General features: G+C 43.3%; 6 protein-coding genes and 2 long non-coding RNA genes across 13 annotated transcripts; 4 read left to right on the forward strand and 4 right to left on the reverse strand.

Annotated features, from left to right (window-relative positions):
- Positions 1-2,185: 2,185 nt before the first annotated feature.
- Positions 2,186-40,787, forward strand: LOC106569035 (brefeldin A-inhibited guanine nucleotide-exchange protein 1). Of its 2 annotated transcripts, none has more exons than XM_045694077.1 (38): positions 2,186-2,485; positions 11,128-11,158; positions 12,044-12,431; positions 14,182-14,328; positions 15,282-15,461; positions 17,010-17,421; positions 18,654-18,770; positions 19,012-19,208; positions 19,510-19,643; positions 19,985-20,219; positions 20,402-20,501; positions 20,657-20,790; positions 20,877-20,985; positions 21,544-21,748; positions 21,936-22,047; positions 22,315-22,520; positions 22,637-22,721; positions 22,793-22,958; positions 23,171-23,322; positions 26,833-27,120; positions 27,265-27,397; positions 27,741-27,831; positions 28,006-28,046; positions 28,472-28,641; positions 28,785-28,936; positions 29,129-29,301; positions 33,265-33,425; positions 33,585-33,715; positions 34,019-34,148; positions 34,304-34,439; positions 35,461-35,599; positions 35,756-35,822; positions 36,021-36,180; positions 37,816-37,955; positions 38,580-38,748; positions 39,074-39,212; positions 39,513-39,630; positions 39,873-40,787. In XM_045694077.1, exons 5-38 carry the CDS (start codon positions 15,423-15,425, stop codon positions 40,041-40,043), a joined length of 5,112 nt encoding a protein of 1,703 aa, XP_045550033.1. In that variant the 5' UTR covers positions 2,186-2,485; positions 11,128-11,158; positions 12,044-12,431; positions 14,182-14,328; positions 15,282-15,422; the 3' UTR covers positions 40,044-40,787. The 2 variants fall into 2 exon arrangements, with proteins under 2 accessions (XP_045550033.1, XP_013995437.2); XM_014139962.2 differs by having other exon boundaries at positions 12,275-12,431.
- A 704-nt stretch (positions 40,788-41,491) lies between these two features.
- On the reverse strand, positions 41,492-60,450 carry LOC106569036 (centrosome and spindle pole-associated protein 1). The gene is made up of 27 exons (XM_045694078.1): positions 60,346-60,450; positions 59,909-59,934; positions 59,694-59,772; positions 58,966-59,069; positions 55,676-56,037; positions 55,343-55,501; positions 54,749-54,840; positions 54,549-54,645; positions 53,921-54,250; positions 53,616-53,734; positions 53,208-53,346; positions 52,509-52,623; positions 51,469-51,616; positions 51,171-51,305; positions 50,825-50,931; positions 50,456-50,605; positions 50,113-50,256; positions 49,812-49,928; positions 49,642-49,708; positions 49,418-49,544; positions 49,142-49,308; positions 48,710-48,850; positions 48,194-48,237; positions 48,009-48,069; positions 43,038-43,135; positions 42,599-42,749; positions 41,492-42,442 (listed from the first exon to the last, which is right to left on the reverse strand). Exons 2-27 carry the CDS (start codon positions 59,909-59,911, stop codon positions 42,249-42,251), a joined length of 3,450 nt encoding a protein of 1,149 aa, XP_045550034.1. The 5' UTR covers positions 59,912-59,934; positions 60,346-60,450; the 3' UTR covers positions 41,492-42,248.
- A 2,188-nt stretch (positions 60,451-62,638) lies between these two features.
- Positions 62,639-63,217, forward strand: LOC123726664 (uncharacterized). Its single transcript, XR_006758759.1, has 2 exons — positions 62,639-62,823; positions 63,055-63,217. It is a non-coding gene; the product is annotated as an uncharacterized lncRNA (long non-coding RNA).
- Positions 63,218-63,947: 730 nt separating this feature from the next.
- Positions 63,948-66,140, reverse strand: LOC123726665 (uncharacterized). The gene is made up of 3 exons (XR_006758760.1): positions 65,065-66,140; positions 64,389-64,550; positions 63,948-64,278 (listed from the first exon to the last, which is right to left on the reverse strand). It is a non-coding gene; the product is annotated as an uncharacterized lncRNA (long non-coding RNA).
- A 3,497-nt stretch (positions 66,141-69,637) lies between these two features.
- On the forward strand, positions 69,638-76,778 carry LOC106569037 (deubiquitinating protein VCPIP1). Its single transcript, XM_014139978.2, has 3 exons — positions 69,638-72,465; positions 73,437-73,523; positions 73,650-76,778. Exons 1-3 carry the CDS (start codon positions 69,813-69,815, stop codon positions 74,471-74,473), a joined length of 3,564 nt encoding a protein of 1,187 aa, XP_013995453.2. The 5' UTR covers positions 69,638-69,812; the 3' UTR covers positions 74,474-76,778.
- A 6,866-nt stretch (positions 76,779-83,644) lies between these two features.
- Positions 83,645-103,524, forward strand: LOC106569038 (myb-related protein A). 3 transcript variants are annotated; one of them, XM_014139982.2, is made up of 15 exons: positions 83,645-83,752; positions 90,494-90,581; positions 90,669-90,750; positions 90,844-90,915; positions 91,026-91,118; positions 92,229-92,449; positions 93,279-93,462; positions 93,645-93,719; positions 95,319-95,540; positions 95,941-96,285; positions 100,101-100,240; positions 100,343-100,451; positions 100,679-100,798; positions 101,089-101,196; positions 101,366-103,524. In XM_014139982.2, the coding sequence occupies exons 2-15, from the start codon at positions 90,544-90,546 to the stop codon at positions 101,648-101,650; spliced, it is 2,094 nt and encodes a 697-aa protein (XP_013995457.2). In that variant the 5' UTR covers positions 83,645-83,752; positions 90,494-90,543; the 3' UTR covers positions 101,651-103,524. The 3 variants fall into 3 exon arrangements, with proteins under 3 accessions (XP_013995457.2, XP_013995454.2, XP_013995455.2); XM_014139979.2 differs by having other exon boundaries at positions 83,646-83,752; positions 100,337-100,451; XM_014139980.2 differs by having other exon boundaries at positions 83,658-83,752; positions 90,536-90,581; positions 100,337-100,451.
- A 109-nt stretch (positions 103,525-103,633) lies between these two features.
- si:dkey-97a13.12 (CD2-associated protein) lies at positions 103,634-108,282 on the reverse strand. 2 transcript variants are annotated; one of them, XM_014139985.2, is made up of 5 exons: positions 107,934-108,282; positions 107,550-107,593; positions 106,367-106,534; positions 104,424-104,515; positions 103,634-104,220 (listed from the first exon to the last, which is right to left on the reverse strand). In XM_014139985.2, the coding sequence occupies exons 1-5, from the start codon at positions 107,998-108,000 to the stop codon at positions 104,013-104,015; spliced, it is 579 nt and encodes a 192-aa protein (XP_013995460.1). In that variant the 5' UTR covers positions 108,001-108,282; the 3' UTR covers positions 103,634-104,012. The 2 variants fall into 2 exon arrangements, with proteins under 2 accessions (XP_013995460.1, XP_013995461.1); XM_014139986.2 differs by lacking the exon at positions 107,550-107,593.
- A 280-nt stretch (positions 108,283-108,562) lies between these two features.
- Positions 108,563-120,279, reverse strand: adhfe1 (alcohol dehydrogenase iron containing 1). Of its 2 annotated transcripts, XM_014139983.2 has the most exons (15): positions 120,154-120,279; positions 119,898-119,935; positions 117,790-117,833; positions 117,387-117,440; positions 116,989-117,143; positions 116,383-116,579; positions 115,980-116,057; positions 115,732-115,837; positions 113,183-113,275; positions 112,941-113,093; positions 112,690-112,788; positions 112,480-112,558; positions 110,121-110,217; positions 109,709-109,866; positions 108,563-109,489 (listed from the first exon to the last, which is right to left on the reverse strand). In XM_014139983.2, exons 1-15 carry the CDS (start codon positions 120,204-120,206, stop codon positions 109,406-109,408), a joined length of 1,488 nt encoding a protein of 495 aa, XP_013995458.1. In that variant the 5' UTR covers positions 120,207-120,279; the 3' UTR covers positions 108,563-109,405. The 2 variants fall into 2 exon arrangements, with proteins under 2 accessions (XP_013995458.1, XP_013995459.1); XM_014139984.2 differs by lacking the exon at positions 113,183-113,275 and having other exon boundaries at positions 120,154-120,276.
- Between the last annotated feature and the right edge of the window lie 11,114 nt (positions 120,280-131,393).

Below are 131,393 nucleotides of genomic sequence, written 5' to 3' on the forward strand. Positions count from 1 at the left end.
GGTCATCACAAAAGGTACAGTTTGAATTCATGTTTTTTTTTAACTTCTTCATATAGTGGTTGGCACGATAATATTTATGAATCATTTAAAAATAAACTTCCTTAATTTTGTTAATAAGTATGTGTGTAGCAACATCCAAACTTTTTTCCAACAGACATTATCAATAAAACCATTCCAATAAGGCATGACATAAGGTATAGATAAAACATCCTGTTGAAACAAGGCTCGTATCGCTCTGTTATTGTTGAATTGACTAAAATAAAAAAATCTTTCCTACTGATGAGTCAACAGGGTTACTTGTAGGTATGTTCTGAGGGTCAGGTCTTGACACGTTCCTGAATAATAAAGCAACACCTGAGGGAATGGCATCTAAAACAATTGCAAAATCTTTAGGCGTTACAAGGATGTAAAGTGACAAGAATTCCTTATAATTAAGTAAAAGACCCTCTGCTCACTAATAAGTTGGCTCACCAATAGGATATTATTTACCAGTTGGCTCACCAATAGGATATTATTTACCAGTTGGCTCACCAATAGGATATTATTTACCAGTTGGCTCACCAATAGGATATTATTTACCAGTTGGCTCACCAATAGGATATTATTTACCAGTTGGCTCACCAATAGGATATTATTTACCAGTTGGCTCACCAATAGGATATTATTTCGGAACCAATATTCTAAAAACAAAGAGGTATTTTTATACAATATGTCCCTATTATTCCATATATATATCTGTGTGGAGAAAATGTATGCTTCTAAATGAAGGACCATGACAAGAAAACCTGCTAATGAAAAGCAGAGTTTCGCTGGAACTTTGTCAATATTATAATTGCAAACCAACAGGAAGTTGAGGCCACCAAAAGTAGAGGAGACATGATGAGGAATAACGTTTCACATAGAAGTGGGTCTTCTTAGGAATTGTTTTATACAATTGATCTTAAAAGTATTAGTTAAAGTAGTAAAATCCATAAAACTCAGCCCACCATACTCAGCCCACCATGTTAGCCTAGAGATACCTTCAGCCTTGGTTATTAGGACTCTTCCTTTTAAAGAGGAGTCCCTCTGTAGTTTGAGAAACAGACACCTCACAATTCCTCAACTGGCAGCTTCATTAAACACTAGTCTCAACGTCAACAGTGAAGAGGCGACTCCGGGATGCTGGCCTTCTAGGCAGAGTTGCAAAGAAAAAGCCATATCTCAGACTGGCCAATAAAAAGAAAAGATTAAGATGGGCAAAAGAACACAGACACTGGACAGAGGAACTCTTGCCTAGAAGGCCAGCATCCCGGAGTCGCCTCTTCACTGTTGACGTTGAGACTGGTGTTTTGCGGGTACTATTTCATGAAGCTGCCAGTTGAGGACTTGTGAGGCGTCTGTTTCTCAAACTAGACACTCTAATGTACTTGTCCTCTTGCTCAGTTGTGCACCTGGGCCTCCCACTCCTCTTTCTGACGAGTTTCAGAAGGAAGTCTTTGTTTCTGGCCATTTTGAGCCTGTAATCGAACCCACAAATGCTGATGTTCCAGATACTCAACTAGTCTAAAGAAGGCCAGTTTTATTCCTCTGTACGCCTATGTAGATATACCATTAAAAAATCAGCTGTTTCCAGCTACAATAGTCATTTACAACATTAACAATGTCTACACTGTATTTCTGGTCAATTTTATATTATTTAATAAAGAGCTATTTAGCTTCCAGTAGGATGCTTTACCAAGGTTAGTATCAGGGGTAAATATTTTGACATCACTGTAAATGGCCCTATGGTCTCTGAGGGGAGTAATACAAATATTTGTAGCAACACACTCACTATCAATACATTTCGATATAAGCCAAAAATCCATTCTGGACTGTCTGGAACCTCTTTTGTTACTCCAAATTTTCCATAAAAAGTATTAAACCCAAATTCTGATTGTTTGGCCTACCTGGGGCCATCTATCAGTTGAATTATCTATGGTAATATTAAAGTCCCCTCCTATCAGTAACAACAAATTGGGAAATTCAGATAACCAATGAAGTATATTTTTCTCTACAGATTCAAGCAACTCACCATTCTCATGTTTGGTGAGAATAATGAGTTGTAACTGATCACAAGACAAAGTGACCTAATTGGTCACAGTCCGAGTGTAACAGTAACAATATTATCATTGTGGAGTCGCGGACGTAAGTGACGGAATGACGTTGATTCCTTTCAACATGGCGCTGACAGGTTGCTAATAGAAATTTGTGGGATTTCCTTTCTGGAATAAAAGATATGTAGCTTTCTACTTAGTACTCCTATATTAGACTCGGCTAAAAAAAGAAGACTGCAGGAACAGCTGTATGTTCATGGGACAGCTGCTTTGACTACAGTTCCATCACATCATGTATGACAGTAAAACGAAAAACATGTTTTTAACCCGAGCACTGGAGAAGATTTTAGCCGATAAGGAGGTGAAAAAAGCTCACCATTCCCAGTTGAGCAAAGCCTGTGAAGTGTCCCTAGGTGAGTTTAAGTGTGACAACAATGTATTAGTTTGGGATGTCATCATCATTTGTCACCCACATCTTCTCGTGCATGCCACGAACTCCCCAGTTCGATACATGAAGTGCTTGCATACACTGTAGCATCAATATGGACTGAATCGAGATTCGATTCAAGTAGTGGGCCGAAAACAGAAATCAAGCTTGATCAGTACCAGATATGTCGTTTCTTATAATGTGTATGCTTGTTGTCATCTGCGTTATAGCCTAGTAGCGCAGGTGTGAAAGGGGTGGTGCTCTCATACCACATTGTGACCGCAACCGTTATCCCGTGATTTCCCTGTGCCTTTCAAAGCCGGGGTTAATAATGTTGTCGTCAGTGTTTTACTGTTTACATGGGCAGATCACACAAATGCATATATGGTATTAATTGAATTATCCAAGGAGAGGAAACATGGTACAACAACAAATATAGCCTGTTCAGGATTAGCATTATTCAACATTGCAGTGAGTGATGTGGCTCATGAAGGGTAATGTGACCTGGACTGCTCAGTGGCAATGGGACAAGAGTTTGCTGATCGAAACTAAACAGGGAATGTATAAGAAATGGCACCCTATTTCTTATAAAATACACTACTTGTAACCAGAGGCCTATGGGCCCTGGTAAAAAAGTAGAGCTGGCACAATAATCTTATAGTCGTGTAACCGACAATAACCGTGAACTAAGGAAAATAATCCTCTTAACACATTCATTTTAGGAGGGAATGGGAATTGAACTTTATTTTCAAGTTGATATACAGTAATTTACCAAATAGCAGTTTTAAATGTTTACATGAATAGGGTAAAGTTAGTTTAAATGTTTACATGAATAGGGTAAAGTTAGTCATCATTTTCGGATCAGAACAGCAAGGTCAGGAGGATAAGCTTTACAGTGTATCCAGACGCCTTCCCTTCTTCCACATTTTGTTATGTTGCAGCCTTATTCTAAAATTGATCAAAATATATTTTTCCCCTCATCAATCTACACACAATACCCCATAATGACAAAGCGAAAACTGTTTTTTAGAAATATATTTAAATGAATGAAAAACAGAAATACCTTATTTACATAAGTATTCAGACGCATTGCTATGAGACTCGAAATTGAGCTCAGGTGCATCCTGTTTCCATTGATCATCCTTGAGATGTTTCCACATCTTAATTGTAGTCCACCTGTGGTAAATGAAATTGATTGGACATGATTTGGAAAGGCACACACCTGTCTATATAAGGTCCCACAATTGCATGTTAGAGCAAAAACCAAGCCAAGAGGTCAAAGGAATTGTCTGCGGAGCGCCGAAGCAGGATTGTGTTGAGTCACAGATCTGGGGAAGGGTACTAAAAAATGTCTGCAGCATTGAAGGTCCCCAATAATACAGTGGCCTCCATCATTCTTAAATGGAAGAAGTTTGGAACCACCAAGACTCTTCCTGGAGCTGGCCTCCACAGGGAAGAAGGGCCTTGGCCAGGGAGGTGACCAAGAACCCGATGGTCACTGACAGAGCTCCAGAGTTCCTCTGTGGAGATGTGAGAACCTTCCAGAAGGACAGCTATCTCTGCAGCACTCCACCAATCAGGCCTTTATGGTAGAGTTGCCAGACAGAAGCTACTCCTCAGTAAAAGGAAAATGACAGCCTGCTTAAATGAATCTCAGACCATGAGAAACAAGATTCTCTGGTCTGATGAAACCAAGATTGAACTCTTTGGCTTGAATGCTAAGCGTCACATCTGGAGGAAACCTGGCATCATCCCTACGGTGAAGCGTGGTGGCAACATCATGCTGTATGGATTATTTTTTTTTGCAGCAGGGACTGGGAGACTAGTCAGGATCGAGGGAAAGATAAACGGAGCAAAGTACAGCGAGATCCTTGATGAAAACCTCCTCCAGAACGCTCAGGGCCTCACAATGGGGCGAAGGTTAACCTTCCAACAGGACAACAACCCTAAACACACAGCTAAGACAACGCAGCAGTGGCTTCGGGACACGTCTCTGAATGTACTTGAGTTTCCCAGCCAGAGCACGGACTTGAACCCGATCGAACATCTCTGGAGATAACTGAAATAGCTGTGCAGCAATGCTCACCATACAACCTAAAAGAGCTTCAGAGGATCTGCAGAGAAGAATGGGAGAATCTCCCCAAATACAGGTGTGCCAAGCTTGTAGCGTCATACCCAAGAAGACCTGAGGCTGTAATCGCTGCCAAAGGTGCTTTAACAAAGTACTGAGTAAAGGGTCTGAATACTTATGTAAATGTGATATTTACATTTTTTGTTTGTAATACATTTGCAAAAATTATTTTGTGTGTAGATTGAGGGGGAAAAAAATATTTAATACATTTTATAATAAGGTTGTAAAGTAAAATGTGGAAAAAGTCAAGGGGTCTGATTACTTTTCGAAGGCACTGTATTTCCAATTCGAGACACGGGTGTCACCACAAGCTGTATTGTGTTCATTAGGTGTGTCATATATCATTTCAAAAGATACATTATGAGCTCAAAACATTTTCCTGCAAAAATAATTCGGAGTATTCGTGGATTAATCATTAGTCCAAATTCCATAGTCATCACAGCCCTGGTCAAAAGTAGTGCACTATAAAGGAAACGGATGCCATTTGGGACGTAACCATAAGTTACTGACATAATAGAAGGTTGTTCGGTAGCCCAATATTAGACCTTTGATTGATTAATTATTTCATTATGACAATGTTTTGTTCTAGCTTTCTGTGCGCACGCTTCCTTTTCTTCCTGTCGGGGGCAGCACAGCTAACAGACAGGTGTGAACCACAGACAAGTGTGTGTGAGCAAAGCGAAAACAAACCTTGGCATCCATTGTCCATAGACTGCTTACAGGGTAAGGAAACCAATATATAATTTGGGTGAACTATCCCTTTAACATTGTTCATTGTTTTTCACTTAATAGCAGCAACAGCACCATCTAGTGGTAAGACCTGGTAATATAAGGATGTATAATGGCACATAGACCTAACAACAATAATGACTCCTTTCTCTGAACTGGGGGAAAAAGCGAATGGGTGGTTTTTGGCAAACCAAATGTTGAGTATTATTTGAATTAATATAATATCAATCCTATAAATTAAAATGGCCAATTTGTGTGCTATCAATTAGTTAATTATCCAGAGATCAAATTATATCTTCTTTTTGCCACCGGAATACTTACAGTTGAAGTTGGAAGTTTATATACACTTAGGTTGGAGTCATTAAAACTCATTTTTCAACCACTCCACAAATTTCTTGTTGCCAAAACTGTAGTTTAAGTTGGTTAGGACATCTACTTTGTGCATGACACAAGTCATATTTCCAACAATTGTTTACAGATTATTTCACTTATTATTCACTGTATCACAATTCCAGTGGGTCAGAAGTTTACATGCAGTCGTGGCCAAAAGTTTTGAGAATGACACAAATATTAATTTTCACAAAGTCTGCTGCCTCAGTTTGTATGATGGCAATTTGCATATACTCCAGAATGTTATGAAGAGTTATCAGATGAATTGCAATTAATTGCAAAGTCCCTCTTTGCCATGCAAATGAACTGAATCCCAAAAAAACATTTCTACTGCATTTCAGCCCTGCCACAAAAGGACCAGCTGACATCAGTGATTCTCTCGTTAACACAGGTGTGAGTGTTGACCAGAACAAGGCTGGAGATCACTCTGTCATGCTGATTGAGTTCGAATAACAGACTGGAAGCTTCAAAAGGAGGGTGGTGCTTGGAATCATTGTTCTTCCTCTGTCAATCATGGTTACCTGCAAGGAAACACGTGCCATCATCATTGCTTTGCACAAAAAGGGCTGGGATAAAGTCATTTTCTCCGATGAATCCCCTTTCCGATTGTTTGGGGCATCCGGAAAAAAGCTTGTCCGGAGAAGACAAGGTGAGCGCTACCATCAGTCCTGTGTCATGCCAACAGTAAAGCATTCTGAGACCATTCATGTGTGGGGTTGCTTCTCAGCCAAGGGAGTGGGCTCACTCACAATTTTGCCTAAGAACACAGCCATGAATAAAGAATGGTACCAGACATCCTCCGAGAGGAACTTCTCTCAACCATCCAGGAACAGTTTGGTGACGAACAATGCCTTTTCCAGCATGATGGAGCACCTTGCCATAAGGCAAAAGTGATAACTAAGCGGCTCGGGGAACAAAACATCGATATTTTGGGTCCATGGCCAGGAAACTCACCAGACCTTAATCCCATTGAGTACTTGTGGTCAATCCTCAAGAGGCGGGTGGACAAACAAAAACCCACAAATTCTGACAAACTCCAAGCATTGATTATGCAAGAATGGACTGCCATCAGTCAGGATGTGGCCCAGAAGTTAATTGACAGCATGCCAGGGCAGATTGCAAAAGTCTTGAAAAATTGACTCTCTGCGTCAACTTCATGTAATTGTCAAAAGCCTTTGACACTTATGAAATGCTTGTAATTATACTTCAGTATTCCATAGTAACATCTGACAAAAATATCTAAAGACACTGAAGCAGCGAACTTTGTGAAAATTAATATTTGTGTCATTCCCAAAACTTCTGGCCACGACTGTACACTAAGTTGCCTGTGCCTTTTAAACAGCTTGGAAAATTCCAGAAAAGGATGTCATGGCTTTAGAAGCTTCTGATAGGCTAATTGACATAATTTGAGTCAATTGGAGGTGTACCTGTGGATGTATTTCAAGGCCTACCTTGTCTCTTTGCTTGACATCATGGGAAAATTAAAATAAATAATTCAAGACCTCAGAAAAAAAATTGTGGACCTCCACAGGTCTGGTTCATCATTGGAAGCAATTTCCAAATGCCTTAAGGTACCACGTTCATCTGTACAAACAATAGTACGCAAGTATAAACACCATGCAGCCGTCATACCACTCAGGAAGGAGACGCGTTCTGTCTCCTAGAGATGAACGTACTTTGGTTCAAAAAGTGCAAATCAATCCCAGAACAACAGCAAAGGACCTTGTGAAGATGCTGGAGGAAACGGGTACAAAAGTATTTATATCCACAGTAAAACGAGTCCTATATCGACATAACCTGAAAGGCTGCTCAGCAAGGAAGAAGCCACTGTTCCAAAACCGCCATAAAAAAGGTAGACTACGGTTTGCAACTGCACATGGGGACGAAGATTGTACTTTTTCGAGAAATGTCCTCTGGTCTGACTAACCAAAATAGAACTGTTTGGCCATAATGACCATCGTTATGTTTGGAGGAAAAGGGGGAGGCTTGCAAGCTGAAGAACACCACCCCAACCGTGATGCATGGGGGTGGCAGCATCATGTTGTGGGGGTGCTTTGCTGCAGGAGGGACTGGTGCACTTCACAAAATAGATGGCATCATGAGGCAGGAAAATTACGTGGATATATTGAAGCAACATCTCAAGACATCCGTCAGGAAGTTAAAGCTTGGTCGCAAATGGGTCTTCCAAATGGACAATGACCCCAAGCATACTTACAAAGTTATGGCTTAAGGACAACAAAGTCAAGGTATTGGAGTGGCCATCACAAAGCCCTGACCTCAATCCTATAGAAAATCTGTGGGCAGAAATGAAAAAGCGTGTGCGAGCAAAGAGGCCTAGTAACCTGACTCAGTTACACCAGCTCTGTCAGGAGGAATGGGCCAAAATTCACCCAACTTATTGTGGGAAGCTTGTGGAAGTCTACCCGACGCGTTTGACCCAAGTTAAACAATTTAAAGGCAATGCTACCAAATACTAATTGAGTGTTTTGTAAACTTCTGACCCACTGGGAATGTGATGAAAGAAATAAAGGCTGAAATAAATCATTCTCTCTACTATTATTCTGACTTTTCACATTCTTGAAATGAAGTGGTGATCCTAACTGACCTAAGACAGGGAATTTTTACGAAGATTAAATGTCAGGAATTGTGAAAAACTGAGTTTAAATGTATTTGGCTAAGGTGTATGTAAACTTCCGACTTCAACTATATGTTTCTAACTGCAGAAACCATTTCAGAACAAGCTGAGATGGTGGCTTGCTGAAATGATATCGAATGACCTGTATGACACGCATAGACTTACACACTGCCTATCATGCATTGCTAATACCCTCCTAAGTATACTGTAGTTCAAAAGTGAAATATTCATCTTTGCCGTGCTGAAGGCCAGACGTCCAAATCACACGTTTCCAGTCTTGATAAAAACTTTTTTTTCGAGAATTTTAATTTCCTTCTCAAGACTAGACTATAGACTATAATAATGTATTATTTGCTGTTGTACCACTGATGAATGAATTACTGTTCACCTGCAGTGTTAATGAGAGGGGTAACACATCTGATCTGTTCTTTGTTTGTACCTTATTCCATATGGCACCCTATCCCCTCTGTTGGGAACTAGTTTTGACTTGGGCCCATAGGGCTCTGGTCAAAAGTAGTGCACTATGGAATAGGGTGCCATTTGGGACGCAGCCTGGATTGTTTTCTCACTGGTTCGAGCCTGGTATGGGGACGGGGACAGTGGAGGAAGCTATACTGTTAGCAGCACACTGAAGTCTGTTCCACTCCCCCTCTCCAGGTGGTATAGTACAAACGGCAGAGCTATGATGAGCTTTGTTTTCAGTAGAGGCTGTCATCTCATCTCTAGACATCTAAAGCATGCTGATACAACGTTGATGAACCGAGAGCGGATGTAGTCAGCTTATTAGCGTTTGAACTGTCTCTCTCTTTCCTAGTTGGCAGGCAGAGACTAAATCATAGGGGAGCACTGTATCTATGTTATAATGAAATATATTTGACCTTAGCTTTGTTGTGATCAGTCTGTAGATTCAAGTGAACATTTAGGTAGATGGTCAAGGAGAATGTGTGGTCCATAGTGATATTTTAAACAGTTCACTCTTAAGTTTTAGTATGCATCCCAAATAGCACCCCGTAGGGCTCTCGTCAAAAGGAGGTCACTATATAGGGAATAGAGTGCCATTTGAGATGCAGTTAAGTCTTTTCCAACTGATTTGAGAAGTGGTTTATTGAACTAAAACAGAGGGTCTCTGTACACCATCACCCTCCATATGAGCACCAATAACCCCCAGCATTTACAGTGTCAGATCGTGATAATAACATTACAACATGGCTGCCATCCAATATGAACCCTGGTAGATGATGCTGACCCCAACCTCAACTTCACTGGCTGTAGATGGGATGCGCGACCATGGAGTCGCAGACACACGCTAGATGTTTCAATATCCACGTTAAACACCTGGATGACCTGCTGCCTCTCTACTTGGTTTTGGGGGTAAAATATGGTGCAGATGTTGGTGGTAACAAAACGTATAGACTTTGTCAGATTGTTTACTGATTTGCCTTTTGGGGTTGACAAGTCATGTGGTGCATTTGTATCTTCTGCATTCCACTCTACACTAGGCTAGTTATTTAGTTCATTTTCATTCTGTATTGATTGAGTCTGGTACGCTATTGAGCTGTCGGTGCCTCCCTTTACTATGTCATGTAAATGATGGAGTGGAGGTTATCTCTATCTGCCATGGGCCAAAGTATTGCACTATGTAAGCAGTTGGTTTGTGGTTATAGATTGGCTAGTTGGTGGAGGCCAGGACTGAGGATGTCACTGACATGAGGCCATTGGTTATGATCTCATCATGACTCATGAAGTACTCATGAAATGGACAGTAGCTCCTATGAAGAGATATGTAATATTATATTACAGTATTGGATTTTTTTTTCTTCTCCTGTTCAGACTCTGAGCATCTCAACTGTAATTGTATTGCCAGATTTTTTTTGCAGGATCAAAATGGGGCTTAGGTGATTGACAGGTGGGTGTGACAGTGTGCGTGGCCAATGGCGCTGTCTGTGACAGAACATTTTAGAGGCCCTTGGCCTCAGAGACAAAATGTAGCTGTTTTATAGCTAATTTCCTGCAATTCTAGTTTTTTTTCATGGGGCGGAGGGAACATTTTACAGTTTTAAAATTCTACATATTTTGTCATGGCTTATGCCTTTTCCTTATGCTATCTGAATGACTCAAACATTATAACAAAATCAGTAGGAGCCCCATGCCATACAAAAAATACTCCTGAATGCATACGTTTTGGAATTTTAGATTCTCCCTGACTGTCTAGTTTTTATTTTGGTGATTGTTATTTCCCCAAGATGATCTTATTTGTATTTTTTTTTAAAACAGGGTCTATGATCTTTTCTACATACTTTATATCTGGTTTTAGTCATCCTAGTTTACACTGAAAACATTTTACCATCTTGAAAATTATTTTAAAAACCACGTTTTTTTCTCTCCCTTTTCTACTATTCTGACTTAGGCTGACCGAAAAAACACTTAGGCGACCCGCCCAATACTTCTCTATGCAGACAAAACCCTGATTACCAGGCGACTTCATTATCTGTATGGAGTGTTCAGTTTGGCAGGATCTTCTATGAAGGTCAAGGGCAGGAATTTATAGTCGTAGAGGACATGGGCTAATTTGACAAAGTGCTCATGCCTTCATGTAATGACGCTCTCTACTGCTGGGGTATTACATTGGCTGTTGATGTATTGACCTTGATTATTGCCCATGTAGCAAGAGCAGCATCAAACCGGTCATGCGGGGCCAATAGCATGGCTCTTTAGTTCATTGTTTCTCTCTTTCTGTTTTCAGAGGAAATGAAAGAAGAAACAGAGAAACTGAGGTAGGTTTATTTTGAGATATAGTGTATGTGTGAAATGTAATCTGTCGTAAATAATGTCAAGGTTTGTTTTGATGTGTCTCGTTTTCTTGTTATTGTCTTCTCCCCCATTCCCTTGGTTGTGATTGGTTAATAGCCAGAGGGGCCAGTGAACTGAAGCTCAGTGACCCACACATCTCCCGCTGCCTTGTGTCTGGAGGTTTCATTTCTTTCACACCTGAGCTCTCACAGGTCCTAGTCACCACCCCAGACCCCAGGCTGAAACACTGACCAGGCACACTCCCAAGTGATTCAAAATCGCATTTTGTCCCTTATGTGCACTATATAGGGAAAAGGGTGCCATTTCAGACACACACACTATAGCACAGCAGTCTATTAAGCTTGAATCACTCCTCACTCAATGTTAAAAACAAAACTCTTTCTGAAGTGTCAAATGTGCATTGGGGAAATTAACGCCTCTCGAGTCTGAGATAATATGCAAATAAAGTTTATTTAAAAAAAGACTAGGCTTATCTGCTTCATAATTAAAGTTTGAGGAAATGAGAGGGAGGAAGGAGCCGAGACGAGAAGGGTGATAAAGAAGAGTAACTCAGTATTGATGGTCAGTATCCCCCAGCTAACTGACAATAGCTACATCCTGATTTTCTACTGTTTCCCAAAGTGTGCATTTGTACACTCCCCCTCATGGATTTGAAAGCATTGGATTGCTGTAAGCTTTGGCAGTTGGGAGTTTCCACTATTTTTCCATTGGAGGCAGTGTTCAAGTGCACACTTCGGGAGAAGTGTAGAGAATTGGAATGCACCAAGTGTTTTTGTGACAGTGTCCACAATGCCGACACTGGTACTCCTCCCCTGACCTCCTCCCGACCTCTCTAACCTTCTCTGCAGACTGCACGCAACTCCACTTCCAGCTGCCTACCTGAATGAATCACAGCAATGCTGATGTTTACAGAGGACCTCAGGAGCATCAATATGACTGCAGCATGGAGGCCTATAGGGGGCAGTTGGCCGTTGCTCACCGAGGCACAAACGTTTCATATGAGATGGTTGAATTGCTCAGACATGTTTGTTTGGCCTAATGTTTTAACCATTTAGCTATCACTCTGTATTCCCCCTCAGTCCCTGTCCTGGAGACAACAATGCTGATTCCAGTGCTCTACCACCGGTCAAGTCCAAGGATACTGTCATAGAAGCAGACAAGTACTTCCTGCCATTTGAGTTAGCCTGCCAGTCCAAATGTCCTCGCATCGTCATCACATCTCTAGATTGTTTACAGGTCAGTAGCAGGAAACACTACACACACAGACACAAACACACACACAAGTTCAGTAAACATACAGTTGAAGTCGGAAGTTTACATACACCTTAGCCAAATACATTTAAACTCAGTTCTTCACAATTCCTGACATTTAATCCTAGTAAATATTCCCTGTCTTAGGTCAGTTAGGATCACCACTTTATTTTAAGAATGTGAAATGTCAGAATAATAGTAGAGAGAATTATTTATTTCAGCTTTTATTTCTTTCATCACATTCCCAGTGGGTCAGAAGTTTACATACACTCAATTAGTATTTGGTAGCATTGCCTTTAAATTGTTTAACTTGGGTCAAATGTTTCGGGTAGACTTCCACAAGCTTCCCACAATAAGTTGGGTGAATTTTGGCCCATTCCTCCTGACAGAGCTGGTGTAACTGAGTCAGGTTACTAGGCCTCCTTGCTCGCACACACTTTTTCAGTTCTGCCCACAAATTTTCTAAAGGATTGAGGTCAGGGCTTTGTGATGGCCACTCCAATACCTTGACTTTGTTGTCCATTTTGCCACAACTTTGGAAGTATGCTTGGGGTCATTGTCCATTTGGAAGACCCATTCGCGACCAAGCTTTAACTTCCTGACTTGCTTCAATATATCCACATAATTTTCCTGCCTCATGATGCCATCTATTTTGTGAAGTGCACCAGTCCCTCCTGCAGCAAAGCACCCCACAACATGATGCTGCCACCCCCGTTCTTCACGGTTGGGAGGATGTTCTTCGGCTTACAAGCCTCCCCCTTTTTCCTCCAAACATAACAATGGTCATTATGGCCAAAAGGTCCTATTTTTGTTTCATCAGACCAGAGGACATTTCTCCAAAAAGTACGATCTTTGTCCCCATGTGCAGTTGCAAACCATAGTCTGGTTTTTTTATGGCGGTTTTGGAGCAGTGGCTTCTTCCTTGCTGAGTGGCCTTTCCGATTATGTCGATATAGGACTTGATTTACTGTGGATATAGATACTTTTGTACCCGTTTCCTCCAGCATCTTCACAAGGTCCTTTGCTGTTGTTCTGGGATTGATGTGCACTTTTCGCACCAAAGTACGTTCATCTCTAGGAGACAGAACGCGTCTCCTTCCTGAGCGGTATGACGGCTGCGTGGTCCCATGGTGTTTATACTTGCGTACTATTGTTTGTACAGATGAACGTGGTACCTTCAGGCGTTTGGAAATTGCTTCCAAGGGTGAACCAGACTTGTGGAGGTCTACCATTTTTTTTCTTAGGTCATGGCTGATTTCTTTTGATTTTCCCATGATGTCAAGCATAGAGGCACTGAGTTTGAAGGTGGGCCTTGAAATACATCCACAGGTACACCTCCAATTGACTCAAATGATGTCAATTAGCCAACCAGAAGCTTCTAAACCATTACATCATTTTCTGGAGTTTTACAAGTTGTTTAAAGGCACAGTCAACTTAGTGTATGTAAACTTCTGACCAACTGGAATTGTGATACAGTGAAATAATCTGTCTGTAAACAATTGTTTGACAAATTCCTTGTGTCATGCGCAAAGTAGATGTCCTAACCGACTTGCCAAAACTATAGTTTGTTAACAAGAAATTTGTGGAGTGGTGGAAAAAATTAGTTTTAATGACTACAACCTAGGGGTATGTCTAATCTTGGCAAATGGCAGTTATTAAAGTTCTACAGTATTTTTCTGGATAATTGTATCATACACAGTTAAGGTAAGGTTTATCCTCATTTTTCTTTCTCCAGAAACTCATTGCTTATGGCCACCTCACTGGAAACGCTCCAGACAACACTACACCTGGAAAGAGGTTAATCGATAGAATCATCGAGACCATATGTGGCTGCTTTCAAGGGCCTCAGACAGACGAAGGTGTTCAGCTGCAGATTATAAAGGTGTGTGTTCTATGAGCTCTCCTCCTGTCTGTGTGACAAACAGACCAGCCCCAGCCTGCCTCTCTTCTCCTCCTGTCTGTGTGACAGACAGACCAGCCCCAGCCTGCCTCTCTTCTCCTCCTATCTGGGTGACAGACAGACAGACAGACAGACTAGCACCAGCCTGCCTCTCCTCTCCTCCTGTCTGTGTGATAGACAGACCAGCACCAGCCTGCCTCTCCTCTCCTCCTGTCTGTGTGACAGACAGACCAGCCCCAGCCTGCCTCTCCTCTCCTCCTGTTTGTGTGACAGACAGACCAGCCCCAGCCTGCCTCTCCTCTCTTCCTATCTGTGTGACAGACAGACCAGCCCCAGCCTGCCTCTCCTCTCTTCCTATCTGTGTGACAGACAGACCAGCCCCAGCCTGCCTCTCCTCTCCTCCCCAGTGTTAATCCTGTGTCTGGCATGACTGGCCCTGTTGGCCTGTCTGTCTGTCATCTAACTGAGCAGATAACACACATAAATGGTGTGTTCAGGCCCTTCCTCTCAGGGTTGTGCCAAGCTAGTAGATCTAACAGCTGGCACATACATAGTGGACATACTCCTCTGTTGTTGTGTTTGACTGTTCAATATTACTGCCCACTAAGCAATGGCATCAAAATCAGGATTTTCAGGGACAGGAGGCACACATAATTGATTTGTTAACGATATCCATTATTTAAAATGAGATGAAATTGTTCTAACATCTGCAGGGTTTCCTTTTAATAATGACAATCTCATGATTTTATCAAAACCTACAGTATCTCGTTTACTGTGAGCAGTAGTGACTGTTAGGTTGGTGCCATAGAAATATATTAAGTTGAATGGGTGTCTCCATTCAAGTCAATGATGACAGAATGGGTCTGCTGGCAGCCATTTTAAGTGTACCCATAGGAATAAAGTGTTCTAGTTCTGTGGATGCTGTCCCTCTGCAGGCTCTGCTGACAGTGGTGACCTCTCAACACATCGAGATCCACGAGGGCACGGTGCTGCAGGCGGTCAGGACCTGCTACAACATCTACCTGGCCAGCAAGAACCTGATCAACCAGACCACGGCCAAGGCCACGCTCACACAGATGCTAAATGTTATCTTCGCACGCATGGAGAACCAAGCAGTAAGCGCTCTGTCTCTCTCTCTCTCTCTCTCTCTCTGTCTCTCTCTCTGTCTCTCTGTGTGTCACAAAGAATTGCTAGAACGAGAATCCCCATTCAAGTCAATGTGCCAGGATGGGTGGACCATTGTTCCAGTAAAATGTCAGTAGTCTGAGGTCCTTTTTCCCCCATTCTAGTAATTCTATTTCTGTAATTTTGGCATCGATGGAATAGAAGCTGGAACGCAATAATTCGATTTTCTAAAAGTTTTTATTTTAACTCTCCAATGATATCTAGTATTCAAATCACAGGATGAGTTGGTCTGGGTCATCCAGAAAGCGAGTGCTTCAGGGAAAGCTTGTGTTCCACTGGTTGGTGTTGAAGTGGCTGATGATATGAACTCTCCTCTGGGGTGTGCGGGCATCTTGGCGTGACATGCCGCTTGCTATCTTTGCCAAGTAGGATTTTCTTTCAATGTAAAAACGCGCAGGCCTATCTGCTGGCTGCCGACCCGACTGAGGAACCAACTCTGACTAAGCCCCCTGCATTATGAAGATACAGTCTATTATTCCCTTAAGTATGTTGCCATGGTCAGTGTTTGCATTGCTGCACTGAATGCCTTGACCTTTTATGAGCTGTGATGCCAGCAGCCTGTTGAGTTCAACAGATGGGTACCATCATTTAAACCTAATCTCACAATGCCAGTTTAAAATAAAGAAGGCAACAGTGTTTGTCATTGAGTATGTTTACATGCACACTAATCATTTGCTATTAAACTGATTGTGGCAGTAGGCAGATGATGCAATAGTCATATAAACACCTTACTCTGTTCATCTTAATCATGATGTCAAAATCAAAGTAAGCATATGGCGATTACAACACCTGGTTTTCTGAGCAATCTTTCAAATGGTTCGGACATGTAAGCGCCTTAATCGGTGTTCCAGCAGTGTACAGTATTTGATCTGCGGATGTGCTAGCACCAGCCGAGAGCCTCCCGCTTTAGCGCGAGGGAAGGGAGTTCGGAACAGCTGAATGGATGCGTCTTAAAAGTAGTTTGCACGTACAAAATAATATGTCCGAATCAAGCATGCATCCCAAAAATAACATGGGACACTGTGGTAGAACGTTTAGTTTGATTGGTGATTTTCTGCATTTAACAGAGTGCCATCAGGTAGCCTGATTTCAGATGTGTCCAGGTAAACAGGATTATTAGGGAAATCCTTCTTCTTGCAAAGCATGTAAATGTTTTAATGAAATGATTATGTTAATCTGACTAACCACAATAATCACATTATTGTGTGCATGTAACCATACTAAATCTTTGCTACCAATATGGTGTTGGTTTCCTTATATTGACCTGTGTGCTGAAGACAAAATACCTGATACCATGACAAAATTCTAATGATGCCCAGTGCTGTGATTGTTTTTGTGCTTGGCTTGACAGTGCATGGTCCAAACTTGTTTGGCCTATGGTTATGTTTCGTACAATCTAGGGCTAGGATTTTCAAGTAGGCATTACGATGATGTCTGTGTGTGTCTGTTTCCGTCTGTGTCCGTGTCTCTGCGTCCAGCTCCAAGAGGCCAGACAGATAGAGAAGGAGCGTCTGAGACAGCAGCATCTGCAGCAGTCACCAAGCAGCCGACAGCGGCAGGAGCTTCCTTCACCCCCCCACCAGCACCAAGGCCCCCCCGCTTCACCCCACCAACAGGCCCTCGCCTCCCCCACTTTGTGTCCCCTGCCCCCCGACCAGAAACCTCATGCCTCCCCCCAACAGAACCAGGAGCCCCACACAGCCCCACCTCAGCCCTCTGCCTCCCCTAAACAGGAACAGCACACCACCTCACCCCCACCTCAGGAGTTGACCACCCAGGTGCCTGATCAAAATGCCCACGAGGACCCGGAGCCAGAGAACGTCTCTGTGTTCTGCAGTGCTGAAAACGAGCAGACTGAGGCGGACCAGGCTACTGCAGCTGCTGCACAGGGTAAGTATCTCTCTCTTTTTGTCACTCACTCTCACTCATAGTCAAAAGTCCTCTTCTGTATGTCTCTCTGGAAGTCATTGTTGCATAGTTCACTGAGTCACTGCATTTGATTAAGTGAGCTTCATACACATCACTGTCTGTAAAATCCATGTGTGTGAATTAGTATTCCTATTCTCTGCTGAGAGAGAGAGGTCTGCCATGTTAATAGAGCTCTTAAATGGATGGAAGGAGGTAATAAAACTTCCAGCAGAAGTCAAGGGCTGAGTTCCAAATGGCACCCTATTCCCTTGATAATGCACTACTTTTGAACAGAGCCAAATGGTCCCTAGTCAGAAGTAGTGCACTTAATTAAGAATAGGCAATGTATAAATATACACTGAGTCTACAAAAGGGGGGTGCAACTCGATATTAGGAAGGCGTTTTATTATATACAGTACCAGTCTAAAGTTTGGACACACCTACTCATTCAAGGGTTTTTCTTTATTTGTACTATTTTCTACATTGTAGAATAATAGTGAAGACATCAAAACTATGAAATAACACATGGAATCATGTAGAAACAAAAAATTGTTAAACAAATCAAAGTATATTTTAAATTTGAGATTCTTCAAAGTAGCCACCCTTTGCCTTGATGACAGCTTTGCAAACCCTTGAACGAGTAGGTGTGTGTGTGTGTGTGTGTGTGTGTGTGTGTGTGTGTGTGTGTGTGTGTGTGTGTGACCAACTCAGTGGCTCTGTGATTAGTGTCCACCCTGAGATTGCAAGGTTGGGAGTTTGATCCCCGGCCGAGTCATAACAATGACTGTCAAAATGGGACCCGATGTGTGTCTGCCTGGCACTCGGCACGAAGGAGATGGATTGGGGGAAAGGCCGTGCGATAGACGAGCGTTCTGTCCGTTGATGTACTTGTACATCAAGCCTCCTCACGCTACAGAAACAGGAGACAAGCCAAGGATACTACTAATGTCTGAATGTGGCGTCCATTCTAGACTTCTTGGCCTGACCAGAGGCAGTTAAACTCTACAAGGCAGATGTCCTTTATTGGGATTCAGAATGAAAATGAAATCCTCTGCAGTTGAATATGTTTTGTACTCATAGTGGAGGGATACATTAAATGGAAGGTCTCACAAAGGAGTTATGTGCAGTACTTTATTGCATAGCAGCTCCGTCTGTGTCAGTATGGTTTCAATGTCACCGTAGGAGGGCATGGTAAAGTCCGTTTTCATCTCTAGGGTTGTTCCAGCAAGATGCTGAAGGGCTTGTAGAGGAAGAACCAGTCAACTATGAGGAGCAGGCTCAAGAGATGGTCCAGACCATGCTGCAGGAAGTTGTCAATACAGTTGTTGGAGGTAACACATCATTTTCTTACCTTTTATACTCTTTTATACTCACTGTAGTGCCTTGAAAGTTGTTCACATTGAACTAGGAAGAAATATAAATTCTTACGTTCTAATTCATTTTTAGCCCTACTGTTATGTTTTCTGAGACGATCCTTAGCTCTTTTGCTGATGTGTGTGTGTGTGTGTGTGTGTGTGTGTGTGTGTGTGTGTGTGTGTGGTGTGTGTGTGGTTGTGTGTGGTGTGTGTGTAGAATGTAGGGAGAGTGTGTGCAGCGCTACAGAGTGTGTAGACAATGTGCCAGTCCCGGTGGTGGAGGGGGAGGAGGGCGGGCTGGGCAGCGACACGGAGAACGTCCATGCCAACGGTATCCCTGGCACGCCCATATATGCTGGCTTCACCCCCTCACTGACGGACGACAGGCTCTCTGTCTCCTCCAACGACACTCAGGTGCCCACCCACACTGCTCCCCTACATAGAATGCCATTGATAGCTTCCCAAATAGCACCCTATTCCCTATATAGTGCACTACTTTTGACCACAGCCCTATGGTCCTGGTCAAAAGTAGTGCACTAAATAGGGAGTAGGGTGCCATTTGGGATTCAAATACTGTCTATGGAGTATTAACAGATTAGTTGATAAATCCAAGTATTAGAGTGGCATCTGATTTGGCGTACTAATGTACATTTGTGTATATGAACATGATGTTGTGTGTTTAATATAAGATACATCTGTGCATTTCCTTTTCTAGGAATCTGGAGCCACGAGTGGTTCCTCCCCTGTTGCTAAGTTCTCCCATATCCTCCAGAAGGATGCCTTCTTAGTGTTTCGCTCCCTCTGCAAACTCTCTATGAAGCCACTGTCTGATGGACCCCCTGATCCTAAGTAAAGTCTCCTCGATAGCCTGTCACAATGAATGACTGTATGAATAGACCGGTAGGCTATGGCCATAGGAATTGACTGTGTGATTGAACCTCTTGGTAGCCCTTTCCTTAAAGGGCGTGGGTACATATTGTAACTTGTTATAAGCATGTTTTGAGCCTTTATTATGTCTCAGGCGTATAGAATGTTATGTCTACGCATAACGTTGTCAACTGTCAGTTAGTCCAGATCATTAGAAGAGGATTGTATGACATTATAAAGATGTCATAAATGCTCATGATGAGTCTTAAAATGCATAATAAGGCATTTCATTTGGATGCGTCAAGGAAACTTTGTCTCTGTAGATCTCACGAGCTGCGCTCCAAGGTGCTGTCCGTCCAGCTGCTGCTGTCCATCCTGCAGAACGCGGGGCCCGTCTTCAAGACCAACGAGATGTTCATCAACGCCATCAAGCAGTACCTGTGTGTGGCGCTGTCCAAGAACGGCGCCTCCTCGGTCCCCGAGGTCTTCTCGCTCTCGCTGTCCATCTTCCTCACCCTCCTCTCCCACTTCAAGACCCACCTCAAGATGCAAATCGAGGCACTGGAACTGTTTGGCTCTCTACATTATGAATGAATAATAACAACATTTAGTTTCATTAGTGCGTTGTTTGAACACCTTTTGTAAATTACTGTGCAATAAACCCTTTACAAAATGATTTATACAGGATTTGGTGGAGTTTTATCACTGAGTGTAAGGAGGTTTTTAAACATTTCCCTCAGGTGTTTTTCAAGGAGATCTTCCTCTACATCCTGGAGACGTCCACCAGCTCCTATGATCATAAATGGATGGTGATCCAGAGCCTCACCAGGATCTGTGCAGGTAAGTGTCTGTCTACTGTACTTCTCACTACCGAGGACCTGTCTATCTGTATGCCTTTCTCTTTGGTGTTCTGTCTCCTCCCAGGTCTGATGCCACCTCCCACTACTGAGGCTTTGACAGACAGACATTCACCTCTGTGTCTTCTCTCCTCACAGACGCCCAGAGTGTGGTGGATATCTATGTCAACTATGACTGTGACCTGAATGCTGCTAATATATTTGAGAGGCTGGTCAATTACCTATCTAAGATAGCGCAGGGCAGAGTGGGGCTTGGCACCACACCTGCTCAGGTAAAATATGCTACCAATGGACGCTCACCTTCCATACATCTTCTTTCCTGTTGTGTGACCATTTTAAATGTGTTTATTTATTGTAGGAGCTGAGCTTGAGGAGAAAGGGTCTGGAGTGTCTAGTGTCCATCCTCAAGTGTATGGTGGAGTGGAGCAATGATCAGTCTGTGAACCCCAACTCTCAGAGCAGTCTAGGTAAAATACCACTTAGCTACAGTACTACCTACTGTTGAATAAGAGCCAATGCGTTTCCTCTGAGACCAAGTCATCCTCATTCATAACTACTGCAGTAGCCTCGGGGCTTCTTAATGACCCACTGAGAGGCGACGGCCCTGCTTCCACCCATATCTCTAACTACACATCTGACATCTCTCTGCGGCTCAGACTCAATTATATTTGTGTTTATCACGACATGTTCCGTTGCCGGTGTGGATCTGCTTTGCTCTCTGTCTTCGTTGTTCTAAGGAAGAGCAGGTAAAGCATCAAATCTATTCCTAGACTCATGGTTCCAGTTAGCTAGAGACTGAGGTTGATCTTGAATATCAGTTTTAGCAAAACTGATAGTCAAGTAGCGACCCTTCAGTTTGTTGTGTGGCCCTGTGTTTGCTAACCTGCTGTGAGCACTAGTGGTGTTCAGGCTTACAGCAGCAGACCTCGTAGTGAGCCCCTGAGACCTCTGACGGGGTTTAATAAAGGGAAGGGTAATTCTTGACATTATGGGATGTCCCTACGTGCCACCCCTCACCTCTGTAGGTCAGGAGAAGCCCGCGGAGCAGGAGCCCAGTGAGATCACCAAGCCCCCAGAGAGTACCAACCACTACGGCAGCCTCAACTCCCTGGACTCCAACGCCTCCTCGGGCATCGGCTCCTACAGCAACCTCATGTCAGCAACGGACAACGCAGAGCAGTTCGAGGTCCTCAAGCAGCAGAAGGAGATCATCGAGCAAGGCATCGACTTGTAAGTGTGTGGGAGACTGGAAGTAATGTCAGAGGAGCTTTCACTTGCATCCTAAATAACTAATCATTAGGATTTGTAGATCAGTCATTCTGCTCAGTCGGTGAAAAGTGACCAAGCAGAATATGTGCTCTCAAATGTGCCTGTGTCATACAGATGTGACATTTCCCCGCTCTCTCTTCCTGTGCAGGTTCAACAAGAAGCCAAAGAGGGGCATCCAGTATCTACAGGAGCAAGGCATGCTGGGTACCACGCTGGAGGACCTAGCTCAGTTTCTGCATCAGGAGGAGAGGCTAGATTCTGTAAGGACCCGCTGGAACTACATAACATGCAATGGGATTCACTGCCTGTTAGCCTTCAGGGGGCAGTTTACCAGACACGTATTAAGTCTAGTCCTGGAAACTGCCCCTAAAAGATCTGTTTTAATCTGAGATATTCTTCTGTGTTAAATGTCAAACTTTTGTTGTTCTCACTTTTTTGTCCACAAATATATTGAATATACAGTGTACACTATATTTTCATTGTTTATGTGTATGTTGAAGTTCCTCTGTATGGACTTTGCTTTTCAGACTCAGGTGGGTGAGTTCATCGGGGATAACGAGCGCATTAATAAAGAGGTGATGTATGCCTACGTGGACCAGATGGATTTCCAAGGCAAGGACTTTGTCTCGGCTCTGCGTCTGTTCCTGGAGGGCTTCCGTCTGCCCGGAGAGGCCCAGAAGATCGATCGACTCATGGAGAAATTTGCGGCCAGATATTTAGAATGTAACCAAGGGTGAGTGTCTCTCTGGCATCTCACTAGACAGACCCCATGGTGTGGGTTAATGTTGGTAGTTATGTTATTGCCCAGTAGATGTTATGACATTGGACTTTTTTTTTCTTATCCTTCAGGCAAACTGAGTTCACCAGTGCAGATACGGCCTACGTCCTGGCTTATTCAATCATTATGTTGACAACAGACCTTCACAGTCCACAAGTAAGTCACTCAGACACAGCTTTTTTCTGTGACCTAAACATTTTTTTTGACTTTTTTCCCCCCTCTTCCAGGTGAAGAATAAAATGACGAAAGAGCAATACATCAAGATGAATCGAGGAATCAACGACAGCAAAGATTTACCTGAGGAGTACCTGTCAGCCATTTACGATGAAATCGCAGGGAAGAAAATAGCCATGAACGAAGCCAAAAAAATCACCCTCAAATCCAACAAACAAAGCAAGTCTCTTTTCTGTGGCTGGTGGACAAAATGACAAGGGTCAAGAAGGAAACAAGCACACTACATGGACTCAAAGATAGTCTGTCCTCAGAGGCACAGTGATGGCATCAACATTATTGTCTTGTGTGGTTAGGTGTTGACACTGTGTACAGTAGGTGTGTGTTTGTGTCTGAGAGCATGCTCACTGAGTGTCTGTCTGTTTTGTCCCCAGGTGTGGCCAATGAGAAGCAGCGGCGTCTGCTGTATAACGTAGAGATGGAGCAGATGGCTAAGACAGCCAAGGCCCTGATGGAGGCAGTCAGCCACGTCCAGGCTCCCTTCACTAGCGCCACGCACCTAGACCACGTCAGACCCATGTTCAAGGTAACCAGCCTAGACCACGTCAGACCCATAGAATTAGAATAAATTACTGTTAGGATAAGAATTAGAATAAATTACTGTTAGAATTAGAATAAATTACTGTTAGGATAAGAATTAGAATAAATTACCATTAGGATAAGAATTGGAATAAATTACCGTTAGGATAAGAATTGGAATAAATTACCGTTAGGATAACAATTGGAATAAATTACCGTTAGGATAACAATTGGAATAAATTACCGTTAGGATAACAATTGGAATAAATTACTGTTAGGATAAGAATTAGAATAAATTACCGTTAGGATAAGAATTAGAATAAATTACTGTTCGGATAAATCAAATCAAATGTATTCATATAGCCCTTACATCAGCTGATATCTCAAAGTGCTGTACAGAAACCCAGCCTAAAACCCCAAACAGCAAGCAATGCAGGTGTAGAAGCACGGTGGCTAGGAAAAACTCCCTAGAAAGGCCAAAACCTAGGAAGAAACCTAGAGAGGAACCAGGCTATGAGGGGTGGCCAGTCCTCTTCTGGCTGTGCCGGGTGGAGATTATAACAGAACATGGCCAAAATGTTCAAATGTTCATAAATGACCAGCATGGTCAAATAATAATAATCACAGTAGTTGTTGAGGGTGCAACAGGTCAGCACCACAGGAGTAAATGTTAGTTGGCTTTTCATCGCTGATCATTGAGAGTATCTCTACTGCTCCTGCTGTCTCTAGAGAGTTGAAAATAGCAGGTCTGGGACAGGTAGCACGTCCGGTGAACAGGTCAGGGTTCCATAGCCGCAGACAGAACAGTTGAAACTGGAACAGCAGCACGGCCAGGTGGACTGGGGACAGCAAGGAGTCATCATGCCAGGTAGTCCTGAGGCATGGTCCTAGGGCTCAGGTCCCCCGAGAGAGAGAAAGAAAGAAAGAGAGAATTAGCATACTTAAATTCACACAGGACACTGGAGAAATACTCCAGATATAACAGACTGACCCTGGCCCCCCGACACACAAACTACTGCAGCATAAATACTGGAGGCTGAGACAGGAGGGGTCAGGAGACACTGTGGCCCCATCCGATGATACCCCCGGACAGGGCCAAACAGGCAGGATATAACCCCACCCACTTTGCCAAAGCACAGCCCCCACACCACTAGAGGGATACCTTCAACCACCAACTTACCATCCTGAGACAAGGCCGACTATAGCCCACAAAGATCTCCACCACGGCACAACCCAAGGGGGGGCGCCAACCCAGACAGGAAGACCACGTCAGTGACTCAACCCACTCAAGTGACGCACCCCTCCTAGGGACGGCATGGAAGAGCACCAGTGAGCCAGTGACTCGGCCCCTGTAATAGGGTTAGAGGCAGAGAATCCCAGTGGAGAGAGGGGAACTGGCTAGGCAGAGACAGCAAGGGCGGTTCGTTGCTCCAGTGCCTTTCCGTTCACCTTCACACTCCTGGGCCAGACTACACTCAATCATAGGACCTACTGAAGAGATGAGTCTTCAATAAAGACTTAAAGGTTGAGACCGAGTCTGCGTCTCTCACATGGCTAGGCAGACCATTCCATAAAAATTGAGATCTATAGGAGAAAGCCCTGCCTCCAGCTGTTTGCTTAGAAATTCTAGGGACAATTAGGAGGCCTGTGTCTTGTGACCGTAGCGTATGTGTAGGAATGTACGGCAGGACCAAATCGGAAAGATAGGTAGGAGCAAGCCCATGTAATGCTTTGTAGGTTAGCAGTAAAACCTTTAAATCAGCCCTTGCCTTAACAGGAAGCCAGTGTAGGGAGGCTAGCACTGGAGTAATATGATCCAATTTTTTGGTACTAGTCAGGATTCTAGCAGCCATATTTAGCACTAACTGAAGTTTATTTAGTGCTTTATCCGGGTAGCCGGAAAGTAGAGCATTGCAGTAGTCTAACCTAGAAGTAACAAAAGCATGGATTAATTTTTCTGCATCAATTTTGGACAGATAATGTCTGATCTTTGCAATGTTACGCAGATGGAAAAAAGCTGTCCTTCAAACAATCTTGATATGTTCATCAAAAGAGAGATCAGGGTCCAGAGTAACGCCGAGGTCCTTCACAGTTTTATTTGAGACGACTGTACAACCATCAAGATTAATTGTCAGATTCAACAGAAGAGCTCTTTGTTTCTTGGGACCTAGAACAAGCACCTCTGTTTTGTCCGAGTCCTTATGTCTGAAACACAGGCTTCCAGCGAGGGCAATTTTAGGGCTTCACCATGTTTCATTGAAATGTACAGCTGTGTGTCATCCGCATAGCAGTGAAAGTTAACATTATGTTTTCGAAATGACATCCCCAAGAGGTAAAATATATAGTGATCCTAGAACGGAACCTTGAGGAACACCGAAATTTACAGTTGATTTGTCAGAGGACAAACCATTCACAGAGACAAACTGATATCTTTCCGACAGATAAGATCTAAACCAGGCCAGAACTTGTCTGTGTAGACCAATTTGGGTTTCCAATCTCTCCAAAAGAATGTGGTGATCGATGGTATCAAAAGCAGCACCAAGGTCTAAGAGCACGAGGACAGATGTAGAGCCTTGGTCTGACTCCATTAAAAGGTCATTTACCACCTTCACAAGTGCAGTCTCAGTGCTATGATGGGGTCTAAAACCAGACTGAAGCATTTCGTTTACATTGTTTGTCTTCAGGAAGGCAGTGAGTTGCTGCGCAACAGCTTTTTCTAAAACTTTTGAGAGGAATGGGAGATTCGATATAGGCCGATAGTTTTTTATATTTTCTGGGTCACGGTTTGGCTTTTTCAAGAGAGGCTTTATTACTGCCACTTTTAGTGAGTTTTGTACACATCCGGTGGATGAAGAGCCGTTTATTTTGTTCAACATAGGAGGGCCAAGCACAGGAAGCAGCTCTTTCAGTAGTTTAGTTGGAATAGGGTCCAGTATGCAGCTTGAAGGTTTAGAGGCCATGATTATTTTCATCATTGTGTCAAGAGATATAGTACTAAAACACTTGAGTGTCTCCCTTGATCCTAGGTCCTGGCAGAGTTGTGCAGACTCAGGACAACTGAGCTTTGGAGGAATACTCAGATTTAAAGAGGAGTCCGTAATTTGCTTTCTAATGATCATGATCTTTTCCTCAAAGAAGTTCAGGATAAGAATTAGAATGAAACTGATTCAATTTAAATGGTCCGACTAATGTTTAAGGTACAACATCCCACCGCTGTTACGTCACCATTACTCACAGTAGTAATGCATTCCACCGCTGTTACGTCACCATTACTCACAGTAGTAATGCATTCCACCGCTGTTACGTCACCATTACTCACAGTAGTAATGCATTCCCTTCAGTATAAGATGGGATTGTAGTTGATGCTGGAACCAAATGCAGAATACCAATTCTAAGACAGTATTACACATTACACATATTTACACTCAAATGTAATATTATTTGCACCAACATCCTAAGTCTGGAAATCCAAATAAATCTTTATTTTTGTACTGACCTTGTGTGTGTTTTTCCCCAGTTGGCATGGACCCCGTTCTTAGCAGCGTTCAGTGTGGGTCTTCAGGACTGTGATGACACTGAGGTAGCCTCTCTGTGTCTGGAGGGAATCCGCTGTGCCATCAGGATAGCCTGCATCTTCACCATCCAACTGGAGCGTGATGCGTACGTCCAGGCCCTGGCGCGGTTCACCCTGCTCACAGCCAGCTCTGGTATCTCTGAGATGAAACAGAAGAACATCGACACCATCAAGACCCTCATCACCGTTGCCCACACTGACGGAAACCACCTGGGCAACTCCTGGCATGAGGTTAGCATCTCTTCCATATTATCAGTACCAACCAGTATCGTAAAAGAGAACTTGACTCAATAGCTACATAAAGGATGATTAGTATAGTAACCCTCCATTAAAATCCCATCTGAAAGGTTCTCTGTTCTCTCCTGGCCTCCACAGATCTTGAAGTGTGTCAGTCAGTTGGAGCTGGCCCAGCTGATCGGGACAGGGGTGAAGGCCCGTTACATCTCAGGGACGGTCCCGGCCAGCCTGAGAGAGCAGGCCTCAGACAGCTCAGAGTACCTGGGACTGGGTCAGTCCTCTCTCCTTTTCATTGATAGGCTGTATTCCAAATGGCACACTTTTCCCTATTCCACCCTAACCCCATAGAGCTTTGGTCAATATAGGGAATACTAGGGGGCTATTTGGGATGCACCCAGGCTGTTGGATTAGATACCCTTTAGGCTACTGTCACAATGGCTAGTTTTGCTGTACATGTATGTCAATGTTGATCTTAGTGATAATGTCATATCATGGTTAATGGTTTGATATATTCTTAACATATAATGTAGTGTTATGTGTCATTGTTTGACTAAGGGGTTTGCTTGAAATGTGAACCTTCAGCTTTTTCTCATTACACATTGTTTGTCTTGCAGTTGGAGGTCATGTGGACCGTAAACAGATAGCTAGTATTCAGGAGTCCATTGGAGAGACAAGCTCCCAGAGTGTAGTTGTTGCTGTTGACAGGTAGGCGGATAGAATGGGCCTTCTGATGGAATTTATTCAATATATTGTTTCCCCTCTCCAGTTTTATTATGCAATAAACCTTTATCCTGTATAATGCCTCCTCTCCTCATAAGACCATAAAAACGCTCACTTTTGCAGATGGAGAAAATGTCATATTTTTATGTTTTTTTTCAGGATATTTACCGGGTCTACCAGACTGGATGGCAATGCAATAGGTCGGTATTAGTTACATTTTATCCTAACTGTACATTTTTATCCAATGATGTGTAGGGGTGGCAAGTGGCCTCGGTTAGAGCGTTGGGACAGTAACTGAAAGGTTGGTGGTTTGATTCCCGAAGCCAAAAAGATGAAACATTTTGTATTCTGTTGCTGTACTCTTGAGCAAGACACTTAACCCCAGTTGCTCCAAGGGAGCTGGACAAAGGTGATCCTGGCCATGACCCCATACCCTGTGGGGAGTAGGGATATACAAGAAACACATTTGCTTTACACACTTGTGTGTAACGGGACAAATATAAGCACCCTCCAAATTATTTCTTTGATATAGTTTTGAAGTGCCATGCTTGATCGAGTGAAACTGAATGTATTGGCTGAAATGTGAATAATAACAGATTGAAATGAATTTGTTCACTCTATGCAGTTGATTTTGTCCGGTGGTTATGTGCTGTATCAATGGACGAGCTAGCCTCACCAACACACCCACGCATGTTCAGCCTTCAGAAGATTGTGGAGATCTCCTACTACAACATGGGTCGCATCAGGCTTCAGTGGTCCAGAATTTGGGAAGTCATTGGGAACCATTTTAACAAGGTACTGGTTTATTTTTTATTTTTGTGATATTTGTTTGGGGGGAAAAAGTCCATAATTTGCAAGTATTTATAGCTGTTCACCTGCTGTTTTAGTGTTGATGTTTAAGTAGATGTTGAGAGATTGATATGTTTGTAACTCTACAGGTTGGATGTAACTCCAATGAGGATGTGGCTATATTTGCCGTGGATTCCCTGAGGCAGCTGTCTATGAAATTCTTAGAAAAAGGAGAGCTCGCCAACTTCCGATTCCAGAAGGATTTCTTGAGGCCTTTTGAACATATAATGAAAAATAACAGGTCAACTTTGTTTTATTTTGTAATCTGCACTGAGTAATGCATGAAAGGAAATTCTAATGCTGTTCAGAAATGTATCCTGCATCCTTTGCCTAAAACAATTCAAACATTGCAATGATTCAGTAAATCAAACCTTGAAAACGATTCAGATCTTACAATGATTCAATAATGATTCAATGATGCCATTGCCTACAGGTCTCCCACCATTGGAGACATGGTGGTGAGGTGTATAGCTCAGATGGTGAACTCCCAGGCTGGGAACATCCGGTCGGGGTGGAAGAACATCTTCTCAGTGTTCCACCTGGCTGCCTCAGACCAGGACCAGAGCATCGTGGAGCTGGCCTTCCAGACTACTGGCTACATCGTCAGTAAGTGTTGGGTTATATGACTAACACTAGAGTCCTTGGTCAATGACATGACTTACCGCTGTAAACATTAAGAATAATATAGGATGGTAGTGCAAAGAGAAACGCAAAACAGAAACCTTGAACACTTATTTATACATTTTTCCTTTTTATAAAGTACCAGTCAAATGTTTGGACACACCTACTCATTCCAGTTTTTATTTTTACTATTTTCTACATTGTAGAATAATAGTGAAGATATCAACACTATGAAATAACACATATGGAATCATGTAGTAACCAAAAAAGTGTTAAACATATCAACATATATTTTATATTTGAGATTCTTCAAAGTAGCCACCCTTTGCCTTGATGACAGCTTTGCACACTCTTGGCATTCTCTCAACCAGCTTCATGAGGTAGTCACCTGGAATGCATTTAAATTAACCCCTCTAGGGTAGGGGGCAGTATTTGCACGGCCGGATAAAAAACGTACCCGATTTAATCTGGTTATTACTACTGCCCAGAAACTAGAATATGCATATAATGATTGGCTTTGGATAGAAAACACTCCAAAGTTTCTAAAACTGTTTGAATGGTGTCTGTGAGTATAACAGAACTCATTTGGCAGGCCAAAACCTGACAAGATTCCTTACAGGAAGTGCCTTCTCTGACCATTTCTTGGCCTTCTACACTCTCTTTATTGAAAACTGAGGATCTCTGCTGTAACGTGACACTTCCTACGGCTCCAATAGGCTCTCAGAAGGCGGCAGAACGGTGAATGATGCCTTTGGAGCCCCTGGCTGAAAAACAGTAGCGCATTTGGATAGTGGTCGATCAGAGAACAATGAGACTGGGGCGCGTGCACGAGCCGACACCATGTTTTAATTTTTTCGTCTTTGAACGAAAACAGGGTTTCCCGGTCGGAATATTATCGCTTTTTTACGAGAAAAATCGCATAAAAATTGATTTTAAACAGCGGTTGACATGCTTCGAAGTACGGTAATGGAATATTTAGAATTTTTTTGTCACGAAACGCGTCGGGCGCGTCACCCTTCGTCACCCTTCGGATAGTGTCTTGAACGCACGAACAAAACAGAGGATATTTGAACATAACTATGGATTATTTTGAACCAAACCAACATTTGTTATTGAAGTAGAAGTCCTGGGAGTGCATTCTGACGAAGAACAGCAAAGGTAATCCAATTTTTCTTATAGTAAATCTGAATTTGGTGAGGGCCAAACTTGGTGGGTGTCAAAATAGCTAGCCCGTGATGGCGAGCTATCTACTCAGAATATTGCAAAATGTGCTTTTGCCAAAAAGCTATTTTCAAATCGGACATAGCGATTGCATAAAGGAGTTCTGTATCTATAATTCTTAAAATAATTGTTCTGTTTTTTGTGAACGTTTATCGTGAGTAATTTAGTAAATTCACCGGAAGTTTGCGGTGGGTATGCTAGTTCTGAACGTCACATGCTAATGTAAAAAGCTGGTTTTTTATATAAATATGAACTTGATTGAACAAAACATGCATGTATTGTATAACATAATGTCCTAGGAGTGTCATCTGATGAAGATCATCAAAGGTTAGTGCTGCATTTAGCTGTGGTTTGGGTTTATGTGACATTATATGCTAGCTTGAAAAATGGGTGTCTGATTATTTCTGGCTGGGTACTCTGCTGACATAATCTAACGTTTTGCTTTCGCTGTAAAGCCTTTTTGAAATCGGACAGTGTGGTTAGATTAACGAGAGTCTTGTCTTTAAAATGGTGTAAAATAGTCATATGTTTGAGAAATTGAAGTAATAGCATTTCTAAGGTATTTGAATATCGCGCCACGGGATTCCACTGGCTGTTGAGTAGGTGGGACAATTTCGTCCCACATACCCTAGAGAGGTTAACAGGTGTGCCTTGGAAAGAAATTCCCCAAATTAACTTTTAACTTCTTAATGCGTTTGAGCCAATCAGTGGTGTTGTGACAAGGTAAGGGTAGGTAACCACATCAGCCACGCTGATCCTCAACACAGGGGCCCCTCAGGGGTGCGTGCTCAGTCCCCTCCTGTACTCCTTGTTCACCCATGACTCCCAACACCATCATTACGTTTGCTGATGACACGACAGTGGTAGGCCTGATCACCGACAACGATGAGACAGCCTATAAGGAGGTCAGAGACCTGGCAGTGTGGTGCCAGGATAACATCCTCTCCCTCAGCGTGATCAAGACAAAGGAGATGATTGTGGACTACAGGAAAAGGAGGACCGAGCACGCTCCTATTCTCATCGACGGGGCTGTAGTGGAGCAGGTTGAGAGCTTCAAGTTCCTTGGTGTGCACATCACCAACAAACTATCATGACAATGCCTATTCCCCTCTGGAGACTGAAAAGATTTGGCATGGGTCCTCAGATCCTCAAAAAGTTCTACAGCTGCACCATCTAGAGCATACTGACCGGTTGCATCACCCAACTGCTCGGCCTCTGACCGCAAGGCACTACAGGGTAGTGCGTACGGCCCAGTATATCACTGCGGCAAAGCTTCCTGCCACCAGGACCTCTATACCAGGTGGCGTCAGAGGAAGGCCCTAACAATTGCCAGACTCCAGCCACCTTGCTCCTTAATTATTATTATTTTACTTCAGTTCATTTTAGTAAATACTGCATTATTGGTTAAGGGCTTGTAAGTAAGCATTTCACTGTAAGGTCTACACCTGTTGTATTCGGTGCATGTGACAAATAATATATATTTTTTATTTGCTACAGAAGATCAGGAAGACCAAGTCCATATTATGAACAGCTCAAATAAGCAAAGAGAAACGACAGTCCATCATTACTTTAAGACATGAAGTTCAGTCAATGCGGAAAATTTCAGTCACAAAAACAGTCACAGTGCAGTCACAAAAACCATCAAGCGCTATGATGAAACTGGCTCTCAAGAGGACCGCCACAGGAAAGGAATACCCAGAGTTACCTCTGCTGCAGCGGATAAGTTCATTAGTTACCAGCCTCAGAAATTGCAGCCCAAATAAATGCTTCACAGATTTCAAGTAACAGACATCTCAACATCAACTGTTCAGAGACTGCGTGAATCAGGCCTTCATGGTCGAATTGCTGCAAAGAAACCACTACTAAAGGACACCAATAAGAAGAAGAGACTTGCTTCGGGCCAAGAAACACGAGCAATGGACATTAGACCGGTGGAAATCTTTCCATTGTTCTGATGAGTCCAAATTTTAGATTTTTGCTTCCAACCGCCGTGTCTTTGTGAGACGCAGAGTAGGTGAACGGATGATCTCCGCATGTGTGGTTCCTATCGTGAAGCATGGAGGAGGAGGTGTGATTGGTGTGGGGGTGCTTTACTGGTGACACTGTCGGTGATTTTATTTAGAATTCAAGACCCACTTAACCAGCATGGCTACCACAGCATTCTGCAGCGATATATGCCATCCGATCTGGTTTGCGCTTAGTCCCACTATAATTTGTTTTTCAATAGGACAATGACCCAACACACCTCCAGGCTGTGTAAGAGCTATTTGACCAAGAAGGAGAGTGATTGAGTGCTGCATTAGATGACCTGGCCTCCACAATCAACCAACCTCAACCCAATTGAAATGGTTTGGGATGAGTTGGACCACAGAGTGATGGAAAAGCAGCCAACAAGTGCTCAGCATATGTGGGAACTCCTTCAAGACTGTTGGAAAAGAATTCCAGGTGAAGCTGGTTGACAGAATGACAAGAGTGTGCAAAGCTGTCATCATGGCAAAGGGTGGCTACTTTGAAGAATATAAAGTATATTTCGATTTATTTAACACTTATTTGGGTTACTACATGATTCCATATGTGTTATTTCATAGTTTTGATGTCTTCACTATTATTCTACAATGTAGAAAATAGAACAAATTAAGAAAACCCCTTGAATGACTAGGTGTGTCCAAACCTTTTGACTGGTACTGTATATACATTTTAAAGTATATTTTAAATTTTTGTTCTCAGCAAATGTATTTGAGAAGCACTTCCCAGCCACCATCGACTCCTTCCAGGATGCTGTGAAGTGTCTGTCTGAGTTTGTCTGTAACGCATCCTTCCCTGACACCAGTATGGAGTCCATCCGCCTCATACGCCACTGTGCCAAATATGTGTCTGAGAGGCCACAGGTGAGCACTATATTGCAAAGGAGTTCAAGTAGCCCACTCGGAGATAATACTAGGATGTGAAATACTAGGGCAGAAGTTCTAAGTAATGACTTAAACCCCTCTGCATGGCCATCAGACTGTCTAACCCTGTCTAAAACACTCTCCTCCCTCTCTTGCCAGGCCTTCAAGGACTACACTAGTGATGACATGAATGTAGCCCCAGAGGACCGGGTATGGATGAGGGGGTGGTTCCCCATCCTGTTTGAGCTGTCCTGCATCATCAACAGGTGTAAACTGGACATCAGGACCAGGTAAAGCCCCTCTCATCCTACCTGGGTTTTTCCTAGCCACTGTGCTTCTGCTTCTGCAATTCTTGCTCTTTGCGGTTTAGGCCGGTATGTGTAAAGCACTTTGTGTCAAGTGCTGATGTAAAAAGGCTTCATTAAATACATTTGATTGAATACCAGTGTCCTTGTTTGCCAATATAATGATTGAGTTCCACTAGTGATGTGATCATCCCTGCTTTTGTTGCCTTAATATATAAAACAGCATAAAATAACTGAGTGTGAACCCTCTACTAATAAATCATCCCTGTTTCCTTGCCACTGCTCTAGGGGCCTGACTGTGATGTTCGAGATTTTGACGACCTACGGTCACACCTACGAGAAACACTGGTGGCAGGATCTGTTCAGGATCATCTTTAGGATCTTTGACAACATGAAACTGCCAGAGCAGCAAACGGAGGTAAGAAGCTCAAGTTGAAAGGAACTTTGTGTCATAGCCAGAATACATAGTGTGTGTTGGGCCCTATGGGTCCACGTCAAAAGTAGAGCACTATATAGGGAATAAGGTGTCAACTGCTGTATACTAATGAGCTTAATTTTCCTCTTTAAACCCAGAAAGCTGAATGGATGACCACCACCTGTAACCATGCACTTTACGCCATCTGTGATGTCTTCACTCAGTACTTTGAGTTTCTCAGTGATATTCTCCTGGACCATATCCTGTCTCAACTGTACTGGTGTGTTCAACAAGGTGAGAGAAGAGTTTTTAGGCCTCTCTCTCTCTCTTTCTGACCTGCTTTCTCCTCTCTCTCTCTCTCTCTGAACTGCTTTGTCTCGCCTCTCTCTCTTCCCTCTCTTTCTGACCTGCTTTGTCATCTCTCTCTCTCTCTCTTCCCTCTCTTGCTGACCTGCTCCCTCTCTTCCCTCTCTTTCTCACCTGCTCTCTCTCTTCCCTCTCTTTCTGACCTGCTTTCTCATCTCTCCCTCTCACCTGCTCTCTCTCTTCCCTCTCTTTCTCACCTGCTCTCTCTCTTCCCTCTCTTTCTCACCTGCTCTCTCTCTTCCCTCTCTTTCTGACCTGCTCTCTCTCTTCCCTCTCTTTCTGACCTGCTCTCTCTCTTCCCTCTCTTTCTGACCTGCTCTCTCTCTTCCCTCTCTTTCTGACCTGCTCTCTCTCTTCCCTCTCTTTCTGACCTGCTCTCTCTCTTCCCTCTCTTTCTGACCTGCTCTCTCATCTCTCCCTCTGACCTGCTCTCTCTCTTCCCTCTCTTTCTGACCTGCTCTCTCTCTTCCCTCTCTTTCTGACCTGCTCTCTCTCTTCCCTCTCTTTCTGACCTGCTCTCTCTCTTCCCTCTCTTTCTGACCTGCTCTCTCATCTCTCCCTCTGACCTGCTCTCTCTCTTCCCTCTCTTTCTGACCTGCTCTCTCTCTTCCCTCTCTTTCTGACCTGCTCTCTCTCTTCCCTCTCTTTCTGACCTGCTCTCTCATCTCTCCCTCTGACCTGCTCTCTCTCTTCCCTCTCTTTCTGACCTGCTCTCTCTTCCCTCTCTTTCTGACCTGCTCTCTCATCTCTCCCTCTGACCTGCTCTCTCTCTTCCCTCTCTTTCTGACCTGCTCTCTTTCTCTCTTCCCTCTTTCTGACCTGCTTTCTCATCTCTCTTTCTGACCTGCTCTCTCTACCTCTGAACTGCTCTCACCTCTCTCTCTCTCCCCCTCTCTCTCTCTCCCCTCTCTAACTCACCCTCCCTCTGACCTCCTCTGTCTCTCCTCAGACAACGAGCAGCTGGCGCGCTCAGGGACCAACTGTCTGGAAAACGTGGTCATTCTGAACGGGGTGAAGTTCCACCCAGAGACGTGGGACAAAACCTGCAACTGTATGCTGGACATCTTCAAAACAACCATCCCTCATGCGTAAGACCCTTTTGCTATCACAGGAAGTGCTTTACTACAATAGGGATTTCATATTGACCGTCTTGTGTATGTTTTTATGTTCTATGAACTTGAACTATCTAGAGGTGATAACAGCAGTAGATTGACTCTGTTCTGTATTGGGCGTCCTCTCCTTAGGTTGTTGACGTGGAGACCAGCAGGAACTGAGGGAGAGCTGATGCCACTGTACGACCCCTCAAACCTGGTAGGTTTACTGCTCATCTGTGTTCGCCATCCCCCTTTTACCATTTATTTGGTTTATGTTTGAATCTTTACACTGACTTCCCAGTACACTACTTCTTAACACTCTCATAGAAATAGGATCGTCATGCTGAATTGTGATTATGTATGATAAGGTGTGTTGAATCTAAGCTACATACAAGTCCTTCTCTGGTGTATTCAGGACTCCATATCCCAGAAGTCAGTGGACATTCAGACTCGTACGGCGGACCAGCAGTCACTGTGCAGTGTGGACAGGCTCTCCCTGGAGAACCAGAGGCAGAGAACGTACAGTGGCTCCTCAGGCACATATGAGGACGGCCCCAAAGCTAGGACCCCAGCCAGTGAGTTTGTTTGACGGTTTATGGGGCAAGTCCCTACTCCCTGGCTCCTAGACAGCCGTCCCCAGATTTTGTCTCACCCTTGCCAATGCCTTTGTCTCTCAAATAAAATTTTATTGGTCACATACATTTTTCAGATGTTATTGCGGGTGTAGCGAAATGCTTGTGTTTCTAATTCACAACAATACAAACAAATCTAAAAGTAAAATAATGGAATTAAGAAATATATAAATATTAGGGCGACCAATGTCGGAGTGCCATTGACTAAAATACATTAGTATAGAATACAGTATATACATATGAAATTAGTAAAGCAGTATGTAAACATTATTAAAGTGACTAGTGTTCCATGCCAATGTATATAGGGCAGCAGCCTCTAAGGTGCAGGGTTGGTGCTTGGCTAGTGATGGCTATTTAACAGTCCGATGGCCTTGAGATAGAAGCTGTTTTTCAGTGTCTCGTCCCAGCTTTGATGCACCTGTACTGACCTCGCTTTAGGATGATATCGGGGTGAACAGGTCGTGGCTCGGGTGGTTGATGTCCTTGACGATCCTTTTGGCCTTCCTGTGACAGGGTGCTGTAGGTGTCCTAGAGGGCAGATAGTTTGCCCCCGGTGATGCGTTGGGCAGACATTACCACCCTCTGGAGAGCCCTGCGGTTGCGGGCGGTGCAGTTGCCGTACCAGGCGGTGATACAGCCCGACAGGATGCTCTCAATTGTGCATCTGTAAAAGTTTGTTACGCCTTCTTCACCACACTGTCTGTGTGGGTGGACCATTTCAGATCGTCAGTGATGTGTACGCAGAGGAACTTGAAGTTTCCCACCTTCTCCACTGCGGTCACGTCGATATGGATAGGGGCGTGCTCCCTCTACTGTTTCCTGAAGTCCACAATCAGCTCCTTCATTTTGGTGACGTTGAGGGAGACGTTATTTCCTGGCACCACACTCCCAGGGCCCTCACCTCCTCCCTGTAGACTGTCTCAGCATTGTTGGTAATCAGGCCTACTATGGTTGTGTCGTCTGCAAATTTGATGATTGAGTTGGAGGCGTGTGTGGCCACACAGTCATGGGTGAACAGGGAGTACAGTAGGGGGCTGAGAACGCATCCTTGTTGAGGAGCAGTGTAGTGGAGGTGTTTTTTCCTACCTTCGCCACCTGGGGGCAGCCCATCAGGACCCAGTTGTACAGGGCGGGATTGAGACCCAGGGCCTCAAGCTTAATGATAAGATTGGAGGGTACTATAGTGTTGAATGCTGAGCTGTAGTCAATGACCAGAATTCTTACATAGGTATTCCTCTTGTCCAGATGGGATAGGGCAGTGTGCAGTGCAATGGCGATTGCATCGTCTGGGGATCTATTGGGGCGGTAAGCAAACTGAAGTGGATCTTGGGTGTCAGCTAAGGTCGAGGTGATATGATCCTTAACTAGCCTCTCAAAGCACTTCATGATGACAGAAGTGAGTGCTACGGGGTCATTTAGTTCAGTTACCTTTTGCGTTCTTGAGTACAGGAACAATGGTGGACATCTTGAAGCAAGTGAGGACAGCAACTACCTCTTCTCCCACCTGCTATTCCTCTTTCCCTCTGTTTCTCCCCGTCCCTCATGCTGCCTATCCTGTGTCTCTCAATGCTTTTGCAGAGGTGCAGGAGCAGAGGTTATTCTCAGGCGTGCTCATTAAGTGTGTGGTGCAGCTGGAGCTGATCCAGACCATAGACAACATGGTCTTCTACCCCGCCAGCAGCAGGAAGGAGGATGCAGAGAACCTGGCTGCTGCACAGGTAACCATGGAGTTTGTACTCATCACACAGTTTCAATAACTGAAGGGAAAGACAGTAAGGGCAAAATGTGTCTTATGACAAATCATATTTTGAGATGGGCTGTCAATGTTATTACAAACAACGACAACAAAATTTGTGAATCCTTGGTCCTGGTCGGTCCCTGGATGGGAGACCAGATGCTGCTGGAAGTGGTGTTGGAGGGCCAGTAGGAGACACTCTTTCCTCTGGTCTAAAATAAGTAAATATCCCAATGCCCCAGGGCAGTGATTTGGGACATTGCCCTGTGTAGGGTGACGTCTTTCGGATGGGACGTTAAACGGGTGTCCTGACACTCTGACATTAAAGATCCCATGGCACTTATCATAAGAGTAGGGGTGTTAACCCCAGTGTCCTGGCTAAATTCCCAATCTGGCACTCATATCATCATGGCCACCTAATCATCCCCAGCTTACAATTGGCTCATTCATCCCCCCACCCTCTCCCCTCTAACTATTCCCCGGGTCGTTGCTGTAAATGAGAATGTGCTCTGTTAACTTACCTGATAAAATAAATAAATAAAACAATCAGGATGGCTGACTAACATTTGGTTATAACTGAGCATTGTGGTGTTGTCAACCTCTCAAGAGAGACCCAGTAGATGCAGATGTCTTGTTGGAGGCCCAGGACCAGGGAATGTACCGCTATCTGACCTCAGATCAGCTCTTCAAACTGCTGGACTGTCTGCTAGAGTCCCACCGCTTCGCCAAGGCCTTCAACTCCAACAACGAGCAGAGGACTGTCCTGTGGAAGGCAGGTGGGTGACTAAGAACCCTCAAATGATCATCCCATTTCATTTGTCATTTAGCAGCTCTCTTATCCAGAGCGACTTACAGGAGCAATTTAGGTTTAAGTGCCTTGTTCAAGGGCACATTGACAGATTTTTCACTTCCAACGCACTTAACCGCTAGGCTACCTGCCGTCCCAAGCTGTAATCATGACACAGAGATCCTATAAATTACTACTCTACATGGAATTCTTGTCTGATGTTGTGGAATTAGTAAAGTGACATTTGAATGACTTAATGACAGACTAACATACAACAGCAGTCTCACAGCATGTGTGGTGTCTGTGTTACTCAGGTTTCAAGGGGAAGTCCAAACCAAACCTGTTGAAGCAGGAGACTAACAGTCTGGCCTGTGGCCTCCGCATCCTGTTCCGCATGTACACAGACGCCAGCCGCAAGGCAGCCTGGGAAGAGGTGCAGAGACGACTGCTCAAGTAAGAACTTATCTAGAGGAAATTGTGCTATTGACTTGTGTTAAAACAGTTTGCCTGTTCAGCACCCTTTAGTCCATCATTGTGGACAGTAGGGATTACCGGCAGTACAGACTGAGGCAAGAACCTGTATTTTGCTTGCCTGGTAAATCAGACTGACTGCTGCGCTCACATTAAATTTAAAGTGAAACAGAATGTGAGTTACACTGAGATCAGGCTGGGTTCCACCAGACTAATATTCTGCTGGTCGGGGTCTGGAAATAAGTGCCACACTCTTCTGTAATGTCTCTCTGCTTATTGCAGTGGGTGTAGTGAGGCCCTGGCCTACTTCCTCACGCTGACATCAGAGAGCCACCGGGAAGCCTGGACCAATCTCCTCCTCCTCTTCCTCACCAAGGTGGTGAAGATCAGCAATGACAGGGTGAGTCGATCAAAGTAGAGTTCTCAATGAATCTTTCCTCCATTCCTCGCCTTGTTCTGAAATTGCATTGGAGAAGAAAGTCCAAGGGGAGAAAGGTTGGACTTTGTCCTCCAATACGGTTGAGAAGGTGGAGATGGGAAACATGGAAAGATGAATTCAGACAGAGGCTTAATTGTCATTTTCCCTTCCCATGTCTGTGGAGAATGAACTATTTGGATCCCCTTTATCACTCTACTATCCAGTTCAAGGCCCATGCATCCAGATACTACCCACTCCTCTGTGAGATCATGCAGTTTGACCTGATCCCAGAACTCCGGGCCGTGCTGCGAAAGTTCTTTCTCCGCATCGGCAACGCCTTCGACATCTCACTGCTGCCCAGTCCCAGAGAGGAGCTAGGGCTTGCTGGAAGCTAGTGACATCATCACTAGTGGACCAGGACCAGCACAAACACTCCCTCTCTGGGGTGGGAGAGGGAAAGTCTGCATCCCGAATGGCACCCTATTTCCTATATAGTGTCATTTGGATCACAGATGATGTTTAGCCCTCTGAACTCTGCCCCTCTGAGGGCCGCAAGGGATTCTTAAAGCGGACTGGTTAGATGAAAGTGACAGGGCCCGCAGAAAGGTACTGGAAGCTCCTCCATGCTGTACACAGTGATGTGCCGGCCAGAGATATACCATTGACAATAGTGTAGTGAGTGGGGCCCACAAAAGCACTAAATGAATGGCTGCAGTATGGCTACCTGGTACAGTACAGCATAGAAATATCATAGTAATGATTTAGAATAACAATGCAATTATTCTACTAATTTCTCCCTGTCTGACCAGAGGGCTGACCAACATTATGGAGGGTGACGTGTGCTTTTTGCTATCTCTTGGCATTCTTTTATGAAACTGAGGTATAAAATGGCTAGTGAAAAGGATGAGTAACGTTAATGATTTTCTTTTGCACAGCCACTAGGTGTCAAAAGCAGCTTTTTAGTATTGTTAGATACTAATGTCATTTCTTAAGCGTACTGGCATTTTCTCACTTAAATGTATCCTTACCATGGCTCTTGTTGTCTTTTGGAATATGACACTAATGTATGAAAATGAGTAAACATTATTCAATTTGATGTATATACTGAAACATTTAAATTAAAACAATTTGCAAAATAATTTCACCTGCACTGTCACTACACGTATGGTCTTCCCTGTGGCTCAGTTGGTAGAGCATGGTGTTTGCAACGCCAGGGTTGTGGGTTCGATTCCCACGGGGGGCCAGTACAAAAAAAAAAAAGGCATGAAATGAAATGTATGCATTCACTACTGTAAGTCGCTCTGGATAAGAGCGTCTGCTAAATGACTAAAATGTAAATATAAAACGTATGGTCATTTTCAAAAAGCTTGGGTTATGAGCATCAAGCACATGAGGTTGGTGGCACCTTTAATTAAAGAGAACAGGCTTGTGGTAATGACTGGAGCGGAATAGTATCAAACACATGGTTTACAGAAGTTCCGGTGAATTTTATGAGCCATTCTCCACTTAGCCACCTGTGAAATCAAGATGCAAATTTGAGGATAATGTTTGGGTTAAAGTGTCTGAGTGTCAGTTACATCGGGGAACGAGCTATACATTAATTTTTGTTAGATCAACTCTGACTAATGAGAATGTTCCAGGTGGTAATCAAGTGTACAAAGGTTTAACTCTGCATTGATATGCAATAGAAGTAACTTTGTTGACAGATTTTCAGGTACATCACTATGCTGTTGTAAGAGACCCTATTTTCCTGTAGGATTATTTGACTTTTTTTCACTGAATATTTAAGTTACTTATGACTTTGGTGCATGCTCCAGAATGCAAATTAAACCGCTAACAAAACTTTATCTAAAATAATTTAATTAGGTTGAAAATGAGGTCACATTTTCAAATATTTTAAAACATGCCATTAACACAATTTACATGAAAGGTAGTGCCATTTTTATACAATACATTTAAAACATGAATAAATATTAGTCTTTGGAACAGTTCAGGACATCAGGCTAAGGCAACCCTAGATCACTTTCTAATACGCCTTTCAGAGGATGGCAACGGGCAGGCTTAACTAATCAACTTCAATAGTGCTTGACTGGAGCAAATGCCTGCACACACTGTCCTTATAGGAATGGAGTTGCCTACCATTCTCAGACAATCTACATATTTTTCATGAAAGTACAATCTATGCATTTTTTCACAAGAAGCTTAATTCTGCATTGCAAATTAACGAGGCATTTTCAGAGGTAGACCATGATACAAAAGCAAAGGGCTAAGTTAGTCAACATCAATCTAGAAGCTAAAGCAGATGATCCTTCTGTGTTGAGGAGATACTGTGTCTTCATCCACGGATGTAGATGCATCAAGCCAAGTGATGGATGTGTACAAATGTAGGCTCCCTAAACACTCGGTTGTACAGCTGATGTACAAAGCGTTTGACAACAGTTGTGATACAACTGAGTTTGTCTGCACAAAAATGTTTGTCTCCACAATGCTTGTGTTATTATTTTTGCGCAGAAAAACTGTCAGGTCTAACAAAGCTGTAATATCAATAGTACAACCTGAGGGAGGGTGTAAGGTTAGCTATGATGGGTCGAGGGGCTTTCCTAGTCCTGGATGGCAGACTCTCTGCTGGTCAGCCTCTCCCTTCGGGGGGTCTGACCGGTCATTAAGCGCTTCAGAGTCTCTGAGGTGCCTGGTCTGATCCATGGCTCCATGGCAACCATATCCACTGAGCCCCGGGGTTCTGGGGCACGAGGGGAAACCTGCGGAGACGCATCTTCATCGCTAGACAGGTCTGCTGGACAAGAGAGCAACCGTGAAGAGATACCTACAACCCATCTTCTTAATACTCATTCATAGAGAGATCTTCCAGGTAGATATAGATTGTCCTATTCTGGCACACTATGACAGCCTCTACGGTTTTATCTCTATAATCATTGCCGTCTTCACCCACCTGTTCCGAGGCCGTAGTGGCTCATAGCCGGCAGCCTCTTGGTCCTGTGGTGGTTATGCCGTCTGCCATGCTGCTCAGTGTTGAGACTGGCCTCTGACTGGTGGGAGTAGGTCTCTGGCTGGCCCACAGGCTCTCTGGAGCACACCCGCTCCTAAACAAGCCAGAGCACAAGATATAATGACGGTAGAGGAATATAGCATTTTCAATGGAGAGCTGCCACTGGCCTCTTCATTTAAGAAGTGAGGCCATATTCACAATGTAGGGATCAGGGGCTGTTTGTGTCAAGCGTCTCAGTGCTGAATTAGGATCAGTTTTGCCTTTTAGATAATGATAAGTTTGCATGGATCTGAGATCAGCCCCACCCCCCACTGAGACACTAGGAGAATATGGTCCCAGATAGAGTCTGAACTGAACTATTTGAGACTGTCAGAGGACTTACATTGTGCAGGTCTGCCCTCTTGGCCAGCCTCCTCCTCTCCCTGGCTGAGAGCTGGGGCTCAGGTGTGGGGGGCACTGGAAAGGCTTCACCCATGGGATCTGGAGACAAATCACTGATTAAGTATACAGTACCAGTCAAAAGTTTGGACACACCTACTCATTCCAGGGTTTTTCTTACATTTTTACATTGTAGAATAATATTGAAGACATCAAAACTATGAAATAACACACATGGAATCATGTAGTAACCCAAAAAGTGTTATAAAATATTTGTATTTGTTTATTTGAGATTCTTTAAAGTAACTACCCTTTGCATTGATGCAAAGTAACAACCCTTTGCACATTCAGATGTCAAGTCAGCACTGCAGAGCTCTCCCTGTACTATGCCGTGTCTTGATTGTATTACTGTTGATGATATCTGGAAATGTGCATGTACACCCTGGCCCATCTGCAGTTGCTAGCCCCAATTCTGACTTGTGCTCTGATATCTGCTTCACTGATTTCTGCTCTCGTAAAAGCCTGGGTTTTCTGCACGTCAACACTAGAAGCTTATTACCTAAAACGAATCAATTGAAAGTGTGGGTTCACAGCTCCAATCCAGATGTGTTGGTCATTACTGAGATGTGGTTAAGAAAGAGTGTTTTGAATACTGATGTTAACCTTTCTGGTTATAACCTTTTTCAGCAAGACAGATCTTCCAAAGGTGGGGGAGTGGCACTCTTTACCAAGGATCACCTTCAATGCTCAGTTGTCTCCACCAAGTCTGTCCCCAAACAATTTGATTTGCTGGTTAAAAGCATTAATCTTTCAAATAGCTCTTTGTTGCTGGGTGCTATCGTCCTCTATCAGCACTGGCCTGTACCCTACCTGCCCTAAGCTCTCTCCTGGCCCCTTATACCAAGTCTGAATTTGTCCTGCTAGGTGACCTAAACTGGGACATGCTTAAACCACCTGACCAAGTCCTAAAGCAATGGGACTCCCTAAATCTTCCTCAGATTATCACCAATCCCACAAAGTAAGACTCCAAACACACAGAAAAGGCTACTCTCCTCTATGTTATCCTCACAAATAATCCTGATAGGTATCAGTCTGGTGTTTTCTGTAATGACCTTAGTGATCACTGTTTTACAGCCTGTGTTCGTAATGGCTGCTCAGTGAAACGACCTGTCCTGATTTGTCAGACACTTGCTAAAAAACTTTAATGAGCAAGCCTTCCTTCATGAACTGGCCTCTGTAAAATGGTATAGAATTAGCTTGATCCCCCTCTGTCAAAGACGCTTGGACCTTTTAAAAAATATATTTTCAGTGGTATTGTTAACAAACACACCCCCATAAAGAAAATGAGAATTAACAGGTTCAGCCCCTGGTTTGACCGTGATCTTGCAGAGTTACTCCACCTCAAGAATTGCATTTAGCGAAAGGCTCGGCACACTCAAGCTGACTGGCTATCGTTCAGGCAAAGAAATAAGTGTACTCAGGCTATCCGGAAGGCCAAAGTGAGTTACTTTAAGGATCAGTTCTCTCTGTGGGTCTAACCCCAAGAAGTTCTGGAAAACGGTTAAAGATCTGGAGAATAAACCCTCCTCCTCACAGCTGCCCATGTCCCTTAATGTTGTTACTGACAAGAAGCACATGGCTGAGCTCTTTAATCACTCATTAAGTCAGGATTCCTATTTGACTCAGCCATGCCTCCTTGCCCGTCCAACATTTCCTCATCTCCCACCCCTTCTAATGTGACTATCCCCGATGCTTCTCCCTCTTTTTCCCCTGCCCCGCTACAAAGTTTCCCCATGCAGGCAGTCACTGAGTCCGAGGTGCTAAAGGAGCTCCTTAAACTTGACCCCCCCAAAAAACACCCTCTCTTCTTTAAGGTTGCTGCCCCTGTCTCTCCTTTCTGGGGAGGTTCCTATTGCTTGGAAGGCAGCCACAGTTCATCCTTTATTTAAAGGGGGAGATCAAGCTGATCCTAACTGTTATAGGCCTATCTCTATTTTGCCCTGTTTATCAAAAGTGTTGGAAAAACTTGTCAATAATCATCTGACTGGCTTTCTTGATGTCTATAGTATTCTCTCGGGTATGCAATCTGGTTTCCGCTCAGGTTATGGATGTGTCACTGCAACCTTAAAGATCCTCAATGATGTCACCATTACCCTTGATTCTAAGCAATATTGTGCTGCTATTTTTATTGACTTAGCCAAAGCTTTTGATACAGTAGACCATTCCATTCTTGTGGGCCGGCTAAGGAGTATTGGTGTCTGAGGGGTCTTTGGCCTGGTTTGCTAACTACCTCTCTCAAAGAGTGCAGTGAATAAAGTCAGAAAATCTGCTGTCTCAGCCACTGCCTGTCACCAAGGGAGTACCCTAAGGCTCAATCCTAGGCCCCACGCTCTTCTCAATTTACATCAACAACATAGCTCAGGCAGTAGGAAGCTCTCATCCATTTATATGCAGATGATAGTCTTATACTCAGCTGGCCTCTCCCCAGATTTTGTGTTAAATGCTCTCCAACAAAGCTTTCTGTGTGTCCAACAAGCTTTCTGAACACCTCCAAAACAAAGGTCATGTGGTTTGGTAAGAAGAATGCCCCCCTCCCCACAGGTGTGATTACTACCACTGAGAGTTTAGAGCTTGAGGTAGTCACCTCATACAAGTACTTGGGAGTATGGCTAGACGGTACACTGTCCTTCTCTCAGCACATATCAAAGCTGCAGACTAAAGTTAAATCTAGACTTGGTTTCCTCTATCGTAATCGCTCCTCTTTCACCCCAGCTACCAAACTAACCCTGATTCAGATGATCATCCTACCCATGCTAGATTACGGAGACATAATTTATAGATCGGCAGGTAAGGGTGCTCTCGAGCGGCTAGATGTTCTTTACCATTCGGCCATCAGATTTGCCACCAATGCTCCTTATAGGACACATCACTGCACTCTATACTCCTCTGTAAACTGGTCATCTCTGTGTACCCGGCGCAAGACCCAATGGTTGATGCTTATTTATAAAACCCTCTTAGGCCTCACTCCCCACTATCTGAGATATCTACTGCAGCCCTCACCCTCCACCCATTCTGCCAGTCACATTCTGTTAAAGGTCCCCAAAGCACACACATCCCTGGGTCGCTCCTCTTTTAAGTTTGCTGCAGCTAGCGACTGGAACAAGCTGCAACAAACACTCAAACTGGACAGTTTTATCTCAATCTCATCATTCAAAGACTCTAACCCTAATCATGGACACTCTTACTGACAGTTGTGGCTGCTTTGTGTGATGCATTGTTGTCCCCTACCTTCTTGACCTTTGTGCTGTTGACTGTGCCCAATGTTTGTACCATGTTGTGTTGTTGTCTTAGGTCTCTCTATGTAGTGTTGTTGTGATGTGTGTTTTGTCCTATATTTATCTCTTCTTTTTTTTAAATCCCAGGCCCCTGTCCCTGCAGGAGGCCTTTTGCCTTTTGGTAGGCCGTCATTGTAAATAAGAATTTGTTCTTAACTAACTTGCCTGGTTAAATAAAAATAAAAGTGACAGCTTTGCACACTCTGGCATTCTCTCAACCAGCATCATGAGGTAGTCACCTGGAATGCATTACAATTAACAGGTGTGCCTTGTTCAAAGTTAACTTGTGGAATTTCTTTCCTTCTTAAAATCAGTTGTGTTGTGACAAGGTAGGGGACCAAGTCCATATTATGGCAAGAACAGCTCAAATAAGCAAAGAGAAATGACAGTCCATCATTACTTTAAGACATGAAGGTCAGTCAATTCGGAAAAATGTGCAGTCACAAAAACCATCAAGTGCTAGGATGAAACTTGGTCGCATGAGGACCGCCACAGGAAAGGAAGACTCAAGAGTTACCTCTGCTGCAGAGGATAAGTTCATTAGTTACCAGCCTCAGAAATTGCAGCACAAATAAATGCTTCAGAGTAACAGACACATCTCAACATCAACTGTTCAGAGGAGACTGCGTGACTCAGGCCTTCATGGTCGAATTGCTGCAAAGAAACCACTACTAAAGGACACCAAAAAGAAGAAGAGACTTTCTTGGGCCAAGAAACACGAGCAATGGACATTAGACCGGTGGAAATCTTTCAATTTTTCTGATGAGTCCAAATTGGAGAATTTTGGTTCCAACTACCATGTCTTTGTGAGATGCAGAGTAGGTGAACAGATCTCCGCATGTGTGGTTCCCACCGTGAAGCATGGAGGAGGTAGTGACACTGATTTATTTAGAATTCAAGGCACACTTAACCAGCATGGCTACCACAGCATTCTGTAGCGATACACCATCCCATCTAGTTTGCGCTTAGTGGGACTATAATTTGTTTTTCTTCAACAGGACAATGACCCAAAACACATCTCCAGGCTGTGCAAGGGCTATTTAATCAAGGAGAGTGATGAGTGCTGTATCAGATGACCCGACCTCAACCCAATTGAGAGGGTTTGGGATGAGTTGGACCACAGAGTGAAGGAAAAGCAGCCACCAAGTGCTCAGCATATGTGGGAACTCCTTCAAGACTGCTGGAAAAACATTCCTCATGAAGCTGGTTTAGAGAATGCCAAGAGTGTGCAAAGCTGTCATCAAGGCAAAGGGTGGCTACTCAGAAGAACCTAAAATATATTTCGTTTTTTTTTGGTTATTCCATGTGTTATTTCATAGTTTTGATGTCTTTGCCAATATTCTCCAATGTAGAGAATAGTAAAACCCTTGAATGAGTAGGTGTCCAAACTTTTGACTGGTACTCTAGTTAGTGGTGTGATTCTCAAGACACTCTTTCCCTTACAAAACCTGGGGTGTGTCCGAAATGGTACCGTATTCCCTATATAGTGCACTACTTTTGACCAGAGCCCATAGGCCGCCGGTCAAAAGTAGTGCACTATTTGGGAAATAGAGTACCATTTGGGATGCACCCCATGTGTTATTCCCAATGCACGCCTTCCCTTACTACACAGGGATAGTAGTGAACCACAAGGGGCCTACCAATGAAGGCACTGTCAGACTCCAACAAGGAACCTTTCATATGATCCCCCACTGCATTCCTCTGGGGAGAACAGAGTGTACAGGCTTAGTGACACACACACACAGACAAGCTGTACTGTACAGCAAATAAACCACTGTACGTGGTTCAGTGCAATAGCTAAATGAACTGGTCAGTATAAACTCACCAAATAATGGTTTTGTTGCTGGGGTGGTGACAGGTCAAAACAATCTGTAAAATGCGAAGACAAATAATTTTCAAGCCCCTTACAACGTCTGATAAGTTAGTTATTGATAGAGCGGTCAACGGGTAGGTGATCAATGATTATTTAATAATGAGTCTGTAGACAGTGAGTAGAGGTTGATATTGAGTTTGCAGACAGTGAGTAGAGGTTGATATTGAGTCTGTAGACAGTGAGTAGAGGTTGATATTAAGTCTGTAGACAGTGAGTAGAGGTTGATATTGAGTCTAGACAGTGAGTAGAGGTTGATATTGAGTCTGTAGACAGTGAGTAGAGGTTGATATTAAGTCTGTAGACAGTGAGTAGAGGTTGATATTGAGTCTGTAGACAGTGTGTAGAGGTTGATATTGAGTCTGTAGACAGTGAGTAGAGGTTGATATTGAGTCTGTAGACAGTGAGTAGAGGTTGATATTGAGTCTGCAGACAGTGTGTGTGTGTGTGTTTGGTGATAATGCTGCTGACCGTCAACAGGTTCTCTCAGGCTGTTGATCCTGCGCTGCTGCACCCTGTAATCAGCCCGTCTCTGGATGTCCACCCTCTGTCCAGCTCTGTCCCTAGGGGGCTCACAGTAACCATGACCTTCCTCCTCTCTGGAATCAACATCTGCAGCACAAACAATGACTTCTCCATTCAATACTGAATGACAACACTGATCACCCTGGTAAAGATTAGAGCACTAAAAAAGTAAAGTGTGACAGGGGATCTACACAACCCCAGTTGCTGCATTTGTTTGATGAACACTGTGCTGTTAGACTTCAAGTATAACAATCAGTGCCCTGAGCCAATGGCACCCTATTCCCTATCTAGTGCACTTCTGACGAGACCCTACATAGGGAATAGGGTGCCATTTGGGACCGGCCCAGTATTCATCAAACAATCGCTGTATTCCTTCACCTCTGTATCGGAGCTGTAGCGAGTCATGGATCCTATGCAGGTAGTTGGGCTCTGTGTTCCTGGAGGAGGGTCTCCTGACAGGGGCCTGCAGCTGCAGTCTGGCCATGTCAAACACATCCACCTGGGGCCGCTCCCTGTCCCTGAGCCTGGACACAGTATCGGTCAGCCTGGAGACACAGCCTATAGATAGTTGTAGTGTCCTAACACACAGCCTGGACCCTTGGCTTGCTGAAGCCATGAGACCAACAGTGGAGGGCATCACCTCACCAGCCTTACCTGTCACTCATAGGTGAGTCCAGCTCCTCCCACTCTGACTGCAGCAGCTGGACCTCCAGACGTTTCTGCTCGCTACGCAGCTGTCTGCGCAGCACCGACAGTTCACTGATCACACCCCGCTGGTCTTCTGGCACGCACAGACAGACATCAGTATCTCAGAAGTTGAGAGAAAACCGTTTTTTTTTAACAACTATGTATTGTATTATTGTGGGAGTCAGTGTTACCGGCAGCTCTCAGCTGGTTCCAGCGGGCTGGGACTGGAGGGGACTGGAGCCCTGATAGAGAACGCTCCTACAGGGGGAAGAGAGGAAGGAAGACCAGACCCAGTCATTCTCCACTAATATCTCCTCATAGTGTGGAAGAGGACATGCTGTGGGCTCTGGAAGTCACTCACAGACAGGGAGACAGCAGTAGAGCGACGGCTGTCCATGGACGGAGGTCTGGGGGTGTACTGGGGAGCCTGATACCTCTTCTGGAGGGTGGGGATGGGGGGAGACGGCTCCCTTGGTACCTTTTAGACAGACAACCATAATGTCGTCACTCAACTCAGTTTCCCGGACACAGATTAAGTGGAGTGCTTTAAATGGAGATTCTCCATTGAGCATGATTTCTAGTCGAGGAATAGGCTTAATGTATACAGTAAACCGCCCCTCGATGTTCAGAGGGTCAAACTGAGCGTTTTCCAGTCAGCTCACCTCCTCTAGACGTGCCTGTCTCTCCTTCTCATACTGCTTCCTCAGGGCAGAGTTCTCCTTCTCCTCTGCCTCTTTCTTCTTCCTCTCCACCTCTTTCTTTCGCTCCTCAGCCAGACGGATCAGCTGCTCATTCTTGGCTTTTTGCTGGAGGGAGAAAAACCTTGTTCAGTCCTCTGAAATGTGTGTGTGTTACAATAACGATTTACTGAACTGAATGACTCATGTCATACGATAGCATTCAGCTGATTGACATGTTACTCATATTAGTAGCTAGAGTATTGCAGTGTAACCTAATGCTAAAGCTCCCTTAGTGAATCCAAGCCCTGGTCCAGTTAATACTGACCTCCATCTCCTTGCGTTTCTTCCTGTCCTGTTCTTCTTCATACTCTCTCTGGATGCGTTCCCTCTGCTCAGCCAGCCTCTTCTCCTCCTTCTCCTCCTCCAGCCTCTGGCTCTCTCTCTCCTCTGCCTCCTTCTTACGCTTCTCTTCAATCTAGGCAGCAGGACAGACAATCAGGGTAATCACTGAGTGTGTACATGTATCCAATCACATATCTTAGCTGACTAAGGTAAACCAAACCCTCAATGCGCATCAGTACAACATTGTTATTTAAGCTCTGCAATAAGCTTTTTTACATGACTTTGTGAATTTCAGCTGATGATGTGAAAAGACTATTTTAGCCACACAGTGCCGAGGCGGGACATCCAGTACCTGTTGTTTGAGGTAAGCCTTGTGCTTGTCCTGTTCGTGGACTTGCTGTGGTGTGGGCCGGTTACCAAAAACACTGCCTCTGGCAAACAAAGGAGCCTGAACAAAACCTGTTGACAGAAACCCACAGGACAAAATAACATGTTAGCTGAGCCTGACACAGCGAGCTGGACAGGTTGGCAGGGTGCCACTACCACTTTGGGTTGTGTCCTAAACGGCCAATAGGGCTCTGGTCAGAAGTAGTGAACTATGTACGGAATAGAATGACATTTGGGATGCACCCTTCCTCTCGGTCCTGTTGCATATGCCTTATAGAGAATCACATCAATGTGAAAGCCCCTGTAACTACCTGAGACTCTGTGGGTGGAGGGAGGTCGAGTGTCCTCCTCTCGGAGTACTGTCACGGTGGCTGTCGCCATCTTCTGCCATGTCTCAGGGTTGATGTAGGCCTCCTCATTATGCTTGTGCATCTGGTGCAGATCGGCTGGTGACAATTCACACGATTAGTAATCTTTACAAAGGTTTTAAATATTACACATTCTTCCCTCTGCGCTCAGTCTCCAAACGTATGTCTACTGAAAGGTGAGAAAACACAGAGAATATGTGGACCATAGTGTGGAGGGAGGGAAGTCGCAGAGGGAACGTACTGATGAGGTTGCCCCTGCTGTCTCTGAGGGGTGCTCCTCCTCCCCCTCTCCCCCAGGGGTCGTGGTTCTTCATGTCTGCCTCCAGCTTGGCCTCATAGCGATCCCTCTCCTCCCTGTCCAGCCTCCGCCGCTCCTGTCTATCCTGGATCTGCAGTCAGGTTTGGATGGAACACTTTCATTAGAATACCAATTATCCAAAAATGAAGTTCCCTCACAGGAAAAAAAGTTATTCCATTCTGTACAACCCAGATGTGCTTTTGTCTTCACTGGTCAAGCAAAGAGGACAATAGAGAATTGTGCAATGGTATATTGATAGGCATACCTATTGGTATATTGCTGTGAGAATGTCTGAGGGAATGGGTTCAGAAAAACAAAACAATCTGATTCTACTACACATAACACATGTAACTGCCAAAATAAATACACCAACATAAAGTGTCTTAATAGGGCGTTGATCCCACCACGACCCGGAACAGCTTCAATGCACCTTGGCATAGATTCTACTAGTGTCTGGAACTCTGTTGGAGGGATGTGACACTATTCTTCCATGAGAAATTCCGTAAGTTGGTGTTTTGTTGATGCTGGTGGAAAACCCTGTTCAGGCGCCGATCCAGAATCTCCTATAAGTGTTCAATTGGGTTGAGATCTGGTGACAGATGGCCATGGCATATGGTTTATATCATTTTTATGCTCATCAAACCATTCAGTGACCCTGTGGATGGGGGCATTGTAATCTTATGGGGTCAGAGCCATGTTAGCCAAAATAATGGCCTGACCAGCATTTCTAAGCATGATGGAATGTTAAATGCTTAATTACCCCGGAACCACACCTGTGTAGAAGCACCTGCTTTAAACATGCTTTGTATCCCTCATTTACGCATGTGCTTGAATTATTATGGCATGACCTATGTTACCTGGCAAAAAAGCTGACTCCTCCCTTTCCTGGTGTCTCCCTGCCGAAATAACACACTGTGACGAAATGCATGCACGCATTGAGGAGAAAGACACTGCTGCCTTCCACAATCACATTCAAAATGTACCTGTTGTCTCAGTGCCTCCTTGTAACTTAACACACACTGTTTAGATGGCTTGATCTGCTCGGCGGGAAATCCTCCAATCCCTGAACCCAAGAAAGCAGCGTCACTGGCAGGTCTGCTGAAAGAGATTAAATATTTACTCATGTATTCCTTTGTGTTCACTACTATGAAATACATCTATGTAACAACTTGAAATGATCAATACCATGCAAAAAGGTATGGCAAATGGGAGGTACACAATTGATGTGGTTTGTCACATTTCCCGCATTGATACATTTCAATCTATCACTGAGAAAGATGTTCAGATTGCCAGAGGAGAAGGGAGAGAGAGAGAGAGAGAGGACAGTTATTGGGAGGGAGAAAGAAAGATGGCAGATGTAAGGGAGGAGGGAGAGCTCAGAGCTGTCCAGAGCAGACCAGTGCAGGCTGCAGTCGTCACTCAGCAGGGAGGGAACAACAGTCCTGTCTGTCCAGACGGCCAGTGAGCATGACCTTCTCAGAAGTCCAACACAGGGCACAAATAGGGTAGCCTGAAGAGACTAGCATCCTGTCCAGGGGGTAATTGTACATCAAGCTGCCTCATCCTACAGAAACAGGAGATTGGCCCATAGGGCAAGAGCCTCTGACTCAGACAAGGCTTACTTACTGAAGAGTGGATTTTGAAGGGTAGCGACAGGATAAGATGACTAGTAGGGTACTTACTGTGGAGGGGGCTCTGGATGGCTGCTCCCTCTGTGCTGACTGGGAGGGCTGTGCTGTGTCTGGCTGGGGTGAGGCCCTGCAGGAGGAAGGCTCAGGTAGGACACAGGCTGCCCCCCTCCTGTCAGCGGGATCTGACCATCTAACATAGAACCACCAAACACTAATGAACATACTTTCAGTCAAACCAACGTACACCTCTTTCTAAGTGTATAGCAACATGACATGGGCTAATTTCCTAGCTAACACACATGAAATATGTAACCCAATACATATTATATAATACCACAAAACACAAATTAGGCTAGATCATACGCTTTCACTCCAATCAATCAATTTTTTTTACTAGTATTTAACCATTTGAATCTACTGATGTAGCTTGAATATTTAACTTAGACTGGTAGTGCTTACAGTTGGCCAGGTTAGGGTCCAGTGGATTCCTTGCGCCATGGTAGAGGTAGACCTTGTCATAGGGACTTCTATGTGCATCTGCCAATGTGGATGGTGGATGAGGAAAGAAACCTGGAATCCTGAAACAGAAATTCTAAATCATACAGCAATGTTTAATTGTGTCAAACAATCTAGTGAATGTATCAGATTGAATAGATCAGGGGTGTATCCCAAATGGCACCCCATTTCCTATATAGTGCACCACTTTTTACCAGAGCCCTGAGTGTCATTTAGGACGCAGATGAGGATTACTACTTCTTCGCTACCTGGGGGTGTCCATGCTCCTGTGAATGGCCTGGCTGTAAGGGGAGATGCCTCTACTGCTGAGGCCCAGGGCGTGGCTGTACTCCAGCAGGGGGGACTGGAAGGCCATGCGGGGCTGCTCAGGGGGAAGCCTCTCTCGGTTCTCCTCACTGGGTTTTCTATTTAACTCATCACCTGGTACGTCCACAGCTTGGCCTGGTGGGTAAAAGCTGTCTTTTCTCTTTCTGGCATGGTCGCCACCATTCACTGCTCCAAGTGGTTTGATCCAATCTGCCTGTTTCTCCAGGTCAGTCAACCCTGTCACAGCAACTCTGAGCTCCAAATCCTTCTCTCTAATAAGACAAAGAACAGACTGTTCATGAGGTTCTCCCCACTAGTAAGCAGCAGTAATTCATATCTTTTGTCCAATTATTAGGCAAAAGATCTGATCAAATTGGTCAAAAGACCAATTAGTGGCAAAAGATCAGAATTTGGCTGGCTGTGTAAACACAGCCTTATAAACAAATCTACCTCAGACTACAATGCTGCTAAAATGAGTCTATGTAGACCCTGTAGCTCATCTCACTAAGATGGATAATGTAAGGTTTTCTTCTTCACATACAGCAGGATCAAACAAACATGAACAATCACCTTTTCTTATTCCTCTGCTGTTCAGCTATCTGCTCCTGCAGCTCCTGCCTGTACCTCTCCTTCCTTCTCTGCAAGGCAGCATCTGCATCTGCAGCCCCTGTCAGAAATGCCATATCAACACATTTTTTGAGAAATATCAACAAATAAACTCATGTAGTTATAACCTTAGTTAAGAAAAATCTGAACAGAATTGGTCTTACCAATCATTAGTCCGGTAGCAAATTCAGGCTCGTCCTTCTTGGTAGAGGATCTGGATCTTCCATTGGGTCTCATCCCTGCTGGTACCTGCAGCCTGGCAGATAGGACGTCTATAAGCACTCACAGTACACTTACACTTTACAGATAGAAAAATACTGAGCGATAACTGTCTATCTGTAAAGTGTAAGTGTATGTTTTTTTGGTCTGATTTTAGGCTGGTTTGGGGATTTCATATGATTTTATTGTATGAGAGGATTCTAAATCTCTACGAATAGCTGGCACAAGAAGCTTGAACAAGCCATGATCCAGGCACAACAGATGACATCAGCCCCATTTCATTTGTACTTTTCCATCTAATGTCCCTGACAATGGAAAATTAAAACTTTAATCCAGATTAGATTAAATATTTCGGCAGTTGTTCACAGAAATGTACATTACGTACAGAAAATGCACTGCGTTAAAAATCCACAACAAAAAGAGAGCCATGACAATACAATCGTGTTCACTTGTACCAAATTGGTGTTACCACAATCATTTAGAAATGTATGTTATCGAAATTATAGGTATAGTTATTCAATACGAATAGTTTGACGTACTTGGCTTTGGGGGTTAGAGATGATGTCCCCCAGCGTGCCTCTAAGTAATCCTCATCGGGAACAACAGACCCGTTAGTCTCCTTCCTGTCTGCATAATGACTCGTCTCTGTGTAGTCGTCAGGCAGCTCAACTCTCCTGTCCCTGAGCCTTGATATGTCCCTGCGCAAAAGAGGAAGGTTAACAATACTTTTTCAAACATAGAACTAGAGTCAAGCATATAGCGAAGACCATGTCAGCAGAAACAATTAACCCATTACATAGCTAACATCTGAATCCATTACAGGTAAGTGCAACATCATGCTTTGTATCACAAAGGGAGTGTTTTAAAAACACCTGAAGTCCGTTTTGTAGTGTCTTCTTAACCGCCTCCTCTCTTCTGCTCTCTCAGACCCAGTCTGTCTGAGCCTCCTCCTCTCTATAAGATCCAGATCTTCCTCTGTGAGGTCCTCCTCAGAGTCATAGTCTACTCTCACCAGCCTGGCCTCTCTAGGAAGGAGCAGCTCATCCTCAGGCCTCAGGCCCTCCATCCTACTGCCCTCCACCAGGAAGTGTCCTCCCCTGTGCAGCCCCCTCTTGCCTTCGGTCAGCATGGCTGTCTCTCTCCTAGAGGGGACCCTCTTAGGGTGCACCGGGGGTCTGGGGCTGCAGTGAACATCAGGGAGGTCTGGAGGAGCTCTGAGAAAGGCAATCTGCTCCTGTATGTATGAGAGGGAAAGGACAAGTTTAAGATCAACTTTTGGTTCCAAGCACCTTTTTTATGTTTTTTTTACAGAAGAAGCGTTGAGCAAATTCTCTTAATTTACGGAGACCTGTTTTACCAGCCCTTTTGAAATAATATACACTCAGAATACCAAACATTATATTGAGTTGCGCAGCTCCCCTCTCCCCATGGACTCTACAAGGTCTCGAAAGCGTTCTACAGGGATGCTGGCCCATGTTGACTCCAATGCTTCCCACAGTTGTGTCAAGTTGGCTGGATGTCCAATGGGTAGTGGACCATTCTTGAAACACATGGGAAACTGTTGAGCGTGAAAAACCCAGCAGCGTTGCAGTTCTTGACACAAACCAGTGCACCTGGCCTGGCAGGCACCTAGTTCAAAGGCACTTCAATATTTTTGTCTTGCCCATTCACCCTCTGAACGGCACACATACACAATCCATGTCTCAATGGTCTCAAGGCTTAAAAATCCTTCTTTAACCTGTCTTTAACCCTTCATGAACTCCCTGTTCACTCGTGACTGCATGGCCAAGCACAACTCCAACACCATCATTAAGTTTGTTGATGACACAACAGTGGTAGGCCTGATCACTGACAACAATGAGACAGCCTATAGGGAGGGGGTCAGAGACTTGACCGTGTGGTGCAAGGACAACAACCTCTCCCACAAAGTGATCAAGACAAAGGGGATGATTGTGGACTACAGGAAAAGGAGGACCGAGCATGCCCCCATTCTCATCGACGGGGCTGTAGCGGAGCAGGTTGAGAGCTTCAAGTTCCTTGGTGTCCACATCAACAACAAACTAACATGGTCCAAGCACATCAAGACAGTACTACAAAACCTATTCCCCTTCAGGAGACTAAAAAGATTAGGCATTGGTCCTCAGATCCTCAAAAGGTTTTATAGCTGCACCATCGAGAGCATCCTGATGGGTTGCATTACTGCCTGTTATGGCAACTGCTCGGCCTCCGACCGCAAGGCACAACAGAGGGTAGTGAGTATGGCCCAGTACATCACCGGGACCAAGCTTCCTGCCATCCAGGACCTCTATACCAGGCGGTGTCAGAGGAAGGCCCTAAAAATTGCCAAAGACTCCAGCCACCCCAGTCATAGACTGTTCTCTCTGCTACCGCACGGCAAGAGGTACCGGAGCGCCAAGTCTAGGTCCCAGAGGCTTCTAAACAGCTTCTACTCCCAAGCCATAAGACTCCTGAACAGCTAATCAAATGGCTACCCAGACTATTTGCGCACCCCCCCCCCCCAACACTGCTGCTACTCTGTTATTATCTATGCATAGCCACTTTAATAACCCTACCTGCATCATGTACATAATTAACTCAATTACTTTGACTCTGAACCGGTACCCCCTGTATATAGCCCCGCTATTGTTATTTACTGCTGCTCTGCTCCTTAATTATTTGTTTTTCTTATCTCTTACTTTTTTATATTTAGGTATTTTCTTAAAACTGCATTGTTGGTTAAGGGCTTGTAAGTAAGCATTTCACTGTAAGGTCAACACCTGTTGTATTTGGCGCATTTGACAAATAAAATTTGATTTGATTCATATACCCTGATTGAAATGGATTTAACAAGTGGCATCAATAAGGGATCATAGCTTTCACATGGATTCACCTGGCCAGTCTGTCATGGAAATCAAATCAAATGTTATTTGTCACATGCACTGAATACAACAGGCCTTACCGTGAAATGCTTACTTACAAGCCCTTAACCAACAACGCAGTTTAGAAAATATTTACTAAATAAAGTAAAAAAATATATATAAGTTACAAAAATGAGGCTATATACAGGGGGTACCGGTACCGAGTCAATGTGCGGGGGAACAGGTTAGTCGAGGTAATTTGTTCATGTAAGTAAGGGTAAAGTGACTATGCATAGATAATTAACAGCAAATAGCAGCAGTATAAAAATAAAGGGGGGGTGCCAATGCAAATAGTCTGGGTGGCCATTTGATTAATTGTTCAGCAGTCTTATGGCCTGGGGGTAGAAGCTGTTAAGGAGCCTTTTGGACTTAGACTTGGCGCTCCTCTACCGCTTGCCGTGCTGTAGCAGAAAGAACAGTCTATGACTTGGGTGACTGGACCTTCCTCTGACTGCCTAGTATACAGGTCCTGGATGGCAGGAAGCTTGGTGCCAGTGATGTATTGGGCCGTATGCACTACCCTCTGTACGTCTAACCAAGCAGGATGCCGAGCAGTTGCCATACCAGGTGGTGATGCAACTGATCAGGATGCTCTCGATGGTGCAGCTGTAGAACTTTTTGAGGATCTGTGGACCCATGCCAAAGCTTTTTAGTCTCCGGAGGGGGAAAAGCTGTTGTCGTGCCCTCTTCACGACTGTCTTGGTTTGTTTGGACCATGATAGTTTGTTGGTGATATGGACACCAAGGAACTTGAAACTCTCGATGTGAATGGGGGTGTGTTTGGCCTTCCTTTTCCTGTAGTCCACAATAATCTCCTTTGTCTTGCTCACGTTGAAAGAGTGGTTGTTGTTTTGTATACTCAGTGTATATATAGATTTGGCTAGTTGGAATGAACTAAGAGGCCTCAGTTGACAGAGCTTGATATAAAATAGGCTACACATAGCATTTCTTAGGTTAATTTAGCAGCTCATCCACCCAAGGGGAATGGGTGGGCCTGGTTCAGCAGCATTGACATTTTTTTTCTATAATTAAGGGCCAAATTGTCCAAATCAGCCCAAAGCAGAGATCATTGTTTAAATATATATATATATGGTAGAAACCTGCACTGACTCCTTGCACTCGTACCATTCCAGTGCTCTTGTTTATTGTACACAAGTAAATATTGTGACCCATGTATGTATGCTGACAGGTTACACATTTTTAAGTAACAACTACATAACTTTTGGCATTGGTAATATTATTACCTGAGCCATGAAGTGTCTGTAGTCCAGACGGAGCTCTTGATGTAACTTCTGTTTCTTCCTCTCATAGTCTTTACCCAAAGGTAAACTTAGACAACAACTCTCCTCTGAAAAACAGGATGGTATACATGAAATAAAAGACTTCCCATTGGTCAGGATCTAGATCTACCACAAAGTATCTTACAAATTGGGTTCATAACTTTATGAAAACCTGCTCTTTCCATGACAGACTGACCAAGTGAATCCAGGTGAAAACTATGATCCCTTATTGTCACTTGTTAAATCCACTTCAATCAGTGTGGCTGAAGGTGAGGAGACAGGTCAAAGAAGGATTTTTAAGCCTTGAGACATGGATTTTGTATGTGTGCCATTCAGAGGGTGAATGGCCAAGACAAAAATATTTAAGTGGCTTTGAATGGGGTATGGTAGTAGGTGCCAGGTGCACCGGTTTGTGTCAATAACTGCAACCCTGCTGGGTTTTTTACGCTCAACAGTTTCCTGTGTCTATCAAGAATGGTCTACTACCCAAAGGACATCCAGCCAACTTGACACAACTGTGGGAAGCATTGGAGTCATCATGGGCCAGCATCCCTGTGGAATGCTTGACACCTTGTAGAGTCCATGGCCTGACAAATCAAGGCTGGTCTGAGCTCAAAAGGAGGGGGTGGGGGGGTGCAACTCAATATTAGGAAGGCGTTCTTAATGTTTTGTACACTCAGTGTATACTGTACCTTTCCCTTGTGCCGTGAACGACTTAAATGGAGGGATATTTTCCTTGAGTGTGTGGTCATAGGTCTTGTGATCTTTTGTCTGTTGATCCAGCCACAGGTCAGAAAATTGCAATAATTTGCACAGCTGTCACCAAACACAGAGTAGCATGCATTTCATCCATGTCCAAGTGAGTCATTCCACCTCAAATAAGACAAGAAAGAGGTTTGACACCCACCATCTCAGATTGTTCTGAAATTATTTCTGTTGACAGAAAAATATAAGTTTAACATTACTTTGTTGAAATATAAATGAATATCTGCTAAATTAACCTAATTGATTGCACCCAAATTGTCAATTTTAATTTATAGGATTCATATAACGTTGTTAAATATAGCACCTAACATCTGATTTGGACCCCGCTTTTTTCTGACAATGAGTTAGACATGAGAAATCCAAAGAAATGGTCCCCCCAAAAAATGTCTCCCCTGTTCAGAGAAATTGGTTATTGAAGTTGTTGGGTTTATGTCCCATCCTACATCCTGATCCTGTTCTGACCAATATATGGTGCTGTTCCTGCTATTAGGTGATTAGATTCTTTTTTAAAGAATCCACCCCCATCGTTATAAAGGGATAGTTCACCCAATTTACAAAATTACACATTGGTTTTCTTACCTTGTAAGCAGTCTATGTACCAGAGGGCTATCCTCCGAAGCAAGTTTGAGCAGTTAGCGAGGTAACTTTGATCAACTGAGTTCAACTCTGTATAACCGGTAAAAAGAAAGGGGTGCACCTTTTAGCAAGGTACATTTCTATGGCAACAAATCCTTCAGAACTAACCTGCTCCGGGGGAGGCTTACTCCACTTACCCTGAATTAAATGACTGAGCCACGAGTTGAGGACCAATTAAATCAGATTCCCTTCCTCCTGCAAAGATTATGTCATCATTCCCTTCATTAGTAGAAGATGACTGATTAAATATTTTAGTAATCAAATTTGTTGTGTGTAAAAAAAAAAATGTAATGTTAAAATATATCACATTACACATTTAGTCATGAGAGAATGCATTTTACACTTCACACACAGTCATACTTTTGTATAACTTATTGATAGAAGTGGGGGAGAAATGCGTTTTTGGTTGAGCATTGATAAGCACACCACAGTCTGCATTAACATGAATAAAGACAACACTTCTAAGCCCATTTCACACCATAGCCTACTGAATTTGCAAGCTTTCTTTTCCTTCATTTTGACTTCGGCACAAATGAAAATGTGGCACCGACTCATCTGTGGATTGATGTTTCAGCATTGTCTCAATGAAGAGTTCTGCGTTCGACTAGCCATGTGCAACATACATTTACAAGCCTGCTAAAGTTAGTGGCAGACAGACAAGCAATCTATTAGCTTAATTTCTCAGCGATCAAATTATTTTCAACAAAATTATGCACATCTTATCTGTTTCTAACTACAGAAACGATTTCAGAACAATCTGAGATGATGGGTGTCATTGCTTGCTGACATGACATGCAACATTTTCAGTATTCTATCACCACAGTAAAAATAAACACTGAAACACACCCTTATTTCCAGGTAAGGTGGATTTTGTATCCTCTGCTACTCTGGCCTTCTGTTGCTGGATGAATTTCTTAAGTTCATTATCCATCTCCATTTATAATGCAGGCTCACTGTGAAAGTGACAGTGACAATTAAACAATGTCTAATAATACAGCTCAAATGTACTTGCAAACAGTATAACATTCTAGCCATTTAATGAACTTCTGGGTGAGAATATAATGTTACCTAGCTAGTAAATAGTAACGTCAATTACATAGTTAAATAGTGATGTTGTTGACGTTAGTAAGCAATGTCATGAATTGTAAACATTTAGCTAAAGTTTGCTGGCTAGGTAGCTAACGTTAGCTAGTAGCAGCATTTTGGACTCGACAAAACAGCCTCAACAAGTCTAGGATTAACTACAGACAGTTTAACGTTGGTCATATTTCCCTAAAGGTATCTAGTTATGCTGTTGTAATATAATCTGACCGTATTGCTGGCAAAGTATGATAGCTAGCTAGCTAACGTTACCCAGCTCGCCAGAAATGGCCCGCTGTCTCTTTAATTTCGGTTGTCAAGCAACCACTGAACACAAAAATAATCTTAGCTATGTAACGTTAACGTTATCTAGCTAGCATTTAGGCCATACCTTACCTAGCTAACAAGCAAGCTAAGTAAATAATGTTACACGAATTGGTTAGAATCTTTATAAACTAAATTAGCGAACGTTAGTTAGTTACCTGTTGTCTATAGTTAACGTTAACCTGATGTGTAGCCAGCTAAAGTTAGCTAGCTAAAACAAATCAACGACAAATGCATGCGAGACAGGCATAGATGGAAGCCTGTTGCGGAGTTGTTTTTCTATATTAAAATGGCATAAACAGTACTCACCATTTGTGCAACCAAGACAGCTACTGGACTTGCGAACTTTTGCTACTCAGCTAGCTAGCTCAAACTACAAGGCAACAGCTGCCAACTAAGTAGCAACAGCCAGGTAGCTACAGTAGCACGTTAGCACCCTAAATTTAGCTCGCGCGCGCCCACCCAGCAAAATATGAATTGTGTATATCTGCCAGATTCCTCCCAAGTGCAAGTGTGTGCACTTTACTGTCTTAATTTTGCAACAGTACTGGTTCTTTCATAGAGAACTGATACTCCTAAATATTCTTCAATATTTTCAGAGCAATGACTGTATCTTGTCAGCTACTAACCAGCAGCACTGCAAGTGACATGGAAAAAAGTATTAACTTTACCACTTTGGTCTTCTGCGCCATCTAGCGCCCCCGCCATCTATCACTTTGACAAATTCAATTCTCATGATACACTAGCACAGGTTGTTGCGCGGTGAAACACCGCTTACCATTCATTTCAAGAAGGAAAGCGGTGAGCAGTGGAGAGGGCGGGGGGCGGGGGGGCGAAGGTGGCGTGGGAGGCGGTGAAAAAGATACAATTTTCCCAACTTTATGCAAATCACCAGTGGTGACCGCTGGGTGATGACCAATCAGAGTGGTTCCCATACGAATTTGACGCTGTGCAACCAAATGCTGGAGACTTTCTTCAGGAAAGATGGCTGACGAACATTCTAGGATGGAAGCAAATGTAAGTGATTATAACGTCACAACGAATCATGCAAAAAATGTACAGTTGATAGGAATATGCTAGTTAATGTAGAGACAAACGAGTATGCATATTCTTTTAATCATTGTTTATTTACGAAAATCGCGATTTAGCAAGCTAGCTGACTAGCTAACATTAGCCAGCTAGCTGGCTAGCTTTATGGGTGTATTGACATGAGTATGAAATTGTAATTCTGGTTGTTCAATGTTTTAGGGACTCCTGAAACAACCAGCAAACCAGGCTGTCATCTTGTGAAACAATGGATGTAATAATCTAGCTAGCTAAAGCATTTACTGCAAATTGAATGTACAATTTTGTAAGCTTGCCTTGCTGATATTTGCCATGCAATGCAGATAGATTAAATAATGTAGATAACTATGTTCTTGCTTATTGTGCAGTGGAGGATAAAAATACCTGTATGCCTATGGATGTGTAGCTAGCTATCTAGCCGATCTGTGTATGGACACAAATGTTTGGTATACATATTAGTTCAGAAACTAGCCATGAACCTCAGCTATCATAGCCAGTTGTGTCAACTTCAAAACAGCCTGAATGACATTAATGAAGCCTGTGGTTTGAGTAGAATATAATATAACTTTGTGCCAAGGATGCAAGTCGTATACATGTAGTTATTACCATGCATGAGATCCCACATTGTAGCCTGTACATTTAATATATTCACTGAAAATGTAGTCTACCTTGGCAAATAAAGGTGCAGTTCAGGTATGAATGTCTGTGATTATTTTTGTCATATCCAATACCAGGAGTATCAAATTCCAGTCTTTGAATGATGCTGTGTCTGCATGTATGTATTACAATTATACACTTCAACAGTGTTTACCAATCTTGGTCCTGGGACATCAATGGTTACACATTGTAACTAATAGTCTAGAAACAGGATTTAATTCATATATACAGAAATATATATATTTTTTTAAACGTGCACTACACTTCCTATGCATCATGTAAATACTCTAATACCGGTTAATCTCAATATCTAATGCCCTTCATCTGTATTGATTTGATAAACACAGGATAGGTGGAGTATTTCATCAAATGAGACTTAATTTCAACCAGTAGAGAATGTGAAACACTTTATTGAAAGTTCATTATCCAAGTGTTATAAATACATGCATTATAAATATTATAAATACAAGTTCAATCTGTACTTCACTGCACATCTGTTGTGCATTATAAAAACAGAGGAAGAAAGAGGTGGTGGCGAGAGAGGTGTAAAAGACAGAAAGGGAAAGAGGTAAGAACATAGGAACAGGGAAGGCAGAATATGATTAATGAATCACAGTGCTACCCAAATATTCTCTCAGTTCATCACAATTACATAATAGTGTCTCATCTGCCCGAAGGTTATCTTAAAAGCGGGTGAGGTGGCGATGATGGGACTGGGGGGTTGGCATCCTCTCTCACATCAAAACATATCTGCAGACGAGAGACAGATGGAGAGAGAGAGCATGTTTAAGCCTTGTTTTATTTTTTATTATTACATTGTTAGTCATCATAATAATCATGAGGTGAAATGCAAAACTGACCTTGGATCATTAACTCTGGGACTACTGCATCTCAGTGTAAAGCATCTCTTTAATAATACTTTCTGTTGACCTGACCAAGTGACCTCTCAGCACTGATCATGCTGTGCCCTATATGTAGCCAGTTCAGATGTGGGAGGGGTTCACTGACACAGCTGGTATAACCTAGAGGATTTAGGGAGAAGAGGTGAGAGGGATGAAGTGAAGAAGAGAGACTTATTGAGAAAATAAGGTAGTTAAAGAGGCAGTGTTCAACAGGAATCTGTGTGTGCACAAAAATGTGCACCCCTTTGAGTCCCCAGTACCAGGACTGAGAACCACTGCTCTTCATTGGGACCTCTTAATATGTAGACAGGCTTTCATACTGTAACTTTATCTGAGGACAGAAAACCTCACAAGAAACAAACTTCATTATAGTCAAATTACACTGCACTGAATATTGTTACTATTATCTCCATCCTCACTTCTAGGGACAGGAACTACACAATAGTACATGCCCTATCCAGAATAGCATATTCTCTCACTTTGACAGTTGGGGCTGCTATCCTTTCACCCTCCTCCATGGCGTTTGCTACCTACCTACAAATGCATTTGGAGTTTGTTTTTTACAGTGTATACTATAGCTAGTTAGCTAATAATACATCATTTTTTTTTACATTGTCGAAATATATTTACTTACTTGAATAGGTTATCCCAGCCATGTGAACAATTGGAAACAGGGCAGCAAAGTTTGTTTGTCACCAGAGCGTTTTAGAGGATGTTACTATTGAACTATGTACCCATTTAATAACAAGACCTTCATACGAACTTGCTATGCTGAATTCTTGACTCACAATCGAGAAGGCTGCCATATGCTGCCAGCAGCCCACAAGCGAGTCACAACGCGCGGCCTAAACGGCACTCGGCAATTTACCGCTTTCTAGTGTACATACACCTCGATGTCCGCGCCCCTGCGAAAATCCAATTAGCATAATACAAAATCCCCATCAAAATCCGTTCATTTAAACTAGAGATCTGTTCTCAATCCACCAATGTCGCATCTGCGGTGAAAGGTGACCGCGGTAGAGCGGTGTTTGACAGGCCATGAGAGATCCCGAAAATCGGTTTTCTCACAAAATCGTCTGTAGCGTCCCAACGGTTTGGCCTACAAACTATTATGGAAAGAATAATTTACATTAGATATTTCTGGGGGGGACTAGCTGTTGTTCCATGTGGTGAACCTATTATTCAATGCGTTTGTATGGGCTAATAGCAGTAAAGCCAAATAAAATATATATTGACATTGATTACAACAAAATGATTATCGAATTTGGGAAGACTTACAATTTAGCTAGCTAGTGGCTAATACTAGCTAATGTTGTCAACATATAATGACTTCTTATATGTTGCTGTCTCTTCATGCATGTACCGTTAATCTTTTGACACAGCAACGTTAGAGATTCGTTAACACACACTTGTATTGCACATACTCTGTTCTAGAAGTGTATAAATGTAAAACATATTCAGGTAAATGAATAATTAAATAAAGTAGGTTGATTTGTGCAAAACCAAAACGCATCATGGTACTTGTAGTGAATTTTAAGCTAAATAAACAACTCATTTATACAAATCTGACTGTAATAGGCATAGTTACTTGACACAATAAGATAATTAATCTTGCTTAGTATTCGTTAAATTATTATATGTGTTCTGGTTTGGACTAATATCAAAAGATAAACGCAACTAGCACAGTATAGAAAACTATATGTACCACAACCCATGGCAAACTACGTTTCGCCACGGACGCTCAACAGAGTAAGGTCAGCAGCATTCGGACTTCCGGTTTTCAGATTTTACATTCAAATTAACAGTCTGCCTTAAATCGCTATGCGTATGATACAAAATCCCATTTTTTTTTGCAGCATTTCAAGGTGCATAATGTTCAAATTATGCTAAAAAATTTGACTACGTTGTGGGAAAAGCTAAAGAGTATTATTACTTTGTATAATATAAAGAATATTATAAGGTGGGGCACATTGAGAAATGGTTGGAGATTAAGTAAATGAATGTAAAGAACATAATATTAGCATACTGGTAAAAAATATATATACAATGACAAGCAAGAAAATAACTCATTATTTTGATTGTATGATGCTTGTTAATTTACTGGTGTTATTGTTCAAGGATGCAATTTTGAAATGTAATGTTTAAGAAAAGTCTTACTGTATTTTTTGTTGTATTGGAAAACTGAATTGCACTGTACAGTCGTGACACAAATATAAATTTTTACAAAGTCTGCTGCCTCAGTTTGTATGATGGCAATTTGCATATACTCCAGAATGTTATGAAGAGTGATCAGATGAATTGCAATTAATTGCAAAGTCCCTCTCTGCCATGCAAATGAACGGAATCCCAAAAAACATTTCCACTGCATTTCAGCCCTGCCACAAAAGGACCAGCTGACATCATGTCAGTGATTCTCTCGTTAACACAGGTGTGAGTGTTGACGAGGACAAGGCTGGAGATCACTCTGTCATGCTGATTGAGTTCGAATAACAGACTGGAAGCTTCAAAAGGAGGGTGGTGCTTGGAATCATTGTTCTTCCTCTGTCAACCATGGTTACCTACAAGGAAACACGTGCCATCATCATTGCTTTGCACAAAAAGGGCTTCACAGGCAAGGATATTGCTGCCAGTAAGATAGCACCTAAATCAACCATTTATTGGATCATCAAGAACTTCAAGGAGAGCGGTTAAATTGTTGTGAAGACGGCTTCAGGGCGCCCAAGAAAGTCTAGCAAGCGCCAGGACCGTCTCCAAAAGTTGATTCAGCTGCGGGATCAGGGCACCACCAGTACAGAGCTTGCTCAGGAATGGCAGCAGGCAGGTGTGAGTGCATCTGCACGGACAGTGAGGCGAAGACTTTTGGAGGATGGCCTGGTGTCAAGAAGGGCAGCAAAAAAGCCAATTCTCTCCAGGAAAAACATCAGGGACAGACTGATATTCTGCAAAAGGTACAGGGATTGGACTGCTGAGGACTGGGGTAAAGTCATTTTCTCCGATGAATCCCGCCATAAGGCAAATGTGATAACTAAGCGGCTCGGGGAACAAAACATCGATATTTTGGGTCCATGGCCAGGAAACTCCCCAGACCTTAATCCCATTGAGTACTTGTGGTCAATTCTCAAGAGGCGGGTGGACAAACAAAAACCCACAAATTCTGACAAACTCCAAGCATTGATTATGCAAGAATGGGCTGCCATCAGTCAGGATGTGGCCCAGAAGTTAATTGACAGCATGCCAGTGCGGATTGCAGAGGTCTTGAAAAAGAAGGGTCAACACTGCAAATATTGACTCTTTGCATCAACTTCATGTAATTGTCAATAAAAGCCTTTGACACTTATGAAATGCTTGTAATTATACTTCAGTATTCCATAGTAACATATGACGAAAATATCTAAAGACACTGAGGCAGCAGACTTTGTGAAAATTAATATTTGTGTCATTCTCAAAACATTTGGCCACGACTGTACAGGAAAAACAATGCACTGTGTGTCCATAAAACCATCGTCCAGCATACTCACCAGAGTCCCTATTATACAAAAAATCCAGTGTTGCTGGACTTTTACTGTGCTCAAACAGCTTAAAATGGAGCCACTGGACACTATAGGGTACAAATGTAACATTGTACAGGCAAAACGATCAATTGTGTGTCTGTAAAACCAGGCTCCAGTCTACTCACTACAGTCCTTAGAATACAAATCAGGTGAGTTTGAACAAAGTCAGGAAGTGTTGCTGGACTTTTACTGTGGTCAAACAGCTTAAAATGAAGCCACTGGACAGTACGGTACGAATATAACACCGCACAGGCAAAACGATTGATTGTGTGTCCAGAAAACCAGGGTCCAGTCTATTCACTAGAATATACCTTTTCCTAATGAGCACAGAGCTATTTTTTGAGGCAATTATATGTCACACAATCACAATAACCCGAACCCACAAGTCCAAGATGCAAACATTTTGATGAATTGCGACCAGGGTGGGTTGAAGAAAAGCGCTGTTAAACTCTGTGATAACCGTTGATAGGCTATAGGCATAATTGGGGTGATACCTATAGCAGCATGATCTTACTAGGATACAGCCTCAAAAAATAAATGGTATTTGTCTAGCCAAAATGCTTGACCTGATGCATTTTTTTTGGCACGTAAGGCTGGCCTTGGGCTGATTTAAATGTGTGAAGTCTGCAGCCTGCTTATCATCGTTTGTTCAGTTGAGTACAGGCTTAACTGAATGACAACAGACAGAATACAATGTGGGATTGTATGGAAAGTTTGGGCTAGGCCTATCTCTGATGAATGCTCCTCGGAGCCAGATATAATAATTATCGTATAAAAGGTGAGAGAAAGCAATGTGAGTTATGAGTTTGCTAGATGAATGAAAAGTGACGAGCCTTACTAATGGAAGTTTTGTAACTACATTATAATGTAGGTCATTTACAGGTGTGCCAGTCAGTTAACACCCCATCTACTGGTCACATTGTTTACATTGTTTCTTTGAAGTAATTATTTTCTTACCTAATCACCTGGCAATAGTTGGAATTTGGCACACACATTATAGAGAAAGCCAAGAGTGCAAGTCTGGTATGGAATGGCGTTTATTTCACACTGGAAGCAAACAAAGAGAAAGCTAAATTAGTTAATGTATAGTTTCATCATTTAGATATAGTCCTGAATTTGTCAGTCAGCAGAGAGTTAAAGTGACAGTACAAAAGTGTAGAAGTATGATTTAGACTCAACATGAGTTCATCGAACTCATAGCCTCAGAGAAGGTGCTGATCAAATCAAATCAAATCAAATGTCACCAAGCCTTGCTGTTCTAGGTCTCATCCATTTACTTGAAGGAAGAGGCTTGAAGAGGCGATTGGCTGTTTTGTGTTCTACGAACTCTAGTGAGTATACTGGAGTGGGTGGAGTAGAAAGTGTTGCTGGGCATATACTGTAGACCTCAGTCCCCATGAAATAACACCATATATAGATTCAACAGACCCTACTGAGTAATCCCAACCCCACTTTTACTTTGGCACCTAGAATAGCTTTCTAATGCAAATGTCATTTAATTATGAACATTGAAACATTGTTAATATTTAGACAAATATTATTCATTATCATGAATAAATTAAAATTTTCTACTATTATGTGGGAAACTTTTATTCTGAAAATTGCTGAAATTCCATGACCCGGAAGTACCTTTTTTTTAAGTGTTGCTGACGAGACGCTGGTCGTTCGTTCATGGAGAGAAAAAACAATCGCTTCCGTGTTGTTATCGGTTGTTATTCTAGCAAATACTAGCTTAGTACTTGAGTCAAAGCGGGATTGCTAGCCAGTTATTTGGTGGTTAAACCATTATGGTTTTGTAGGATCAATACATAGTATAGTTTTATTCGCCAGAATGTCGTTGCTACAGGGCTCCAAGAAAAAGGACAAGCGTATTTTGTCCGGTACCTGCCCAGACCCGAAATGCCAGGCGAGGCTATTCTTCCCTGCTTACGGTTCGATTAGCATTGAATGCACAGAGTGTGGCCAACGCCACGAACAGAATAATCTTTTAAATGTGGAAGAAGTAACTGATCCAGACGTTGTGCTTCACAATTTGTTAAGAAATGCCCTACTCGGTGTCACTGGGGCACCGAAAAAGGGAACAGAGCTGGTGAAAGTGATGGGGCTTTCCAACTACCATTGCAAGCTCCTTTCTCCTATTCTCACAAGGTATGGAATGGATAAGCAGACGGGAAAAGCGAAACTGCTGCGGGAAATGAATCAAGGAGAAATGTTCGACTGTTCACTTCTAGGAGACAGGGCGTTTCTAATTGAACAGGAGCATGTATCTACGGTTGGCTATGGCAAGGACAGATCCGGGAGCCTGATATACCTTCACGACACTTTGGAGGAGATGAAGAAAGCGAACAGCAACAAAGAATGCCTCATTCCTGTTCATGTGGATGGAGATGGACATTGTCTTGTTCATGCGGTGTCCAGGGCCCTGGTAGGCAGAGAACTGTTCTGGCATGCGTTGAGAGAGAATTTGAAACAACATTTCAAACAAAACTTGGATCGCTACAAGGCACTCTTTCAGGATTTTATTGATGCAGCCGAATGGGAGGACATCATCAACGAATGTGACCCCCTGTTTATCCCACCGGAGGGTGTGCCACTGGGACTTCGAAACATTCACATATTCGGCTTGGCCAATGTGTTGCACCGCCCCATAATCTTGTTAGATTCACTGAGTGGAATGAGGAGCTCCGGGGATTACTCTGCAAGTTTTCTCCCAGGGCTTGTGCCGGAAGAGCAGTGCAAAGGAAAAGATGGGAAGTTTAACAAGCCTATATGCATCGCCTGGAGTAGCTCAGGGCGTAACCACTACATCCCTCTCGTCGGTATAAAGAACACCCTTCTCCCCAAGCTGCCACCGAGGCTTCTCCCCAAGGCATGGGGAGTGCCACAGGAGCTCATCAAGAAGTACATAAAGCTGGAACAAGATGGGAGCTGTGTCATCGGGGGAGACAGGAGCTTACAAGACAAGTATCTGATGAGACTGGTCAATGCCATGGAGGAAATCTTCATGGAGAAGCATGGCATCCACCCCTCCCTTGTGGCAGACGTGCATCAGTACGTTTACAGACGGACCGGTGTGATCGGCGTCCAACCCGAAGAGGTGACGGAGGCTGCCAGGAAGTCAGTCATGGAAAACCGGCTACATCGCTGTCTGATCTGCAATGCACTCTCTGAGCTTCATGTTCTACCAGAGTGGCTGGCTCCAGGTGGTAAGCTCTACAACCTGGCTAAATCCACCCATGGGAAGCTCAGACCTGACAAGAACTACAGCTTCCCGCTGAACAAGGTTGTCTGCTGTTACGACCCTGAGAGGGACATCCTCATCCCTGACTACAAGCTGAGCTCTTTGAACACCTGCAACTGGTGCCACGGCACCTCAGTGCGCCACATCCATGGCAACGGCTCTGTGGTGTATCTGGATGGAGACAGAACCAACACCCGCTCCCAGGGGGGCAAATGTGGCTGTGGCTTTAAGCACTACTGGGAGGGAAAGGAATACGACAATCTGCCAGAGGCTTTCCCCATCACTCTGGAGTGGGGTGGGCGGGTCGTGCGGGAGACTGTGTACTGGTTCCAGTATGAGGTTAATGTGGACCTGAACAGCAACGTGTATGATGTCGCCATGAAACTGGTCACCAAGCATTTCCCTGGGGAGTTTGGCAGTGAGCTCCTAGTGCAGAAAGTGGTGAACACCATTTTACATCACACCGCCAAGAAGAATCCAGATGAGTATAACCCAGTCTCCATTGACGGGGCGCATGCTCAGAGGCTCACAGACGTGGTGGAAACCCAGCAGGCTGTTGACACACAGCCACCGACTAAGATCATACTAACTGGGCAGAAATCAAAGACCATTCACAAAGAGGAGCTTACAGTGAGTAAGGCAGAGCGGAGCCTTCAGCAGAGCATCAGCGAACAGGCCCTAGTGACCCAGAAGAGGAGGACGGATCGACTGAAGCAGGAGCAGAAGGGACAGGGCAGGCCACCCTCCCCAAGTGCTGCTCAGGAACATTCCTCCTCCGCCCCAGCCACGCCCACTAAATCCTCCTTCTCCCCCACTTCCAGTAAGGAGAAGAAGATCCGTGTCACCACTAGCGACGGGCGGCAGGCCATGCTCACTCTACAGGCTCAGACCACCTTCTCTGAGCTCCAGAGGAGCATTGCTAATGAGTTCACCATGCCTCCAGCCCAGCAATGTATCCGACATGGATTCCCACCCAAAGAACTTTTCCCTCCCAAGGATGGAGCAGAGAATGAGCCGGTGGCTCTCCAACACGGGGACAGGGTGACTGTGGAGATCCTGAGAGGTCCAGAGGACCGCAAGGCATCCGCCCCAAGTGCTTCCAGTTCCTATTCATCCCTGCATTCCCTCCTCTCTGTGAAGAGTGATGATCCAGTGACTTCCAGCAGAATGAATACTAGCAGAGAGCTGCAGGACAACATTGACCTTGAGATGTCCTCCCTCTGTCTCCTAGCAACCTTAATGGGTAAGGAAAGGGAAGGGTGCGGAAAGGTTTTAGTGTTCAAGTCAATAATTAGGCGGTCAATATTTACTGCTACAAAAGAAAGAGACAATCTCGCAACACATAAGTGACAGAGGAGTTAAGCAGAACACTGCTGTGATGTCATTACAAGAAGTCAAAAATGACTTCCGGTACATGGGGAACTTGTTTGTTGATTCACCTTTTTAGACTAGGCCTATAGATCCAGGCAATTAGTTATCTAGTCTTAGAAGCGTCATGCCTTAGATCAACCCTTCAGTAAATATAAGGTCAGCAACTGAATGTGATAGGTGTGAGAGTGAGAGGCTAGTATATAGGTGTCGCAGACAGTAGCTTTACACAGCATAAGGGCATGCTGTTCTTGGATTGGTTACAAGAAGCAGGATGAATGACAAAGTAGCTTAATACAGGTATTGAGTGACTGGGTGGGCTTGTCATGGATGGATCAAGGCTCAGTCTTTGTGGATAATGGCTTTTTTCCAGTTGAAATTATAATCTACTCCAAGTGCTTTCTGTGTGGCCTACATCACCAACATGGCATTCGGTATTCATTGAAACGCGTGCAGCCTCAGGCAGAGAGAAGATGGTAGATTTGATATCCACCCCGCCCTACCCATTTTTTTGTGATCAAGGGGAAAAATCGCTAGTGTATTTGCGCTAGTTGGCTGTACCTGCACCTAAACTCCAGTATTTCCTTTATAGCTTGTTCTCCATCTTCTTTTTAAATAGGGAACCAATTTGTTTTCAGCCCTTTATTTCCATTACCAAAACTCCTTTTCTCATGTCTGTCTCTTGTTGAATCGTAATACATATCGTATCAGCAATTCCCAGCCTTACTATTTTTACTACAGAATTAGAACTTTGATCAAAAGCACACATTTCTCTGAGGAATTTAATTGTATTCATTTAATTTCATGTTTCACATGCTAATTGCAGTATGTTTTATTCATATTCAGGAGAAGATGTCTGGTCATATGCAAAAAAACTGCCTCACTTATTCCACCAAGGTGGAGTTTTCTACAACATTGTGAAGAAAGATATGGGTATGTAGTCATGTTTTCTGTTATAGGCTTTATCCTCTTAGCAATTTGTGTAACTTAAATGACAGCATCTAATATGTACTGATCTGTGTTTATGACCATCTATAATGGCTTTTGTCTCATCTGCAGGCCTGATGGATGGCAAGCACTGCACCCTCCCACACCTGACTGGGAAGACGTTTGTTTACAACGCAGCAGAGGAGCGTCTGGAGCTGTGTGTGGATGCAGCGGGACACTTCCCCGTGGGCCCTGACGTGGAGGACCTCGTCAAGGAGGCCCTGGTGCAGCTCCGCTCTGAGGCTGCCTCCAGGAGTCGGGAGGGAAGCCCCTCTCACAGCCTGCTGAAGCTCGGGAGTGGAGGTGTGGTGCGCAAGAAGGAGCAGCTCCAGAGTGTCAACGCCTTCCAGGGTAAGGGCCACTCCCTGGGCAGCGCCCCAGGCGGCTCTCCCCCTGAACACAAGCCCATCACCAGGCAGCACAGCAGTGGGGTGGACCTGAGCGCCAGTGCCTCCAAGGGACCTGACCTCTCTGACATCTCAGAGGACGCGACCAAGGAGTTGGTGCGCATGGCTCCCGGTTTTGTCACCATGAAAGACAGCCGACACCTGGACCCTAGTATGATCGAAGAACAGAGGAAAAAACTACAGGAGATGGTCTCCTCCATCCAGGCCTCCATGGACAGGCACCTGAGGGAGCAGAGCAATGCAGGGGAAGGCATTGGGGGCCCTGCAGAGAGGACAAGTGGGGCTAAGATGAGTGCTTCCCAATCTGCCCCTGGGGCAGGCGTCAAGGAGGCCTCTTCTATGGACGTATCTACTGCTGGTGCTCATGGCACATCAGTGGAGGCAGGGAACAAGCCTGATGGAAAGGATACAGGGTCAGAGGAGCTGGAGGAAATGGATAGCCAGGATGCAGAGCATACCAATGCCTTGGAGCCAATGGATCATTCCTGATGGGAAAAGGGCCTGGTCCTATACTTTTCTCAGTCATGATCATTCACCCCTCTATCTGGTTGGCATTAGTGTGGGAATGCTTCAGGTTGTATCCAAGCTTTGGTATTCATTGTGTTTTGTTGTCTTTACTGCATGATTGACAAAGAAGTTGACTGTTTCTGCCTTTGGTGACAGTCTAATGCTATTATACAGAAACATGCACCGAGATCCAAGGAGCAACGCTGCTTCCTGTGTGTGAAATGCGTCCATGTACATGTCCTCCAAGTCTTAAAGGTCCAATGCAGATGTTTTATCTGAATATCAAATCATTTCTAGTTAACAATTAAGTACCTTACTAACCATGTTTCCATTCACAGTTTTTATGTGAGTAAAGTCATACTGTATAAAAAAAGAAATAATAATCACAATAGTTGTGGTGGAAATAGGACGTTCCGGTACAATTTTGCAAATGCCACAGATAATTTGTTCTTTCGACACATGGGATCTTTTTGTGTCGGTAAAATTAATTATGCGAGAAATGGCAGTGGAAACACCTTTATTTGTAAATATTGATATAATAACCATCATATCAAAGTAAATTTGGAGTCATGTGATGACATGGTGTGTGGTCGTCGATTCCTCCCGCTACATCTCGGGAAATTCTGCAGTTTATCAGGCTATGGATGAAATAAGTTATGAACTTCACAGGGTGGTGAAAGTGCACAGTATGAGCTTGATCCTCCTTTCCGATAAATGCGGAGGGTCTTATTCTGGTGACATGATGATCGAGGCTTGACTGCCGTTTGACAAATAAAAAGATTCTCTCTCTTATTCATAATAAGCGCATCATGTAGACTAACCTACACGCAGGGCCTTCCCGCACTGTATCTGCAAGCTATTGGCTAGAGCGCACATACCAAGACCAGAGTAGGCACATTTGCTATTTAAAGCAACAGTTAGTTTTGTCACAATCTGTAGAGTCGAAAATGCGATGGAAACACATTGAACGCTTTGATTTTTATTCGGTACATGAAAACATAAGCAACAAAGTACATGTTGTGTGCACTACATCATCACTCACTGACTTTTATCCGCAACAAGTCAGTTTGGTGTGAAAATACGCATATTTTCTTTATGCAGATTTTTTGAATATTTTCATGAAAATCTGTCGCCAATTGGATGGAAACCTAGCTACTGTGATTGTTTTCAATTAAAATGGTCAACAAAAAACAAAAATCGCTTCTTAGGAAAGAGCAATTTCTCAAGCAATATTTTTGCAAGGACTGTTGGAGTGGGGAAAACGGAAAACTATCTGTTATTGGCAGAACGATATGAAACTCTTTCTTATTGGTCTATTAACTAACTTACCACCTGGTGATTTCACCAGGCAGGCCAAAACACCATCCCACCAAATCACGCTGAAATTTCAGGTGGTCTTTTCAAACAGCTCATACACTAAAGGGGCATTATTATTTTCACAATTTCACAGGATTATTCCAACCTCATAGTATGGGATTGTATACAAAGCAGAGGAAAATGTTGGACTGCACTGGGCCATTAAGACAAGAGGGAGTAGAAGAGCTTGAGTTAAGATCCCATCCCACACCAGCATTGTAATGACCGCAAACATCCGCTTCAGCAAAGTGCACACTGTAAAGGCACTAGCCCTCAAACATATTTGCTATACTAACACATTGCTTTAAAACAACAGTGAAATATTCCAAATTAAGTTTATTTTCTTGAACGTTGCTCCCCATGTGAAGGTTTGCTGTCTTAATTCTTGAAGGAAGGAGTTACGTGCCCTTATGATAAGTAACAAAAATCAACATTTGTTGTTGAAAAACCTTGTGAAAAACCTTTTTTAGTTTGAATTTGTTTTTAGAAAATTGTATAAGAATTTAAAGATTTTGTTTAAAGTGTAATTTAGATGAATGCCATTTCAAGTGAAGCACTGTTCTGAAAATAACTCAGTTTATTGGTGGAAATTGGTGAATTTATTTTACTGGTTTGTAGTGATTGGGGATAATGCCTGTTGATTATTTTGGGTTCAAGGTTGATGCTACTTACTGGTTTGAAGTTATTTATGCTACTTTTCATATTTCTCATGAAACCCAAATGAGTGGCCCAAGTTAAGTGTGCTGTACGAGTGCTGAACTACTTGATGTGGAACTGTATTCTATTGGAAGACCCAGCATAACATAGTACACACACCTGGGAGTACTGTATATTCCACTACTCATATGCAATTTCCTCGATCACTTTTCGGACTTTAGTGAATGATTGAATGCAGTGCAGGATATTTTTTCGAAATACATATCTAAAGTAAGACTTGATTTGTGAATTTCTTTACCATATACAGTGCCTTCGGAAAGTATTCAGACCCCTTGACCTTTTCCACATTTTGTTAGGTTACAGCCTTATTCTAAAATTGATTTGGTTTTTTTCTCTCCTCAATCTACACACAATACCTATAATGACAAGGCAAAAACTGTCTTTTAGAAATTTCTAAAGACAAAAAACCCCGGAAATATCACATTTACATAAGTATTCAGACCCTTCACTCAGTACTTTGTTGAATCACCTTTGGCAGCGATTACAGCCTCAAGTCTTAAGTATGACGCTACAAGCTTGCCACACCTGTATTTGGGGAGTTTCTCCCATTCTTCTCTGCAGATCCTCTCAAGCTCTATCAGGTTGGATGGGGAGCGTTGGGGAGCGTTGCTGCACAGCTATTTTCAGGTCTCCAGAGATGTTTGATCGGGTTCAAGTCCAGGCTCTGGCTGGGCCACTCAAGGACATTCAGAGACTTGTCCTGAAGCCTCTCCTGTATTGTCTTTGCTGTGTGTTTAGGGTTGTTGTCTTGTTAGAAGGTGAACCTTCGCCCAAGTCTGAGGGCCTGATCGCTCTGGAGCAGGTTTTCATCAAGGATCACTCTGTACTTTGCTCTGTTCATCTTTGCCTCAATCCTGACTAATCTCACAGTCCCTGCCACTGAAAACATCCACACAGCATGATGCTGCCACCACCATGCTTCACCGTAGAGATGGTGCCAGGTTTCCTCCAGCCGTGACGCTTTGCATTTAGGTCAAAGATTTCAATCTTGGTTTCACCAGACCAGAGAATCTTGCTTCTCTTGGTCTGAGAGTCTTGGGGTGCCTTTTGGCAAACTCCAAGCGGGCTGTCGTGCCTTTTACTGAGGAGTGGCATCCGTCTGGCCACTACCATAAAGGCCTAGTTGGTGCAGTGCTGCAGAGATGGTTGTCCTTCTGGAAGGTTCTCCCATCTCCACAGAGGAACTCTAGAGCTCTGTCGGTGACCATCGGGTTCTTGGTCACCTGTCTGACGAAGGCCGTTCTTCCATGGTTGTTCAGTTTGGCTAGGCGGCGAGGTCTAGGAAGAGTCTTGGTGGTTCTAAATCCTTCCATTTAAGAATGATGGAGGCCACTGTTCTTGGGGACTGTAAATGCTGCAGACATTTTTTGGTACCCTTCCCCAGATCTGTTCCTCGACAATCCTGCCTCGGAGCTCTATGGACAATTCCTTCAACCTCATGGCTTGGTTTTTGCTCTGATATGCACAGTCAACTGTGGGACCTTATATAGACAGGTGTGTGCCTTTCCAAATCATGTCCAATCAATTGAATTTACCACAGGTGGACTCCAAGTTGTAGAAACATCTAAAGGAGGATCAATGGAAACAGGATGGACCTGAGCTCAATTTCGAGTCTCATAGCAAAGGGTCTGAATACTTATGTGAATAAGGTACTTCAGTTTTTAGTTTTTTAATAAATGTGCAAAAATGTCCAAAACCTGTTTTCATTTTGTCATTATGGGGTATTGTGTGTAGATTGATGAGGAAATTGATTTAAACTCAGCAAAAAAGAAGTGTATCTTTTTCAGGACCCTTTCAAAGATAATTTGTAAAAATCCAAATAACTTCACAGATCTTCATTGTAAACGGTTTAAACACTGTTTCCCATGCTTGTTCAATGACCCATAAACAATTAATGAACATGCACCTGTGGAACGGTCGTTAAGACACTAACAGCTTACAGACGGTAGGCAATTAAGGTCACAGTGATGAAAACTTAGGACACTAAAGAGGCCTTTCTACTGACTCTGAAAAACATAAAAAGTAAGATGCCCAGGGTCCCTGCTCATCTACGTGAACGTGCCTTAAGCATGTTGCAAGGAGGCATGAGGACTGCAGATGTGGCCAGGACAATAAATTACCATGTCTGTACTGTAAGACGCCTAAGACAGCGCTACAGGGAGACAGGACAGACAGCTGATCGTCCTCGCAGTGGCAGACCACGTGTAACAACACCTGCACAGGATCGGTACATCCGAACATCACACCTGCGGGACAGGTACAGGATGGCAACAACAACTGCCCGTGTTACACCAGGAACACACAATCCCTCCAGTGCTCAGACTGTCTGCAATAGGCTGAGAAAGGCTGGACTGAGGGCTTGTAGGCCTGTTGTAAGGCAGGTCCTCACCAGACATCACCGGCAACAACGTCGCCTATGGGAAAAAACCCATCGTCGCTGGACCAGACAGGACTGGCAACAAGTCCTCTTCACTGACGAGTCGCGGTTTTGTCTCACCAGGGGTGATGGCCGGATTCGTGTTTATCGTCAAAGGAATGAGTGTTACACCGAGGCCTGTACTCTGGAGCGGGATCGATTTGGAGGTGGAGGGTCCGTCATGGTCTGGGGCGGTGTGTCACAGCATCATCGGACTGAGCTTGTTGTCATTGCAGGCAATCTCAACGCTGTGCGTTACAGGGAAGACATCCTCCCCCCTCATGTGGTACCCTTCCTGCAGGCTCATCCTGACATGACCCTCCAGCATGACAATGCCACCAGCCATACTGCTTGTTCTGTGCGTGATTGTCAGTGTCCTGCCATGGCCAGCGAGAGCCCAGATCTCAATCCCATTGAGCACGTCTGGGACCTGTTGTATCAGAGAGTGAGGGCTAGGGCCATTCCCCCCCAGAAATGTCTGGGAACTTGCAGGTGCCTTGGTGGAAGAGTAGGGTAACATCTCACAGCAAGAACTGGCAAATCTGGTGCAGTCCTTGAGGAGATGCACTGCAGTACTTAATGCAGCTGGTGGCCACACCAGATACTGACTGTTACTTTTTAATTTGATCCCACCCCCCTTTGTTCAGGCACACATTATTCAATTTATGCTAGTCACATGTCTGTGGAACTTGTTCAGTTTATGTCTCGGTTGTTGAATCTTGTTATGTTCATACAAATATTTACACATGTTAAGTTTGCTGAAAATGAACACAGTTGACAGTGAGAGGACATATATTTTTTTGCTGAGTTTATTTAATGCATTATAGAATAAGGCTGTAATGTAACAAAATGTGAAAAAAGTCAAGGGGTCTGAATACTTTCAGAAGGCACTGTACAGTCGTGGCCAAAAGGTTTGAGAATGACACAAATATTCATTTTCACAAAGTCTGCTGCCTCAGTGTCTTTAGATATTTTTGTCAGATGTTACTATGGAATACTGAAGTATAATTACAAGCATTTAAGTGTCAAAGGCTTTTATTGACAATTACATTAAGTTGATGCAAAGAGTCAATATTTGCAGTGTTGACCCTTCTTTTTCAAGACCTCTGCAATCCACCCTGGCATGCTGTCAATTAACTTCTGGGCCACATCCTGACTGATGGCAGCCCATTCTTGCATAATCAATGCTTGGAGTTTGTCAGAATTTGTGGGTTTTTGTTTGTCCACCCGCCTCTTGAGGATTGACCAAAAGTTCTCAATGGGATTAAGGTCTGGGGAGTTTCCTGGCCATTGACCCAAAATATCAATGTTTTGTTCCCCGAGCCACTTAGTTATCACTTTTGCCTTGTGGCAAGGTGCTCCATCATGCTGGAAAAGGCATTGTTCGTCACCAAACTGTTCCTGGATGGTTGGGAGAAGTTGCTCTCGGAGGATGTGTTGGTACCATTCTTTATTCATGGCTGTGTTCTTAGGCAAAATTGTGAGTGAGCCCACTCCCTTGACTGAGAAGCAACCCCACACATGAATGGTCTCAGGATGCTTTACTGTTGGCATGACACAGGACTGATGGTAGCGCTCACCTTGTCGTCTCCGGAAAAGCTTTTTTCCGGATGCCCCAAACAATCGGAAAGGGGATTCAACTGAGAAAATGACTTTACCCCAGTCCTCAGCAGTCTAATCCCTGTACCTTTTGCAGAATATCAGTCTGTCCCTGATGTTTTTTTCTGGAGAGAAGTGGCTTCTTTGCTGCCCTTTTTGACACCAGGCCATCCTACAAAAGTCTTCACCTCACTGTGCATGCAGATGCACTCACACCTGCCTGCTGCCATTCCTGAGCAAGCTCTGTACTGGTGGTGCCCCGATCCCGCAGCTGAATCAACTTTTGGAGACGGTCCTGGCGCTTGCTGGACTTTGTTGGGCGCCCTGAAGCCTTCTTCACAACAATTGAACCGCTCTCCTTGAAGTTCTTGATGATCCGATAAATGGTTGATTTAGGTGCAATCTTACTGGCAGCAATATCCTTGCCTGTGAAGTAATGACGGCACGTGTTTCCTTGCAGATAACCATGGTTGACAGAGGAAGAACAATGATTCCAAGCACCACCCTCCTTTTGAAGCTTCCAGTCTGTTATTCGAACTCAATCAGCATGACAGAGTGATCTCCAGCCTTGTCCTCGTCAACACTCACACCCGTGTTAACGAGAGAATCACTGACAGGATGTCAGCTGGTCCTTTTGTGGCAGGGCTGAAATGCAGTGGAAATGTTTTTTTGGGATTCAGTTAATTTGCTTGGCAAAGAGGGACTTTGCAATTAATTGCAATTCATCTGATCACTTTTCATAAGATTCTGGAGTATATGCAAATTGCCATCATACAAACTGAGGCAGCAGACTTTGTAAAAATGTATATTTGTGTCATTCTCAAAACTTTTGGCCATGACTGTATATGTGTGTGTGTGTGTGTGTGTGTGTGTGTGTGTGTGTGTGTGTACATAGTTCATGTTGATAGATGATAAGGAATGATACATCAATTCAAGAATAACTGATAATTATTTTTCCATGAACCGCCTGCAGTTTTAGTTGTTTTGTGAACATGCAATGGTAGCATTTTATTATTCAATTGAAATAATACATTTACGTTTGCACTTGGAATTCAAGAGATGGAAATAAGGTGTGTTGTTGTGCAGGGGTGTGTTGAGCCCTATATGCTACCTTTATTGCTCATGGGAACAACTAATGGGAACATTGGTTAGGATAAACTTGGGATGATCCAAGCATAGAAATATAATGATTCATTTTAATTATTTGGAAACAACAATCAGCTGGTATTACTAAGAATGTTATGTCTAGTTGCTTTATTGCTATTCAGCTCTAGAATTTCAACACAACATCCACAATTTGAATCACTCAAAAAAGTACTGGGCCAATGGGATATATTAAAGTGCTGTCAACATTTATGCCTAGTTGGTGAGTGTGACATGAGATGTCTTGATCTTTTGGTGCAGAACATGATGTATCCCTTGAGAAATCATTGAAAGAGGTGTCATGGAGAAGGTACATTTTACATTTGGTATCTCATAAACACAAAACATCTCACTGTGGTGTGTGAAGTATATTTCCAATTGGTTGTTCATCCAATGCAGTTGAATGTAAACTTCTGGGCAAACTGTGTAGTAACATGTTGCATTCAGATCAGTTTTTGTGGCATTAAATTCCTCTCCAGACATTATAAAACCTAACTCCTGGTTTGTTTGTTGGAATTTCAACCAAAAAGTGGGTTGCGGTGTTGATAGGCCCTGGCCTCAAAAGGCAGAGGTCTCACGAATTGAGTTTACACTTTTGTTGCCAACCAAGATTTTGGAGTATTCCAGATCACCTTGTTGTTCTAGAATGACATGGTAACTTTGGATGCTGCCATTGTCAGCTTATGGCCTTAAATCATTGAGTCTTACTGAGTCTTGGCCTGACTTCTGGACAAGGTTTCTTATTATGGCAAAAAGCAGTTCTATTTGTACCGGCCAAAAAAAACAATTGCAGGTAATATTTTTTTAACGCCCCATGGCTTTTCTTTTGAGTGAACAACATGTCAAACTCAGCACTTTCAGAAAAAGAAGGACTGTTAGAGTAGAGCGTATACTAGCTAAACTCAAACAAAGTGATATTTTCAGTCCAAGGAAGAATAAAAAGGAAATGTTAAACTCGCCTAACTCAGACAACACTGATTTAACAAACTTGAAGTTTGTTTTTTTGAGACTGCTGTACTAATTACATATATTGTAAGCCAGTTGTATTATAATAGTATATATTGTAGTATACTTTGATCTGTACAGAAACTCAAGTTGTTCAGTAAAATGTTTAGTTAACTTTTTTTCTTGTTTGCTAATAAAATATTGAACATACCACAGCTACAACATTGCTGTTTGCATGTGTGATGACTTTTTAACACAACAATAAAGTAATTGCTTCACAATTTTGTATTGTGGTCACTAATACTGCCTTAACTACTTGCCTTTGAATTCACTTTATATTTTTACTTTTAAAAAAATTATGTAGACCCACTTAATCAATAGCCTATGCTTGATCTCATAATCTTAAAGTGTGTTTCTTTGTGACTGCTGTACTTGTATTATAATACGTTATATTGTACTATACTTTGATCAGTACAGAAACTCAAATTGTTCAGTAGCCTATGCTTGATCCCATCATCCCTTGAGCTTTGTGCACGCATTGAATGTGTATGTGCCACGCTACACGTCGATGTTTGTCTGTAGTTTAGCAGGTCTAGCTTCATATCCCCAGCGAGGGGTCACTGCATTGTGGCTCACAGCCAAGAATGTGACAGTCTATCAATTGGATTTATGACACGCAATAATACGTGCAATGTTCTCTGTTATCTGTCGTTGTACTACAAAAGTCCACCAGGTGGTAGAACTGCATCAATTTTCAAATATAAAAAACACTGCGTCTGTATACAGCTTTCGGCTGTTCAAATGTAATTGTAAGGTTTTCATGAATGATTTTCATGAAAAGCTCTTGTTAGTGATACAGGTGTTGTCGTCGGCTTTTGAAATACCCGGCTGGCTGAAAATGAATTTGATACATTTCACAGGGCTGATTTGACAGAGACTTTGCGATTCTGACCAATGAGGAGAGAGTCCGCGTGCGCTGCACTGGGGTGGGCGAGAGATTCGGCGGGACAGACATTTCTGAACTACTGTCCCCCAAGAGACCTGACCACCACGGAGAATTTAAATACGTCTAAAGGAGACGGGATGTGAGTAACAAGATGAAGACACGAGGTGGAAACAGAATATAGAATAGTGTTTGATCATCAGTCATAAACTCAACCACATTAATAACAAACATAGAATGTTTTGTAAATTGTTATTTGAGCTAGCTGGCTCAGCTAAGTAACGTTAACCGTAACAAAGTATAGCTAGTTTTAGCTAGCCAGACTGATTAGTTGGCTAATTTGCAGACGTTAGCTTCTTACTAGCTAGCCACCTAGTTTCAAGTGTAAACGTTTTATTGTCACATGCACAGGATACAGCAGGTGTAAAACAGTACAGTGAAATGTTTAACTTGTGAGCTCTTTTCCAACAATGCAGAAATAAAGGTAGCTAATAATATACCGTTAGATAAGAAGAAGAACACACGTAAAATACAAAGAGAAGCACGATCATGCAGTTATATCCAGGCCAGTGCCAGTAAGTACCATTATTACAATGTGCAGGGGTCCTGGAGTGATTGAGGTAGGTATACACATGTAAGCAGCGGTAAAAGTGACTAGCAGCAGGATAAATACCAATGATAATAATAATAATCATAATAATAGAACGGGTAGAAAGTGGCTGGTAGCAGGATAAAGACTAGTGGTAATAATAATAAACAATATAGCATCAGCGAACCTTAATAGTAATCACTTAAAAATATATACTGTATATTGTCACATACACCGGATAGGTGCAGTGAAATGTGTTGTTTTACAGGGTCAGCTATAGTAGTACGGCACCCCTGGAGCAAATTAGGGTTAAGTGCCTTGCTCAAGGGCACATCGACAGATGTTTCACCTTGTCGGCTTGGGTATTGGAACCAGAGTATGTGGTGTGTGCATGGTGGTGAGTGTATGTGTGTGGCGTCTGTGTTGAACATGGGTGCATGAGTGTGTATGCGTGAATGAGAAGAGTGTCAGTGTAGGTGTGTGTCTGAGTGGTAGAGACCTGTCGTTGAGCATAGAGACAGAGCAGGTAGTCAGTGTGGATAGTCTGTGGGAGTGCAGGGGTAGTAACTATTCAACAGTCTTATGGCCTGGGGAAAGAAGCTGTCCCGATGCTCTAGCACCGCCTACTGGACGGGAGCAGGGAGAACAGCCCATGGCTCAGGTGGGTGGAGTCTTTGGAAATGTTTTGTGTCACTGACAGACACCGTTTGGCATGAATGTCTTGGATGGCTGGGAGCTTGCCCTCAGGGACGCACTGGGCTGTCCGCATCACCCTTTTTTAGGGCCTTGCTGTCGATTACGGCGCGGTTGCCATACCAGGCAGTGATACAACCAGTCGGGATGCTTTCGATGGTGCACATGTAAAAGTTCCTCAGGATCTGAGGGGCTATGCCAAATCTTTTCAGCCTCCTGAGGGTGATGAGGCGCTGTCGTGCCTTCTTCACGACTGTGCTAGTGTGAGAGGACCATGTTAGCTCTCGACCCGGTCCACTACAGCTCCATCGATGTGGATGGGGGTGTGCTCGCCCCCGTGTTTTCTCTAGCCCACAATCAGCTTCTTGGTCTAGCTGATGTTGAGGAAGAGGTTGTTGTCCTGGCACCACATTGCCAGGTCACTGTCCTCCCTATAAGCTGTCTCATCGCTGTCGGTGATCAGGCCTAGCACCGTTGTGTCGTCAGCAAACTTGATAAAACAATTACAATAACAATTCTCTATAAATCCTGGTTACACTTCTTTGCATAGTGAACACTGCATTTCAATTACACATGTATACTTCCTCAATCAGCCTCTGAGGTGTTTTTACTTCTTTACCTGACTGCCTCATTACAACAGGCTGCCCTGGTGGGTCTGACAAAGGAGTGTCTGGGCTTGATGTTGTCTGACCTGTAATGACACTCTCTTGCCTGTCTGTTAGCTAACACTCGGGTACACGGAACACATGTCTCCTATTTCTCCTGTATGTAACTACCTCAGGTGTCATTACATCATATGACCTGGTTGCCACTGTTTTCACCACCTCAACGCTCCATGTTTCAACATCATGCATTTTCACCCTATCATTTGGACTGAGTGCACTGAGCACCTTGGACCCTGTGTCATAGTACCTTTTCTATTCACTCTTTTCCCTCTGTTTGTTAAGAATGACCTTGCCATCCTGTCTGTTTCTAGGAGTACTGGCAACCTACTTTTGAGTTTCCTGTTGAACAACAGCTCTGCCGGGGAGACGGACCATGTTTTAGTGGAGTAGCCCTGTAGTTTAGCAAAGCTAGATACATATCTTTCTTAAGCAGTAGTTTCATTGTTTTGACACCGTTCTCGACTAACCCATTAGACTGTGGGTACAGTGGGTTGGATGTGACATGCTTGAACCTGTACAGTTTAACAAAATCACTGAAAGTTGAACTGAGGCGTTGTCCGTATGACGAGCAAAGAATGACTTAATGTGAGTTAACACCTGACTAGCAGGAATGCCCTTCAGCAAAGCTCTCTGGGTAATGAGAGTAATAGTCCATCATTAGAACATAGTTCTTGCCTTCAAGAGAAAGGAGATCTATTCCTACTTTGCCCCATGGTCTCATTACCTCTTTTTCCTCAACCCACATTGGCTCTGCTCTGTTTTGACCGCTATTCATGGCATGTTTCACAAGCTTTGACTGGCTGCTCTATATCAGCATTCATCTTGGGCCAGAATAACACTGCTTTTGCATGTCGTTTTGACTTTTCCATCCCTAGATGGCCTTTGTGTATTTTGATCAACATGTTTTTCTGTAACACTTGGTATCACAATACCTCAACCCTTAAACAGAATTCCATCAAGTACAGATAGCTCATCCCTATATTGACAATAAGGGTATGGTATACCTTGTACAGACCACCCACATGTTATGACTTGAATACCCTTTTACAAACATTCATCTTCTGCAGTAGCACGTGAAATAACTGTCCACATTTCATCTATGAGACTGGGCAACTCATTCTGAAGGTTTACATGTATGGTCTCATCCTGCTTGTATATCTGGTTTGGTTCTGAGCTGTCAAAAGCTATGGACAATGTGCCACTAACAATTATTTTCCTGGTCCCTGTGGCTCAGTTGGTAGAGCATGGTGTTTGCAACGCCAGCATGGTCTGTGCAATGCCAGGGTTGTGGGTTTGATACCCACAGGGGGCCAGTACAAAAAAAAAAAGAATGCATGAAATGTATTCACTACTGTAAGTTGCTCTGGATAAGAGCGTCTGCTAAAATGTAAATGTACTCAAGTTGCAAGTCATATTTCTGAAGTTTTAGAAACAGTCTCTGTACCCTTGGTGGTGTGTATTTCAGACGTTTCTTTGCAATAGATCTGTTTTGGCCCACACTGTTTTACCATAGATAAACACATGGAATGTCTCACACGCTTATGACAGTGCCAATGCCTCTTTCTCAATCTGAATATAGTTACACTCAGAAGTTGTCAAAGCCCTGGAGGCATATGCGACTGGGCGCCATCTAGTGCCATACTGTTGTAACAACACTGCACCTAAACCTGCTTTAGAGGCATCTGCTGAGATTTTGGTTTTACGCTGAATACCTTCACATGTTAGTTAGGTTATTTCTGTCTTTCTGAATTCACATTTGACTGCGTTTAGCTTTAGCCCATTAGCTGTGGCTGGATCAAGTGCTGCTTTCAACCTTGTGTTGTGCTCTTCAAGAATCTGACCCCATGTTAGGACATCATCAATGTACACTTTTGTGCCTGGCACACTCATATATCTGTTGAACTGTGCTATGAAAGACTTTTGGTGCTGAAGTGAGACCAAACGGGAGCCTTTTAAATGAATACCTACCAAAATGAGTATTGAAAGTGCAAAGCCTTGTATTCGCCTTGTCTAGACTGATCTTCCAAAACCCCAAGGAGGTGTCAAGCTTTGAGAATTATTTAGCCCCTACTATGTCCTCAAATATCTCCCCTCTGGTAGGCAGCTGGAAGTGTTCCCTTTTTACATACTTGTTTAGCTCTTTTGGATCCATACACAGTCTAAGCGAGCCATCTTTCTTCTCCACTATTACTAGTGAGTGGACCCATTCAGTAGGTACTTCTCCTTTGTCTAGGATATCTAAGGACTCTAGCCTCAGTAGCTCTGCTTTTAGCTGGTCTCTTAGTGATAATGGTACCTTCCTAAGTGCATGGATCACTGGTCTATTTGGCTGCTCTAACTCCGTTTTGTGTTGCACCATGAGTTTTCCCTGAAAAACATGAGCATATGCGTCCACAACATTAGTCATTTCACCATTCACTGTATGAAACCGTTTCACCAGACCCAGTAAGTTACATAACTTTAACCCAATGATGGCTGTTTTTCTCCCTTTACTATGACAAACGGAACCTTGTGAGATTTAGCATCTAACCCCAGCACCAATGTGCATGACCCTGAAGTGGCAATTGCTTCACCACTATACGCATTCAGTCTTATCATTTGTTTTGTGTTCACCACTGGTTTTACCTGAAACAGTAACAATTAACAATTCAGTCTCTGGAATTATGTTGACCTGTGCTCCAGTGTTAAGTTTGAACACAATGTCAGGTCCATTAGTCTTGTAGGTAGCAGTCCAGTCCTTGTCTGGTCCTGCAAGTGCGACTGTTCTCACAAAGGTGTCACCCAAAGACACCTCACAGTACTCGTTGTCTCTGCTGTTTCCTGGTCCTCGTTGACACAGTGTACTGTATTTTGTTGTCTAGGCTGCCTGCATTTGAGTGTGAAGTGGTTTTTCATGCCACAGTTGTAACACTCTTTTCTATATGCTGGGCACTGGCGAGGTCTGCGCTCTCCTCCGTAGTTTCTGCATGAGTGCTGGTTCCCTGAAGTGTGTTGCTGACTGCTGTTGGTACTGTCCTTTGAAGTTAGCCGTTTATCTGTAGCTCTTCCTTTGCTAACATACTTCACTTTGCATACTGTCACTAAGAACAACACCATCAATTGACCGAATGCGACTGAGTCACCTTGCTAGCTTGACACATTTGTGTTGCTCTTTCTTTTGTCAATTCATTCTCACCAAGTAACTTTTCTCTCAGCCCCTTGTCTCTCACCCCCATGACAATTCTATCTCGTATCAGCTCGTCTGCAATTTGACCAAAATTACACAACTGACATTTCAGTTTCGAGTCCATAATAAATTCCTCAACAGTCTGTTTCATTCTGACGTCTACTGTTGAAAACGTACCTCTCAAATGTCTTGTTTCTTCTGGCATTACAAAAAGTCTGAAAGTTGGCTAATACCAGTTCATAATCTGCTTGCTCTTCATCCTTTAGCTGAAAACTGTTGTAGACATCAGTGGTGTCTGAGCAACCTACTGTGAGAAACCGGGCGACCTTCTGTGCGACGTCTTTATCAACCGCTCCTATCTCCGACAGAGGGTGAAACAGTGCTTGAACCGATTCCATTGATCTTCAACGTTGCTGTGAAGTTTCAGTTCTGTTGGAGGCTTTAGCGGCTCAATGTCGTTAGCCAGCTAGCACTGCAAATTGACTAGCTACGTGCACTGCACGCTCCGTTAGCTCCGGCGTGGTTATTTTTACGTCACTCTCGTTAGCCCAGTGGCTAGTAAGCTAAAGTTAGCTAGTTGACATGAAGCATCTTGGCGCCGTTCAGCATTTCCGACCAAAACTTGATGATGGAGGAGTCAAAGGTGAGTTGTGTCACTCCTGGTACCATGTTGTATCCTCTTGTCTAAGAAATACTAAAGAAAACAACTATTCCTTAAAACACAAGTCCTTCTTTATTCAAGTTAACCAGATCCGTACAAGTATTGTGCATTGAGCTGAGATCTTCCGCTCTCCTACCCTTCTGCGTGTGCTGTGCATCCCCTAAGTGGTCATGTGGCCTCCGATACAATATGCCACAGAGTTGTGCTAGCCACGCAGGTGTGGGTGGAGAGGTAGTACAGGAGGGGCTAAGCACACACCCCAGGGGGGCCCCGTGTTGAGGGTCAGTGTGGCGGAGGTGTTGTTGCCTACCCTCAACACCTGGGGGCGGCCCATCAGGAAGTCCAGGATCCAGTTAGAGCAGGAGGTATTCAGTCCCAGGGTCTTAAGCTTGGTGATGAGTTTGGAAGGATTATGGTGTTGACACTGAGCTGTAGTCAATGAACAGCATTCTTACATAGGTATTCCTCTTGTCCAGGTGGGAGAGAGCAGTGTGAAGTGCAATTGAGATCGCGTCGTCTGTTGATCTGTTGGGGCGGTATGCAAATTGGAGTGGGTCCATGGTATCTGGGATGATGGTGTTTATGTGCCATGACCAGCCTTTCAAAAGCACACGTGATTACAGATGTGAGTCATTTACAGATGATAGTCATTTAGGCAGGTTGCCTTAGAGTTATTTGGAACAGGAACAATGGTGGTCAGCTTGAAACATGTTAGGATTACAGACTGGGACAAGGAGAGGTTGAACATGTCTGTGAAGCTGGTCTGTGCATGCTCTGAAAACGCGCCCTGGTATTGCTTCTGGCCCAGCAGCCTTGCGAGTGTTAACCTGGTTAAAAGTCTTGCTGTCCGTGGCTGACGTGAGTGAGATCACACATTCGTCCAGAACAGCAGGGGCTTTCATGTATGACTCAGTGTTGTTTATCTCGAAGCGAGCATAGAAGGCATTTAGCTAGTTTGGGAGACCTGCGTCACTGGGCAACTCACGGCTGGGTCCACCTTTGTAATCCGTAATAGTCTGCAAGCCCTTCATACCTATTTTATCTGATCTATTATTTAAGCAAACTACATTTAATCAGAATCTGTTGCTTGTTGTATGCTTTCTCCATAGTTTGTCAATAAGGTTGCTGCATAACAAAAACGATTTGAACAGGATACAGTATGGCTAGCAGCGGCAGCAGAAGACGTCGACACCTTTGGTAAGTTTGAGGGGATGTCTGTTCACTGTAAACATTATTCTCCTCTCCTCTCTTGTAAATTAACCTTATTAGTCCTTCCTTTCTCAGTGATGTTGGGGATGACCATGACTGCATTGAGGTGAAATGTCCCAAGAAGTCTTTGCAGAAAGTCAAGTGGTCGAGGGAAGAGGTAAGTCATTCCCTGACTGAGTTGTCTTCTGTGGTAGCGGAGTCAACTCCCGAGAAAATAATATTTAATATGTTTCTCCCTTGTGATCATAAGGATGAGAGGCTGAAGAGGCTTGTGGATGAACACGGAGCAGATGATTGGAATGTGATCGCAGATAATTTCAAGGTAAGTGTCACCCACAGAAAATATGCCCAACTCTGACATCTTTGTCCCTTGTGTACCTGTATATAGGACTGATGTTTTCCTCCTTTTTTTGCATTTCTCCACTCTGACAGAAAAGATCTGAGTCTCAGTGTCAGCACCGATGGCAAAAGGTGCTCAACCCAGAGCTGGTGAAAGGGCCATGGACCAAGGAGGAGGATGAGAGGGTGAAGACCGTTTCTATTCAGTTTTCTGTCTACCAAGTACCCTACATGACCAAAAGTATGTGGACACCTGCTCGTCAAACATCTCATTCCAACATTGCTGCGTGCATTAGTGAGGTCGGGAACTGATTTTGGGCAATTAGGCCTGGCTCGCAGTCTGCGTTCCAATTCATCCCAAATGTGTTTGATGGGGTTGAGGTCAGGGCTCTGTGCAGGCCAGTCAAGTTCTTCCACACCGATCTCAACAAACCATTTCTGGATTAACCTTGCTTTGTGCACGGGGGAATTGTCATGCTGAAATAGGAAAAGGCCTTCCCCAAACTGTTGCAACAAAGTTGGAAGCACAGAATCGTCTAGAATGTCATTGTATGCTATATAATTAAGATTTCCCTTCACTGGAACTGAGGGGCCTAGCCCAAACAATGAAAAACAGCCCCAGACTATTATTCCTCCTCCACCAAACGGATGGTGAAGTGTGATTCATTACTACAGAGAACGTGTTTCCACTGCTCCAGAGTCCAATGGTGGCGAGCTTTACACCACTCCATCCGACGCTTGGCATTGCGCATGGTGATCTTAGGCTTGTTCATGGAAACCCATTTCATGAAGCTCCCGATGAACAGTTATTGTGCTGAAGTTGCTTCCAGAAGCAGTTTGAAACTTGGTAGTGAGTTTTGCAACTGAGGACAATTTTTACACGCTTCAGCAGTGGCGGTCCCTTTCTGTGAGCTTGTGTGGCCTACCACTTCGCGGCTCAGCTGTTATTGCTCCTATACGTTTCCACTTCACAATAACAGCACTTACAATTGACCGGGGCAGCTCTAGCAGGGCAGAAATTTGACGAACTGACTTGTTGGAAAGGTGGCATCCTATGATGGTGCCATGTTGAAAGTCACTGAGCACTTCAGTAAGGCCATTCTACTGCCGATGTTTGTCTATGGTGATTGCATGGCTGTGTGCTCGATTTTATACACCTTTCAACAATGGGTGTGGCTGAATGAACTGAATCCACAAATTTGAAGGGATGTCCACATACTTTTGGCCATGTAGTGTATATGTATCACACATTCACAAATTTTTTATCTTGCTGTGTGTCAATGTATCTGTGCACAGGTCATCGAGTTGGTGCACAGGTATGGCCCCAAGCGCTGGTCCATCATTGCCAAGCATCTGCACGGGCGTATCGGCAAGCAGTGCCGGGAGCGCTGGCACAACCACCTTAACCCTGAGGTGAAGAAGTCGTGCTGGACTCAGGAGGAGGATCGGATCATATACGCTGCTCACAAACGTATCGGGAACCGCTGGGCTGAGATAGCAAAGCTGCTGCCTGGCAGGTTATAACACTTTTATAACAAGTCATAATACTGTTATAACAGGCTAAAACACTCGGTTTGCATCCCAAATGGCACCCTATTCTCTATATAGTTCACTAATTTTGACGAGGGCCCATAGGGATCTGGTCAAAAGTAGTGCACAAAGGGCCTCCCGGGTGGCGCAGTGGTCTAAGGCTAGCTGTGCCACCAGTGCTAGCTGTGCCACCAGAGATTCTGGGTTCGAGCCCAGGCTTTGTCGCAGCCGGCCGCGACCGGGAAGCCCATGGGGCGGCGCACAATTGGCCCAGCGTCGTCCGGGTTAGGGAGGGTTTGACCGGCAGGGATATCCTTGTCTCATCGCGCACTAGCGACTCCTGTGGCGGGCCGGGCGCAGTGCACGCTGACCAGGTTGCTAGGTGTACGGTGTTTCCTCCGACACAATGGTGCAGCTGGCTTTCGGCTGGGTGTGCGTTGTGTCAAGAAGCAGTGTGGCTTGGTTGGGTTGTGTTTCGGAGGATGCATGGCTCTCGACCTTCGCCTCTCCCGTACGGAGTTGCAGCGATGAGACAAGACAGTAACTACTACCAATTGGATACCACGAAATTGGGGAGAAAAAGGGGGTTAAAAAAAAAAGTAGTGCACAATGTAGGGAATAGCGTGCTCTTTTGGGCGCAGTATCTGTGTCTAATGGCATCAGATTTTATATGTAGAAATCTCATGAGATTAATCAAATATTTAGTTTGTCTGAATCGCAGGGATATATAACAAATAACAACAAATATTAGTGTTGACAATATAGAACATAATATTGTTGTAATTCCATTTCTTTGGTCTGAATCCCCCCCCATAGGACAGACAACTCTATAAAGAATCACTGGAACTCGACCATGCTTAGGAAGGTGGAGCATGAGGGCTATCTGCAGGACGTCCCGACTCGGGTCTACAAGACCAAGGCTTCCATCAAGAAAAGAACCAAGTCTTCCAGCTCCTCCTGGCGGAGACAGAATCACTATTTTATGACTATCCCTACAAAGGTGAGCACAGATTTACCAATCAGCACCAGCAACTAGGCTGAAGAATAGCCTAATATCATTCTGAATTGAAAATCAAATTTCACTTAAATCGAATGAAAATCACTGAAATCAGGATGAAATCAGCCCCAAACGGTTTGTTCATTTTATTACAATGTTTGTGTTGTGAATGTGTTTTTTGGCAGATTTCAGGATATTCCCTTGGCTTGTTGAATGGCCAGTCCATGGACAGTGTTCCTGAAACCTCTTTCTTTGTCCCGGTGAGTATCCGCTCTCTGCACTCAATCAGCTTAGCTCAACCATGTTACAAGTGAACTCCTTCCCTCCCCCCAATGTATAGTAGTTCCTCTGTAATTCAGCATCCAATGTAAGATAAGAGATGAATAAGATAAAAAAATCAGCTGTTTTTCCAATCTCTCCTGGGCTGCGTGTACCCCAGCAGTCGTTCACTGATGGCTCCTCCAACAAAGAGCAGAGAATTAAAGAACTCAAGCTGCTCCTTATGGCAGCCGAGAGCGAAGTCAGGAAACGACAAGCGTCATGTGTAAGAAGGATGTGTAAGAAGGAACACGTATGTGTAGTCAGTAGTGTAGTATGTTCTAGAACTCCACCCTACCACCCTTCCCATCCCCCATCTCACCCCCGGTTAGCTAGCTACTCACCCCCGGTTAGCTAGCCACTCACCCATGATTAACTAGCTACTCACCCCCGGTTAGCTAGCCACTCACACATGATTAACTGGCTACTCACCCCCGGTTAGCTAGCCACTCACCCATGATTAACTAGCTACTCACCCCCGGTGAGCTAGCTGCCCCTCCTAGTTGCTACCCATCCCGTCCCTCCCTGCTTCTTACTGTAGCACTTAGCAGTAAGTCATCATTAACAGCTTCTCATTGTAGCAGTAGCAGCTGTCCATCATGTGTTTGTGCGCTTGCTAACTCCATTGCTGTCATTGTCAAGCCAAACATGACAATTGGCATGAAAGTTGTATGAGGAGTTGGCAAGAGCAGAAACGCACTGGCACCCAGGCTAGCTGTTAACAACACCTATGAGGCCTCTTTGGATAGATGAATGAAAAAATGTACAGTTCATGTTTAAGTTTCGGCATGAAAGTGAGGCTCCTGCCAATGTCCACCCTAGTGTCCACTCATTATATTTACATTGGTTAGGGCCCAAAGTTTTTCCTGGTAAGATCACGTGGTCAGGAAAACTCCTGGTCCTAATTATCATTGGTTCTGACCTTTCCATAGCCCTTGTCCAGGGTGTTACGTACGGCTTGCTTACGCTGCGCTTTCAGCCGAAACAGTTTGGAAGAGTTTGTGCATATATTTTGGACTTTGGTTTTTCGGCTGAACAGGCACACAGTATTTTTTCTGGAGGTAAGCCGAAGTTCGAAGCCAAAGTCTACTTCCCTTCGTCGATGATTGGTCAAAAGTAGGGATTCTTCAATAAAGTCTTTGTTGTCGTTCAACGAGAGACGACTCGTTTTCATGCACATTTTTTCATTGAGAAATACTGCACCAAACATCTTAGTTAGATGTAAAATTGCTCGACTAAGATCTCGGCAAAAACGTAAAAATGTATGCGTTATCTTAGATTCATTTGGACTATTTTGAGGAAGTGTATACTGGCTTTGGTGTCTCAAAATGGACAAATAGTACTATTGCCACTATTTTTCTTTTTTTTTTCAAGCGAAGGTCTTTTAAGTGAGTATGCGAGTATACTCGTTCAGTTCGACTAGACGGGTTTTGCTAGGCGCCAGCCGAGCTGAAGCATGCTGATGCCTTTAGCAATCCGCATGTGACGAACTGGACCAAAGCTAACCTTTCTCTGGCCCCCCCCTTTGTCCATCTCCACAGAACACAGAAGGTCACTACTCCAGCTGGTCCAGCAGCCTGACAGACGACGGTCTGACCAACACGACCCTGAGCAGCTTGGGGAACCAGAGTATGGAGGGCCGTGGTTCGGCTGTCTACACTCCTGTGTCTCCCAGCAGGTTCCTGGCCGTGGAAGCAAGCGCTGTCCTCTCCTCCCTACAAACCATCCCCGAGTTCGCAGAGACTCTGGAGCTCATAGACTCGGTCAGTTGGGTGATTCTCATGAAAGCACTTTTAACCATGGAAGTAGCAAAATTAGTTAGAAAAACCATGATCCATCTGCTTCAATCAACTATCATTCTGAAGACTATGTTGCCTAGTTTATGGCACTGTGTCTCATTTTAAATACATTTTACATTTTCGTCTGAATTTTGTACATTTTCAGCCAAAATTCTTATTGCCAAAAAGCATCCGTATTACATCCTTGGGGCATTTTATACAATTTTACTTTAGAAAAACCCAACTTATTTGAATAAAAAACTAAATATGTTGCTGTAGTTTGTCCATAAATCAGATTTATTTTTATACTAGGTGAAGTCATTGTGTTATAATTGTCATTGTGTTATAATCTTGTCAAAACATGAATTCTTATTTGACCCCGTAGGACCCAGTGGCTTGGAGCGAGGTGACCAGTTTCAGCTTGAAGGAAATGACCTCGCCCCTGAAACAGGAAGTGATGTTGTCTGTCTCTCAAGTGGGGATGCCAGAAGGAGCTAGCTACCATTTTGAGGACTCAGTCATAATGGACCTGAGTGAGAAATACACTGAACTGATGCCTGCCTCTTCACCCACCGTGACTAAGCTGAGCACACCTCCCTCCATCCTGAAGAGGAGGGAGAGGGGGGAGCAGTACCCTGTCAGTCAGTGTCACAGCACCTCCTTTTTGGACAACAGCACCACCTCACCTAGCATCACTCATGTCAAAGCACTGCCATTCTCTCCCTCCCAGGTAGGATGTCCTGACTAGGTAACGTATAATCTAATACCATCAAGTAATTATGCAAACCACTGATCTATGATGTATGCTATACATTGTTTTGTAAGACCTTTAAACAGGTCAACATTCACAAGGCCGAAAGGGCAAGACGGATTACAAGGACGTGTAAGTGTCTTCACTGACATTTTCAACCTGTCCCTGACAGAGTCTGTAATACTTACATGTTTCAAGCAGACCACCATAGTCCCTGTGCCCAAGAACACCAAGGTAACCTGCCTAAATGACTATCGAACCGTAGCACATGAATTGCTTTGAAAGGCTGGTCATGGCTCACATCAACACCATCATCCCAGAAACCCTAGACCCACTCTAATTTGCATACGGCACCGACAGATCCACAGATGACACAATCTCTATTGTACTCCACACTGCCCTTTCACACCTGGACAAAAGGAACACCTATGTGCGAATGCTGTTCATTGACTACAGCTCAGCGTTCCATAGTGCGCTCAGAGCTCTTCACTAAACTAAGGACCCTGGGAATAAACACTTCCTTTGCAACTGGATCCTGAACTTTGTGACAGGCCACCCCCAGGTGGTAAGGGTAGGCAACAACACATCTGCCACACTGATCCTCAACATGGGGGCCAAGCATGACTCCAACACCATCATTAAGTTTGCCGTCAACACAACGGTGGTAGGCCTGATTACCCACAATGATGAGACAGCCTATAGGGAGTGGGGTGCCAGGACCACAACCTCTCCCCCAACGTGATCAAGACAAAGGAGATGATCATGGACTACAGGAACAGGAGGGCCGAGCACTCCCCCATTCTCATCGACAGGGCTGTAGTGGAGCAAGTTGAGAGCTACAAGTTCCTTGGTGTCCACATCACCAACAAACTATCATGGTCCAAACACACCAAGATAGTCGTGAAGAGGGCACGACAACGCCTATTCCCCCTCAGGAGACTGAAAAGATTTGGCATGGGTCCTCAGATCCGCAAAAAGTTAAACAACTGCACCATCAAGAGCATCTTGACTGGTTGCATCACCGCCTGGTATGTCAACTGCTCGGCCTCCAACCGCAAGGTGCTACAGAGGGTAGTGCGTACGGGCCAGTACATCACTGGGGCCAAGCTTCATGCCATCCAGGACCTCTATACCAGGCGGTGTCAGAGGAAGGCCTTAAAAATGGCCAAAGATTCCAGCCACCCGGAGTCTATGTCCAAAAGGCTTCTTAACAGCTTTTACCCCCAAGCCATAAGACTGCAGAACAGCTAATCAAATGGCTAACCGGACTGTTTGCATTTCTCTTTAGCTGTTTATTATCTATGCACTTTACCCCAAACTACATGTACATGTTACCTCGACTAACCTGTACCCCCGCACATTGACTCGGTACCGGTACCCCCTGTATATAGCCTTGTTATTGTTACTTTTTTATTTTGTCAATATTTTCTTAACTCTTATTTCTCTTAACTGCATTGTTGGTTAAGGGCTTGTAAGTAAGCATTTCATCGTGAGGTGAATACACCTGTTGTATTTGGCGCATGTGACAAATACAATTTGATTGTCAAATAGCCTGCATACAGTAGAGCAGGGGTAAGCAACTAGATTCAGCAACACCCCGATTTTTGGTCGGAGTGGATGGTCGGGGGTCCGGAACATAATTATAATAATTTGTACACTGCAAATTGACCACAACTAAGCCCAAAAATGACAATTTTCATACCTTGATTACATTGAGACACGATCATATGTCTATAATTGGTAAACAGATTTCCTAAATTAAGCTAAATTTTAGCAGAATTTTTGAACAAAAATCTAAAATCCCCTAAAAACGTTGGGCTAAAAACTAGAGGTCGACCGATTATGATTTTTCAACACCGATACCGATTATTGGGGGACCCAAAAAAACTGATACCGATTAATCGGCCCATTTAAAAATATAATAAAAAATGTACATTTGTAATAATGACAATTACAACAATACTGAATGAACACTTATTTCAACTTAATATAATACATAAATACTATCAATTTAGCCTCTAATTAATAATGAAACATGTTCAATTTGGTTTAAATAATGCAAAAACAAAGTGTTGGAGAAGAACGTAAAAGTGCAATATGTGCCATGTAAAAAAGCTAACGTTTAAGTTCCTTGCTCAGAACATAAGACCATATGAAAGCTGGTGGTTCCTTTTAACATGAGTCTTCAATATTCCCAGGTAAGAAGTTTTAGGTTGTAGTTATTATGGGAATTGTAGGACTATTTCTCTCTATACAATTTGTATTTCAGATACCTTTGACTATTGGATGTTCTTATAGGCACTTTAGTATTGCCAGTGTAACAGTATAGCTTCCGTTCCTCTCCTCGCTCCTACCTGGGCTCGAACCAGGAACACATCGACAACAGCCACCCTCGAAGCAGTGTTACCCATGTAGAGCAAGGGGAACAACTACTCCAAGTCTCAGAGTGAGTGACGTTTGAAACGCTATTAGCTCGCACCCGCTAACTAGCTAGCCATTTCACATCGGTTACACCAGCCTAATCTTGGGACTTGATAGGCTTGAAGTCATAAACAGCGCAATGCTTGAAGAATTGCGAAGAGCTGCTGGAAAAACGCACGAAGGTGCTGTTTGAATGAATGCTTACGAGCCTGCTGCTGCCTACCATCGCTCAGTCAGACTGCTCTATCAAATATCAAATCATAGACTTAATTAAAACATAATAACACACAGAAATGCGAGCCTTTGGTCATTAATATGGTCGAATCCGGAAACTATAATTTCGAAAATGAAACGTTTATTATTTCAGTGAAATACGGAACCGTTACGTATTTTATCTAACGGGTGGCATCCCTAAGTCTAAATATTCATGTTACATTGCACAACCTTCAATGTTATATCATAATTATGTACAATTCTGGCAAATTAATTACGGCCTTTGTTAGGAATAAATGGACTTCACACACTCCGCAATGAGCCAGGCGGGCCAAACTGCTGTATATACCCTGACTGCTTGCACGGAATGCTAGAGAAGTGACACAAATTCATGTTAGCAGGCAATATTAACTAAATATGCAGGTTTAAAAATATATACTTGTGTATTAATTTTAAAGAAAGGCATTGATGTTTATGGTTAGGTACATTGGTGCATTTGACAGTGCTTTTTTCGCAAATGCGCTTGTTAAATCATCACCCGTTTGTCAAAGTAGGCTGTGATTCGATGACAAATTAACACGCACCGCATCGATTATATGCAACGCAGGACACGTTAGATAAACTAGTAATATCATCAACCATGTGTAGTTAACTAGTGATTATGTTAAGATTGATCGTTTTTTATAAGATAACTTTAATGCTAGCTAGCAACTTACAATGGCTTCTTGCTGCCCTCGCGTAACAGGTAGTCAGCCTGCCATGCAGGCTCCTTGTGGAATGCAATGTAAGGCAGGTGGTTAGAGCGTTGGACTAGTAACCGGAAGGTTGCAAAAACGAATCCCCGAATCCCCCCTGAACAAGGCAGTTAACCCCCATTCCTAGGCCGTCATTGAAAATAAGAATGTGTTCTTAATCTGACTTGCCTAGTTAAATAAAGGTGTTAAAAAAATATATATATTGGCAAATCGGTGGCCAAATACCGATTACTATGAAAACTTGAAATCGGCCCTAATTAATCGGTCGACCTCTACTAAAAACGTTGGGGGTCGAAGAAAATCACATGCGTGCTGGTTTTGGCCCACGGGCCTCCTGTTGCCGACCCCTGCCATAGAGTATATTTGTGATATATGGTACAAACACTACACTGTATTTCTCTGTAGTTTTTCAATGTGTCTGGCGTTGAGGATTTGACTCTAGAAAACCCAGCTCTGACGTCCACCCCAGTGTGCGGTCACAAACGTGCCAACACCACCCCCTTCCAGAAGGAGTTAACAACCAAGTATCAGAAGGAGAATGCTGGGTAAGCGAGTTTTCTATAACAGTTCTGTGTTAATATTTCACTCCTACACCAACAGAGGCTTTCTCACATGCATGTACTGTCTGACTGTTTTACAAGTTTCAGGACCCCCAAGGTTCGTAAAGCCATCATGTTTCCCATGCCACTAACTCCAACACCATTCAAGACTGCCACGGCCACCCAAGAGAAGACGCAGGCCCAGCTGAAAATGATGGTATATTTATAACACAGGAATAACATGTTTATAAGTCATGTCTGTATTATCTGTTATGTATTTGGTGTGTGAGGGGATGTTGTATTATGTAACTCTTCCTGAGGGATGTGTGTGTGCCCTTGCTCATGTTTCTCTCTGTGTGTGTGTGTGTGTGTGTGTGTGTGTGTGTGTGTGTGTGTGTGTGTGTGTGTGTGTGTGTGTGTGTGTGTGTGTGTGTGTTCTTTTAGATGCAGCAGCCACAGTCCCTGGCCTACCTGGAGGAAGAGGTGCTTAGAGTGGAAAACAAGGTTGATATGTTAATTCATGCAGAAACACAGGCTGACTTCTGCTCCTCCTGGAAACATGAGGTATCCGAAGCTTATATTCATCCATAGAGATTTGTACACAGTAATTATGAAGTAATTCAATTCCATTCAAACAACTTTATTTGTCACCTCCTGGCAATTATGTCAGGGCTATAGCGGTGCTTAAGACACATTTAACTAACAACAAACGATAATGACTAAACAGAGAATAAATAGACCAGAACCTGCGTGATAAAGACTTCAAAGTGCCGTTCAATAAATATATTAGTATTAAACATAGATGGAATTCAACTTTTTTTACAGTCTTATCCATTCCATGTTTTGTAACCCAGGTTGATCCATCGTCCAGGAGTGTTAGGAAATCCCTGGCTGCGGAACCCTGGAATAAGGACTGCCACAGTGCTCAACTCTATTTCCAAGAAGACTTCAACAATGCACAGGTGAGATATCAGTGAGATATCACTTTTCAAGTTGCAATCAGAAGCACTGAAAATGAGATTCATACAGACTATTGTAGATGAGGATGGTAAACCACGGGGAGAGTGAAGGACAATTAAGAGAGCATTGAAGAATGAGACAGTACTTTAAAGGTCTCTCACATTATCTCAGATCCATGGGGAGAGCCTGCTGACCAGCGCCCCCCAGAGGTCATCCATGCTGGGCTGTGAGGAGCTGGTGTACTCGCCAGCCCCTGGTCTAGGACCAGGGAGAGAGGAGCCATGCTGTTACCTGCCCCACCACACCCTCACCATCGCCCCGAGGAGAGACGACAACTGTGAGTGGGATGCTGTGGTATTTGGGAAGACTGATGATCAGATGATCGTAGCTGAGCAGGCCAGACAGTTCCTCAGCTCCCAGACATCTGGCTGTGCCTCCAGAACCTTGGTACTCTGACAGGACCTCAACACTACTTAGGCTGTGTTTAGACATTCAGCCCAATTCTGATTTTGTTTGGCACTAATTGGTCTTTTGACCAATCAGATTTTTTGCCAGTAATTGGGCAAAAGATCAGAATTGTGCTGCCTGTGTAAGTACAGCTAACAGTTAGCCTGGTCCTACTGTATGTGCTTTCTGGCCTGACACTGACGATAGGAGTTGGCAAGAGTGCACAAACAGATCTGGGCCTGGCTCGCTAACAGTCACGAAGATAGTTTTTACCCAGAGGTATGCTAATACTAGACAATTTTACTATAGGTAGGAAACATCATATTACCTTTTTTTTATTTGTCTGTTTTCAATTACAGGTTGATAGGAAAATGATATAACAACATGTAGCCGATTAACCATACTGGTAGCAATTCATTGAAGTTATTTTGTATTGAATAACCTTATTAAAGACCATAACTCTGTTGATTTTGCACTATAAAAAGTGGTATATCTGTATGTGTTGTATACTGTAGCAAGAGAAAGGTGGAGGCATTTAATGAATGTTTTCTGCGTTGAAGGTGCAGAGAAATTGGAATCGGTAACTTTTTGTAATTTATTGTGCAGAAGCCTTTGGAGCTTTTCTCATCAAAAATAATATTGATATTGTACATCTGATGGTGTTAATGCTGTTTTACCACTAAACAAAACCCCCACCTGAATGGAATTTTTTAACACTTCATCAGTGAATCATGTTAGATACTGAAAGTACTTTTCAAAACTTATAAAGAAGTGTACTGTTACTTCTTTGCACAGACTGTAGACATGTTCTAATTATTTTGGATTGGACAATAGCTTGTGTATCTTATCTCTCTCTCTCTTGAGATGAAAGCATTGCAAAATTCACAGAACACATCCTGCCCCATATTCACATTTTGTCCCATATTATTACAAACACAGTTTACAGGCTTCCACCTCAGATGTCTATGCAGAAGCAAATTGCACTTCTTGTTTTCAACATTTGTGTATTCCTTTGGATGTAGCATACACATTTTGTTATAATTGAATGTACTGTTAACTGTTATTGTTAACAAGAACTAAGGGTGATGGAGTTGGGCTTTGTGGCATGGAACTGTGTGCATATTCTGCTGCTACAGAGACAAAGCAGGTCATGCACGTCTGAGGGTCAGAAGCCATTGGAGAAACACTGCCTGGGACAAACATACTTTAATAAACATTTTGGCAGTTGGTTGGTGTATATAAGTTAAAGTACTTGCTCCTTAGGTGTCCAAAGAGTTTATTTTATGTATTAGGATTTCACTTACCGGTAACTCAAATTGTAAATGTATAGGTATGTAAACTGATTCCTTTCTTAGCAAGGTTTTAAACATGGATTTTAATTTTGAAATCATAAAACAGTATGTAGAAAGTTCTGTAAGGCATTTTAAGAAAGTCAAGTGTTGATCTACAGTATTTGATTCTGAAGCATAGTGTGTTAGTTTTACCCTACATTAAGAAGTATTTTATCAACCTGTGCTAGCTATAGGTAATACATCCAGCTAAATATCAAATAGGTTTCATTTGATAGGAGTACTAGGGCAACTGAAGGATATTCCAATCAAAGTTATTTTCAAGTGTACTGCATCTTTGTGTAAAGATTTATTGTAATATGATTTAACATTTTGTTTACCTGTAATATAGTTTAATTTTTAAACCTGTTCCTAATTCTAGGTTTGGAGGGAAAAATGTACATGCAGCACTTTGGTCTTTCTATAAAATAGAAAGTATACACATTTGTTTTTCACAGTTTTTATATGGCACATTGTTTATGTCACCTTTGTATAGAGTCACTGCCAACTCGTGCACATGTACCTCAGTTTGGTAATAATAAAATGCTAAAACTATTAGCTTGTGTTGCAGTAAGTTCCCACTGTAGAGGAGTGTGTTTTGCTTGTGAGTGCCTGAAGACTGGGTGGGCAGGATGTTCAATCATACTATGAAGAAGGCAAACAATGATGTAGCATTACAATGTATTTTTTTCAAATATAATATATACAATATGTACAAATTAAAGTGAAGCAACAGTGCAAATAACAATGGGGTAAAAACAGCTAACAAATAAGGGATCACAGTTGGCTATTAACAGTAGACGGACAGAACTTGTACTTTGCTGTACTCCATTAATCTCAATGGTAAATAGAGGATAAACAACATACTCCAGAACAAGTAGTGCAACATGTCACACGCTTATGATCTATATTTCACTATTACCCCAAAATATGACAGCTATAATAGCTCCGGTTTTGTGAAGTTTTGATGAACCTAACAGCCATGGAAACTAACACAGAATAAAGGGCTGCACATACATAATACAATTCTTAGAGATAAACAATCAGTCCGGTTCGAATGCTACATTGATGGAGCAATTTACATCTCCCAGTCCCTGGGCGTCAATCTTCCTCCGGTGGCCCTTGGACAGCACACGGTGCAGCAGGCTGGGGGAGCTGTGGGCTGAGCCTGACTTTGAGGAGGCCTCGTGTCCCAGGGCCCGGAAGAGGCTCTCTTTCTCATGCCTGGGGACCTTTGGAGTACTACGACCACTGCATACATAAAGAGGGAAACAAACACAGAGGGCTTGTTGATTCTCTGTGACCCAATTTATAGAAGTCCTATTGGAGTGGAAAACTGCATAAGGTGGTATTTTTTTTACTATACTGAGGACAACTACAATCAACTGAAGTCAATCCTCTCTGTGGTTTTGTTGGGTGGGGGGGAGGTGGGATAGAATCACAGACGTTCTCACCTTGTGCAGCCACAGGGGGCATCAGGAGCTGCATCCTTGGATGAACTCCATAATGAGCTTGGATTGGCATTCACTGGCTCATGATCATCACTCTGTAAACACATACCAAACTCACTTAGACATGCCAAAATTAGACCTGGTCAACGTCCATGATTACATCATCAAGCTTTTGTCCAACAACTAGTTGGGACGGTTTATTTCTGTTGAGTTAATTTCCAGGAAGCTATGTTATATACAGTTGAAGTCGGAAGTTTACATACACTTAGGTTGGAGTCATTAAAACTCGTTTTCAACCACTCCACAAATTTCTTGTTAACAAACTATAGTTTTGGCAAGTCGGTTAGGACATCTACTTTGTGCGTGCGTGACAAGTAATTTTTCAAAAAATTGTTTACAGACAGATTGTTTCACTTATAATTCACTGTATCACAATTCCAGTGGGTCAGTAGTTAACATACACTAAGTTGACTGTGCCTTTAAACAGCTTGGAAAATTCCAGAAAAAGATGTCATGGCTTTAGAAGCTTCTGATAGGCTAATTGACATAATTTGAGTCAATTGGAGGTGTACCTGTGGATGTATTTCAAGGCCTACCTTCAAACTCAGTGCCTCTTTGCTTGACATCATGGGAAAATCAAAAGAAATCAGCCAAGACCTCAGATTTTTTTGTTGTTGACCTCCACAAGTCTGGTTCATCCTTGGGAGCAATTTCCAAACGCCTGAAAGTACCACGTTCATCTGTACAAACAATAGCACGCAAGTATAAACACCATGGGACCACGCAGCCGTCATACCGCTCAGGAAGGAGACGCGTTCTGTCTCCTAGAGATGACCCTACTTTGGTGCGAAAAGTGCAAATCAATCGCAGAACAACAGCAAAGGACCTTGTGAAGATGCTGGAGGAAACAGGTACAAAAGTATCTATATGAACAGTAAAACAAGTCCTATATCGACATAACCTGAAAGGCCAATCAGCAAGGAAGAAGCCACTGCTCCAAAACCCCCATTAAAAAAAGCCAGACTACGGTTTGCAACTGCACATGGGGACAAAGATCGTACTTTTTGGAGAAATGTCCTCTGGTCTGATGAAACAAAAATAGACCTGTTTGGCCATAATGACCATTGTTATGTTTGGAGGAAAAAGGGGGAGGCTTGCAAGCCGAAGAAACATGTTGTGGAGGGAATGGTGCACTACACAAAACAGATGGCATCACGAGGAAGGAAAATGATGTGGATATATTGAAGCAACATCTCAAGACATCAGTCAGGAAGTTAAAGCTTCGTCGCAAATGGGTCTTCCAAATGGATAATGTCCCCAAGCATACTTCCAAAGTTGTGGCAAAATGGCTTAAGGACAACGAAGTCAAGGTAGGTATTGGAGTGGCTATCACAAAGCCCTGACCTCAATCCTACAGAAAGTTTGTGAGCAGAACTGAAAAGGCGTGTGCGAGCAAGGAGGCCTACAAACCTGACTCAGTTACACCAGCTCTGTCAGGAGGAATGGGCCAAAATTCACCCAACTTATTGTGCGAAGCTTGTGGAAGGCTACCCGAAACATTTGACCCAAGTTAAACAATTTAAAGGCAATGCTACCAAATACTAATTGAGTGTATGTTAACTTCTGACCCACTGGGAATGTGATGAAAGAAATAAAAGCTGAAATAAATCACTACTATTCTGACATTTCACATTCTTAAAATAAAGTGGTGATCCTAACTTACCTAAGACAGGGAATTTTTACTAGGATTACATGTCAGGAATTGTGAAAAACTGAGTTTAAATGTATTTAGCTAAGGTGTATGTAAACTTCCGACTTCAACTGTATTCTACACGGTAAGTTCTACACTGTCAAAACATTCTTTAAATCTATTTTTAGTGCAATATCTGGATGACGTACCTTAAAATGAAAGGTTGTGCACAAAACAAAAATAGAAAAAACCTTACCTGGTTCAGTCTGGTCACACATGCGGTTGGAAAGTACCCCTCTGCCCCGTTCTGTAGACGCCCAAACCACCACGACGGCTCATCTCTGTAGAGAACTTGGATGACGTCACCCTGACAGAGTTGAAGTTCATCTGGCCATTGAGGCCTGTAGTTGACTGCTGCTACCACCTGAAGGAGAAGAAGTAAGATGCCACTGTAACTGAAGAGACAAAGTACTACTCAAGGAAAAGTTGACCTATTTTTGGTCCCAACTTCCAAAACCATTTTCATTTGTTAATGCAAGATACTAAGAGTTGAGGATGCTCTCTCCCTTTACCTGAGACAACTGAAGTTACAACTCATTGCACTCAGAATATTACATCATGCTACAAATCCTATTCTTGAGATTTAATTAATATACTTAATTCATTAATTGTCTATCTTGATGAACCAACAGGTCACAGAGGCCAAACCCAGCCACTGTGCTTTCATTCAAAATGTCCTCACAGAAGACCAGATAAGAGGATTATCTTGTCTTAAATTACAAGTACTGTATATCCTCCTTACACTGACATCAGTGACATGTAACGTTTGCCAGGAGAGAGACAATACCGTGGACAGTGTATTTGTTGCTCTATATAAAAACAGTAGTTACTGTACAGTTTATGAGCACAGAAGTTCGATAATTTGTTACTGAACACTAGCCAAAGAGAGGGATAAGAGTCTATCTATGTCTCCTGTTCCTCATGTCTGTCAACAGTCCAAGGCTCTCTGGAGTTGATCTCCTTTAAATTACCTATAGAGAGAGCTATATATAGACGGTCCTTAGCTGTGATGTGGAAAAAGGAGAGGGGGTCAGGTCCTACCTGGAGGAGTAGACTACACTGCTTCCCTCAAGTCATTCCCTTATGTCACTTTCTGCTGAGAAAGTCCACCAATCACATCGGACTAATCTTGCTAAATCAATTCTAAGTAGATCTTCTAGCTCTACTGTATACCGTATATTGTTTTCACTGTGTTCATCTTATCATCCATTCATGTTGTTGCTCCATTCCTCTAGTCTAAATGACAACACATCTTGATCCTCTGCAGAACGTCACCCTGACACTGGATCGTTCACATCTGTGCTTGCGATACATTTGATGTTCTGGTTGCGACTTACTATACATGTAGCTCTATCAATAATGAGAAATCATTAACATACCTTCACTGCTTCCCTAGGCCTGTATCTTGTTCTTGCTCTACAAGCTGATAAAAAAGGGTAGATATGAAGTCATAAAGAGCTGTTAGGCAAGATCACAGCAAAACTATGATAGGCTACGGAAAACCAGTTAATGAAGACACCCTGAAAAAGCAAATAAATGAATCCTCAATGCACAATAACAACCTCAATAAAGACCAGGACAGGATGACAACATCAGACTAGCCCATAATAGAACTGGGGCCGTAATGGATCAAGAGTATCGGAGTACTCTAGGATCAGTTACTTCCTCGTCATGCATTCTTATTCATTGTGATTCAAGGCAAAACTGATCCTAAATCAGCACTCATACACTGAGAAACAGAGAGGGTTGCAGGTAGTACTCACCTTGTGGGGAGAAGACAGTGGTGAACACCTCAAAGTGCCCATCACTCTGCACGTAGATCTTCTGCATCCTCTCCTGCTGTGTCTGAGACACTGTCTGGCAGCTCCACACTATAGCACGCCGCTTTAAATAACACCAGTGTCACTAATCCCACTGCACAGAAACACAGTAACACATACCCTTTCTCTCCATCACACATACACACCTCACACGCATGTCACACACACAGCCTTTCTATCCATCACACACACGCAAGTCGCATACAGTGTTTCTTCGAACTCGCTGACGCCTTTGAATCTATTTTCATCTGCAATCTGTCATTTTGATTCAAACGAATACGATGACGTGAAACAAAACTGAGCTCAACAAAAAGTAAGATCGATAAACCATTAACATTTTAAATCATTGCCATGTAAAAACACAAGTATAATGTACTGCAGATTTTTTTCTGTCTACTCCTCATTCATTTGTAGCCCACACACAAAGTGTTCACACGTTTAAATTACCATTAATTAAATCGCAATAATTAATCTATTGAAATTCTTATTTTCTTATTCAGAAAAAAGAAAATGTGATACATGCATATATGAACAGGAGTGAAAAAAGTAGAAACATTGCCAAGACAAGCAAAGAAAACAGAAACTAAAATGATTTAATGATTTTAAGGGATCAGAGTCATGTACGTTTAGAATATAAATTATTCTGTATCCTAAAATGCATTTATTTTGACATCCAGTTATGTCCTGCTTTACATCAAGACCTAACGGTAATGAGGATTTAGCGTAACTATTTCCATGTCAATATACAGTATCTATCATTAATAAGGATAGATATCATTGCACCCTATTCCCTATATAGTGCACCAGTTTTGACCAAAAGTGAATAGGATGCCATTTGGGATGTAATGATATTCTGTATCATATTGATACCTTAACTTGGCTCTCTTTCTCTCAATGGACATTAAAAGCTCTCCTAGTGTGCTCTCCTGGGTTAACCTACTTAAAAGCAGCCAGATCAGTCTTTCTTAGCATTAGGGCACACTTTACATAACAGTTAACCTGAGTAATCTGGACTCTAAGAATGACGCAACACTGTCATAACAATGTAGTCCAGTCCAGACCAGTGGTCTATTCTCAAATGAATGGGGAGAGGAACATGACAGCAATGGTGTACTATATTGTAGTAAATACAAATCAAAACCAACATTTGAAATCGGGGTAATATACTGTATAATCAAATAAGGAACCTTATCATTTAATTGTATCTATCAATAAAAGGAGGATGGGATGGCAAACCGGTGGGAGGCTACGTCTCAAATAGCACCCTATTCCCTATATAGTGCCCAATGTTTAACCAGAGCCCTATGGGTCCTGGTCAAAAGTAGTGTGCTGTATAGGGAATAGCACAGAGTACTTTGGGCTCTCATCATCTCACACAGGTACAGTAAGAGAGTGGGTGCATAAGAGAGCCAGTCTTAGTACAGCTTCAGGGAGGCCTCAAACAAATGAGTCAAATCTTCCTCTGTGTGTTCCCTAGGAGACAGCTTTGTCACCCTTTCCTGCAAGAGACCATAGTGACATGATCAGGGGCAGACACAGGAAATGCCAGTCAGAAAAAGAAACATAGTACATGTAATGAAAAAAGAAAGTAGCACTAGCACACTAAACTCTCCTTGCTAGTGGGTTTATTACCAACATCTGGGCTCAATAGTCTTCATCAGGGCGTGAAAGAACATGTCTTGCACATCTAATGTGAAACATTTGTAATGTGTAGTTACCTGAGGTATTGTTCCTCTCACTAGGTCAGGTATGTCATCCTTGGTGTAGCCGACAGCACTCAGACCGTCCTCTACCTTCAGGTCATAGAGGAACTGTCTCAGGGTGTCGGCCAGGAGCAGCCCAGCGTCCTCCCTCTTGGTGTTACTCACGTCAGCCCCTGAGGAGAGACATGGAGGGGTGTGAGCTTGACGTCACAAAATTGGCGAGGAAACAATAGTGCCACGCATGTACGACACCTCTTACTGCACCTACAGTGCACTGACCAAAGCACTGTTTATGGTATAGATTACCATTTGAGACTAAGCCATGGTAAAAGGAAATTTACCATGGCTTATTTACCATGAGAATATATTTGTGTTAGTATTTAATGACAACACTGTTGGGGGTGTTGTAGGGAAGAGTTGCTGTTACCAAGTATCTCTGCTGCCTCCAGGTGGCGCTCTGGACACATACTGGCAGTGAAGGCAAAGACAGCAGGAGAGGTCAGAACCACGGACAGACCATGAGGCTATGGGACAGAAGAGCAACACATGGGAACTATTAATGCTTGATAGTTAAACTGTGAATGGAGATACATATTTCTGAAACAATATATTTGTTATATACAGGTAACTGCCAAAATAAAGGAAACACTTCAGTAAATGAGGGATACTAAGTATACTGAACAAAATTATAAACACAACAATTTCAATGATTCTACTGAGTTACAGGCTCATATAAGAAAATCAGTCAAATTAAATCAATTCAATTCTAATCTATGGATTTCACATGACTGGGCAGGGACGCAGCAGAGTGGCTGGTCTCAGACGATCCCGCAGGTTATGATCCCGCAGGTTAAGAAGCCAGATGTGGAGGTCCTGGACTGGCGTGGTTACACGTGGTCTGCAATTGTGAGGCCGGTTGGACGTACTTCCAAATTCTCTAAAATGCTGTTGGAGGCGGCTTATGGTAGGTAGAGAAATTAACATTTAATTCTCTGGCAACAGCTCTAGTGGACATTCCTACAGCCAGCATGCCAGTTGCACTCTCCCTCAAAACTTGAGACATCTGTTGCATTGTGCTGCGTGACAAAACTGCACATTTTAGAGTGGCCTTTTATTGCCCCCAGCACAAGGTGCACCTGTGTAATGATAATGCTGTTTAATCAGTTTCTTGATATGCCACACCTGTCAGGTGGATGGATTATCTTGGCAAAGGAGATATGCTCTCTAACAGGGATGTAAACAAATTTGTTCACAACATTTGAGAGAAATAAACTTTTTGTGCATATGGAAGATTTCTGGGATCTTTTATTTCAGCTCTTGAAACATGGGACCAACACTTTACATGTTGCGTAAACATTTTTGTTCAGAATATATATTGAAAGCAGGTGCTTCCACACAGGTGTGGTTCCTGAGTTAATTAAACAATGAACATGCCATCATGCTTAGAGTCATACATAAAAATGCCCAGTTGCCCAGTATTTTGGCTACCATGGCTAGAAGAAGACATCTCAGTGACTTTGAAAGAGGAGACTCAAAGGAGTATAGGGGGTTTAAAGGTTGTGTGTGTCTCAGTCACCAGATCTCAACCCAATTGATCACTTATGGGAGATTCTGGAGAGGGACATGAGACAGCGTTTTTTCACTACCATCAACAAGATACCAAGTTATGGGCCTCCCGAGTGGCCTCCCCACTGCATCGCAGTGCTAGCTGTGCCACTAGAGATTCTGGGTTCAAGTCCAGGCTCTGTCGCAGCCGGCCGCGACCGGGAGACCTATGGGGTGGCACACAATTGGCCCAGGATTAGGGGAGGGTTTGGCCGGCAGGGATGTCCTTGTCCCATCTCGCGACTCCTGTGGCATGCCGGGCGCAGTGCACGCTGACACGGTCACCAGGTGTACGGTGTTTCCTCCGTCACATTGGTGCGGCTGGCTTCCGGGTTAAGTGGGCATTGTGTCAAGAAGCAGTGTGGCTTGGTTGGGTTGTGTTTCGGAGGACACACAGCTCTTGACCTTCACCTCTCCTGAGTCTGTATGGTAGTTGCAGCGATGAGACAAGACTGTAACTACCAATTGGATACCACATTGGGGAAAAAAGAGGTACATGTTTTAATTTTTAAAGATACCAAATTATGGAATTTCTCATGGAAGAATGGTGTCGCATCCCTCCAATAGAGTTCCAGACACTTGTAGAATCTATGCCAAGGCGGCCTAACGCCATATTAAGACACTTAATGTTGGTGTTTCCGTTATGTTGGTGTTTCCTTTATTTTGGCAGTTACCTGTAAATATACACTGGGTATACCAAACATTAAGAACACCTTCCTAATATTGAGTTGCACCCTTGACACAAATCGGTGCGTCTGGCACCTACTACCATACCCCATTCAAAAGGCACTTAAATATTTTGTCTGGCCCATTCACAATCCATTGTCTCAATTGTCTCAAGGCTTAAAAATCCTTCTTTAACCTGTCTCCTCCCCTCCATCTACACTGATTGAAGTGACATCAGTAAGGGATCATAGCTTTCACCTGGTCAGTCTATGCCATGGAAAGAGCAGGTGTTCTCAATGGTTTATATACTCAGTGTATATATCAAACATGGAGCAGAATACCAATGAACATACATTATATCAGTGTCAAAACTGTGGTTATAGAGATCATAGATATTTGGAACTAAATATATTGAATTTTCAATTATATAAAGGTCAAATTTAACAGACATTTTTCAATAATAAGATTGCTTTGTAATGGTTCTAAAATGAAGAAAAGGACCAGAATAGCTTTACCACGACAGGGTGATCCACATTGTAGCCCTTAGCCATGTAAGTCTTCACATTTCCAGCAATAGGATAAGACATACCGTGGCTAGAAAATGAACAAAAAGGGTCTTATCAGTCACATTAATCATCAATCAGAGGACACACTGTAACTATTCATATAAGGAAGGGGATGCGTGCAGTTTCAATCATTATAAAGGCGTAATGAACCATATTTACCATAAGTGGACCCCAGCATTTCCAAACCCGATCCCGGCAAACACACTGGCAAGATGCATGCTGGACCTGGCCTTTACATCCTCAGCATTGTTCACCGCCCTTAGAGGGAGAGAGTGAACAGTTAATGACGTCTTCTACATCAGCACTAATAATAAGAAACCACTGATAATAATATTCACAATAGCCAGTAGTGATTTTTAGGGGATAAAACTGTGGAATAACTAGTGAAGCCTCATCAGGAAGGTGTTTACCGTTTCATGTACTTGGCCACTACATTCAGAGCATGTCTGGACCAGACATCACTAATGGGGTTACTGCCCTGGTAGGCCGGCCGGTCTATGGGGTTGGGAGGGCAGGGGCTGCGCATGTTGTAGGGAAGAGCCGTGTAGGACTCCAGGGCATGGCTGCATAAGGACACACAAAGAGAACAGATGAAGAAAATAACTTAATCCAAGTCCTATTTTTCTAATCAGTCACTTCAATCTGGCACCACCTTGACGTTATAAGAGCACATAGTGGGGAAAAGGTCCAAGGCCTCTGCAGCATGTCGGTAGGGAGAAGCATGTTGATGAATGTGTTCTTTGGCCTATAAGGTTGATAAAAGATGTGAATGTAGCCTTAAAAACATAATAATATGTTACACAGACTGACTGATTGAATGTGATCAATATACACTACTGTTCAAAAGTTTGGGGTCACTTAGAAATGTCCTTGTTTTGAAAGAAAAGCACTTTCTGTCCATTAAAATAACAGCAAATTGATCAGAAATACAGTTTAGACATTGTTAATGTTGTAAATGACTATTGTAGCTGGAAACGACTGATTTTTTATGTGAGGCGTCTGTTTCTCAAACTAGCCACTCTAATGTACGAGTCCTCTTGCTCAGTTGTGCAGCCGGGCCCTCCCACTCCGCTTTCTATTCTGGTTAGAGACAGTTTGCACTGTTGTGTGAAGGGAGTAGTACACAGCGTTGTACCAGATCTTCAGTTTCTTGGCAATTTCTCGCAAGGAATAGCCTTCATTTCTCAGAACAAGAATAGACTGACGAGTTTCAGAAGGAAGTTCTTTGTTTCTGCCCATTTTGAGCCTGTAATCGAACCCACAATGCTGATGCTCAAGATACTCAACTAGTCTAAGGCCAGTTTTATTGCTTCTTTAATCAGAACAACAGTTTTCAGCTGTGCTAACATACTTGCAAAAGGGTTTTCTAATGACCAATTAGCCTTTTAAAATGATCAACTTGGATTAGCTAACACAACGTGCCATTGGAACACAGGAGTGATGGTTGCTGATAATGGGCCTCTGTACGCCTATGTAGATATTCCATAAAAGAAAATAAGCCATTTCCAGCTACAATAGTCATTTACAACATTAACAATGTCTACACTGTATTTCTGACCAATTTGATGTTATTTTAAATGGACCAAAAAAAAAAAAAAAGACATTTCTTAGTGACCCCAAACTTTTGAACGGTAGTATATATACAGTGCCTTCGGAAGGTATTCAGACCCCTTGACTTTTTCACATTTTGTTAAATTACAGCCTTATTCTAAAATTGATTAAATTGTTCTTTTTTTGTCTCATCAATCTACACACAATACCCCATAATGACAAAGCAAAAACTGGTTTTTAGATTAAAAATGGAAATATCACATTTACATAAGTATTCAGATCCTTTACTCAGTACTTTGTTGAAGCACCTTTGGCAGCGATTACAGCCTCGAGTCTTCTTGGGTAGGTCGCTACAAGCTTGGCACACCTGTATTTGGGGAGTTTATCCCATTCTTCTCTGCAGATCCTCTCAAGCTCTGTCAGGTTGGATGGGGAGTGTCGCTACACAGCTATTTTCAGGTCTCTCCAGAGATGTTCGATCGGGTTCAAGTCCGGGCTCTAGCTGGGCCACTCACGGACATTCAGAGACTTGTCCCTAAGCCACTCCTGCGTTGTCTTGGCTGTTTGCTTAGGGTCGTTGTCCTGTTGGAAGGTGAACCTTCGCCCCAGTCTGAGGTCATGAGTGGTCAAGAGCAGGTTTTCATCAAGGATCTCTCTGTACTTTGCTCAGTTCATCTTTCCCTCAATCCTGACTAGTCTTCCAGTCCCTGCCGCTGAAAAACATCCCCACAGCATGATGCTGCCACCAACATACTTCACCATAGGGATGGTGCCAGGTTTCCTCCAGACGTGACGCTTGGCATTCAAGCCAAATAGTTCAATCTTGGTTTCATCAGACCAAAGAATCTTGTTTCTTATGGTCAGAGAGTCCTATAGGTGCCTTTTAGCAAGCTCCAAGTGGGCTGTCATGTGCCTTTTACTGAGGAGTGGCTTTCATCTGGCCACTCTACCATAAAGGCCTGATTGGAGGAGTGCTTCAGAGATGGTTGTCCTTAGGGAAGGTTCTCCCATCTCCACAGAGGAACTCTGGAGCTCTGTCAGTGACCATCGGGTTCTTGTTCACCTCCCTGGCCAAGGCCCTTCTCCCCCGATTGCTCAGTTTGGCTAGGCGGCCAGCTCTAGGAAGAGTCTTGGTGGTTCCAAACTTCTTCCATTTAAGAATTATGGAGGCAACTGTGTTCTTGGGGACTTTCAATTCTGCAGACATTTTTTGGTACCCTTCCCAAGATTTGTGCCTCGACACAATTTGTACCTCATGGCTTGGTTTTTGCTTTGACATGCACTGTCAACTGTGGGACCTTATATTCACAGGTGTGTGCCTTTCCAAATCATGTCCAATTAATTTAATTTACCACAGGTGGACTGCAATCAAGTTGTAGAAACATCTCAAGGATGATCAATGGAAACAGGATGCACCTGAGCTCAATTTCGAGTCTCATAGCAAAGGGTCTGAATACTTATGTAAATAAGATATTTCAGTTTTTTCTAAAACTCTGTTTTCGCTTTGTCATTAAGGCGAATTGTGTGTAGATTGATGAGACATTTAAAAAAAAAAAACAATTGGAATAAGGCTGTAAAGTAACAAAATGTTGAAAAGGGGAAGGGGGCTGAATACTTTACGAATGCACTGAATACAGTATATTTACATACCATAGCACATCAAAACCGCTGTTGGCAGCCACCCTCTCGGGCATATGCAGAGTGTGGAGAGGATCCACTATTCCAAGAGTCGGCTTAATGGCTCGGCTGGCGATGCCTGAATAGATGAACCAGAAGACAAGCAAGTCATCCTGAGTCATTGAATGAAACATTGCAACATACAGTATGAATTGAATTATCATTTGAATGTGAGGCCAGCAATGCAACTAAGGAGAGAGATAGCTGTGCCCTGATTTTACCAGTTTTTGCTTTCAGTTTTTCGAAGTCGAAGATGGCAACACCTGTTGTCTCACTGCCAGTTCCTGCTGTTGTGGGAACTTAAGAGAAAAATAGTTGCCATGTGACTAACATGTACAAGTTTAGCCTATATTAGGAAAACTGCATATCTGCACATCCATTCAATTGTTCTAAAAGTGTATGACATATTAATTTCCTCCCTGAGAGGGTTGAGGTACAGTCTAACAAGATCAGGTGTGCACAACCATCCACCAAAAAAATCGCTCTAATCTATAATAGTCATAGTAAACACACATTTATATACAGTGTACATACAACAGATTCTAAATGGTCCAGTGTGCCAGGGTCAGTTAATTCCTAAACCTATTAACCTCAGTGTGTAGTTGTGACTGGGGGTCATAGTACCTGCGATCAGGGGCTTGAGAGCACCTGTAATAGGCTTTCCCTTCCCTATAGGCGCATTGACAAAGTCTAGGAAATCCGCGTCGGGATGGCAGGCATACAGGTTGGCAGCTTTACAGGTGTCAATCACTGAGCCTCCACCCACAGCAACGTAAACGTCAAACGTTTCTTTCTTCGCAAAAGCTATGGCCTCCTTGAAGCTGTATAGTAAAGAGTGAAAGTGATTACTTTATTGAAAATTCATCCCTTGATTGACTTTTTTATTACGCTTCTCTTCCATACATTTACTCCAAATTTGGAAAAACTATAATCAATATCAAATGTAATGATGAAATTCCGGTCAAGATGTATGCCATACCTTGGGTGTAAGTACTGTATGTAGGCTGTCATTGTAAATAAGAATTTGTTCTTAACTGACTTGCCTAGTTAAATAAAAAAATGTAATAGAAAATACAACGTCATTGAAAAGAAGTGTCCCAAATGGCACTCTATTCCCTATATACGGTAGTGCATTACTTGTGACCAGAGCCCTATGGACCCTGCTCTGTTCAAAAGTAGTGCACTATATAGGGAATAGCTAGGGTGCCAATTGGAACGCACAAGGGTTACCTGGAGTCTGTTGGCTCCACCCGAACATTGTCATAAACTTTGTAGTTAACCCCGTTCTGAACTAGAGACTCCAACACGGCCTCGACAGGATAGAGCTGAGACAGATTATTGTCCGTCATAAGACACACGTTATGGGCTCCCATGTTCTGAAGATCCTGCAATTTAAAAGAAAATCACAAAATAGGAGAGAGTTATTCACGTCTTAGACAAAATCTTATATGATTAATGTTGAAAGCATCATATGCATTTCAATTTTAGGCCTGTTCATGTCTCTTCTATTATTGAAACTTTTTACTTGTGAACCATTACCATTTAGGAATAACTATTAAATTATGTAAACATGAGTTGTTTCATATCTTGTCATGAATAGCATCAACAAATAGCAGAGACTTATTTACCATACCAATTTCCCGTGTGACACCCTCTCCATATCTAATGTTTGAGCTCGCCATCTGAAACCAAATAATAACATGAAAAATATGGTTAACGTTGGCCAACATCCCAAGGAAGAATACTGTTGACTACTTTTCATTAATTAAATAGAGAAATAGATATCTTAGAAAAGTGTCAGTACACGTTTTGTTTTTTTGCAGTACTTTAGACTAAAGACTACTTTAAAGCTTTTTAAAAAGGGTTTTTATGCTGAGCCTCATGACAGTAGTTGGATTATATTGTTGGTTTTACTTTAATTAATAACTGTCATGTCTGCTTATTAGTAGGGCTTATTTAATTATTTTGAAAAGCTTCTGTGGCCATGTCAAAGTCAGATGAGTGAAAATATGGTTAAATAGTTCAAGTTACCTCAAATGCATAATCCGTTTTTCTTCCACAGTCATGTCCTGAAGCTAGAGCACAAACATTACAACTTTAAAACATGTTGTGACAGGGTAAAAACCACAGTTTTGTTCCATGTTTCTATGGACCCTAATTAGTGGTACACATGTACACATTTATTTTAAAAAAAAGTGAGAGTGTACTGTCCTCCTTGAGGTGTTTCTAACCAAAAAAGATAGCCAAACTCCATTCAAGAACTGAACCAGAGTCAGGGATAGGCTTTCCGTAAACCTCTGGTTTTAATAGATAAACCGTAGTAAAGAGCAATGCTTACACAGGCATAACAAAAGGATGGCAGCAGATCATCATGAGTGCATCAGACTACTGAGAAATGTTCTTAATTGAATAAAACACTTCCTGTTTACTGTTTATCAATCCACATAAAAAAGTACCATAGAATTAGTGCAAGCTAGATGCAGCTAAATAAAATGGCCACTGGGTGCCTCCTGGCATCTGCCACTACGAACTTTTAACATAAGTTGGTTACCAAACCTTCAGTCATTTTTAGCTAAAAGGAGTAAGACCTCTGACACAGGTCTCAGGTGGAAGGAAGGCAGAAGTGCCCAGTACCATGGGCCTCCTGAGTGGTGCAGCGGTCTAAGGCACTGCATCGCAGTGCTAGAGGCATCACTACAGACCTGGGTTTGATCCCAGGCTGTGTCACAACTCGCCGTGACCGGGAGTCCCATAGGGTGGCGCACAATTGTCCCAGCGTCGTCCGGGTTAGGGGAGGGTTTTGCTGGTGGGGCTTTACTTGGCTCATCGCGCTCTAGCGACTCCTTGTGGCGGTCCGGGTGCCTGCAGGCTGACTTCGGTCGTCGGTTGAATGGTGTTTCCTCTGACACATTGGTGGGGCTGGCTTCCCGGGTTAAGCTGGCGGATGGTAAGAAGCGCGGTTTGGCGGGTCATGTTTCAAGGATACATGACTCAATCTTTGCCTCCCGAGCCCGTTGGGGAGTTGCAGCGATGAGACAAGATCGATATTGGGGAGAAAAGGGAGTCAAATAAAAAATAAGTGCCAAGGGCCACTCATTGCAGGTCAATGGGATTTGGCTGAACGTGGTAGGGTTTGAGTCCGTTGTCAACGTAGGCGGTATGCTTGAGTCCGAGATGGGCCTCGGATTTGGGAGGCCTGGGTGCTCTGAGGGGGAAAGGAGCAACCCAGCTATTTGTGTTGTCATTTTCAGTCGGGCTGCCTTTGAATTCATGGGAGAAATCACCATGTTGCTCCCCGCAGCGTTGTCCGGGTTAGGGTTTGGCCTAGGTTGGCGGTCACTGTAAACTGACATCACTAGTTAAATAAATAAATAAAAATATATAAAAAAATGTTACAATGAACACAACCGAAAGCACTGAATGGTCTGTGTTACCACATTAATAGGTCTACATCGTGCTGTAGGATGCGTTGATCAACTGATTGACAGGTGTAGGCCTGCTGTAGATTGACAAACTTTCCTCTAGTGTGGATGCTCGCCAACATGTTTTCGAGCCCGGGACTCGCAAAAAGCTTCTTTAAAATAACTGACACTGTTACTGCAATACTGCCATCTGTAGGATGATAATGAGAGTCCTTGACTTTGTTATGGTTGCAATTATGGAAAACTGTTTGTTCAAATCCATCTAAGTCATCAATTATTATCTATGTGGAATTTTGTTCCAGGAAATAATCACGGTAATCTGATGAGGTTAGCATAGGGCTAACGTGTGCCAGGTTATCTGATGGGTCCAGCTACAATGTAGCGTTATTTCAAGCGTAAATAAATCAACGATTTTAATTGGCTTAATGCGTATTTTGACACGGAGAAACTGTTTTGTAATGTTCGCAATTATGGTCACAGTTTCCTGTTTATTACACCACATAAGAAAGTACGATAGAATAAGTGCAACCTAGATACAGATAAATAAAACTGCCCCGGGTGGCGCTAAATTACTAGGTGCATAGAACACTTGAATGGGAGGCAGAACAGAGCTTTTGCACATGAAGCTGTGTTAGATGTTACATACATGTTACAAATAACTTAATTAACAATAACGCTGTGTGTTATAATAAACAGGTTATTTTATCCAACTACTACCTTGATGGAATGTATGAGAATGGGCAGGGCATCTGCACCTGTAAATGGGGGAAGAAACGGCATTTTCAATAAGCAGTGTAATAATTTGAGTCAAACGAAGTTGGGTTGACGTCGATGCTTGCACTGCCATCTGGCTACTACATAACAAGTTAGGTAGGGGCTTAGCTATATTAGATAACTACCTTAAGTAACCACTACCTCAAGTGCATTTAGCAATCTTGTATTTGTGCATTTTCGCGATTAGGAATCAACTTACGCTGCTTTTTCAAGTTGCCTGAGCAAATGCACAATCCTGTCGCGTCCTGCCATGTTGTCCTTCTTCCTTCGGCTTGTTAGTTTACTTATGAGTCTGGAGTTTGAACTGATACACGAGCGCCCCTTACTGTAGCGAATGTGAAAAGATATAGGACATGGGTCAGACCTATGAGGTTACCTACCCAAGGCTCTACCGCTCATGTCATGATGAAGAAAGCACAATTTCCATTTACTCTAACAGGCAGTAGAGTTAACAAACTGTAAGAGAAAGATGGCCTAGTCCTACTATTCAAAATATAATTTAGGGTAGCCAAAATATGAATGTTCAATATCAAGTTCAACTCATAGGAAAAGGAGGGCGACTATCAGCTGAAATCACAATCTCCTGGGGGTTTAGATTGATTCACTGCACGTCATAGGCCTAAACTATAACTGCATCCTAGTTTTCATACTTGGATGAATAACAATCAATAATAGCAACTCTGCCCTTTACTGCCAGTGAGTGACAGTCAGGCATGTGATTACGTAGCCTACATCAAGTGATGTGAGGAAGAGCACTTTAGACAGTTGGCGTCACGCAACACGCAGCCTAACGGACTGTCAACCCCAAAGTTGCCTTACCACATAGGCTGCCACTGTTGCGGTTGTCACTAGAGAGTGAAAATGCCCTGAAAAAAAAACGTATTCCCCACCATAGATGTGTGTCACCATGAAATCTCTCACTTTTCATTCGTATCTACTTCCGGTGTCCCCATCATTAAAATAGAAATATGTTTTATTATGGTGCTAATTCTAATTCTGTGGTCCCCTTAACCCTGTGACCTCTAATCTTCCACATATACTGTACAACCTGCAAGGTGCCAGCCCAGAGCCATTATTAATTGTTATATACATCACTGATACCAGACAATCTAAAGGAAGAGACTGATAAGGAAAAAGGTATGTTGGCTACTGTAACTGAATGTTTGATAAGTGGAAAGTCACTCAGTTCATATGGATAAATCACTTGAAGCAGACTTAGGTTTACATCCTGTTTATGCGTAATATCTGTCTTGTAAAGGCACCTCTATTCTCCATACCTCCGACACTGATCGTTTCATTCAGCTGGATGGGTTTTTTCCACCAAGTGACTCACAGTGATTTAGTACCTGTGCTGTGTTCACTCGCACCGCTACACTACATGTGTCAGCTCTGGCCGGTGTTAACCAGGGCATGAGGAGATCCGTGTTGAGCCGTGATGATGGTATCAGAGGGGACAGACTAGCCAGGCAGCGAAAGAAACTCCATGTCCTTAGCCTGCTCTAAAAAGAGCAATTTCTCTGTGCCCTTTCAGTATCAGCGTGGTGCAGCCAACACCATTCCTCTGAGACTGTGATACAGGTGGCTGTCCCAAATGGCACCCTATTCCCTATTTAGTGCACTGCTTTTGACCAAAACTAGTGCACTATGTAGGGAATAGGGTGCCATTTGGGATGCACATACAATGTTATTGTATAACAGTCCCAACATGCTGCAGCTGGAAAGGGCTCCTCCCATTAAACACCTAGCAGCAGCACTGTCATTCCCAATATGAGAGATCAGCCAATGAATACCTTCAATTTTAAATTGTTCCAACTGAGTTGTATTCAGAAGTGTATTTTCAGAGTTGTATTCTGTGATGTGGATTTGAGAGTTTGGTTCAGGTATTGGCATCACAATACCATAACATGTATAGTTAATTTAGCTTATCATGAATTGTTTAGTTTTTGTAACTTTGTACAAGTAAAATAAACAATTGTACTCACCTAACAACATTTGCATGTGGAATACCAGTAGATCTTTTAATATGTAATTTTCATAGAATAAATATATTGTTGTTCACTTCAGAGCAATTGTTTCTCATCCATCTTGAAATACTCTGTTCTATTCTCAGATACAGCATAGTAGTGTGTGAGGCCCTTTAATTCATCATTACAGCATTTCATTTAATTTCATAACACAGCTAATGAAAATGACATAACGTACATTATATCCATACTGCATGAAGATCATCACTATCGGATACACACGTCTTGCTTTCTCCATCACACTCTCATGGATCTAATTCCAATGATTCATTATGGGTCAGTGGAGGGCTTGTGACATGAGACTGATCACCAGAAACAATGTTAATTGGATAGACATGCCACATGATGCATCTGCAATATTCATAGCACAAATTATATGAGAATATGGTAGGGAGTTTCCATGAAGTCCACAGCTTCATGCAATTTCTCTTGTAGTCTTTTTACATCAACATAAATATTACGTTTATTTGAATTGATGCAAGTAAGTGTTCATGATAGTAATGAATAAGTAATAATAAGATGCATTTGAATGCATGGCCTGAGAGTTCCCCCTCTGGATGAGCAACGAGAGGAAGGAGAGAGTCGATAGCTACGCAAAAGGTCAAACTGTCACAGAAAATGTCTTCTGCCACAAACAGTTGCATAGTAACACCTTGTGACTGGTAGCACCTTGGATGAGAGCCAGCCATTGTGATTCAGAATCACTGAGGGTGTGATCCAAATGGTGCCCTATTCCTTATGTAGTGCACTACCCGCCCTGGTCAAAAATAGTGCACCATATAGGGAATAGGTTTGCCATTTGGGACACATTTGCTGAAACACGGATGTCACATAAGTGGAGGCTTAGTATTGGGAAATGTGCTGTCAGGTTTGGCACTCTTACTGACACATTGTTTCTGACCCGTTGTAACCTGGAGAAAGGAGCAAAAAGGAAGAGAGGGATGGAGAGAGGGGATGGAGAGATGGGGATGGAGAGAGAGGGATGGAGAGAGAGGGATGGAGAGAGAGGGATGGAGAGAGGGGATGGAGAGAGAGGGATGGGGAGAGGGGATGGAGAGAGAGGGATGGAGAGAATGGGATGGAGAGAGGGGATGGAGAGATGGGGATGGAGAGAGAGGGATGGAGAGAGAGGGATGGAGAGAGGGGATGGAGAGATGGGGATGGAGAGAGAGGGATGGAGAGAGACGGATGGAGAGAGGGGATGGAGAGAGAGGGATGGGGAGAGGGGATGGAGAGAGAGGGATGGAGAGAGTGGGATGGAGAGAGGGGATGGAGAGATGGGGATGGAGAGAGAGGGATGGAGAGAGACGGATGGAGAGAGGGGATGGAGAGATGGGGATGGAGAGAGAGGGATGGAGAGAGACAGATGGAGAGAGTGGGATGGAGAGAGGGGATGGAGAGATGGGGATGGAGAGAGAGAGGGATGGAGAGAGACGGATGGAGAGAGGGGATGGAGAGATGGGGATGGAGAGAGAGGGATGGAGAGAGAGGGATGGAGAGAGTGGGATGGAGAGAGGGGATGGAGAGAGGGGATGGAGAGATGGGGATGGAGAGAGAGGGATGGAGAGAGTGGGATGGAGAGAGGGGATGGAGAGATGGGGATGGAGAGAGAGGGATGGAGAGAGACGGATGGAGAGAGGGGATGGAGAGATGGGGATGGAGAGAGAGGGATGGAGAGAGAGGGATGGAGAGAGGGGGATGGAGAGAGAGGGATGGAGAGAGACGGATGGAGAGAGAGGGATGGAGAGAGAGGGATGGGGAGAGTGGGATGGAGAGATGGGGATGGAGAGAGGGGGATGGAGAGAGGGGATGGAGAGAGGGGGATGGAGAGAGACGGATGGAGAGAGGGGATGGAGAGAGGGGGATGGAGAGAGGGAGAGGGGATGCAGAGGGGGATGGAGAGAGGGGGATGGAGAGAGGGATGGAGAGAGATGGAGAGAGAGGGATGGAGAGAGGGGGATGGAGAGAGACGGATGGAGAGAGAGGGATGGAGAGATGGGGATGGAGAGAGGGGATGGAGAGAGGGGGATGGAGAGAGGGGGATGGAGAGAGGGGGATGGAGAGAGACGGATGGAGAGAGGGGATGGAGAGAGGGGGATGGAGAGAGAGGGATGGGGAGAGGGGGATGGAGAGAGACGGATGGAGAGAGGGGATGGAGAGAGGGGGATGGAGAGAGACGGATGGAGAGAGGGGATGGAGAGAGAGGGATGGGGAGAGTGGGATGGAGAGATGGGGATGGAGAGAGGGGGATGGAGAGAAGGATGGAGAGAGATGGAGAGAGAGGGATGGAGAGAGGGGGATGGAGAGAGACGGATGGAGAGAGAGGGATGGAGAGAGAGGGATGGAGAGAGGGAGAGGGGATGCAGAGGGGGGATGGAGAGAGGGGGATGGAGAGAGGGATGGAGAGAGATGGAGAGAGAGGGATGGAGAGAGGGGGATGGAGAGAGACGGATGGAGAGAGTGGATGGAGAGAGAGGATGGAGAGAGGGGGATGGAGAGAGAGGGATGGAGAGAGAGGGATGGAGAGAGGGAGAGGGGATGCAGAGGGGGGATGGAGAGAGGGGGATGGAGAGAGGGATGGAGAGAGATGGAGAGAGGGATGGAGAGAGGGGGATGGAGAGAGTGGATGGAGAGAGGGGGATCGAGAGAGAGGATGGAGAGAGGGGGATGGAGAGAGAGGGATGGAGAGAGGGAGAGGGGATTGAGAGAAGGGGATGGAGAAATGGATAGGGGATGCAGAGAGGTGGATGGAGAGAGGTGATGGAGAGAGGGGGATGGGGAGAGGGGATGCAGAGAGGGGATGGAAAGAGGGATGGAGAGAGGGAACGTTGCGGAAACACTCCTGTAAACATGGCTGTGGTAAAATCAAAGTTACTCGGTGTGGTCAAATTGATTTATTCTCGTTGGTCTCAGTGATATAAAGGACTTGTATGATATAAATAGTCAGATCTCCTACCTATTTTGAACAAATGTGTTGGTTGCTTCAGGGGCATTAACACCATACAGTTAGTGCATCTAAAATGTCACCCTATTCCCTACATAGTGCACTTCTTTTGACCAGAACACTAAGTATAAAGGGAAGAGGGTGCAATTTGGGATGCACACAGTTTACCGTTTTTCTTATCGCTTTGGTACTATTTTCACAAGTATGTGGTAAAATTTCACAACTCTTAGTACAAAACTCAAAACAGATAATCAAAACAGTTTTTTCAAAACTTTAAGCACATTTTCAATTGACTTAGTACAACACAAAAACATCACATACAAAAAATTACCTTTTAATCAAATCTAATCAATGTTTCATAGAGAAATACCTTTCAAAGAAAGTAATTGCCTTTCACAATGCAATGTTCACAATACTTACAATACAAGGGGCCCGTCAGAGAGGTGGGCATGGGCCCCATCAAAGAGGTCAAAGAGCTGGACATGGGCCCCGTCAAATAGGTCAAAGAGCACTGTATTGAAGTGTTAGAGGCATCACTACAGACCCGGGTTCAATCCCAGGCTGTGTCGCAGCCGGCTGCGACCAGGAGACTCAAATGGCCCAGCGTCGTCTGGGTTAGGGGAGGGTTTGGCCGGGCCGGGATGTCCTCGTCCCATCGCGCTCTAGCGACTCCTTGTGGCGGACCGGGCGCATGCACGCTGACTTCAGTCACCAGTTGTACAGTGTTTCCTCTGACACATTGGTGCGGCTGGTTTCTGGATTAAGTGAGCAGTGTGTCAAGAAGTAGTGTGGCTTGGCAGGGTCGTGTTTCGGAGGATGTATGGCTCTCGACCTCCGCCTCTACATACGGGAGTTGCAGCGATGGGACAAGACTGTAACTACCAATTGGATATTACGAAATTGGGGAGAAAAAGTAGAAGAAAAAAATGTATAACAATTTCAAAGAGGTGGACATCAGACAGAGGGAGGCAGACGGCAGGGAACTGTTGTGTCTGATGAAGTCCGGGACATTGTTGTTGACCATGTGGTAAACAGAGGCCTTACCATGGCAGAGGCTGACAGATTAGTTCACCCCAATCTGAAAAGATCAACTTTCAATTCGATCATGAGAACTTTACGCCAAGAAAAACGGTAAGTCTGCAAAATATGCAATATGCTTTACCATTACATTTACAGTAAAGGACATATTACAATGTATGTAAATTCACAAATCATGTTACAGTATTCTTACAGTATGAACATATTTTCTTGGTGCCTTTTGAGAGAAACAACGACCAGGTGAAACAACTGCAGGTCGAGTATGTTCAGGTACAGCACTATATACTATATTACTGTTACTGTTTGATGCACAAGTTACTTGACAATATCATATTGGAACTGTACTGTAAAAATAACTAACCAAAATATATTTTTAGGGGTTGATGCTGCTTAATGCTGCTGTGAACCATCACAAGTATATCATTGTTGATGAAGCGGGCTTCAACCTGGCCAAAACTCGGCGCAGTGAGCGGGACCTCAACGGCCAACTGGCAAGCGTCCAAGTGCCTGGACAACGTGGGGGAAACATCTCCATGTGCGCAGCTATCTCTGAAGATGGTGTGGTAGGACGTAGGCTGTTACTTGGATCCTACAATGCTGCACACCTCATTGTGTTTCTCAATTAAATTGAGCAGGCCTGTCAAGGTGAAGGGGTCACATATATCATTGTGTGGGACAATGTATAACAATATCACACAACGTACTTTACACTTACCCCAACGTTTTATGACTCCATGTTTGCTGTGCTGTTAGGAAAAGTGTTTAAGATTACATTTTGGTCCTTTGTTGAATTTTCTTAGAAAAAGGCTTGCCACTTTTTCTAAGAGAATGTTTGTGGATCTGGATTGTATTGCCCTTTCGTATAATGGAGCAAAAAGTATTTCAGCTTGGAATTTTCCGGTTTGTTATAGAATACGTGATATAGCCCAGGATCAAGATAGCAGGCTGATTGGGGCCATATCCTGCCCCTACTGGTCAAGCCTGGCACTTCAAAAGGGACTTCTGGCCAGTGGGGTCAGCCAGGGTTCCTGGTCTGAAGGGCCTCTGTCCAGTAAAAGGGGTTTGTGCTGATGTGACGTGAAATTGCTTTGTCCTCTGTATTAATCTACTGCTTCTCTCAGTGATCCTATCACTGTGTCTCCCTCCTCAGTTGACTCTGTGAGTAATCACTTAGTGTGAGGAGAACTCCAAAAACATTACATTAGGATCACAGTCACTGTCTTAGATGGTCTGTCAATGGCCCTGTCCGGGGGTTTCATCGGATGGGGCCACAGTGTCTCCTGACCCCTCCTGTCTCAGCCTCCAGTATTTATCCTGCAGTAGTTTATGTGTCGGGGGGCTAGGGTCAGTCTGTCACATCTGGAGTATTTCTCTTGTCTTTTCCAGTGTCCTGTGTGAATTTAAATATGCTCTCTCTCTAATTCTGTCTTTCTCTTTCTTTCTTTCTCTCTCTCAGAGGACCTGAGCCCTAGGACCATGCCTCAGGACTACCTGGCTTGATGACTCCTTGCTGTCCCCAGTTCACCTGGCCGTGCTGCTGCTCCAGTTCCAACTGTTCTGCCTGCAGCTATGGAACCCTGACCTGTTCCCCGGACGTGCTACCTGTCCCAGACCTGTTGTCCCAGACCTGCTGGAACCCTGACCTATTCACCGGACGTGCCACCTGTCCCAGACCTGCTGTTTTCAACTCTCTAGAGACAACAGGAGCGGTAGAGATACTCTCAAAGATCGGCTATGAAAAAGCCAACTGACACTTACTCTTTTGTTACTGACTTGTTGCACCCTCGACAACTACTGGGATTATTATTATTTGACAATGCTGGTCATTTATGAACATTTGAACATCTAGGCCATGTGCTGTTATAATCTCCACCCGGCACAGCCAGAAGAGGACTGGCCACCCCTCATAGCCTGGTTCCTCTCTAGGTTTCTTCCTAGGTTTTGGCCTTTCTATGGAGTTTTTCCTAGCCACCGTGCTTCTACACCTGCATTGCTTGCTGTTTGGGGTTTTAGGCTGGGTTTCTGTACAGCACTTTGTGATATCAGCTGATGTAAGAAGGGCTATATAAATACATTTGATTTGATTTGATTTGAATGAGCAATAGAAACGGGTGACCATATCGATCTGCTCCTCTTTCAGAGGAGGGATTGTATCCAATACTTTTTAGAAAATAGGGCGGAAAATGCTAGTGTTGACGAGATAAATTATTATACTTTCTTTTGAATTCATAGCTTTTAGGAAAGTTAGATGAACATTTTCATGGAATGTCAGAGATGTTTGAATGAAATATCTGTCAACTTAAATTGTCAACATCACAAGACATAATTAGCTTTAAAGGTTTTGTGTCATAAACTTTGTCTGTGAAAAATCATTGGAACAATTTAAGGTTATGCTGGGTAATTGAGGATTTCTATCAGATGATAAAGTATGGACAATATTGAGAAATGGAGAATTACAAATAGTATTTTCTGGAAGACAATAACAGCATCTATCCTTGCATATCTTAACAGAGTTTATAACTTTAGATTACTATCATATAAATGTATCATGCAGGCCACGTCTAGCAGAATCTGGAAATATTGGTGGTTAACAATTCTTCACAAACAGTCATGGGGGTTTGGCAACAATTCAACAATTATTATGTCCCCGATAGCCATATACCACACGTTCTAGCCATTAGAATAAAGGTTCTCAGCTAGTAGGACCCCATCAAGGCTGGCTGACCCTATATAGTGCACTACTACTGCCCGGGGCCAATAGGGCTCTGGTCAAAAGTAGTGCACTATATAGGGAACATGGTGCCATTTTGGGACATTCATTGAGGATACACATCCCTCTTTTTGGCTTTGTGCTGTACTTGCTAATTGTCAGGACCACTCTCTGAATTGCCATTATGCACAAATGTATCATTTCCTTGCCTGCCAGGCTAAAATTCTAAGACTGTTGCCCATAAATAATGCAAGAACCTACAGAACCTTAATTGTGAAAACCATGCAGGAATAAACATGTATTCTCATACAAATGAACCCCTGTATCTAATTTATTTTGCATATAAATGGAGGTGTGCATGTACTGTATGCATATATTTTCTTATCAGATGTACAAAGCACTGTTTCAGCTATAAGCGTTGCACATTTGATGGCAGTGATTGTGTACTGGGCCATGTGTGTGTGTGTGTGTGTGTGTGTGCAGTGTGTGTTTGCTGCAAGCGCCAGCTCTCTCCTAACACCCCTATTTTAGACAGGCCAGTAATTGCTGTAACATTAAACAGACAATGGCAAATCGGCTGTCCTTCCCTCATTAAATAATTGTACTTCAAATTCAGTTGCCAACTTCATGACTTGTTGACATTATTCTGTGTGTCTTTTTAGAATATGTTTCAATATGAAGTAACATGCAGTTACATGAGAAGGCTCGATTTATTATTTTTGTAGTTTTGATTGATATACAGAAAGTGTTCGGGGTATTGGCAGATGGACACAATGGAAAGTGGCCCAGAGGCTATGTTTTGTCCAGCCCCAAGACCCAGAGGCTATGTTTTTTTTTAATTAAAAACCAAACTTTGTTATCGTCACTGTGTGAGTCACATTGACTAGGGAATTTATTTGGACCAAAATGTCCTGTAATGTCCTGGACATAGTGAATAGACTCAAGAAATTGATAATTCTGACACTCTCATGTTTCCTTATGTAGTGGATGGTCACTCTTGGCGTTGACGGTGGTATTGACAGTGATCTTGATGGTGATTTTTGAGTGCTTCTTGAGTACCTTGTGTTTCAGTGTGGAGGGTTGTGTCCCTGTTGTTACAGCACTTCCACTCTGTCACAGGGGAGCACATGAGAATCAGGAGGTCAAAGGGAGATGGATGTAGCGGATGAATCGCTACCTAGAAGTAGACCTACAAGACTTCCCTCTGGAAATGTTTTCCCATAGACTGTTTAGTCCAAAACAGTATGATGACTCCTGGCAACGATGACGCATGCAGGGGCCTTTCTGTGAATGCCGTGAGCAGAGCAGAGCTTTGCCTTTAATATTCCCTACGTCATGACAACCTCTAACGAGCAGAAATGTGTCAAAATGTTCCTGTATGTGAGCTGCAATTACAATAAGGTGAGGTCAGCGGGAAGAATTCTGATTAATTTGAGATTTAATTCTGTGGGGCGAATGATGATTGGAAAAAGGAAAAGAGGTCCCTACTTGATTTGAGTGTCACTGAGGAGGAGATCAGATGCCTCCATTCCACCACATGAGACTTAATAGTGTATAACTCAGAGTGTGCATCCCAAATGTCACCCTATTCTCTATTTAGTGCACTACTTTTGACCAGGACCTATATGTCTCTGATCAAAAGTAGTGCACTTAGGGAATAGGGTGCCATTTGGGATGCAGACAGACCAAGTAATCCCAGAACAGACACTCATCAACTCATATCATGGACTTCAGAGAGTCCTGATGGTTTTATAAATAGATATTATTAAATATGTTGTTTAAATGGAACATTCCATGAGATATACAGTACGTAATAATACAAATATATGAGTGTGCATGCCAAATGGAACCATGTTGCAACGGTCGTCGTAAACCGTACAAACGAACAGGATTACAGGCTAAACACAGCTATGCAATCACAACTTCCCACAAAACACACCCCTCTATATAGGACCTTCAATCAGAGGCAACGAGGAACAGCTGCCTCCAATTGAAGGCCAAATCAATAAACTAAACATAGAACTAAAAAGACTAGACTAGAACATAGAAATATACTAACATAGAACATAGCCCAAAAACCCGGAAAACACTAACCAAACACCCCTCTACATAAACACACACCCCGAACCACATAAAACAAATACCCCTCTGCCACGTCCTGACCAAACTACAATAACAAATAACCCCTTTACTGGTCAGAACGTGACACATGTTGCCTATTTAGTGCACTACTTTTGACCGGGACCCAAAAATGTCACCCTATTGCCTAGTAGAACACTATATCAAATCAAATCAAATGCAATTTTTCACATGCTTCGTAAACAACAGGTGTGGACTAATAGTGAAATGTTACTTACAGAACCTCCCCAACAATACAGAGAGAAAGAAAATAGAGAAATAATAGAAAAGTAAAACAGGTAATAATAAAAGTAATAATAAATACACAATGAGTAACGATAACTTGGCTATATACAAGGAGTACCAGTACTGAGTCGTTGTGCAGGGCTATGAGGTAATTGAAGTAATTACAGTATGCACATATAACTAGGAATAAAGTGACAGATAGTTAACCGTAGCAGCAGCGTATGTGAGTCAAAAAAGTTCATGCAAAATGGGTCAATGCATATAATCTGGGTAGCAATTTGGTTAACTATTTATATAACTATTTAGCAGTCTTATGGCTTGAGTTTAAAAGCTGTTCAGGGTCCTGTTGGTTCCAGACT

This window comes from Salmo salar, chromosome ssa14 (assembly GCF_905237065.1).
Source record: "Salmo salar chromosome ssa14, Ssal_v3.1, whole genome shotgun sequence".
In the NCBI taxonomy this organism is placed as follows: Eukaryota; Metazoa; Chordata; class Actinopteri; order Salmoniformes; family Salmonidae; genus Salmo; species Salmo salar.

Coding starts and splice junctions, on each gene's coding strand:
- LOC106569035 (XM_014139962.2), top strand. CDS start 2,365: ATGTATGACAGTAAAACGAAAAACATGTTTTTAACCCGAGCACTGGAG. Junction 28,642..28,784: donor TTGGGAACCATTTTAACAAG/GTACTGGTTTAT, acceptor GTAACTCTACAG/GTTGGATGTAACTCCAATGA. Junction 34,149..34,303: donor TGCCAGAGCAGCAAACGGAG/GTAAGAAGCTCA, acceptor CTTTAAACCCAG/AAAGCTGAATGGATGACCAC.
- LOC106569036 (XM_045694078.1), bottom strand. Junction 50,606..50,824: donor AGGCTTACCTCAAACAACAG/GTACTGGATGTC, acceptor CCTGCTGCCTAG/ATTGAAGAGAAGCGTAAGAA. Junction 50,257..50,455: donor AGAAACGCAAGGAGATGGAG/GTCAGTATTAAC, acceptor TTCTCCCTCCAG/CAAAAAGCCAAGAATGAGCA.
- LOC106569037 (XM_014139978.2), top strand. CDS start 69,813: ATGTCGTTGCTACAGGGCTCCAAGAAAAAGGACAAGCGTATTTTGTCC. Junction 72,466..73,436: donor TCTCCTAGCAACCTTAATGG/GTAAGGAAAGGG, acceptor ATTCATATTCAG/GAGAAGATGTCTGGTCATAT. Junction 73,524..73,649: donor CATTGTGAAGAAAGATATGG/GTATGTAGTCAT, acceptor TCTCATCTGCAG/GCCTGATGGATGGCAAGCAC.
- LOC106569038 (XM_014139979.2), top strand. CDS start 90,544: ATGGCTAGCAGCGGCAGCAGAAGACGTCGACACCTTTG. Junction 90,582..90,668: donor AGAAGACGTCGACACCTTTG/GTAAGTTTGAGG, acceptor TTCCTTTCTCAG/TGATGTTGGGGATGACCATG. Junction 91,119..92,228: donor CCAAGGAGGAGGATGAGAGG/GTGAAGACCGTT, acceptor ATCTGTGCACAG/GTCATCGAGTTGGTGCACAG.
- si:dkey-97a13.12 (XM_014139985.2), bottom strand. CDS start 108,000: ATGCAGAAGATCTACGTGCAGAGTGATGGGCACTTTGAGGTGTTCACC. Junction 106,535..107,549: donor GGCCTAGGGAAGCAGTGAAG/GTATGTTAATGA, acceptor CTTCTCCTTCAG/GTGGTAGCAGCAGTCAACTA. Junction 104,221..104,423: donor GCCCCCTGTGGCTGCACAAG/GTGAGAACGTCT, acceptor TTATGTATGCAG/TGGTCGTAGTACTCCAAAGG.
- adhfe1 (XM_014139983.2), bottom strand. CDS start 120,206: ATGGCAGGACGCGACAGGATTGTGCATTTGCTCAGGCAACTTGAAAAA. Junction 119,936..120,153: donor AGGCAACTTGAAAAAGCAGC/GTAAGTTGATTC, acceptor CCCCATTTACAG/GTGCAGATGCCCTGCCCATT. Junction 117,441..117,789: donor AAACGGATTATGCATTTGAG/GTAACTTGAACT, acceptor ATTTGGTTTCAG/ATGGCGAGCTCAAACATTAG.